Genomic DNA, 142,247 nt, shown 5'->3' with positions numbered 1-142,247 from the left:
TAACAGGGTTGGTCACATGAGGGCGATGAGCACACCTGACGCCAGTGTCCCCACTTCCTTCTTGGGAACCTTCCGAACGCCACCTTCTCTATTCTAACACACATCCCTAGTTCTGGTAACTATAGCCACCCTCTTGTGCTACAAATTGCCACTCCTTATTCCTCTTCTCTCACCATGTGTTATAACTAATGGCCAGCTTCTCTCTGCACCTGCCACTCTTCCCCAGCCTCTGGTAAACAGTGTTAGAACATCAGAGAGTATTTGGATAGCTTCAGTGTCTTCCATTCTTCCTGAGGGAGAACACACCTGGTTCATCTTTATGAGCTGCTCATTTCACCTGATACCTGACATTACGCTCACACTGCGAAAGGTAAGGCACCTTTCTCTGCTTTTGTTTGAGCCTAGAGGGTCCACCCTCCATTCCTGGGCCTGAGTGATGGCTCCATGGTTGAGATACCGGGATGCCCTTCTGGAGGACCTGGGTGTGGCTCCCGCACTGCAGCTCACAAACATCTCGAACAACAGTCCCAGGCATCCAAGGCCCTCTCCTAGTGTCTGTGGGCACCAGATGTAAGGGCAGTGCACCGATATCCCTGCAGGCTCAAACAAAGGCCGAGGAAGAAACATGGCGGCAGAGCTTCTGGTTTTACAGGGGACCGACCATTCAGTCAGCGTTCTTGGGGCGTGCTCCCACAATGCACTCTTTAGGGAGCTCGGCCTGGAGAGAATTCCTCGCTCAGTCTCCTTGGGTGGGAGAATACTCATTTCATGAGGCTTTTAAGTCTGTTACTAATTTGACTTTACTTTGACAGTGAATTTTTTTTTTTTTATACTTTGCTCAAAGCTTCCCCCATGGCCCTCCTCCCCGGTCTCCACCCTCCACTGGTAGGAAGTGCTTCCTGTGTTGGGGACCGGAGACCAGGTGGCATGGCGTGGGGTTCCCCCTTCCTCTGCCTCTGTGAAAGCTGAGCCTCCCCCACCTCTCAGGGTTAATGAGACAGCCATCAAGGCCATCCAGGGTTTTCTTCTGACTAGGAAACAAGTGTGCACTGGAGATGAAGACAGATGACTCATGTGTGAAACAGGTTTACACAGGGAGGTGTTTCTCACTAGCCGGAAACATTGAAACTCTTTGGCTCCCCCAAGGGGACAGCTAGGTGTCCCCTTCCTGAGTGTTGGAGAGCGATGGCTTGCTCTTGAATAATTCTGGGTAGGTCAAGAGCTAGCTTGTACACACTTTCTGTCTGGTTCACACTCAACCTACAGAAATTTAAATCTTCATGAAGCCTCAGCTTTGTTCCCAGGACTCTGAAACCATGGGGGCAGGGCCTGGATCCTGGCATGTGATGGGTGCTTTGTAAATGCAGACAGAAAGAATGTGTGCTGCTTCCTGCTTGTTTTTATTGATAGTTTTCTGGTTTTGCCAGGCCTGGTGTTTGGTATATAGGCAGTTCACCTCCACGCGTTTGTGCCCATGATGGATGTGGCTGGTACCAGCCTGGAAATTGCTGCCATTTTGGAAGCAGTGAAGGGACTTACTGAGGCAGTTCAGACTGGCCAGGCTCCTAGATGGCCTGGAGGCCTCAGAGTCTGTGCCAGCCTCTGGATGGCCAGTGGTACCCAGTCTAAAGATGTCACCAAGTAACACCGAGGGGTCTCTGCCACATGGCCCAGTGGACTCAGCACCAGAGGTGCCTACCACTGAGGTGCGAACAAGGATTTGCTGTCACCTCCTGAGGCCCAGGTGCCAGATTGGACAGAGGTGGCTGGCCCAGGCGAGGCAGGCACTTTGGATGTCCCAGAACTAACTCTGCCAAAGGCTCAGCTGTGTGTGGCCTCACTAGACCGGACAGAGGTGGCCAGAGCTCCTAGGCTAGGCATCCTGGGGACAGGCTGGCAGGTTTGTGTAACAGCTACAGACAGAGACCACAGGAAGCAGCTCAGTAAGGTCCTCAGGTCAGCTGCAGAGCAAAGAGTGGCCTGGGGTTCAGTGACAGGTGGGAAAGGAAGCCAGGCTTAGACTTGGGAACAATGTGGTCTATTCCATTCCCCCCACCCCCCATATCAATTTAGAGACAAGTTTGGGTCTTGGTTTGGGCCTGAAGAATTTTCCACCAGTGCTTCCTCCTAAGTCAAAGTTCTCAGCTGGCTTTGGCGGTGGCTCACTCACAAAGTATTCACTGCACAAGTGAAGGACTGGAGTTCAGACCCCCAGAAGCCACACAACACAAGTGCCTCTAATCCAAGTATGTGGGGTGGGGGTGCAGGGAAAGGGCAGGGATGGGATCCCAGGGCAAGCTGGCTGGCTAGACTGGCTGAATGGGAAAGCTCTGGGTTAGAGTGAGAAACCCTGACTCAATATATAAGGTAGAAAGAGAGCAAGGAAGGTGCCTGATGTCAGCTTTCCACTCTCTCTTTCACACACACACACAAATGTAAATACTATATCACACCACATATACATATGCAGAAAAGAAAGAGAGTCGTTCCCAACTAGAGATGAGTTCTGCCTCTCTCTTAGGGCTAGCTGGCGATATCTAGAGACTGCCAATAGTCATGGCCAGGAACAGTGATGCTAGACAGCTGGACATCCTGCCGTGGACCAGGAAAGGCCACCCCCTCAAAATGCAGATAGTGCCAGAGCCTGGAGAGTGCTCCAGACAGACAGAGCTCCTTCTGCAGGGGCGCTAGGCAAGCACGCGGTGCCTCTGTGCTCTCGGCTGCAGCCTGGACCACACAGGCTTCAGGGGAGCAGGTGGCAACGCCTGGTGCCCAGGACCCTGAAGGCCCAGCACACCGTGCAGATGATGGGGGCAAGAGAGAGCCAGACAGATGGGCTACAGTGTGTGGGGTGGGGTGGGGTGGGGGGGTGGGTGAACCCCATCCCAAGAAGCTGTTTTATGGTGCAGGAAGGTTTTAGCGGCTTGGCTGCTCAGGTTACCATTGGGTATCATTTTCCTGGTCACCCACCTCCAATTTCCTGTTTTGCTTATCTCAGATGGACTTTAAGAAAGAAAAAAAAAAAAGTTTGCACTGCCCCATATGGCTGGGCTTCAAGTTGATTAGCTATGGGACCGGGCTGTAATGGATTAGAATGTGGGATTTGTTTGCCTGGTAATATTTTAAGGGAGCAATGAAAGAAGCTGCGGCGATGGAGGAGATGCTGTGTGTTTACAGTCCGACTCCGTTTTCATGACCGGAAAAGACAACTTATTTAGGAATGTGGATTATGGCTCTCGGTCACTTTTTGATTTGTGTTTCATTCCGGGGCTTTCCTGAGTTACAAATCCCTGCAGACTGGGGAGACTTAAGAGGCACACTTGTAGTACATTCATTTTTTCTCTTAGTGTCGTTCTTTTTTGACTCCTTGGAATTTTTTCCTCCCTCCCTTCATTGACAGGCTTTCCCTGCATTGTTAGAAAGGATTATTCAAACGAGTCCTGTGAAAGCAGCAGTCTGGTGCCCTGGTTTTTAGACACCAGCCCTTTGCCATCTGGAAATGCTGATTTCAGCTCTCACTGCGGTAAATATCGCTTGTCTCCACATTTTGAACCGCTATGCGCAGCCTCTGTTTGTGAGATGCTCCTCAGCCATGCACAGGCCAGGGACGCCCGCCAGGCAGGCATTTGTTGCCATGTGCTGAGTCTGTGGCCTGCAACCTTTGGACTAGGGAGAAGATGGTTGGTTAGAGGGGACCAGGTGAGAGCTGAGATTCCTCGGCACTCTGGGACCCCAGGTGGCCTTCAGTGGTGCTTTCCATCCTAATCAGCCATGTGCTGCTTTCCACACTAACCCATCTTGGCTTCCTCCTTCCTTCTTTTCTTCCTGTCCCTCTCCTTCCGGTGATTCTCCTGTCCTCATAGCCCTCAGACCTTAGCCACGCCTCCCCCCTTCACCTTGCCCAGGGGTGTCAGCTTTTTATCGTTCAGACAGGAGTAATTTTTCTTAGGCATGGTTCACACAGGGACAGGCGTGTACTGAGAATGTGTGCTCATCTGGGTGGCAAACAGGTCTTGGGGGCATCAGAGTATATGGAACCAGACCAACCCTCAACAGAGAGGATGTAAAAGACTAAACATGCTGTCTGGGCTCATCTGATCATCACTCTTTTGTGTACTGAATATCACACTGAACCCCACGTGTCCACAAAACATGCTGAAAAGCAAATCAATTGGATCACTTAAAAAATAAGGCAGACAGTGTAGCTGAGGATGAGAACGTGGGATGGGAACAGCGAGGATTTTCACCACATCCCCACTCCCTTTGGCAGACCGAGCCAGTTTGCTGACTGTGGCCAGCTTGCTGTGTGTCATCTCCTCTCTGGTAGGTACACCCTTCTGTCCTGAGGTGCTGAGAGTGTTTACCGTGAGCACAAGCTGAAGTTTGTCGTGTCTCCTCACACCTACCTTTGACACACAGACACTCATGTAACCTTCAGGCTAGCCTTGAACCCTAACTTTTTTACTTAGATTTTTAATTTTGTTTTTGTTTTAAGACAGGGTTTCTCTGTGTAGCCTTGGCTGCGCTGGAACTAGCTCTTAGACCAGGCTGGTCTCGAACTTGGAAATCCGGCTGCCTCTGCCTCAGCTCCACCACCACCCAGCAGACTTTTAATTTTTTGGACACCTTCACATAGGTATGTGGTATATGCTGACCATATCTGCCTCTCCCTTGTCCCCTCCCTCTTCCTAACAAATCTCCTGCTTTCATTTTCCTTTCCATTTTTTGTGAACAGAATGGAAATAAGGCTACTTACACAGCACAGGTGAGGAAGTATTTACAGGAGCATGGGTAGCTTACCAGCGGTCACACCACCAGAGAGACAGTCTCTCATGGAGGGTGGGGCCTCGTGAGTTCCTCCCTTGTTCATGAGACAGTGTGGACAGGGCCAAGCTTGTGACCACAGCCCCTGTGAGTTCATGAGTGTGATGGCCATGCCATGTCCAGACAAAGTTCAGCCGCATTCCTCCCTCCCCGAAAGCGCCTACATTCTTTCCGTCCCTCTTTCCAAGATGCTTCCTGAGTCTTGGAGACAATTATAAAGATTTCCCGTCGTTTATCCTCAGCAGTGGCCAGTTCTTGGTCTCAGCAGTGACGGCTGCTCTCTGCGAAGAGAAGCATCTCCCACCATGCCATTCACCCCATCCCTGAGGTCTTCACCGCTACGGTTTGCATGTGTTGGTCACCCATCTCGCCGCTGCGCCAGATGCCTGGCAGCGTCAGAAGGAAGGCTTACTTCGCCTCCTGGTGTGAGGACATTAAACTCTGCTGCAGCCGGATCATTTCTTAGTTCGCTCCTTCCCAACCTTAAGCATGTCCTGTCCCCGATGGTTACTTAATGACTTTGTTTCATTCGGACTCATCCTGGAACCCTTTTCTGTGGCCTTGCCACGGATTGGCTCTTTCAGAGTGGAGGTCCCTAGGCAAGTCTCCTGGGGCTGTGGAGGCCATGCTGGCCACACCTCCCTGTCACTGCTGATGCTGGGACAAGCCCAAAGGACTCAGTCTTCAAAGAGGGCTGCCTCCTGCCTACAGCCAAGTCCCAGGGCTCCCTGTGCATCGTTCTAGGGCTTCACGGTAACAGAAGTGTTTAGGATGTGCCCATTACTGTGTAAGAGGAGGTTAGGCTGACGGTTCAGAGATGCTCTCTGCTTCTCTTCCTGCGAGGTGGCCGGCAGGCCTTTCCTTTTCTGCGCGGCCAGGGAGGGAAGAGGCCCAGGGAGTGGGGAGTGAGGTCAGTCCTGTGCAGTTCAAGGAAAGGTCTGTACCAGAACAAGCGGATCAGCCAGAGAACAGCACAGCCGCCTTCTCCTGGTGATGCCCCTGCCTCACTCAGCACCAGTGCTGCTGCCACCCCCAGGCCTCAGACGACCCTCCTCAAGATGCCACCAAGCAACACCTTCTACCCATCTCCTCCTCTCTGCAGGGTCCTAGCAGTGCCCCCCACCGCGAAATCTTCTGCTGGTAGTGGACTCCAGCTGCCTCAGCACAGCGGCACACGCTGCGGCCTCAGAGCACAGAGCTTTCCCTGCACACGGAGGCAGAAGTGTGACCTGAACATGGCTTCAGGGCTGGTCTCTCCTCGGCCTGCAGAAGGCCACCTTCTAGCCGAGTCTCCCGTGGTTTTCCTTCTGTGTGTCCGTGTCCAGACTTCCCCCTTTGTTAAAGGCGTTTTGGATTAAATCTCACTTTGCTCATGTGAATTCATGTGCCAGTTACATCTGTGATGTAACTAGTCCTCCTCTCCATGAGGCCCCGGGGCTAAGAGCCCAGCCTGTGAGCCCAGAGTGGGGTGTACTGCAGTCCACAGCACAGACTGCGAGGCTTGAGCCCTGCTGTGCTGCAGAGGCATGACAGAGGTCACTGGAGAGGGCATTCCAGGGATTACTGCTCATGGTCCCCTGGGCCTGTCACTCACCTCCACCCTTCTGTGAGGGACCTAGCTGAATCTGAATCCTAAGAGCTGGGATATGGCTCCGTGTCCTTAGTGGGGCTCAGACAAGTCTTCAATAATTTACAAAGCTGCCTATGTTCAGTTCTCTCTCTCTCTCTCTCTCTCTCTCTCTCTCTGTATGTGTGTGTGTGTGTTGTTTTGGTCTCTCACCAAGGCCTAGCCTCACTGGTTGTGGAGGGTGTCCAGGCCCCAGGAACCCGCCTGTTCCCACCTCTTTGGTGCAGGCATTATGAGCACAGACCACTCTTTAGCTGGATGTTTGGGTCCAAGTCAGGTCCTCACGCTGGTGGGCAAACACCACCTAAGGAGACGTCTCTGACCCTTGCCCTGTATTCTGAGTTAGAAAGGGCAAAGTAATGCCAGCTGAAAAGGAAAACAAATGCTTGCTGATGCCCCCTTCGTGCCCAGTACACTCCTGTTCTCACTTTTCTTCTCCCGTCTGTAATGAAGTGCCCCATGCTGGGTCAGGCTGGTGACAGTTCTGGACACAGGTGCCACTCGGAGCCCAGGGGAGCATCTTGCCTTGACTGTCAGCTTCTATTCCTTCTTCGGGCCCTGTCTTCTGCCTGTTGCAACCTCCCTTGTCATGTGGCCCTTGCTCTCTGCATCTCTAGCCCTTCTTTCCTTAGACGGTCACTAGTCACATTGGCAGAGGAGCCAATCACTTGAGTATGACCTCATTTTTAAGAATGCCATAAACATTTTTTTCCAAATATGGTCATTTTCCCACTGGGGACTCGAACTTCAGTGTTTCAGCCCGAGGGACACACAGTGTCTCACAGAGCCCAAGCAGAGTTGTATCACTGGTCACAGAGCCGCGCAGCGCAGGAATGGCCTCACTCGGTCCTCACTCAGACCCGTGGTCATTGGCACGAGACCCCACTCTTATTGGGACTCTGGCAGCCACAGCAATGTCATCCGCTGTTGACTGTAAGTTTGATGCTCTGAGAACATTCTGGGATACCAGAGCAGGCATAGTTGTCCATCCCTTCCCGTCCCCAGAGCCCCTGACCTCTTCCCACGTCAGGCAGGGTTCCTCTGGCTGCAGACCCAGTTCTCAGCAGCCGGTGATGGACAGCCAGGGCAGAACCTCCCTGACACCTCAGCCATCTTCCAGAGCCTGTCTTCAGCTGCAGCCATTCTGTCCCTGACAGTTGGCACCGGACCACCAATGTCAGCAGTACGTGCTGTTTGCAGGTGTGAGTAAAAGTGCAGAACAGGTTGGCATTAGAACTGTTCCAAATTCTACACTGACTCTGAGAAGTCCTCATGCTCTTGGGCATCTGGAGGCCTGCCAAGACAGTGGAAACACTAGGGACCCCTCACCTATCCCCAAGGTCTGTCCCCACGGATGGCCACCCTGGCAGGGAATCATTCGCCCCCTGGTGGACGTTTTGTATTCCCACAATAACTGTGGGCACAGGCAACTCATTTCCAAAAGATGCAACACAGCAGAAAAGACACTGAGCTCCAGGGTCAAAGGTGAGAAAGCAGAGAGGTGGTGGATTACGGTCACAGAGCCCATGGCAGAGCAGGGATTAGACTCTGCTGGATGGCGGTGGCACACGGGCAGCTCACTGCCACAGCCTCAGTCTTCTGCTAGGAAGATCTTGGAATGGCATGACTTTTACCTCTTTCTAGTTCCTGAGCGGTTGAAAATAGACTCAGGCTGTTATAGGGAATGAGGGGCTGCATTATGTTATGTACTTACTCCTTTGTTTTTTTATTTTGTTTTAAGACAGTCTTATTTGGCAGCTCTGGCTGTCCTGAAACTCACTAAGTAGACCAGCGTGGCCTCGAACTCACAGAAGTCTGCCTGCTTCTGATTCTGCCTCTCTGCCTCTCTGCCTCTGCCTCCCAGGTGCCGGGATCAAAGGTGTGTGCCACCATACCTAGTCAGGAAAACACAATATTTTAATCACCCCTAGAAAGACCTGTGCTTTAGTGAGCTATTTATCGTCTAAAAATCTTTCTTTTCTTTTTTTCTCTCTCCCTCTCTCTGCTGAGCAAGCTTTCTCTCATCCCGTTTATCTCTCAGAATTCTGGCAGCATGTGCATAACTTAGAAAACCTTAAAATGAACATCTGCAGGAAGGAGAGGGCGGGAGCACTGTCTCCAGAGAACATTTCCTGGGGAAAGCATCCAGCCTTGGTGCCGTCTCTGGGGACTACATGGGGACACCTACACTTTCCAAGGACTCAACGCAGCTCAGCAGCCACAGAATCAAAGTCCTGGATTGCTGAAGCCAGCAGAGGTCTCCTTCTCCGAGAGGTTAGGCCTTGCTCAAGTCTTAAAGACCCTGTCGTCTGAGGGGTGTGGCAGTCAGCGTGCATTCGCTGCTATCTTGGGGGTATCTCGAGACGAGACCTGAAGGATCTGGGGCCCACGATGCTTGCTTGTAGAGCCGGTGGTGCCTGGCATGCCTTCTTCCGGGGTTAACACATCCCCCAAAGCTCGGAGCTGCTATGAACACACCAAGTATGGCCAGCACTGTTCGTTCCACAACAGCAGTTCGAGTCTAGCAAGGCAGGAGATCATCCATCATCCCAGAGCTTGCTGGCAGTGGATTTAGCTCTAAACTCCCAGATAGCCACCCGGTGCCTCACACTTGCTCTTAGAAAGGCTGGAGGCTAGCAGTTACCTGAAAGGTATTTCCCCTCAAGTAAGAGTCTGAGAACACAGCCTTCCCTTGGAGCCTACCTTGGGCTCCTTGGGTGACATAATCAGCCCCAGGTTGTATAATGATTTTGGCCTCAGTGCAGAAACAATCTGTTTTCTTCATCTGCCTTCTGTGATGACCTCAGATAAGCCAAAGGGCACAGACACCCTCATGCTGAAATAACTCTTCTACAGCCAAGCCAGCAGGACCCAGAGAGATGCCTTCCTTGTCAGCGGGCATCATGGAAGATGGTACAAGGCCAGACATGGGCTGCCAGCTGGCAGGAACGTACACACACACATACACACACACACACAGGCACACATGCATGCACGTACACACACACACACACATATACACAGGCACACATGCATGCATGCACACACACACACACAGGCACACATGCATGCATGCACACAGACATACACACACAGGCACACATGCATGCACGTACACAGGCACACACACAGGCACACATGCATGCACACGCACACACACAGGCACACATGCATGCATGCACACACACACACATACACAGGCACACATGCATGCATGCATACACACATACACACACAGGCACACATGCATGCATGCACACACACACACATACACAGGCACACATGCATGCATGCACACACACATACACACACAGGCACACATGCATGCATGCACACACACATACACAGGCACACATGCATGCATGCACACACACATACACAGGCACACATGCATGCATGCACACACACATACACAGGCACACATGCATGCATGCACACACACACAGGCACACATGCATGCATGCACACACACATACACACACACAGGCACACATGCATGCACGAACACACACACACACACACGCACACACGTGCCCGCATCTTGTGGGACAATCCTCATTTACGGATGTAGTAACACGCAGCATGTGGGCGCCTCGCGGTTCTGCGCCTCACCACCCACCCGCACAAGCCGCCGTGCTGTGGGTCTTGCCCCAGTGTGCACGCCCAGCTAGCGTGTGGCTGAAAGCCAAGCTGAAGGCAGGGGTAGTGCAGCCCATGTGTCAGATGGTGCGTTTCCCTGACTCATAGGACCACCACAGGGAGCAAGTGTTTTCTCACCGCCCTGCTAGAAAACATGCTCGGAGTGTGCCTAGTTCGCCCTTAGCCACCCACTTGTCACGGCAAGAACCAAGGACGAGCAGATGTGGGAGTGCCGGTGATGGCTGGTCTTGCTTCCGGAGGCTGCCACTCCCTGACCAAGCCGGCACAATGACTGGAAAATGTCACACTCTGGTCTGATGTCTACCTAGTCACAGACCGTCCACTGGTTTATGGTCGGCTTCCTCTAAGGCCCAGAGGGGGCCAGCGGCCACACAGCCCGGGAGTCCCGCGTCCAGAGAACCAGGCATCAGCAGCCCGAAGGAAAGCTGCAGCCTGGGGTCACTCATTCCCGGAGTGTGCCCTCTGAGGCGAAGCTCGGGGCGCTGGTGGGCTTATCAATCCTTATTTCCTTCTACACTAATCCGTAGCTCTGTTCGGCACCGAGGCTGGACCTGGACAGACAGAGGAGACTCTCCTCACCGGGGTGAGGTGGTGTGTGGCAGCACCAGGCCCCACGGGTCTCAGGGCAAGGAAAGCCCCAGACCTTTCTCTATTTCTCCTCAGAGGAGACTGTCTGGCTGAATCCTCTCCTCCACCCTGTCTCTCCTTCCTGTGGGTGGGTGGAGCTTTGCGAAGGAACCTCTGTAGCCCTGGGAGATGCTTGCCCACTGATAAAATAACAAGTCTGGAGGATTTATGATGTTATGGGTGTTTTACCTACACCCATGCCAAGAGTCACAATGTGAGCGGTGACTGTGAAGGCCAGGAGTGTAAAAGGACTTTTATTCTCCTGTTTCAATTGTTGTCTGGGAGGCTTACTGCCTCTGCCTCTGTGTGCTGACCTAGGCCTAGTCCTGGAGGCCTCTAGCCTCCATACAATCTAACCCAAGCCTAGAACATTTGAGCCTCTGAGACTCACTGCTGAACAAGCTCACCCTTTCTTGTTCTCACCAACCTCTGGGCTGGGTGGTTCAACTCAGCTGTTCTGGCTCAAACTCCTCTCCCAGCTGACTTATCCAATCTGGCTTCCCTTTCGGCCTCTGAATTGCTCTGTTCGGCCTCAAACTAACCTCAAGGATCTGCTCTAATCTCCTGGCTCCTTCTCATTCTCTGGCTCCTTCTGTCTTCACCTTCTCTGCAATCCATCTCTCTATCACTGTCCTGGTCCCCCCTCTCTCTCATTGCCCCTTAAGTAGCTTCCCTTTCCTCTCTCTCCTCCTGAGAGTTGGACGTATCCCATTCTGTCAAATCTTCTCTATTTTGTCACTGTCTCTGCCACTCAATTAAACATCACTTATAAACATGGATGCTTCCTTTTACAAACTAACTTTACCTTCATTGTTTGGGATTAAAGGTGTGACCACCGTGCCTGGACCTAAGCTTTTCTTTACGATGCTGGCCTCTGTCTCCTGGATTAAAGGTGTGTTTGTGTTCCAGCCAGATCACACAGACCTAGATCTTTGGATGTGACCTCTTGCCAGAGCAGCCATGTTCTGAATTAACACTCCTCTGCAGAGGAGGGCATTGGGTTCCTTGGGAATGGAGTCACAGATGGCTGTGGGCTGTCGTGGGGTGCCGGGAGTCAAATACCAGCTCTGTGGAAGAGTAGTGGGGGCTGCCACACCATGTGCGCTGCCCTAAAACGCACCTTCAATCACTCGCTTTGGATTTAATGTAGGCTACTGAGAAAAGCGGCAAAGATTGTCCTGAAATAGTAATAGACAATGTATGCACATGGTCCCAATGCTCTGTGTGTGAGTGTCTGCCCCCTCCTAGGCAGGTGCTCTGCCTTTGAGTGCATCCTGGCCCAGAAATCTATTTTGCTTTCATACAAAGAGCTGCCTTGCAGATCTCCGCCTCCCTCTCTGTTCTGTGACCTGAGGGCACAGCCATAGGACTGAGGCTCCGGGAGACTGGGCAGACGGCCTGCAGGCTCTTCTTAACCTGGTGCTTACACATAGAGCCACCCATCCAGGAGATGGGAAGGGAACAGCCTTCTCAGACCTAGCTTTAAACAAACAAACAAACAAAAAACCCCACAAAACTCTGCCTTGCATCTGGTCAGAGAATTCCGATAAAGAGAGACTGGAGTCTCAATTTTATTTAGCTCAATTTTATTTTGAGCTGTTTGACTAGGCTCAATGGGTTTTAAAGAGTTTGTGGCAATTTAAAAAAATCATATAAAGATTATTCTACTTTCACATGTTACAAATCAAAGGGATCATTGTGGGGGAAAAAACTACCCCTGTCCTGAGATGGTCTGACTTCTGAAGCCCTTTCCAAAACAGTCCCAGTTCCAGACAGAGGTTCCCTAAAATGCACTGTGACTGAAGAAACTTGTGGCCATGACAAGGACAGGCTTGCATTTTGTAAGACATTTTTATTATTGAGGCAGGAGCTGTAGGGTTTTTTTTTTGTTGTTGTTGTTGTTTGTTTTTTTTTTTTTTAAGGAGAAAAAGACCATTGCACTAGAAAGGCCAAAAAAAATTTTTTTTTCCCCAGATACTCCATGATTCATCCACCAATGGCTTTACAAAGATCTGTTCTGTGACATTTATTGCATTTTTGGCTAAAATTGAAAAGAAATGGAAGTGGAAAAAATAGCAAAATTAACGATGGCCCGACACAGTCACATGAATGTCCTGAAAGAGAAAGCCTGTCCGCGTCTAAGCTGTGAGGAAGTTATAGGCAGGCTCTGTTGTCTTAAAACATTCCTCACAGCAACATTGCACTCAAGTTTCATTCTTCAGGGGCAAATTAGAGTCCATTTGATGAGTGGCGTCACGCTGTTGTCCCCCGTGGACTCCTGCCGGCACCAGGAGCTGCCCCTCCTGCAGGGGCCTCAGCGCTGGGACGGAGAAAGCGAGGCCCACAGCCTCTTCTGTGACTCGGAGAACCACATGCTCAGTTGCAGAGCGAAGTCCCTGGTGCATGTTAAAGTTGCCCTGGCCACCCCTGAGCAACTGCGAAGACATTTTAGGGGTATCTTGGCTGGCATGTGGGGGCAGGAAGGACTAGGACTGAGAACCAAGGCTGGTGGCTAAGGAGTGTGCTGCCGCTGCTGCAATCTCACGCTTTGTCACCATCAGGCGAGCGGTGGGGCTGTGCCTCAGTTTCCCGGGTGTATCACGGGGTGGCCATTAGGGTAGGTATCATGGCTGCTCACACCCTTAATTTCCTAAGGGTGATACTCCTACCCCGCTGTCCGTGCGTGGCTGTGAGGCAGGCCACACTAACGGATGTGGGATGGAAGCCACGGGCAGGCCACAGCTTAGCCAAGGAACCTCAGTGGAATGCACTCCTCTCCTGCTGTTTCCCGGCTGCTTCGGCTCCCAGATGTGAGACGCACAGCAGCAGTGACACAGCGAGAGGATGCGTCTGGCCACACTGACTGCCCAGAGCCCTCCCTTCTGAATGCCCACATCCTGGAGGCTCTGGCCCCACCCTAGGTGCTCCCACCTGGTCTTCCGTCTTTGCCAGCCTCCTGGCCATGACGGTTTCCTTGACTTCTTTCACCCAAATCTCCAGAGCGAAGGATTTTTACTCCCTACAAGTGTGTGTATTAGTGTTAGGTGTGTGTGCATGTGTGTATAAGTGTGGGGTATGTGTGTATGCGTGTGTATGTGTGTCAGTGTGTGTATGTATGTGTGAGTGTGTGCTTGTGTGTGGTGTATGTGTATTAGTGTCAGGTGTTTGAGAGGACCCCTAGAGAAGAACTTACTTAGAGAAGGCGCCAGTGGCCATCGCTGCACATTTTGGGGTTCCCTTGTGCTGTGGTGTTCTGGAGCTCTCTGGGATGAAGATGGTGAGGGTTGGCTGTGATGCTTGCGGATTCTTGGGTGTGGGAGACCCTTTCTTGGCAGGTGGACTAAGGCGGGACGTTAACCCTCTGTAAGACCAGCCAAGAATGGCATGGGTGGTGATGCTGGTGATCCAAACTTCTCTGCAAGCCAGTGTGCAGCGGCACCCCAGCTACCTGAAAGGCAGAAGCGGGAGGTCACCCGAGCCCGGCACTGAGCTGGCTAAGAGACGTGATGAGAGCCTGTGTCCCAGTCACGCCAAGCCTGTGTGGAGGGCTGTGGTGAGGAAGTGCTGCGAGAATTGAGAAGATCTGAGGCCTGTCCCCATCGTCATGGTGGGAGGGTGAGGGGCACATGAGGCTGCCTCCATGGTGCCTGCAGGGTGAAGGAACTATCCACCATGTGTGTCCAACTTTCCGCATTACAACGTGGCATTGTCACCTACGGTTTACACTTGAGAGCTGCGCAGTCGGGTGACACATTAGGAGTCACGCACAGAAAGCTCTCAGGTCTTAAGTCTGTTCACAAGTTCACGTCATCCCTGGTTTTCCTGGGCTCGGGGTTGGACATGCTTGGAACTGTAAGAACAGAGCAGGGGGACAAGGGGCCAAGGTGCAGCTGGGAGCTGTCCACGCTGAGGCTCCTTAGCTGTGCTTGGCCGCAGAGAGCCCACCAGTCTCCCACCGCGGTCCCCGGGGCTGACAGAGGCCAAACAAGACCTGGGTCGCCTGACTTAGCTGCTCTGGCTTTTCCTCCTGCTCCTCCTCTTTGAATCCGCTCATCTGTCTCATTTTCACCCAGTGCTCAGCCTGACGCAGAGGGTCTTGCTCCCCAGACAGGCTGCCCAGCCTTCCCTCTTCCTCCTAATTCCATGTTTGGGAGCATGTTCTTGATTTCGCTGTCGGGTCAGACAGGGAGAAGTATGTTATTACTGGGATGTCCCTTGCAAAAGTCATGTTGAAACCCGCTGCCATGGTGACAGTATTAAGAAGCAGAACTTGGGCTGGAGAGGTGGCTCAATGGTTAAGAGCACTGCCTGCTCTTCCAGAGGTCCTGAGTTCAATTCCCAGCAACCACATGGTGGCTCACAGCCATCTGTAATGGGATCTGGTGCCCCCTTTGGTGTGCAGCTGTACATGCAGGTAGAGCACTTATATAGGTAAAATCAATCAATTATTAAAAAAAAAAAAAGCACTTTAAGAAGGGTGAGGCCAGGAGGACTCTGAGGCCAAGAGGGCTCTGCCGCCTGGTTGTCGAGACCACAGAAACGTGCTAGTTGTCACAGGGATGTCTTGGTGGAAAGGATGGCTTTGCTCTCCTGATCTCAGGCCCTTCCCGCTTTACGCTCTAGCCAAGGGATGTCCTCCATATTCTGACACAGAAAGAGGCCCAGAAGAGACCCAGAACCTTCATTGTGGAGTTTATAAGACATCATTAGGGTTGTTATAAATTAATTCATTTTTTGATAAACCACCTAACCTGTAATATTTTGTTACAGAAGCAGAGAAACACTAAGGCGAGCCTCGTTCTTGCTAGATGAGGCGTTTGTCAGGACATGCTCTGAAATTCACGAAGTGCATTCCGGTTCCAAAGACTCTTGCAAAGGGGTGACAGTATGGAGAAAGAGGCATGAATGCTGGGGTGTGAGTGTGTGCCCCTCCAGATTCACATGCGGTAGCCAAGTCCGAAATGCTACCCTGAAGAGGCTGGGTCTGTGGGTGACACGGAGGCACCTACAGGAATGGTGAGCTGAGTTCCAAGGGAGCCACCATCTTCTCCGTCATGTAAGGACACATACAAGCCCCCATCTGCAGGGAGCAGGCTCCCAGGGGGCACCGAGTCAGTTGCTGGGGTCTCGGACTTTGTGCCTCCAGAACCATAGGGAGTGAAAGGATGCTGCTCAGGATGCAGCTTTAGGACGTTTTGTTACAGCAGTGGGCAGGGACTGAGACTCCTTCACAGGGAGAGATCAGCATGAGGGCACTACTTTAGAAAGATGGCATGCTGTCCCATTTCATGATGTTCTGTGATTACTGTATATTTGTCTGTTAAGTAAACAAACCATCTGCTCTGGGGGAGGGCGTCTCAAGGTTTCCCTCTCTACCTGGAACAGCCTGGAGAAGCCTACAGTCCACACACCTGCTTCCTCCAACCCAGGCCCGCACTCCTCCTCAGCGAGTAGAAACTTGTTTTAATCCTACTCTGCCCTCAGCAGCAGACAGCCAAGTGCCCTGAGGGTCGGGACCCGCTTTCCACTCCTGGCTTGGCATTCTTCCTCAAACACAGGCTGTTTGGCTTTTCCAAGACGGGAACCAAGTCAACAGGAAATCTGGCCCGGCCATTTCCTATCAAACAGTCTCCAGACACTCAAGGTCTTGCTGTGGTCCTTCCCTTCAGAAGCAGCTTTGGGGCAGGGCCAGGGTGTCCTGGGGCCCTGCAGGAGCAGGGTGCTCTGGGCTCTGGCAGGCACAGGGTGGTCCTCCTTTGTTAAGAAAAGTCTCTGTCAGGGACAGGCCCAGTGGAGCAGTGATCGGGATTACGCCACCCATCTCACTAACCAGCCGGGCAGCAGCCTTACCGGGTACACCTGCCAGGGGAGGGGGAGAAGACGGAGCAGGCAGCATCTGGGCAGGGCAGTGGAATGTCTCCCCCTCTCCTCCTCCGGTCGGCACATGGAGGACACTCACTTGAGGAGGCAGAGTGACCCATAGGTAATTACGACGGCGACCCAGCTGGCGTTCTGGGCCACACGCTCTCACAGGGTCCCATCCAAACCTGACCCTGCCAGAGAACGCATAAATTCCTTCCTGCTTGGCAGAGAGTCAAGAGCATATTTATAAAAACACAAATAAAGGGCCTGGCATGTGAGTGCGTTGATAAATCACAGGAATGTGGGGCTTCAGGTGATCCACAGAAGGGAAAAAATTGGAAAGTAATGTGCTTCAACGTTGAAGGAAATGAGTTAAAGTCATGGATGGAGGCATCCCAAGGTGGGTCTGAGAAGGAGACCCTACATGCCAACCAGGATGAAGATGGCAGCGCTTATCCAAATCATCAGGACTGTTTAGCTTTGCCCATGTCAAAAAATTCTTCTGTGTAATTTACAGGATGACATCAGATTTCCTTGTGCATAGGCAAAAAAATCAAAACACTACATGTTGGCTATAATTTTAAGGTCAAAAGAAGAATTTTGGTCATATACTTAACTGTAGTCATTTATTAGAAACGTCTGTTGTAAAATACGGTAATCCTCATGAATAAGTCACTTTATAATAACATTCTCTATTTATGGTGGGCATCTTTAACCAAGAGAGCAGCTGAATCGGCTTTTCATGGTTGTATATTTAAGCTGGCTCCTCCGGCTCTTCCGGGAACATGGTAGACCATAATAAATAGTGCACATCTCACAGCCAAATCTGGAGAGTATCACAGTAAGCCTGCTGTGGGCCCGGCTGGCATGGGTGTGTGACAGGGAGTATCACAGTAAGCCTGCTGTGGGCCCGGCTGGCATGGGTGTTTGACAGGGAGCCTAGCGGTGCTGTTTGTGAGGCTTGCATATATGGGATTTTTTTACAGCAAGGATAAGACACACATGTCTGGCCCACCCTTTGCTTTCTGCGTTTCCAGGGAGCTGTGTCTATCTCCCTAATTTCCATTAAGATCTGCCGGGCTCTGGGAAGACAGCGCTGCTGGCAAGGTGTTTGCCTTGCAAGTACAAGGACCTGAGTTTGCTCCCCAGAACCCACATGTAAAAGCTGGGAGTGGAGGATGAGGATGGAGAGGTGACTCTGGCTATGAGCATGTAGTGCTCTTGCAGAGGATCTGAGGTCAATTCCCAGCACCTACGTTGCGTGAGCCACAACTTTCTGTAGCTCTAGCGCCCTCTTCTGACCTCTGTGAGGACCTGCACTCACAGGCACATACCTACATAGAGGCACATATACATGGTGTGTGTGTGTGTGTGAGTGTGTGTGTGTGTGTGAGAGTGTGTGTGTGAGTGTGTGTGTGTGTGTATGTGTGAGTGTATGTGTGTGAGTGTGAGTGTGTGTGTGTGTGTGTAAGAGAGAGAGTGTGTGTGAATGTGTGTGTGTGTATGTGTGAGTGTGTGTAAGAGAGACAGTGTATGTGAGTGTGTGTGTGTAAGAGAGACAGTGTGTGTGTGTGAGTGTGTGTAAGAGAGACAGTGTGTGTGTGTGAATGAGTGTGTGTGTGTGTGTGTGTGTGTGTGTGGTGTGTGTGTGTGTGGTGTGTGTGACTGTGTGTGTATGTGAGTATGTGTGTGTGTGTGTGTGTGAGTGTGTGTATGAGTGTATGTGAGTGTGTGTGTTTGTGTTATAGAGACAGTGTGTGTGTGAGTGAGTGTGTGTGTGAGTGTGTGTGAGTGTGTGTGTGTGTTTGTGTTATAGAGACAGTGTGTGTGAGTGTGAGAGTGTGTGCCTATGTGTGTAACATGCTATTTTGCATAGACTGGCTAGCCAGCATGCCTTAGAGACCCTCCTGTCTGCCTTCTCCCCAGAGCTGGGGTACATGTACGAGCATCACCATACCTGGCTTCTGAGTTAGGGCACACCTAACTCAGGTGTGCAGCACCTGCTTCCGCTGGCATCTCCCCGACTCAGCATCCTTCTTAAAGGAGACAGTTAAGTTGGTGCCTTAAGGCTCACAACAAATGTTGAGTCTGGAAACACAAAAGCGTGGATGGCCTTTGGTGTGCAGAGGACCCACTGTCTTCTTCAGATTTGGAAACATTGGATGTTTAAACCACGTGATCCCAGCTCTTGTTTCCTGTCAGGAAGCCCTGGGGAATTGTCAAATACAAATAAAGTCCAGGGAAGGCGAAGCTGAAGGTTACTGAGGAGGTGGGATATGGTCAGAGCTCCTTGCGTAGCAGGCGGAATGCCGGGCTGCCAGATGCAGCTAATTCGGAAAGACTAATTTCCTACTGAAATAACAAGTAAAAAGTATAAAAATGAAATAACAAAAGGCATCGGAAAGAGACAAGGAGGCATCGTCCCGGTCGCAACTTTGGGACTATGTTGCGTAGATTGGAAGCAGCCTGCTGCCTCCCTCCGCTGACAGCAGAAGCTCCCCAGGCCGCTGGCACCTCCCCTTGCCCGGTGTGGTACGGAGATCACACACTCTAACGCACCTCTCTTCATGGGCAAGCCTTGGGTGTCAATAATTGTGCTGTTTTTATTCCAAAGGGAGGCCTGCTGGCTCAGGGGGCATTAGGTTTGGCTTTGACATTTGGGATGGTCTGTGTTTACCGTGTACAGAGCTTGAGCATCCTTTAAGGCCAGATCCCGCAAGCCCAACGCTTTTCCTGGGGGAGTCCTGCAGGGGCAGGGCACAGCATCTTCCTGTGGCTTCCTGGAGGGCAGCCCAGCAGCAAGTGGCTGGTGGAGTGCTCACGTGAGGGGCTCCTTCACAACGCTGACGCACGCCTGAAAAATGTCATGGTGACACCCGTTATTTTGCATCGTCACTGAAAGAATAATAACAGGTCATTATAGCAGTAGACAATCTATTCCAACATAACATTGTGGCTTAAAACAACCATCATTTTATTACAATACCTAATTTTGAGAGTCAGGAGCCTGGGCTAGGCTTCTATGTTTATCGTTGTCATAACAAAGTACCTGAGGCTAGATAGTATATTAAGCAACGGAGCAGCTCACGTCTGCAGGCTGAATGTCCAACACTGGGTGACGCTGTCAGTGTGAGCTCCACTGACTACCTATCCCAGCTGATGGCGTCACAACAAGAGTGAGTGTGACAGGGAGTGATGACATGGCCAGACAGGAAGCCGAGGGAACTGCAAGGGTAGGAGCCTTCTCCTGAGAAGTAACCAGAGTCCCAAGAGAACTACTTAAAGCAAGAGCAAACGAGTTCCAGAGGCCAGAGCAGGCTGACTGCAAGTTAGTGTGGACCTTTGAGGAACAGCTTCCTGCGCAGAGCTCTTTCCCCTCTTTCCCCAGTGTCTCCCGTCTTACCCTCTTCCTCACACTGTCGCCTCCGCCAGTGCCGCCCCTCCCAAGGACTCTGCTTCATGGGTCCTTTCTCTGGGAAGATCTCCCAGGCATCTCTGGCCAGTTAGCTCCCCTATGATGTAGACTGGAGCCTTGGCTTCTTGGAACCACTGCCCACACTGGAAATTCTGTGGCTTGTTTGGAAGCTCCAAGAGAGGCTACATTCCCAACAACCAGGCTACAGCATGCACACGAATCTGTCCGTGTAGAAATACGTGACTAATGTGTCCAAGACTTAATCCAGAAGATTTAGCTCAGTTGTCAGATCTGAATAACTGCAAGTTTAACTTATTGCATGAGCATTCTTGCAGATAGGTGTTTTGGTTCCTTGCTCTCTAATGGAGCTCTGATATTAAGCGTTGGGCAAGCTCAGGAGAAACTTTTTTCTGCCATCTTGGGGTAAGTCTTGAGAGGGCATTAGCAGCCAGCCACTGGGCTGGTTTGTGAAGGCATGATCTAGTTTGGGTTCAAAGGGCATAGGGAGGATATTCTGAGATGTCTAGGGAATATATCCTTTCCCTAATAGAAGACAGACGTAGGATGACCAGCGTGGCCCTATTTGCTTGGGAAAAAACAAAAGAAAGCTATGACCCTCATAGTGTTGAGAAGGTGACTGTAGCTGAGAAAGAACACCTAAAAAGAACAAGACCTTCAATGCTATCATTCAGCCACATTCTGGACTTTTCTCTGACATCGTGCTATGTGTCACAGCTGCTGGATCTCCACTATGGCTTACGTTCTTCTTAGTGGAGGTGCCATTCTGGGTGGCATAGAGAAATCTTGGCTGATGTAGGTCAAATAAGCGGATGACTGGAGCTGGCGAGGTTGAGCAGTGGTCAGAGCACTGGCTGCTCTTGCAGAGGACCCAGCTTCAGTTGCAGCACCCACATCCTGGCTCCCAGCTGCCTGAGACCCCAGCCACGTGGGCTCCAACACACTCTCCTGACCTGGAGGGGCACTGCCCTCATAGGGTGCACACACATGCCAGCAAACACTCACAAACGTAAGGTCAGTAAATCTAACAGTTTTTAAGCGCTGGAAAAGCAGTTACACGTAAATAGTGCAGAGGTGGCCTGCGCGCACGTCACACGGTAGCCGACAAGAGGGATCCGGTAGCCAACAAGACGGATCCGGTAGCCAACAAGAGGGATCCGGTCTGAGGCTGGGAGCAACTGCACCATCTTGCTGTCATGGGGGCCGCCTGCGCACCATCTGTTCAAACACTGTCAAACAGAGATATCCTGTGTTGAAAAAAGACCAAGCACAATTAAACCGGAGTCGTACCTGCCGGGGCAGGCAGGACCACTATTGGAGTGTTCCCACTAAGTAAATAAATGTTCTCCTTTCACTCCCCAGCCTTGCGTGCCCTGCGCATGGCAAGTAGAGGCAGGTGTGCTATTCTGTCTTCATTTGCACGTTTTTTCACGCCCTGATAGAGGCGTGTGTGGTTTGGCTCCGTTAAAAAACGCTCCACCCTTCTCCATAAGCTTAGAAACAAAAGTGCTCCTTTTACGCATCTCTCATCAGCCTTTCATCCGGGACCTTCCTGTGCTGAGGATTTCAAAGGGAGGCCTGGCCTGCAGGCTGGCTCCCGAAATGCACCAGGCCTCCTGCTTCCCTTTGCACTCACTGCGGTGGGTGACTGGGACCTTTTGGCTCCTTGCCAAGTGAGAAGCCTCCTCATCCTCGTCCTCGTCCTCGTCCTCGTCCTCGTCCTCGTCCTCCTCCTCCTCCTCCTCCTCCTCCTGTAGTTCTTCGTGTCTCTTAGGTGGTGTTAGCAACAGCGGGAACTCAAGGGTGGTGGAAGATAGCAAATTTCCACACTCAACTAGACAGGCTGAGCTTGGTGTAGGCCCATGGGTGGAGTTCAAGCCTGGTGCCACCAACATTTGGGACTGGATAATGTCTTCAGGGGATGGGGGGCGCTGGCCTGTGAGGATGTCTGTGGACATATCTGGATTGTACTCGCTAAATCAGAAACAGGTCACTTGTGGAATTCGTGTGTTCCCATATAGTGCCAAATGCTGCCTGGGGTAAAACCACTCCTGATTAAGAGCCTTCTCTTTGAGGGCCATTTACAACACAGACATTAGGACATCTGTCCAAGTTCACTGGCTTCATGCTAGAGCAGAGAGGCTGCCATGAGGGAGAGAGATGGCCAGGATGACCAGTCAGTAAAATGCTGGGTGTGTAGCAGAAAGGCAGAGAGAGGGAAAGGCTGGTTTGGGAGGCTTCTACCATGCTCACCTATCCAAAGGCATTGTTTGTGTCTGACTTTCAGAACATCCTTCCAAGGAGCTATCCCAGGACTATGTGACCAAGGGAGCAGACACAAGTGGCCGGGCACTGTACCGTGGGAACTTCCTGTTTGAGGCTCATAGGCGCAACAACATGCGGAGCTGCGTGCATGGCCTGGGGAGGAAATGGCCATCTGGCCTGGCTTCAGAGGGGAATGCCAGCAGAGATGTGACAGATCCGTAAGCCCAGCACTCAGGAGGCAGAGGCAGCAACATCCCTACAAGTTCAAGGCCAGGGTCACATGGAGTGTTCAGGCTAGCCAGGGCTGCATAGGAAGTTCAAGCTAGCCAGGGCTACACAGAGATCAGACCCTTCCTAAAAACAATAAACAAACAAACAAATGGATGTAGATTCCAATGGGGTAAATGGTGTCTAATTATCAGCCATCGGAACATACGGATCCCATTTGGGAATAGTATGATTCCCATATAGATCCAGGCCAAAGAAGGGAGCTTCACCCCCAGAGTATTCACAGGTGGGCTAGGGAGCCAGGATGCAGGTCCCAGGGACACAGGGTAAACTGTAAACCCAACTAAGTGCTGGAGGAGGTGGGGGAGAGAAGGGCCGTGAGGAGCTGAGTGGAGCTGAGGCCTGCGGGCGGAGAGCAGGCAGTGAAACACAAAGCTAGAGGCCCCTGTCCTCTTTGAACAGAGCACCCAGGCTCCAGACAGAGCAGGCCATCCGACTGGGGAGGAACAGAAGATGAAATGAGAGGTCGCCAGGCCCCAAAGCCCAAGGAAGGACTATGGCCTCGTTTTCAGTTTCAGCACAGGGTCAAGGGTTTATGAATCCCAGTCCCAATTGGCCATGAGCTCAGTTTCCACCAGCTCTTTCCCAGGCCTTGCCAGGTTCCTGCCCCTGCCCCCAGCCCTACCCTTCCCCCAACATTTGAAAGTCCCCTGATATGTTCCCTGTGTTTTAACAGCAGTAAACGAACACCCCTCCACAAAGACCATGTGTGGAGAAAGGGCCTGCACACGCCCGTGGTCTCCAGGCATCACAGTCCGTTCATCCCAGGTAAACCAGACCACTTGAGAAGCCCACACCGCACAGAAGTGGAGAGTCGAGCAGTTAGCCAGCGAAGGCGATCGATGGAGATAACCGACTGGGACTAGCAGGGTGAAGGCCCTGTTTCCTGAGCACAGGCCTTCCTGCCGGATTCATCGGGAGGGCATCGGCTCACTGTGGATGGAGGGACGGGGGTGCAGAAGTGGACGAAGTGATAATACGGCTCTGGAGACACAGCGCTGGGGTCTGCAGCCTGGAGGACTGGGAGGCAAGCTTGAAGGCGGCCCTTGTCACCGTGGGAAAGTGTTTGCAAGGTGCCTCTTCTGTTCTGTGTATATATAGGCCATGGGAGCCAGACCGCTGCTTTCTCTGGCTTCTGGGGATGCATGAGCTAGCAAAGAGGTAACCCCCAAAGTGTGGCCTCTGCTGTAGGTGCAATCTAATGCCAGCTAGCTCAGCCTCGTCACCGGTCACAGCCATGCAGAGAGAGCTTCTTGTCTGGGAATAGAGTCCATGTTGGCCCAGAGCACAGTGTCTTGGTGGCATTGGCTGTGGGGGGCTGTATTAATTACTGCTCTGTTGTGAAAACCCACCATGACCAAAGCAGCTTACAGAAGAAATGATTTACTTTCACTTACATTTCCAGAGAGTTAGAGTCCATAATGGCAGGTGGAGCATAGCAGCAGGAGCAAAGAGCTGAGGAGCACAGCATGAAGTGCAAGCATTAGGCAGAGAGAGAGTAAGAGAGAGAGAGAGAGAGAGAGAGAGAGAGATGGAGGCAGAGACAGAGAGGCAGACAGACAGAGAGACAGACACAGAGAGAGACAGAGAGAGAGGCAGACAGAGACAGAGAGACAGAGACAGACACACACAGACAGACACACACAGAGAGATCCAACTGAAATGTGAGGTGTCTTACCTCAAAGCCCTGCCCCAGTGACATACTTCCTGCAGCAAGGCCACACCCCCTAGACTTCCCCCCAAAGTGCCACCGACTGGGGACCAAGTGTTTAAATGCCTGAAACTATGGGGCCATTTCTCATTAAAGCCACCACAGATGCCTTCTGGGAGCAAAGGCTTTGTTGTCCTTTCTTGTTCTTTTCCTCCAAAGTACAGCCTTAGGGCCCAGGTGTAGATGACAGCCTACAGATGGGGATGTGAAGACAGTTACAACAGACTTCAGGAAGGAAGAAACGGGAGACAGAAGTGCAGATGAACAGGCAGCTGTGAAAGCGGCTCCACAGTGCATGAGGCTTTTGTCTCTGGAGACAGAATGTGCTGCCTCGGGAGCAAGGACACGGCATACCTTACCAAGAAGGGAGCATCCTGGAGGAGGCTTTCTTGGCTGTGGGCAGAAGGGGTCAGGGAGCCCCTGGGAAGGTGACGGGTGGCCAGAGGGTAGAAGACTATTTCCCATCTTCAGTCCCATTGCTCAAAATCCAAATTTCTAGGAGACAGATGAACTGGTGTGGGCCCATCTTCCTCCCACTCACAGCCCTGTGCTCAGCAGCCAAGGCCACAGGCAAAGGTAGAGGAGATGCAATCCAAGGACCATTGGCAGAGGAGGAGGACAGAGAATCCCGGACATCACTACAGCCATGTTTCCACCAAGTCTAAAATGGCCCCGGGGTAAAAAGGGGCAAAGAGAAACCAGGCCAGCCTTAGGTCACCAGCAGGGTAGCCAGGAAGGATGAGGGACGATCGGCATTGGATGGGTGTGTCTGATGGTGTCTCTTCACCCTAGGGTCTGATGACATTGTTTGTGGCTGTCACTTAGTGCAACAAGCCACCTTACCTGAAAACTAACATATGAGCGCAAGAATCATTGCCGGGCAGGTGATGGCCCCACAAGCAAGCCAAGTGCTAGAACTTCACACTTTTTCCTCAGTCAGCATAGCCAGGATGCAGTAGAGCTGGAACCCCAGCCCCGACTGAGGTCCTGTGTTGCCCACATGTCATCGCTGAAACATGCCAAGCTGGTGGCTTCTCACTTTCCATTGTGTTACTAACGTGACACACAAAATCCATCAGTGAACACAAATGTTTCTGCACAAGGTAACGGCTGAGCAGGCAGTGTGTTATAGCCACCTGCAGGGGGCACCACTCCCCACCAGGACACTGCGGAGTGGTGAGGGTGGTCCAGACTGGAGTCTTAACAGGGCAGAGGGGCACTGTCTAGCCCATGGCCAAGTATCCCAACTGGGGCGGAAATGGTGCCAAGTTCTAGGAGATGCAACAAATCCCTTCCCCTCTACTCTCCTCCCCTTCCCTCTCCTGCCTTCCTCTTCCCTGCTCTCCCCTCCCCTCCTCTGCTGTCTCTCCTCCTTCCTCCCCTCTTTCCCCTCCCCTCCCCTCCATGTGCTGCTGCTCTGCCACCATGTGGACTGGCACACCTGAAACAGCACCAACACGAGCCTTTTCTCCTGAAGTTCATCCTGTCGCCTGGCCACTTCTGTAAAAGTAACAACTGGATCACAGTCGGGCAACATAGCCCATGATGATCATGTCTTTGCACCTCTGCCCAGTTCCACGCCCAGGGGCAGGTTGGCAGCTTGAAATCTGACGAAGTGGAAAGATTTACACCACAGAAATCGGCAGACACCAAAACATGGCCCAGCATCCTGGTGCCCCGGTGTGTGGTGCTGGATTAATTTGAGAGAACACTCATGGACTTGTGTTTAAACACTGATCTGGAGGTCGGGCCTCTGTTTTCTGTTTGTGCCACCAGTATCTTCCCAGGGCTTCTACTTTAAAGAACAGCCTGTTTGCTTGGCACTCCCCCAGTTGAAGAAGCGGCTATGTTTGTGCAGGAATCTTTAAGATAAACAGTGCTGGGGGAATCTCGTGTGTGTGTGTGTGTGTGTGTGTGTGTGTGTGTGTGTGTGTGTGTGTCTGCTTCCCTCATCCTCCTGTTATTCCTAATGATCTGCGTCTTCCCGCAGGTGCAGGTAGGCTGGCTGCACCTGACTGCAAACCGGTGATGGCAGGAGGCTGCTGTACCGGAACAGACTCCACGGCAAGGAACAGATGATGCCACAAGGCTCTCACTTCTGCTCCTGCTACCCGGCCTTGCTCCTTTTCGGCCTTATTTGGAACGTGGACCAGTTATCTCCAGTAACCAATTCCTTTGTTGGCATTTTCTAGAAAGTCCAAGCCTGCCTAGGGACAGCACTCTCCCTGTCAGTTTCCAGGGGTATTTCTGGCAGATGAAGTAAGAAAGGTGTAGAAAAAGGGTTAATATTTAATATTGGTGTTTACACAAACTTGAGACAGGAGATACTTAGAATATACAGCACAAAGCTATGTCCAGATTGGAGCCAGATAGAGGGGTAATCAGCATTTGAGTGAACAAGGCTAAACTGTACACAGTCCACAAGAACATTATGCCAGCAGCGGCACACACAAACCCGGTGTTCAAGCCTGCTCAGAGGTCACCCCAGGTGTTGGTCGCGTCTTCTGGGAGTCAGCAAACGTCATGTTTTTCTCTGTGTGACTCCTAATCTCATGGGAAGCTAGAAAGCCAGGGGAACCCCTGAGATTGCCTGTAATTGCTACAGTCCAGGTCAGGGGTTGTGGTTTCTAGCTTGAATATTATATGGATGCAACACCTGCCAATTAAAAAAAAAAAACAAAACTATGGCCTATGGATGAGGCAGGAAATAGGTGGGACATCCAGCAGGCAGGAGGGATTCTGGGATAGAGCCAAGTGTAGGAGATTCAGCAGGCAAGGTATAAGGAAGATGGATGCATGGTGCCTGAGCACAGGCAGCAGAATATAGATCAGAATAAATAAGCTAGTCTGAGAAGAGCCTAGCTATACAGCATAGATATTTGTGAAATAATAATTGAGCCTCTTGAGTCATTATTCTGGGAGCTTGGGTATGGGAGGGGAAAATGAAACCTCCTCCTACAACATAATGGCGCCCAACATGGGGCATAGAATCAAAACTCAGCTGAGGAAAGTCCAGGTAGAGGCACAAAACCTCCCCAGGAACAAAAAGCTTCTAGCTCTGTCTCTTTAAGAGAAGCCACCTGGTCTCTTTAAAAGAAAGTGAAAGTAGACAGGGCACTTCAGGCAGGCCCTGAAGGCAAAAGGCTTTCCAGAACAGCAGCTGCTGGAGCCAAGGAAAAGCATCTGGGAAGACGGTTTTCTAGCCAAAGAGCCAGAAACCGCAGAGAGGCAGAGCAAATGCAGCTTTTTAAAAAGAAGCCCCCTGCTTATAAAAAGCTGCCACTGGAGAGAACCAGCCTGTGAACAGCTCTGATGGCGGCCAGAGCCGAGCAGCAGTGTCAGACACTCAGGGAGGACTGCAGTTTTCCGGGCTCTGCAGCCTTGGCGAGTGGATGGATAGCACTGAGAAGTCACAACAAGGCGGGACACCCCTTCCAGTCATGGCAGGAGGCTAGCCCTTTAAGGCTTGACCTTCGCAGTACAGAGGGAAGGGGTGTGGCCAAGAAAAGCGCAGGTGGGGTCGAGGGAGGAGCTGGAAGCAAACATTAAAAGACAAAAAGAATCCAAACTCAGTCAACCAAGTTAAAAAAGAAGTGTAAACCTGTGTTTTAATGCTAGAAAGGGAAAGAGGCTGTTTGTGAAACACCATAGTAAATACAAATGGTTTGAATTTGATAAAATAAAATTCTTAAAGATAGAATAAAATAGGGAGAAATAAGCCAAGTAAAGATGGGGAAAAGGTCAAATAAAGTTAAATACAGAGTCAGATATTAAATTAAAGGGTGGTAGAGGAGAGATAAATAAATGCACAAAGAAAGTAAATCTACAAAGAAAGGAGACAGAAAAATGGGCAAAAATGTTTTAAGGGTACATAGATGCTAAAAAAATATATAATTAAAAAACAAACCAAACAGACAGTAAAAAAAAAAATAGAGTTTAAATAGTAAAAATAAAATAAATCTCCATAGAGAGACTTAGAGAGATTATAAACAAATAAATAAATATTTTCCATGTTTAAAGAAAACCAAAAAGCCCTGTTAAGGAGGACATTTGGACCCCATTCAGGTTTGCTTTGACTGTCAACATACAAATAATAATAGCACATTCAGTAAAAAGCCTAGCTCTCTCTCTCTCTCTCTCTCTCTCTCTCTCTCTCTCTGTATATATATATATATATAATTTTTTAAAAGAAAGATCAATCTAAAACAGACTTGGAGAAGGAGGAGACTGAGAAATAGATTGCTGGATTGGAGATCATGATACAGAGACTAGGAAAAATAGTTCCAGATGAGAAAAGTCCACAGGGCCTTGAGGAATTACAGTGGAAACTCAGAGATATAATATATTGAATTTTCTTAAAAATCCAGAATTTACTTACTGATACATCTTCAGAGTCCCAATGGCTTTTGCCTTGAGTTCTGGAAAGGATGGCTGTGGGGTCGCACGGTTGTTAGGGGTGACTGTCTTGGAGGGGGCTTTGCAGACGGGGGCTGACGGTGTTGCATGGTAGCCTTTGGAACACTACAGGCATGGCGACACGGAAATGTTACAGACGTGATTTCTAATCCCACAGGACAAGCAACTGTGAAGAGATCTGACAGAAACGTCAAAGAGATGCGCACAGAGCAGAGAGAGAAGGAATGTCCCAGGGATACACCAGACGGTGCTTCCCTGACTTTGAATTTTCTGAGAGCCAGTGAGACAAGTTATGTGGGGGAGATTTTACACTTGTTTCAGCAGGAGAAGAACTTTCCTCAAAGAGGAGGAGGTCCCGTGGGTACCAGCCCACCCTGGTCAAGTCGCAGCAGAGCTAGGCGCCTCCTCTCCCACCGTGGCCACACAGGGTAGCCCAGCTAGGGGAAAGGAGTCAGAGACAGCCCCTGCTCCAAGCGTCGGGGGACCCCACGCTACACCACTGCTGCAGCTGTGGAGGGCCGAGGACCAGTCCACGCAGGCTCTTCAGTTGGTGGTTCAGTCTCTGTGAGCCCCCATGGGCCCAGTTAGTTTCCTCTGTAGGCCTTCTTGTGGAGTCCTTGACCCCTCCAGCTCTCTCAATCCTTCCCCCTGACTCTTTCTCAAGACTCCCCGAGCTCTGCCTGTTGTTGGGCTGCAGGTGTCTGCATCTGTTTCCATCAGCTGCTAGGAGAAGCCTCTCAGAGGACAGTTACGCTGGGCTCCTGTCCACGAGCATAACACAGTGTCATTCATAATGACTGGTGTTCTGAAATGGGGAGTAAAGCTTGGTCGCAGACAGGAGACCCCGGACAGCTGCCATGTGAACCAAGGCACCCCAAGCTCTGCTGGCAAGCAGCAGGATAGAGGAGTAGAAGTCCCAGCAGGAGGAAAAGGGGGCCTAAGACAGAAGATGACGACGCGAAATTGAGGTTCTCTTCAGGCTATCTCTGAGCCGGAGGAGGACAGAGGAGTAACTTGTCTGTCAGTGACCGCCTCTGAAGCTGTGTATTTCTCACACTGTCCAGGCCCAGCCACACCACCCATCAGAAAGTGTTTTCCATAAAAGGCCCCAAGTCCACTGGTCGCTGTGACTGTGAGCCTGCCCCCCCACAAAGGTCGCTCAGGAACCAAGGTGCAAGTGGGGTTTGCACCCTCCCTCCCTCAGCTGGGTCTCTCCAGGTCTAACCTCCAGCAGGAGGGCACATTGGCTGAGATTCTGTCATTTCAACTACCCAATCACTGCAGGAGAGCCAAGCTGGGCCATGGGCACCCAAGGCTTTGTGATGCTTCGCCAGCCGTCGGAGGATGGCCTGGCATCTTTCCGGGCACTCCTGCAGAGCCCACAGCCCACACGAGGTTCCAGACGGCTGCTCAGCTGTCTTTGCGAGCACTGTGGCTGACTGAGGGCTGGAGACCCAATAGCAGGTCTTGTTGCCTTGGGACCATGTTTAAATTTCGGCAGAACGGAATGTCCTATCTCTAGAGACATCTGTTGCTGGAGATTTACAGTCCCTTGCTGGCAGATGGTCTGCTGTAGGTAGATCAGGTCAAAGTATGTCCGAGGCAAAATGTCGGGTTGGCAATAGTAGAAATGTGACCATACACACTGAGTGCTCATGGAATGCAGCACGAGCGGGGGAGGGGAGCAGAAACTGAGGCCCACATCCGAATGTGGGTTCCTGTAATTTCTGACCATCCCCCACAGCCTGGTTTTCACTTCGCTCTCCTGCTGCCTCTAGGGCTTCAGGGACAGCTTTCCCCATCTGTTCTCCATCCTGCCTCCGGGCCCCTGATATGGAGCTTTTCTCCCAACAGGTCTCATTCTGCCACGGCCATTCTGAAGCACAGCGTGGCTCCTTCAGAGTAAAAGGAAAAAAATGCATTTAAAAAGTGATCCTGGTTGAAGATTTCCCACTCTTCAGTGTGGCTGCTCAAATAGCCCATCTCAGCTGTTGTTGCTCTCCTGATCTCCATTTCTCCTTTCTGAGATCTACAGCGTGCATACACGCCTGCCCCTTCTTCAAGCTAGCTAGGACGGGTGTCCTCATTCATCGCTCTCCCTGGCATCCATCTCACACGGGAGGGCCTACTCACCCTCCTCCTTTCTCTTCTTCTTCCTCTTCCTCTTGTTATTTTTGTTTCTGAAACACACAGAGATCTGTCAGCCCCTCCCTCCTGTGTACTGAGGTTAAAAGTGTGTGTCATCATGCCTGCCCTCCTTCCTTCCTTCCTTCCTTCCTTCCTTCCTTCCTTCCTTCCTTCCTTTCTTCCTTCCTTCCTTCCTTTCTTCCCTCTCTCCCTCCTTCCCTCCCTCCTTCCTTCCTTCCTTCCTTCCTTGTAAAATTTATTTATTTTATGTGTATGAGTGCTCTACCTGTGTGTACACTTGCAAGCCAGAAGAGGGCATCAGCTCACATTATAGACAGTTGTGAGCCACCCTGTGGTTGCTGGGATTGAACTCAGGTCCTCTGGAAGAGCAGCCAGTGCTCTTAACCACTGAGCCATTTCCCCAGTCCCTCCTTTTATTTTTCTAGTCAAAATGTTACACCTTCCCAGAAGACAGCAATGTTAGGCACCTGCCAGACACCTAACGTGGGCCTTCTTGTCTTTTTAGCTGGTTTGCTGAGAGTGGCCTCATGCACATGCTTCCCAGAGTGTGTTGGGAGGAACAAGAGTTCCAAGGAATGGTCTACCATGTGAGACTCAGTAAACAGACCCCGAGTTATCTCTTAACACACCATCTCTCAACACAGGCAGGCACAGGAGCAGTTCACTGGGGTCACACAGGAAGCATGCCTGGGTGACAGTCCATTCTGTGTGTCAACTTGGTTGGGGCATGGTCCAGATATGAGAGCAAATGTTATTCTGGATGTTTGTGTGAGAATACCTTTGGCTGAAACCATGACCAAAAGCAACTGAGGCAAGGCCGAGCTTAGTCTCTCTGTACTTCCAGGTGACAGTCTTCCACTGAGGGGAATCAGGACAGGAACTCCAGCAGGGCAGGAACCTGGAGGCAGGAGCTGACACAGGCCATGGAGGGGGCTGCTTACTGGCTTGCTCCCCATGACTAGCTCAATGTCTTTCTTATAGAACCCAGGACCACCAGCCCAGGGATGGCTCCACACAATGGCTGGGCCCTACCCCATCAACCACTAATTAAGAAAACACCTTGCAGCCTGATCTTAGGGAGACATCTTCACAGTTGAGGCTCCCTCTTCTCAGATGACTCTAGCCTGAGTTGAGTTGGCATAGAAACTAGCCAGGACAGTTACATCTTTACAGATGGAAGGCAGAGGGATTGTATTCATGATGTAGGTGACCTAAATGGAAAGAAAGACCCTGCCCCAAGAAGCACTCTGTTGAGCAGCTGGTCTTTGAACTTGAACCCCACTGTTGACTCTCCAAGAGACTTTAATTCACATATGTGCACACTTGTGAACTAGCCTGTGCACTTGTGTGTCATCTGTGGAGGTCAAGACCAAATGTCCCCCTCAGCTCCTCTCCACTTTACTCACTGAGCTGTCTCTCCAGCCCCTGATACATCAGCATTGCTAAACTCACTTTAAAGATCAAAACAGACACAGAGCACATGAGGAACCTCCCAAGGCCACGCAGGTGAGGAGGAGGAGAGCTGGGACCCAGTGAGCCCTTGTGGCTGCAGCTGCTTGGCTTCCTGGTCGGCCATGCACTTCCTGGTGCTCAGTGCAGAGGCTCCCATGGAGGTGTCTTGTGTACATTATACGATAAGCTTGGACAGTCCAGAAGAGCAACAGCCAGTATGCCCGGCCTTCAGCCACCGTGGAATAATGTGAGCCTTGCCTTCTGCGGGACAAGACTCTTCTAGACCCAGGCTTCAGTGGAACAGCAGGGGTGAGCAAGCTGCAAAGCAGCTCGGGCAGGGAGCAGGTGAAGGGAGGATGGTTCCTGCCACTTTTCCCTGGTAAGGAAGGTATTTACAGGTAAATTTTAACTTTGCAGTCTCTCTGTCTTTTCCTCACAGCGGTTCTGTGTGGCTGTTTTCCTGAGATTTGTGTGCATTTTTTCTTGCTGCCTGAGCAGAGCTGGCTCTCTGGCTGCTTCTTGGCTTGTCTTTCTTCAATCTGACCATCAATGCTGCCCTTCCGCCATATGTATTTCTTCCCTGACCCTCTTTGCCTCCTTGGTTTTTCTCTGGATATCTTCCAGTCTCTTACCGCCACTCTCAACTGAGCTTTCTTCTGAATTTGGACACCGAGTGTCACCAGCGGTGACTGGCAACAATGAGGCCTAAGAAAACATGTCATTTGAGCTGCAGGACGTCAGCGAAAGACTCTCAGCATTTGATTGGCCTTTTGTTAAGAGAACAGTGACTCTGTGAGCTGGCCTGAGGGAGACACTGGTCCCTTTTAGAGAGGACAGAGTCAGAATGGCATGTTCTAAAAGGGCAGCGTTGATAGCTGAAACTAGGTGTGCCTCCGGCTGGGACTGCGGGCACCAGCGGAGCATCGGGAAGGAGAGGGCCAAGGGAAGGCCGGTGGATCTGACGGGAAGACAAGTCCAGCTAGGGACGTGGCCGGTGGTGCATACAACCCAGAAGCAAAAGGCGGGGCGCCTGGGCAGCATGCTCGAGAGGAGCTCTGCACGGGCACTTGGATGTGGTGCCGGACCTGGCAGGGGACGTGGCCGCACGGTGAGTGCCAGCTCTGCTGTTGTTTTGGTGTTTGTGTCCCTCTCCATCATGGAGGGTCCAAGTTACAGATCAGGCAGTGAGATGGAGAAATAGGAAAGGAAAGACAGAAGGAAGGAAACAGAGAGAAGCTTCAGGGTCAGGTGAGCAGGTTGAGTCAATGATCAAGTCCTAGAACCCAGAGCAATTTGTGTATCCAGCCCAGCTCAAGGGAACGCCAGAAAAATAGACTTTCTTTATCAAGTTGATGACGAGGGATGGCTTAGCTGTGGTCACTGAGGACACGGAGATGGAGTAATCATTTTGGGTTACGCAGGCTTTGCTTTCCCGTGTGTTACTAGCAAGAGTGGATCCCAAAGGGAATAGAATAGCTGATGGGCTCTTGGGCAGAGAGTCACTGGGGTATGCACCGCATCTCCACTGAGGAGTGGCATCCCGGGGCTCACCTCCCTGGAAAGGGGGTGTTGTCCTTACTGGCACTCCAGCAGCAAGTAAAGCCTAGGACAAGGCCAGAGGATTCTCGTCAGTTGCTAATGATGCCGTATATTCAATCCATCAACCCCTGGGAAGTATGTCTCAGAGCATTTACACCGATGAGCACTTGGGTTCATCATGAGCAAGGTCTTCAGTCCCAGGCCATCTCCACTAAGCAACGCAGCCCCAGCAGCTCACTGCTGGTGGCTTCCTTCTTCTTTGCTGAAAGTGTCCTGAAATTGCGTAAGATCACGGCTGAGAATAGGATTCCCGAGCCACACCATGCGGATTCAAATCCTACAGCCAAGTTGTTTAGCCTTCCTTTGCCTTCGTTCCCTGTCTGTGAAGTGGAGACTCGTCAGTCCTTCCTCACAGAGTTGATGTAGAGATGAAGTCAGGTGGCTCAGACAGGCTGCCTGAGGCAGAAGCTGGCTTTCAGCAAAAGACACACTCGTGTCATCTGTATGATGAGGTCACCACAGCTCGGTACTGCTAAACATGGGGGTCAAGTTAGGGCTGAGAGAAACGAAAGAGTAGACAGGGTCTGCAGCCTCACGGGTGGATGACCGACAACCTGAGGCGTCGTCATTCATGATGCTGAGTTACTCAGCAGTAGGAATTCAATGCCCAGGAATAACATTGCCTAAGAAGATAAGCCACGGACATAGCCCCATTTTCTTCTCTTTCTGCTCAAAATCTGGCTTTCTTAAAATTGCCTCTTAAAAACTATGGGCCATGGGGAAGGGGTGTGAAAGGAGGGAGTGGGGCCTTGGGGACTGGGTCACAGTTTTAAAAGGTTTCACTCTCTGACCTTGGGAGATTCGTGGGAATGAAAGAAAAACGATTTAATCGACACTCCATCAGTTGGTTAGGTGAAGAAGCTGGCTTCTTTGCCCTGGGAAACTCTTCCACCATAGACAGCAGAAAGTGTTCTGCTGTGCTTTTGCTAGTCAGAACAGCTTCTTGGGAAGAGAATTCTAAGAATTTCAAGGGGGTGCCATCCAGGAGGTTGACCAGCGCAGCACACACCACACTCCTGAAATCACCTGCGCGCCTGGGGCAGCCTGGGGTCAAGCATTTCTTAGAGGGAGTGGAGGAAGCCCTGAGTGAGGAACTCCTGAGTGGCGGGTTTGTTGACATGGGCGTGGCCATGTCAGGGATCCCAGAGCCTCAGACCCTTGGCCTTCTCCCCAGGGCGGCAAGGGCAAAGCCTTCTCTTCTGGCCCCTGTGTGGACGTTGAGTGTGCAGTGTGCCTCCCACAGCTTCTCCTCCCCGGATGTTTACTGCCTGAAGGCTGCTCCAGGAGAGAGACTCTTCAGCCTTTCCCCCATCCGTCTGCACACTGTGCACCCCGGATTCTTGTTTATCTGTTCGTGAGAACCCTACCTTTCTGTATAATAAAAACTCTGAACTTGTAGGGGGCTGAGAGTTCAATCCATCCTACCCCAGCTCTCTGTCTGTCTGTCTGTCTGTCTGTGAGTCTGTTTTTTCTTTATTACCTCACCACCTGAGTCAGGTCTAAATCCCTGGAAGCTGTGTGTGGACACAGAAAATGGTACCTGAATGAGGACAAGAGTGCAGACGCTGGCTGTGGGGCATGGTTCAGGTGAGGGACGTAGGACACAGGTCAGGCGAGGGAACGCGCCAGGGACAAGCACGCTTTTACAGGTGAAAGGAGCAAGGGAAAGGGACAAAGAAGACACAAACGTGAAGAAAGAAATGATGAAAAGGAACAAAGGGACAGAAGAAGTGCAGTTTTAAGTCATTGGGTGTGAAACACTCCATTTGCCAGCTGAGAGCCCAGACACCCATCTGCCATTTCTGTGTCTGTGTGTCTTTTTCTTCATTTCCTCACTGCCCCAGTCACATCTGTCCTTGAGAGCCATGCAAAGATATAGGAATTTCTTCCCTTAAAAAGTTTTCATTTCTTAATAAAGCTTTTGTTTGGAAATAATTATTATAAATGAGATACTCAGTCGACAGGCACACAGGTCAACAAGCTCAGAACTACACACACTTTGGTAACTGCCACGAGAACAAAGTACAGCTCCATTGTACCAGGAAGCTCCCTCAGCCCCTCCAGCCCACAGTCTCTCCTCAGCCCTTTCCGGTTTCTACCTTCCCTTTGTCTTTGTTTAGATTTGCTTTAAGAGGGCTAGATTACCTATCTGCAATGGCTAGGTTGGAGTTCTCTTGCTACGTTGTATTTCTACTTACGTTTGCTGTGCTGCAGGTGTCTGCACGTCCCATTGCTCCTCACTGCAGAAAAGCGTTTCACTGTGATCATTGAGTTTCCAGTTTTAGCACAAAGACTCCGGCTTCTCCATGAATGACTTGGATACTTTTGTACAAACTCCAGCTGGCACCCGTGCCAGTCTATTGTTAAGCTTTATTTGGTCCAGTTGATTTGACTCTTGTACCATTACATTGTGAGTTTGTGTTTCTTTTTCAAAATCATTTTAGATATTTGTGGTTGTTTGAATGAGATGCCCCCCCATAGACTCTGGTATTTGAATACTTGGTGCCCAGATGGTAGTGCCCTCTGGGGAGAAAGTGGGCCACTCTAGCTGGCTTTGAGAGTTTAAGACACTGGTTCTCAACCTTCCTAATGCTGTGACCCTTTACTACAGTTCCACTTGCTGGGGTGACCCCAACCATAAAATTGTTTTTGTTGCTACTTCATAACTGTAATTCTGCTACTGTTATAGATCATAATGTACATAAATACCTGATGTTCAGGATATCTGATATGCGATCTTGTGAAAGGGTCATATTCGACTCGCAAAGGGTCTCAACCCAGAGGCTTAGAACCACCAGCTTAAATCCTCTACCTCCGGTTTGCGCTCTCTCTTCATGTTTATAGCTGAGCTCTCAGCTTCCAGCTCTGACTGCCGTCCCTGCTGCCTGTGTCACACCACCAAGGCCTAATGGACTCTCATCCCTCTGGAACCATAAGCCAAAATAAACTCTCCTACAATTTGTTTTTGTTCCTGGCCTTTTATCACAGTAACAGAAAAGTAACAACTGCAATATTTTTAATCCTCTGTGCTTCTAGGTACATGTTAGAGTCAGCTTATTAATTTCTCTTGAAGACATCTGCTGGGGTTTTTATACACTAAGATAAGTACCAGAAAGCATTGTGTCTTCTGATCAATGGACATAGTATATTTCTCCATTTCTGTAGGCCTCATTGATTTTTCTCAGATATACTTCAGATTTTTTATAGAGAGATTATTCTAGTGTCCTTTCTGTTGCTGTGATCAAAGGATGTCTTTGGTTTACACTTGGCAGGTCACCGTCCATTGCTAAGGGAAGTCAGGCAGGAACCAGAAGCAGACACCACGGAGGAATGACACTTCCTGTCTTGCTCTCTGGCTTGCTTCCTCACAGTCTCGTGCTCAGCTAGCTTTCTTATGCAGCCCAGGACCCTGTGTGTAGGAATGGTGCTGCCCACAGTAGCCTGGGCCTATTGAAGCAATAATCAAGATACAATTCTACAGACATAGTCCAATCTGATCTGGGCAACTCCTCAATGAAGGTTTTCTCTCAGGTGACGCTGGGCTGTGTCAGGTTGACAATTAAAGCTAACTAGACAGAGTCTCTCATATGTATTTAATTAAATGTATTCCTAATTATTTAAAGTTTGTAATGTTATTGTAAAATAGAATTTTTTTTTAACTGGGCGTGGTGGCACATACCTTTAATCTCAGCACTCAGCCAGCCTGGCATAGAGAGTGAGTTCTAGGACAGCCATGACTACACAGAGAAACCCTGTCTTAACAAACCAAAAAATAAAAGTTAAATAAATAAATCCCTCTAAATATTCGTTACAAGCACCTAAGATAAAATTTGTAGTGGTTTGATGAGGAATGTCCCCCACAGCTGTGAGTATTTAAAAGCTGGTCCTAGCTGGTGAGGTTTGGGGAATGCTGGGGAGTGGAGGCTTGGGGAAGGAAGTGAGTCACTGGGGACGGGCTTTCAGTGTTTATAGTCTCCCCACATCCTGTTCACTCTCTGCGGTAAGCCTGTGGACGTGAGCTCCCAGCCTCCTGCTGCTATGCCTGTCACCGCCAAGCCTTCCCGCCATGATGGACTCTTACGCCTCTGAGCCATAACCCCAAATAAACTTTCCTTCTGTAAGCCTTTGGTCATGGTGCTTTGTAACAGAAAAGTAACTAATGCACAACTAATTGTTATATTTTGACCTTCTATAGTATGACCTTGCTAAATTCATCTAATTCTAAAATATATTTGCAGATCTGTAGGATTTTCCTGGTACACATGAATAATTTAAGATAAATTAACAAACCAAACAACAGTTCTAATTTGGACGGTACCAACATCTTTTCTTTTAAAGGTTTAATTCTGCGATGGTTTCAATGGTGTAAATTACAGAGAAGAAAAGGCTCGTGACACGAGTCATTCACCTCAGTTGGGAGTTCTCAGAAGCACAGGCTCAGGCACTTGTAGATGTCGTGTTGCTATTCTTGACATTAGACTTGCACGGCTCACCAAACTTTCTCTTTATATCCCCATGGCATTTCAAACTGTGGGACCTGGAATCTTTGCTTCTTCTCAAGCTACCACAGCCTAACGCCACACAGATAGAGTAGACGCTGTCTTGATAGCCTCTAGTTGTAATTTGGCAAGTGCCACCCTCCTTTGGCCATGGCAAAGGGAGGGGACAAGACTAGACAGTAACAGCTCTGGGGCCACCTGCTGCCCCAAGCTTCAGTCTGTTTAGCTCATCCAAGGAAAGAAAAGTGAAGGCAGGAGCCTCCTTGGACCTCTTTTACAGGCGAGGAAACAGAGGCTTAGAATAATAATTTGCCAAACCAGCTAGTGGTACAGTCAGAATTCCAGACTCCAGAGCCCACAATCTTGATCACAGTTTTTTAAAACACTTGTTTTTCATTTGTTTGTTTGTTTTAAACTGAATGCAGAGCTGGAGAGATGGCTCAGTAGTTAATAGCAGTGGCTGCCCTTCCAGAGGGCCTGGGTTCAATTCCCAGCACCCACATGCTGGTTCACAACCATCTGTAACTCCATTTCCAGGGGATCCAATGCCCTCCTCCGGCCTCCATGGACAATGGGCACACAAGTAGTATAAAGATGTACACTCAGGCAAAACACCCATATACATAAAACAAGATACAAACAAACAAACACAATACCACGTTTAATTTCCTATATTCACTGGGCCTATGGAGAGAGGAATGTCGCCAGGCTTGAGGACTCTTAGCCTAATAGGCAAGAATATTGACATCATTTATTACCACATGACAGGTTGTCTGTGGTGATGAGTCTCTTGGCTTACATGGCTAAGTATGATGGACAGTGAGAAAATCAAGCCCTCTTCTTCCAGCTCTGCTTCTGCAAGGGTTCCTGAGGACCATGAAGCTTGGTGGTTAGAGCATTCTATAGGGCAGGTTACCTACGATGAGATGCACAGTGGCCATGCTACCCTGAACCGGGAAATGGAAACAGGAAGTTCATGGGTTTTAGGCCAGCCTTGGCTATATACAACTTCAAGGACAACCTGGACTACATAGTGAGATTCTTTCAAGGCAAACAGAACAGAGGGAGGAGGAAGAAGAAAAGGAGGAGGAGAGAGGGTTCTAATGCACTGTGGGGGGTCTCTGTATCGGTGGAGGAACGCATACAGTTCCACGGCTACCACCCACACAAGCCCCTGCATAGAGTCGGGTTACAACAGGCCTGTGATTGCCCACAGACCCCAAACTGCACTGAACCAAGCCAGCTCCAGGCAGTGAGGTCTACAATAACAAGCCCAGGCTATATCGGCCCCAGACAGACAAGAGGCTTTCTTATCTGCACCAGTTACAGAACCCTAAGAGTGTGGTGCAGAGTAAAGCCTGCTGTGCTTTGGAGGCAACTGAGGCTGCTGGTCTCATTTTAGGGAGAGCAGACCCCACTGGGATGGTGCCACGGGATGTTGGCTTTTCCCAGGGAAAGCCGTCGCTGGGGCTTCTTCATGTTCAGTTCTCTGCATGTTGACCTTTATCCTGCATACCTTAGCCACATAGGCGTGAGGAGCGTTCTTCATGATCCTGGTGACAGTCCAAGAAAGCGTCACTCCCAGGATGAGCACTCTTCTGGAATCTCCAGTCTGGAGAGTGGAATCTGGCAGGGCCTGCCTCCATCAATCATGGCAGCTGGAGGTGACGGTGCACTCTTCTGTTCCAAAGGGCGTGGCTTTCCAAGAGCTCCCATCTCCTCTGCTGTGGGCGGGTCTGAAGTTCACTCCCCACTGCTCCCTCCTCAGCCTCCTGGAAACCGTCCAAGCAAGACAGATCCTGCATCCTGGGGTGTCACCTGAGGGAGAGTCAGAAGGAATACGTGAGGGGAAGGCTCAGCATCCACCAACACCCTTGGCCATGTTTTGGACAGAAAGAACAGTACAGAATTGACTGGTAGCAACATTGGCACCATCACACAGGCTCTGTGTTGTAAGGCATGCACGGTGGTGGGAGGGCTGTGTGTTAACACATGTTAGCCATGGCGCCCTCCTTACTTCTAGCCACGTATGACAGATGCTCTCTAGCACAGTACAGGCACAGTGTGAGGAGGCTTGTCTACGCTGACTTCTACTCACCAGCCCCCATCTGAACCATTTCTAAGCTGCACAAATAACGCTGCTTCAAAGAAAAAAAATCTTAAAGATGTGGCTTTCCACATGGAACCTTCTGGAGGTTGGTGGTGGGAGGCGAGGGACTGAAAGGCCTACTTCTCCCTCAGAAGCTTTTGCTTTATTTTTCTCCACGTGTTTATTCATTTCTTCCAGGCTTCCCATTTCATTTTATATTGTAGAAAGACCCATAGGAAATAATGAGAGACGAACATGCACGCACTGGATGTCCGGATGTAAGAACTGCTCATATTTTTCTGTTAGTCTATGTGGTTTTGTTATTGTAGAGCTGAAGGAATGGCTCAGTAGGTAAAGCATTTGCCCTGAATGTACGAGGACCTGAGTTCAGTTCCCCAGTACCGTAAAACCCAGGAGTAGCAACTCCAATCTGTAACCCCAGTGCTGGACACGCAAGGGAGGGAGGGTCACTGGGGCTAACTGCTTTACCAGTCTAAGGCAGAGAGGCCCCTGTCTTGGTGGGAGGAGCCATCTCAAAAGATCAGGTAGCGAATGACGGAGAAGGACACCTGATGTTGGCCTTGCCCTCCATACACGTGAATGCACGTCAGCACACACATTTGAACATACAAAGTAAATGATAGACACTGCTGTGGCCACATAGGAAACCATCACTATGTACTTCAGGAAGCCTCAAAAAACCACAAGAATGTTTGTTCCTTCCTAGGCACATATCTCCTCTGCTGTGATTACTAGCATCCATTGTCCAGTTTCTTCCTTTTCCCTGGGGGTCAGATCTTCTCTTCCTCTTTTTAAATTAGTGTACATTAATTGTACAACATAATTGTTTCACCATGGCATTTTCACATTGGTGTGTAACCCCCTCCCTTGGGCCCTTCCCCACGGGTCCCCTTCCTCTTTCCAAACAGCCATCCTGAAAGTTAGATGTTGAGTACTAATTAAGCCTGCCTGGAAAGGCAAGTCATAGTGAGGTAAAGATTAAGGTGTGGGTCTGGGAGCGGGGGTGGGAATCTGTTAAAAGGGAGGCAGGATCTTGGCTCTATGTGTCTGGCTTCCCATCAACTCTCCCTGAATGCCTGTGACCTCTGCCAAGGATTCCTGACCAAGCCAATCCTTTCACTCAGGGTTACAAACGATGGCTGACTCACTGTATCGTTTATGTGTGTCACTGTTTCACCTGGTGCTTAGGGTTTCTGATGGCTCCAGGTCAGAGGATATGGCCCGTCATTGTGGGAGCAAGGAGCCAAGAGCACAAACCAGCCAGTTCCTGCCTCCCAAGGCGGCACTGGTCAGCGCCATTCATAGGCAGCTGTCTCTTCTTGTGTTCTTGGGCCCCTCCATCTGGTACCCACCGCTGTGAGGTGGGGAGGATTGCTGCTTGTCTCCCTTCCCTGAGGAGAATGTGAAACAGAGGGAGAGACAGGTCTGGTTTCTAGGCAGCAGCTCTCCTGCACAGGGACGCGTTAGGTCCAGCTTGAGGCAGGGTGTTCCCATCAGGCAGCCTACCGTTGAGTCCTGGAGACGTGGACTTAGGGTGTGGCTGGTGACCCCCCGGGGCTGGCCATCAGCTCACGGTGAGCCAAAGAGGCGCTCTGGAAACTGCTTGTGGCATCTTCAATCTTCATGGCTGCCTTTCCCCTCAGTGTTCGCCTTCCCAGGAGCGTCCAGGTTACTATTGGTCCAGTGGCTGCAGGAGAGTGCTCCCTTCTGATGCCGCTCTGCCCTCACTGTGGGGACCTCACCTACAATCCTGAACCCCAAAGTAACCTTGAGGGAGAGTTGGGCTGGAGTGAATGGGCCGCCACGAGAGGTATCTGGAGGCGTGATTTGTGCGTGCAACCTGGAAAAACATTTCCGCACATGCTGACCTACTGGTGCCCACATCAGGAAGGGATCCAGTCAAGGCCTCGTAAATCACTCAGGAAGCATCGGTGTAAATCACCTCCGGGCAGAGCTGGGGGAGCAGCAGCCAGGCGGCCCCAGGATGCAACACACACAACCACCAGCTCCTTACACACTGGCTTTCTTTAAATCCCCAGGAAAGTGCCAGGAAAAGCAGAGGAGAGGGATGACTGGTTCGCTGGGCTGGTGTGCATCAAGGTGCCACTGGCACCCCCCTCAGCTTTATAGAGCAAACTTGGACACTCACTATTAAAGAGCTGTTTCTGGGCTGGGAGGTGGCTCACGGGGCAGAGGCTGCCAGGCCTGATGCCCACATGGTAGAAGCAGAGAGCTGGCTCGAACCAGAGCTGTGACGTGTGTGCATGTGTGTGTGTGTGTGTGTGTGTGTGTGTGTGTGTGTGTGTGTGCGAGCGAGCACAAACACACACACACACACACACACACACACACACACACACGCATACACCAAGTAAACTGTAAGTCTAACAAACCCCTCTCATCTCATTCTCTATGTTTTAAGGATGTATTCAGTTTCAGTTAGGTGTGTGTGTGGCTGTGTGTGGGTATGTGCACACCAGTGTGACCCCCTCAGTCAAGAGGAGGGCGTCAGAGCCCCTGGAGCCGGAATTGCACACACTTGTGAGCTACTGGTTGTGGGAACTGGGAACCCAACTTCTGTCTACCCCAAGGCCAGTGCTTGTTCGTAATGGGCTAGTGAGGCCATCTTTCTTTCCAACTTGCCTTTCTCTTAAAAAAAAAGTGTGTGTGTGTATGTGTGGGAGAGAGAGAGAGAGAGAGAGAGAGGGAGGGAGGGACGGAGGGAGGACACTGCTCACCTGTGCACATTCACATAGAAGCCAGAGGTCAGTTTCCCCCATCACTGTCCAATGTGCTTTTTCAGACAGGGTCCCTCGCTGAGCCCGCAGCTGCCCTGCCTTGCACCCCACCCTGGGGTCACAGGCGCACACCACATCCAGCTTTTAGTTGTGTTCTTGGGATTCAAACTCGGGTCCTCCACCGTGGACTACCCACTGAGCCCCACTCCCGAGCACGCGTCCTTCCCTTTACCTCTTTACACGCCCAGAGTGCGTGCACTGTGCCTTACACACTTTACCTCAGTCTTTCTGACGACCGGCGTGCGGTAGGGCTGCTGCTGAAACCACCCTGTGCAGCTGATGGTGAATCGGCAGCTGTGCGCCATCTCCTCCACCTGGGCTTCCGTGCAAGCGTGAGGGCTGACTTCAGGTGCACAGAACTCACAGAAATGCTGGGCGCACAGCCGCCGGCTTGCCTGTCCGGCTCTCAGAGGCCGAGGGCGCAGAGGGATCCAGGCTCAGCGAGAGATGGGGCGCAATGGAGGAAGACCCCGACCTCCATACACAAGCTCACACTCGTGGGTGTTCACACTCTCGCACACTCACCACCCACCTGCACTCAATCACATGTGCACAACACAAACACGCTCACCCATGTGCACAGTGCCATGGCAGACACACACCCATATTGCACTCACCACACACAGACACACCACACACCATATCACCGACACACACCCATACCCACACTCCAAACATGCACACTCACACACATGTACACCCCAGACACCCACACCTGTACTCACAACACACACACACACACACACACACACACACACACACTATCACAATTCCCTTTGGAGAGACCCAGTTGAAGGGACTCAACACTAGCCTCCTCTGTACACACACACACACACACACACACACACACACACACGGGCTGTCACGGGATCGGAGGCCTCTCCTCTGGGTTCTGGACCGTCTCCCAGCGCTTGCTCCATTCGCCCTGCTTTGAGCTGGGCCTCCACTTTCGGATTTTCCTTGGCTTTTATGTAGCCCGCCGTTCCCAGGAGCTCGTATCCTCTCACACACACCAAGCCCAGCACACTGTGATTACTCTCAACCTGGGAAAACATGCGTAGTTCTTGACACAAACCAGATTTCTGTGCTGGAAAACTCGTTACACGCCCAGCATGGCATGTCTGTGTTCTATGGATCCACAGACTCCCCCAACCACATCAAAAAGTTCAAGACAGAGTTCCATCTGTCCCAAGCGCGCCTTGCCTGGACTTGTCACTGACCACAACCAGTGTGACAGCAGCTTCTATGGCGTCTGTGCTCTGTTCGGAGTTGCGAGTAGTCTAGAGACGACTTAGTGTGTGAAGGAAGTGTGGAAAGGAGATGAAATGCTGCCATTTTGTAGGTAGAGACCTGGGGTCTTGAAGGTCTGGGCATTTGCAGGGCACCCAGAGCACCCTTCCAACCCTGGAGCCAGCAGCAAATGACTGCAGGAGAGGACCGGCCTGAGTGTGCCCCCACGCGCCGCTTAGCACCGAGATATGCTCCCAACCTACCCTATTTCCCACAAGCCCCACAGAGCTGATATGGAGCTGGCTGGGGCCAGAGAGGCCAAGAGAATGAGCTCTTAGATGACCTTCCGGCCCCTCGGGGGTTTGGGGGGTCGGAGCTGGACGGGGGACTGAGCATTCCTTTCCTTGCTCTGGAACAGGACACCGTGTTGGGGGCCTCGCCCAGCAAATTGTTGCACTCCTGGCTGAGCCCTGTCTGAGGGGCTCCGTGGGTCCCACCACCCCCACTCACAGGCCCCTTCCCAAAGCCGCAGAACCCCCGAGCGGGCCAACATTTCCCTTGTAATCATTTCCTACATAAAATCAACAAGGGGAAAATGCCTCTTTAAGCACATGTCGGGATGATTACGTCCCTCCTTGACAGGGAATTATCAGCGACGGCCCCGGGGCTCCTCAGGCTGTGGAGAGAGTAAATCTCTGATTAATGGGGTAAGACAGATTGTTGATATTCCTGGAATTCAATATTCTAACCTCAGACCCATGTTTATAGCACACCGGCTCAGGGCTTCGAAGAAGAAAGCGTGTTTTATGTGCTCTGCTCTTAGGGGTGGCTCCAGAGCGAGGAGAGCGGCCAGCATGCCTAGTGGGCTAGCCTAAACCAGAGCATGCCTTTCATACAACGACTTAGGACGGAAAGCCCCAACGATGTGTGTAAATCCTCTGACTGCGATATTCTTCCGACAGTACCTGCCACTGGGCCTACATGGGGCCCTTCAGGACCTCTGTGAGTCACTTCCAAACCAATGCAGGGCCTCCCTCCTTCTCACAACCACGGAGAATGTAACCTGTCCCCCGACCCCCCTGACCGCCACCGCTCATTTCTTTCTTTATTTCATACAGATACGTATATTCCTATCTATTTTTCCCTAAATAAGCAGCTAAGGCGCAGGGCTCTTTCTGAAACACAATTCCCCTGAAGAATGATAACATCGCTCTGCACTCTCCCCAGGCTCCCAAGTCCATGGCTGGCCAGAGGTGGCCACTCTCATTTCCATCATTTTGTCATGGCTTCAAAACCACACTGCATCGTAACTTTCCCCGTTCTACAGAAAAGCTACATGAAGAATAGAAGCCAATAACTCACCCCAAATTGCCCATGAATCCAGGGTTATTAGGATTCCTAGGCCAGTGGCCTCACCACAAAACTACGCTCCTTGACAAATAGACTGTGCAGAGACGAGCCAAGTCTCCATGCCAAGCACTCACTGTCTGCCGCCCAGGTGGAAGGGAGCCAGGTGTGATCTGTTCATGGGAGAGAGCACAGCCTGGGTAGGGGGTCAGGGATACTTTAGAGATAAGGGTGGGTGCATTCTTTAGAGGCTGTGGGTCACCACTTATCAGAAAACTGATGGGGAATTCCTAAACTCAAAGCAACAGGCAGGCTGGAAGCTAGCCATGCTAGGGGGATGGGGGGCTGTACATGGTCGGGGTGGGGGAGGGGGGTCCTTGTCCTCCGCAGCAAGAGGCCTAGGCTGGAGTGCAGCTGAAGAACAGACTAGAAACAGAATTATGGGAGGAGTATTCAGTCCTGGCTTCCGGCTTCCTGCGGGGCTGCCTCTTTCTATCTGACAACTCCTGCCCTGGGGTCCCTCCTAGTACCTCTGATGGCTTTGGGGTGGGGCATGAAGGACACAGCACCCTTCACCTCATCATCATCTACCTGAAAGTATAGTCGTCTGTGGTGGCTTGAGTAGGTTTGGCCCCATAGACTCATGTGCTTGATGCGTGGTCCGTAGTGGGTGGCACTGTGAGGAGATGTGGCCTTGTCTGTTGGAGGAAGTGTGTCACTGTGGGGGCGGGCTCTGAGGTCTCCTATGCTCAAGCTACACCCAGTGTGGCACACAAGTTCCTTCTGGTACTGCTGATCAAGATGCAGAACTCTCCTCCAGCACCACGTCTGCCTGCAGGCTGCCATGCTTCCCGCCATGATGACAACAAACCAAACCTCTGAAACTGTCAGCCAACCTTAAGGAAAGGTTTCCCTTTATAAGAGATGCCACGGTCATTGTATCTCTTCACAGCAATGGAAACCCTAGCAAAGACCATCCCTTAATATCCGTCAGCTCCAGGTACTGTAACAGACACTGACCCAGTTTCCTTTCTGTCACTACAAGGACATATCCTGACAAAAGCAACTTCAGAGAAAATAGCTTATTTGGCTACAGTTCCAGGCAGAGGCCAGCATTTCCAGGAACTCAGAGCAGGGACTTCAGCATCTAGTCACATCACAGTCAAGAGCACGTGTGCTTGTACGCAGCCCCTCTGAGCCCCTTTGCAAGCAAGGACCCTCTGCCTAGGGAATGGTGCCGCCCACCGTAGGCTGCATCTTTCTCCACTAACTAAAGTAATCAAGAGCCCATCAGATTCACACCCACAGGCTACCTAACTACATAACTCCACACTGAGACTCTCTTCCTAAGAGATTCAAGATTTTTGTCATGTCAACAATTAAATCTAACCTGGTGCACAAGAGCCTTGAATAAATGTGGTATCTACACAGAACCTACACATAGCCCATGTATCCCACATATATGTGCAAATCACCTCTCTATTACTTACAGTACAATGTAAACATTATGTAAATATATCCGTGTTCAACAGACACTATTTTCTTTTGAATACTTTTCATCCGTAGTTGGTTGAATCAACAAGTACAAACACTATGGCTGCAAAGCACCAACATGTTGTAGCCAGACTACAAACACCATGAAAGATGTCATTCGGCCTCCGAATTTCCAAACAGAACTTTGTAGCCAAACGGTGAACTCGGAAAGGCAGACTGGGCTCGGAGGGCTAACTGTAAAGTCATACTCTGAAGAGGAGAGGGAGTGACTCTGGCTCTTTCCAAACCTGGAGGATTGTGGGACAAACAGGAGGATTAGCAGTGAGATATGTGGGTCTCACTGTGCCTCTCTGCTGGGTCTGGAAAGAGAAAGGGGTGTTCTGGAAGGAATCAGAAGGGGCAGAGCTCAGAGCTGTGCCCTGGGCAACAGCACTGTGCTACTTCTTCTCCCCAGCCTGTGGGTCCCCCGAGAATGAGAGAGGGTGAACAGTGTGATGCAGCAGAGTGCAGCAGCTCTAGACTGACACCGTCATGGCTCCACTGAAGTGCGGAGGGCACTGTGGAAGGCGTCACGTCGCCCACAGCACAGATGATATGCACAAACACACATGAAGGACTGGCAGCATTTTGCCCGAGGCCAGGGGGCGTGGCCACCCATTCCAGACTGACCGAGATCCAGGGTTTAGTCAGTCCTGGACGACACGGAGGGGAGCATCTAACGCTGTGCACATGGCTGCTCTTGCCACTGCTTACCCTCCTTGATGCCCACAGCACAGCAGCCCTCCCCGGCCTCCACCTACCCTGACACCAACTTGGAGGGACATCGTCATCCAAGGGTGATTGGGATGAGCTTAATGACAGACCAGCGCTGAAGCAGGACAGAAGGTGGGAGAGATACCTATGCAGATAGAGGAACGCAGCCACCAGCTGAGTCAGCTGACAGCGTCGCGCAGCGGGAGGGCGTGGAGGAGAGGCCTACCCTCCAATTCGGCTGGAGGGCGTGCGGGAAACAGAATTATGACGTGAGCGTTCAGTCCTGCTTTCCTATTTCCTGTGGGGCCGCCTCCTTCTTTCGACAACTTCCTGCCTGGGGGTCTCTCATGACTCAGAGGTCGCCGCCTTCCCAGTGGTAATACTTGTAGAGACAAACATCTGTGTGTGCAACCCATGAAAACATCCAAATTTGTCAAGCAGCTTGTCCTAGGATTGTGCTCCTGAATTTGAATATCTTCATTTACCCTCTTCCAGGCTTATAAACAGTGATCTCCCCAAACACATTCAAGTGTGTGGATATAATTAGCTGAATTGCCCAGAATTAAGGGTATCACAGATAAACACGGGCTAAGAACGTTTCTAACTGAAAAAAAAAATGATCAGAAACAAACAAAGAAAGAAAAATATTTAAGACGTTTGTAAACTCTGATGAAGTGAAATTTACCCCTGAAATGCAAGGACACTTCACCGTAATCACTAACAGTACGTGCCCAGGGACAGAATCAGCGACAGTACCTAACGGTCAGCGCTGGACAGACGGCTTTTCTGCCAAGAGCCTTGGCTGCTCTTCCAGGAGACCTGGGCTCAGGCCCAGCACTCGCCTGGTGGCTCACAACTGTCAGCAACTCAGTGGCAGGGAGCTGGTGGACTCCTCCTGGCCTTCGTGGGCACCAGGGGCACAAGTAGAGCACAGACATGCAGCCAGGCAAAGCACTCATACACATAAAAATAAGTAAAGCTAAAAAAAAAAAAAAGAGTGCATAAAAATTTAAAAGTCTTTTAAACTTTTATTAAATGCTACCTCAGTATAAATCATTAAAATAAAGAAACATTAACTATAAACAACATATCTTCATGGAATCAAAATACAACTCCCTACCACTATGAATGTCTAAATGAGAAAAAAAAACAAAAACAAAAACAAAATGCTCAATCTTATATGTAGAAAACCATGGAGACCTCATAAACACATCTATTGAAACCGATACATGAATTCAATAGTTTCAGGTTACAAGATCAGCATATGAAAATCAGTTATGGTCTTTTTAGCAATCAGCTATTCAAGAACAAAAGTTTTTAAAAACTCATTTACGTCAGCACCAAAAGAAAACAGCACTTATAAATAAACCCAATGGGGGAGGTGGAAAACACGTGCACTGAAAATCACAGATCCTGGGCTTGGAGAAGCCACGCCCATGCTCTCAGCATTTCTGCCCTCCTTCTGAGCACCTTTGTCTATTTACCCTGTGTGTAAGCCTGTAGTAAAGTATCCTTAAACTCCAAGACTGCTTCAAAAAACAAACACAAAATACTGGTGAAAAAAAAAAAAAAAAAAAGAAAACACAAATAAACAAAAAACGGCCAACATCCATGGGTTAGAAGATTCTATGACTAAAACGACTACACTGTGTCAAACCACTTACAAACTCTGTAATCACCATCAAACTCCCAAAGGCATTTCAGCAGAACTAGAAACACAATCCTAAACTCCCCATGAAAAGAATGGGCACTCACTCCAAACAGCTAACACAACACCGAGGAGGGAGAGCAAGCCAGAGGCACCGGAGTCCCTGCTTTCAAACTACCCTAACCTGCGGTGGCAATGTCCTGACCTGGACACGGCTGGCACTGTCCCGAAAGGAGAGCAGCTGGGGTCCCCAAGAGACGCTCTTGCATCCTGTCATGGAAGGAGCAGCATTTGTGAGGCATCCCTGCCCCAAGAACACACAAGTAATCAGTACTGCTGGAAAGAAAGGCAGCTCCTCCGTGGCTTAGCGGCTCCACAGCTGCCCGTGCTCCTGTATGTAACCTGCACTCATGCTCCTGTGTGTAACCCTCAGCCATGTTCCTGTATGTAACCCTCACCTATGTTCCTGCATGTAGCCCTCAGCCATGTTCCTGTGTGTAGCCCTCAGCCATGTTCCTGTGTGTAACCCTCAGCCATGTTCCTGCGTGTAACCCTCAGCCATGTTCCTGTGTGTAACCCTCAGCCATGCTCCTGTGTGTAGCCCTCAGCCATGCTCCTGTGTGTAACCCTCAGCCATGTTCCTGTGTGTAACCCTCAGCCATGTTCCTGCATGTAACCCTCAGCCATGTTCCTGCGTGTAGCCCTCAGCCATGTTCCTGTGTGTAACCCTCAGCCATGTTCCTGTGTGTAGCCCTCAGCCATGTTCCTGTGTGTAGCCCTCACATGCACCTATGTCTTTACTTGTAATACTCACCTGTACTCCTGTCACTAACCTTCATTCGTTTTCCTGTCAGCCATCCCAGTTAAATTCCTCGGACTACCAAGCTAGGCTTGGGCAGAATCATACTTGATGGGGTAACTAGACATGTCTGCGTGTCCCCAGATGACACAACACCAACCTATAATAGTTGAAAGGTGGTGTGGCATAAGACAGACACAGACCCATGGACAGACGCTAGAATCTATAAAGAAACTGCAAAGGTCAGACCAGCTGGTCTTCCACATGGATGCAAAAAGAAAAGAAAAGAAAAGGAAAAGAAAGAAAAAGAAAAACCACTTGAGAACTGACACTTTAACAAATGGTCCTGGGAAGACTGGATATCCACTTGGGAAAGAATGATGCCACACCATTCCTTCACACACAGAAACCAATTCCAAAGGGACTCAGTGTCAGGCCATAACCTCCTCCACTTAGGAGCAAACACTGCACGGCATGAAGCCATGGGAAGAAACCATGGCATGTGCGGCAGAAGCGCCACCGAAAGAAATGAATGTGATTCTTCCAACCAGATAGATTCCTCACAGCCAGAGGAACAGCCACAGAAGGAAGAGGCCAAAGCAGAATGGGGGGAAATGTGCAACTGTATGCTGGCAAGGGGGTTAATATTCAAAACAGAGAGAAAAAACCCTCAACTCAATAGAAAACAGAAACATGATGTGGAGCATGAAGAAAAAAAACAATCAAGCAGACATTGCTAACAAATACATAATGGGTGTATTTGAACAGTGGTGAGAACCTCAAACAGGAAAACGCAAGTCAGACTGACAATGAGGTTCATCTCACACATGTTAAGATGGCCAAAGTCAAAACCAAAACCAAAAGTGCTGCCGAAGTGTGGAAAAATGGGAGCCCATTATGATTAGAGTTGTGCCCTGGGGACTCCCTGATGCTGTGATAAACACTGACAAATCAGCTTGGTGAGGAAAGGGTTTATTTGGCCTACACATCTCGATCCCAGTCAATGACGGAGGAGACTGCCGTGGATGATGATGTGGGTGAATCCAGAGGACATTATGTCAGGTGAAGTGAGATCACCATTGAGTGATTTCACTTATACGATTATCTAAAACAGCTAAATTCACAGGAGAGAAAGGGTTCAGAGTTGACGGAGCTAGGGAAGGAGAGTTGATATTTGCTGCACACAAAATTCTGGGTCTGTAAGACAATTACGTCCTGAAGAGCTGAGCGCTGTATCTCTAATTTGCAATACTTCTAATGATTAACTAGCCTTCTGGTTAATTATTAAATATCTTTATCGCCAAAAGGAAGGAACCTATTAGTTTCTTTCCAATGGCTTTGAGAAAATACCTGATGAGAAGCAATTAAGGGTAAAAGGGTTTCCTTTGGCTCACAGTTTGGAAGGACACAGTCCATGCAATGGGGAAAGCATGGTCATAGCACATCATCACTTAGGGAGCAAACAAAAGGCAGGAGGCAAGCTAGTCTACCCTGGCACTCACCTGCTTCCTTCTGCAAGGCCCCACAGCCTTTCCAAACAGTCCCACCAGCCAGGCTGAGCACTCAGCACGTGAGTTCCCACTTTGTCGGCCACAGGGTGACACTGTAATTGTGGTGACTTCAGGAGGATGGCTGTGGGTAAGGAGAGAATCTAGTACCATGTGTGCTGAGAATCCATCCTCAGAGCTTTGTGACCGGCACACGTCCCTCGCCATCCCAAGAGGCCTGCGCACTGTATTACAAAGGAATGAGACAAGAGAGGCAAGGCCATGTCGGGAAGGGTCAGTCCTTGTTCATAAGCTGCACTCAGAGCCCTCGGCCTGCCATCACGTCACTGTTCACGAAACATCAGCCTAGGAGACCCTGTGACGACGGCTGCATTGAGCGAGTCACAGAAACCAGGCACCAGAGGGTGGTTCCGCGGCCACGCAAGGCGGCAGGAGCCTTTCTGGTGGCTCTGTCACAGTCACGATGCAGACCTGCTCTAGGCCATGCCAGGCCTTGGGTGACTGATGTTTCTGAGTCTGAATTACATCAGTGTTTCTAGAATGCCCTGGAGTTCACAGACAGGTGACTGAAATGGCCCTGTGCCCCAGCAAGGGCAAGCTGGAAGGGCTCCTGAGGTGCTGTCTGCTAGCCGGCCAGTCAGGGCCACCTCAGCATAGGAAAGTGAGGACACGAAGTTGGTCACCACTGACCAGCCAGCTTAGGTTCCTGTGAAGCGCCTTTGGTAAGACATTGCAGTTTGGGGATGCTGTTCTTTGGGGAAAAAACTGAATGGGAAATGACCAAAGAGATCGTTTCTTTTAAAATTTCTTTTTCCCGGGGCCTGGAGAGATGGCTCAGTGGTTGAGAGCACTGGCTGCTCTCCCAGAGGACCCAGGTTCCGGCACCCACATGGCAGCTCACAGCGGTCTGTGACTCCAAGATCTGACACCCCACACAGACAGACCTGCAGGCAAAACAGCAACGCACAAAAAATAAAAACAAATTAAAAATTTCCTTTATCCCAAAGTACAGACTATAGCAGGTTCTCTGTGTGCAAAATGTGCAAGGGAAGAGGCAGGCATGGGAGTGTGCACACACACACACACACACACACACACACACGCACAGAATTGCAGAGAGTTCAGGACCACCTCTGTCTGTCCCCACCCACAGGCTCAGAAGCTTCCAGTAAAGCTCGGAGTGGTAGGTGGGACCCAGCTGTCTGTGGAGACTGTCCTTCACACCCGCTGACCGGCCCTCCCGTGGGAAGGAGCCCAGCTGCCTGTAGCCCACAGGGTCCTAATGAGCTGGCTTTCCAGACAGCTTGGAAAAGTTCCCCACAAGCGCCCCATCCATCCTTCAGTGCCGCAGGCCCCCGCAGACCCCTGTGCTCTCTCGGCTTTACAAAACATTGGCAATGAACAAACACAGAGGAAACATACAACCTTGGCTCCGGCTGCCTGTTTTCTTACAACTTAATGAGACCAAATTGCTGATAAGTTCTGTTGAGAAGCGGAAAGGCGCCCAACCACGTGGGGCTGGATGGAGGCAGCAGTCTCTCTAGGGAGGCCAGTCCTGGCAGATCCTTCCACCTACAGCCGTGTCTTGTGTTTCCCAGTGGCCCCTGTGACCGGCACGTCTAGCCTGTGGCATGGCGAAACACTCCGAGCCCTTCCTAACACCCTCCACACCCCGGAAAAGCAGTGTCCGGAGCCTGCTTCCAGGAAAGCACCCCACTGAAAACACGCCCAGCTGGACAGGATTGCAGGGACCTGGCTTCTCCTCCACAGGTGCCCACAGAAGGTTATCGTGGGAGATGCCCGGCACTCCCATGAGCGTTGGGTTTGAGGAGGACATAGACGTGGTTGGGTGAGTGTCCAGCACTGGGGGAGGACTGTGGGGAAAGCACAGAATATTCCGGGCCACTGCATGCTGCGGCAGGGCCTGCTCCATGGTGATGCGTCCTGCTCAGAAAAACTACCCCCCAAGGAAGAGAAAATTTAGCTAGAGACAGCTAGAGACCTGTGCTGCTCCGGCAGTGTGGGCTGAAACTCAGAACACTGGGCTGGGATGCAGCCACCGCCAGAGTGCTTGCCTAGTGTGCATGGTGCTCTGGGTTCCGTCCCCAGCACCACGTGAAACCAGCTGTGGAGCATGCTGGGCAGCCCAGCACCTGGGAGATGGAGGCAGAAGGATCAAAAGTTCACGGCCAGCCTCAGCTGCATAGAGAGCTGGAGGCCAGCCTGGGGTTCCACCCCTGACCTCAGAATCTCTGCTGTGCAACTAACTCTGAGAAAGTTTGCCAACTTCTCTGGGCCTCACTTCCCTTACCTGTGAGGTCAGAGTGTCATGAGAGGTGAGTGAGTGGACGCGCACAGCTAAGGTCTGATTCCTGCTGTTTCTATTACTGCCCTGGTTTTGCTGGTTTGGACGTAAAATGCTCCTGCGTTAGTCCTGGACTAGCGATGCTTTCTGGGGTCATGGGACCATTGGGAGGCGGGGCTTAGCAGGCAGAAGTGGGTGACTGGGGGAAAGGGGTGCACTCCACAGCTCAGCTCTGCTTCCTGTCGTCCCCCTAAGCAGGTAAGGTCCTCCTGTGGCTGCTGTTGACAGCACCCTGCCTGGGCCCGACTAGGGACCACAGAAGGCGTCAGCTGCTTTCTTGGTGCCAGCTAAGCTGTGCAGAGAAGAGAATGACAGATAGGGCTGAGCACCCCACAGTCCTCGAGCATGTTAGGCACAGCGCACAGAGAAACCCAACTGCGAAGGCATGCCAGCTGAGGGCCAGGGAGTGGCCTGGGCAGAGATGGCTCAAACAGAGAGGTGCCATGCCATGGGGCGGGGGGGATGCTGGCAATGAAACTGCTTCATTTCAGACACCACAGGGCCCTTCCCATTTTGTTTTCACATTCAACGTCCTTCTAGGTCAGTGAGAACTAGTTTTCTAAAAAGCAAAGTTGATTTGGAGGCTTCAGGTCTGAGTCTCAACCCAGCCGAACCGTGGTCATCTCTGGAACGTCCCCAGCAAACACCATGGGGCCCTTTCAGGATTTCAGCTCAGCGCAGCTTACTATGAATGGAACCCAGCTGCGCCACGTTGTCCTGGACGCAGCCTCCACGTGTCTGTCCTGAGGGGGCAGGACTCTAAAGGACCTGGTCTGCTTGGACGGGCGGCCCAGCTCACCTGCGGCTTTGGAACGACTGGAAGGCCTCTCCTGTATTTCCTTATTTTGTAAGCTGAGCTGCTTTGCTGGTGAGAGACGCGAAGGCCCGTCTCCTCAGCTCTCTTATTACCCAGGAGCATTTTCCTCCTGACTGTTTCAGAGCTACCTTCTCGTCTTCCTGCCTTTGGCTCACGGGAACGGCTCATGCCTCCGTGCCAGCTCGGAGCGTAATCAGTTGCAAATGTTTGGGGGTGGATGGCTGATGGATGAGGGAACTTTATCACCTCGCCCATTTCTTACTGTTAGCAAGCTGTAGAAATCTCACGTCACACAGCCTCCTGCCTGCTTCCTCCTGCCCCCAACAGTCCTTTAGCAGTGATTAAAACAGCAGCCACGAAGGATGGCTGTCAGCAGCGAGAACAGTGAGGCCATGAGGCCAGGACAGCCAAGCTCAACTGAGTCACTCCCTGACCATCTGTCTCATCTCCACATGGTGGACAAACCCAACTTGCTTTCTTTTTACTGTTTTGTGTTTGCTTGTTGGTTTATGCTCTTGAGGTGCTGTGGATAGAACCCAGGGCCTCACATATGGTAGACAGCTACTGAGATATGTCTCTGGCCCTCTGTCGATGTTTTTTTCATGTCAAAAATGTGCCACAGTTATGGTCCTACATCCTTGGGCATCTGAGCCTACCTGCTGAGATGTTCAGAGTAAGCTCAGAGAACTGCTGCCAGGAGAGCCCCGCCCTCTAAACAGCACTGTCATGCGCCAGTGTCCTTGTGGTCCCAGAGCAGGGTCACTAACCAGTCCTGCTTGAGCCTGAAGGAGGTTACCAGCAGGAGGCTAGAAACACAGGCAGGACCAGCAGGCAGGGGAAAGCTGTGAGGGAAGGAGTGTCCTTGGGGTGAAGCCCGACTGAGGAGCTTGGCCTCACAGGGTCCCCCAGACCGAGTGCAGAGCCACCCCGAGCTCTGGGTGGTGCAAACCGAAATGGTGGTCACACGGGTGTTTACCAGGAAGATGGAGTCCTGTGTTAGTTGTTCCTCGGGTCGCTGGGGAAAGGAGCTGCTCTCTCCCTGACGCATGGTGAGAGAGAAGCCTTGGTGTCAATGGAAAGCGAGTGAAAGAAATGTGTATGCAGGACCTCTAGTGTTGTCCTCAAGTGGTCACTCGTCCACCATGGTCCGAGGCCCAGCTTGGCCTCCACACCCGATGGGTGTCTTCTGATGGGCGTGGGTGCTTGTGCTTTTCATCAGTTTCTTTCTTCCTTTTAAAAATATTTATCTATTTTTATGTACGTGAGTGCTCTTTCCACATGTACACCTGCATTCCAGAAGGGGGCACCAGATCTCATTATAGATGGTTGTGAGCCTCCATGTGGTGTCTGGGAACTGAACTCAGGACCTCTGGAAGAGCAGACACTGCTCTGAACCTCTGAGCCATCACTCCAGCCAGGCCCCCTTTCTTTCTTTCCCTTTTTTCATTCTTTCCAAGACAGGGTTTTTCTGTGTAGCCCTGGCTGTCTTGAACTCACTCTGTAGACCAGGCTGGCCTCCAACTCACAGAGATCCGCCTGCCTCTGCCTCCGAGTTCTGAGACCACAGGCATGCACCACCACACCCGGCTCAGACACCACTTACAGCTTTCTCTGCTCTCAACCTTTCTAATGCCTCCTGCTTTTGGCTTCAGTAAAGGCCCAGGGGAGGAGAGGTGCGTGTCCCCACCCATGCGTGTGGTGTAGGGAACACGGGAAGCAGTGCAGTGCTCTGCTTGAAGCAAGTAACGCTTCTGCTCAGTTTCTGCTTGTGCTCCTCTTGCTGACAGGAATCACAGCAAGGCAAGTGGGAAAACAAGCCACAGGAACAGTCCCTGAGCACGGGAGGACACGTGACCCAGCCCTGTTCTGTGTTCATCTGTGGAGGGTCTCTGTGCTCCAGGCATTGAGAAAAGAAAACTGCAGTCCTCCTGCCCACGCTGCTCAGGGCCTATCTGGGCACCAGACATATAGAAAAGCCAGTGTCTTGAACTGTTTAGTAACTGGGACACGCCCAGGTGTCGTGGGAACCCCAAGAAAGAACAGCTGGGCAGGCTTCGGTCACTGTGATCAAGAAGGCCTTGGGAGAGGAGTGGCCTGGTGCCTCTCATGGTCAGCTTGGTATCCTCCTGGAGAGTCTTCACACAAAGGGAGGGAAGAGTGAGGAGCACAGAATTCAGTTAAGCTGCCCCCATCCCACTTTTCCCAGTATGCAATGCGACCAGCACAGAGCGAGCCTTCACAACAGCAAAAGCCAAGAGAAGGATGCCCAGGGCCAGACCCCACCTCTGAGAGGGCCCTCAGCTTTTCGGTCTCTGCTGCCCCTCCAGGAGAGCACCTCTGGACAGGCCTGCTCTGTCCACTGGGCCACTCAGTCAGCAGAGAAGAGAGCCAGGGCTGCTGCCTGGAGGGATGGGGCGGGGTGCAGTGGGGAAGGGGGACTAGTTGAGGTACAGACACACACCCCAGGTAGAGAGTGTGTGTCTAGTAGAAAGGACAGATAGTTCGGGGCACAGAGAGACAGAGCCCAGCAAATCTAAAGGCCAGGGGCTGGAGGCGATCAGGTGGGACCCGTGAGGCAAGGAGCCAGCCTGTGAACTCGGGCAGGACTTGCAGCCTCCCCTCCCCAGGGCTGCCCAGGGACTCTGGAGATGGAGGTGACAGGTCAGGTGCAGGGCCCTCCCGACTTCTGCTGCCATTCACAACTTATCACATGATGGGGGGAGGCTGAGTGGCCTCCCAGGGAGCATGGCCACAGGCATGCAGATGCAGGCCTCCAGCTGGGGTCTGCCCTGCTCTGCCCCCTCCACCACATCAACGCCTGGCCGAGGGGACCCACTCCCTGTAGTTAAGGCTTATTAGTGTCAGAGGCTTGGCCTGGGGACCATCACGTTTATTACCCGCTCCCACAATGCATCCCTCACGTGGAGCCAGCCGAAGCCCTGCACGTGTTTCTGATTCCCGTAACAGCCAGCCCCTGCGGATCACCCCCACCCCGTGTCTGCTGGGCTCTGGTGCTCAAAAGATGCTCTTCCTGGCTTCCTGAAGCCACCTTCTAGAAAATCTGTTCCTTAAATGAGAATTCTGTTTCCTGCAACAAGAATGCACTCATGTTGCATTGTTCAAATGGCTGTAAGTAGGTGAGCTCGGCATGCGTTGTAAGAGGCATCACTGTGAAAAGGAAGTCCTGAGCTGGGGTGGAGGTCTGATGGAGAGGGTTTGCCCTGATTCCATCTCCAGCACCACATACAGGCCAGGGTGGCGCAGGTCTGGAATCCCAGCACAAAGGGCGAAGGCAGAAGGGTCAGAAGTTCAAAGTCATCCTCAACTACATTGCAAGTTGAACAGTGCAGTGCTTTGAGTACGAAGGCGCCATAGACTCATGCGTGTGAGTGCTTGGCCCACAGGGAGTGGCACTATTAGGAGGTGTGGCCTTCCTGGTGGAGGTGTGGCCTTCTTGGTGGAGGTGTGGCCTTCTTGTTGGAGGTGTGTCACTGGGGGGTGGGGCTTTGAGGTCTCTGCCAGTTCACTTCCTGCTGCCTGTGATCAAGTTGTAGAACTCTCATGTCTGCCTGCACACTGCCTTGTTTCCCGCCGTGATGATAACGAACTAAATCTCTGAAACTGTAAGGCAGCCCCAATGAACTATTCTTCTTTAAAAGAACAGACATGGGGACTGGTGAGATGGCTCACCAAATACAAACACTGCTCTTCCAGAGGTCCTGAGTTCAATTCCCAGCAAGCGCATGTTGGCTCATGGCCATCTATAAAACGATCTGATGCCCTCTTCTGGTATGTGAGTATACATGCAGACAGAGCACTCCTACATTTTAAAAAATACATGCATAAATAAATTTGGTCATGGCGTCTCTTCACGCACTAAAACCCTAACTAACACAGGTAGTAAGTTGGGGCAGCCCGGGCTACGTGATATGCCATCTCAAAAACAAAAGGCACGTGTTTGCCCAACCCAAGTCCCGTCCTGAAGCCAGCTCCTTCTCCACTGTGTGAAGGGGTTTTAGCCCAGCAACATGGCTGCTCAGGCAAGCCATCATATTTAAAGACCTTCTAGGTCTGGGTGATCCTGCTGGAGCGCAGACATGCCCTTAGTACACACCTTTAATCCCAAACAATGGAAGTAAGAATTCCTTTATGGAACTAAAGATGTTTGTCGTTTCAAAGTGACAAATCAGAGAAAGATTTGACAGAATGAGTCAGAGATAGGATACAGCCAACTCTCAGGAGAACAGGACAGAAAGGAGAGATCAGTCAGGAGCAGCACAGGGAGGAAGGAGAGAGCTTTACCAGGAAAAGCGTGAAGGAGTGGAAAGCAATGTGTGTGGAAATTTTACCGGGACAATTTTATAGAGACAGGTTGCAGAGAGAAGGGACCATAGAATGAGAAGGAGCCAGATGATTAGAACATATTGCCAAAGTTAGTTTGAGGCCAAGCAGAGCAATCCAGTCAAAAGCCAAGAGAGAAGCCAGATTAAACCAGTCAGCTTGGAGAAGAATTTGAGCCAGAACATCTAGAGTTCAGAAAGTGATAGAAAGGTTGAGGTTATTCAGCAGTAAGTTTCGGGGGCTGCATAATTCTAGGCCTGAAAGAGACTGTGCGGAGGCTGGGTACTTCCAGGCCTAGGGGGAGCTAGAACAGAGAAGGAAATGCCCTGGGCTCGGCCCAAGCTGTGTCTACACACGTGAAGATGGCTCTCATCTCATCCCTTCTTCTAAGGAGGTAAAAACACCACATATACCATATTCTAGAGCAGGTGCCCTGAGTTCCAAAAGCCTTCAAGTGGATGATACCCTGGAGGTTTGACTTGAAAACGGGTTTTTCTTTAAAGCAGCGGTTCTCAACCTTCCTAACACTGCAACCCTTTATGTGGTTCCTCGTGCTGTGGTGACCCCAACTATAAAGTTCTTTTTATTGCTACTTCATATAATGTAAATAGCTAATATGTGACCCTGGGGATCACGACCCATAGGTTGAGAACGCTGCTTTACAGTCCTTTCTGTAGAAACACGTAACTCAAAAGGCTCATTTTCATCCAGCGTGCAGCCTCAGCTCCACCGCTATTGGGAGCTTGACCCTTCTTGTTGTGAGGTCATTCTGTGTCCTTAACTCTGCCCGCCAGAGGCCACTGGTGACACTTATCACTTACTTGGAACAACTGTCTCCAGGTAGTACCCAATATTTGGGCTGCAGAGGTGATGGAGACACTCGTGCCCTGCAGAGGTGATGGAGGCAGAGGTGATGGAGACACTCGTGTCCTGCAGAGGTGATGGAGGCAGAGGTGATGGAGATATTTGTGCCCTGCAGAGGAGGAGCTCTGACTCATGGCTATTTAAATGCCTTCAGCACCTCACCAGTAAAAAGGCTGCCTAGATAGAGGGCCTCCAAAAGACACTGTGGTATAAAAGAAAGGCATGGTTACAAGCTGAAAATTATGGGAAGCTCCTGATGGGCCCATGGAGGTTCACTGCGCTCAATTGCTATTCTTGTGTGTGAACTTTACATCAAAAGGTCCATGTTGACACAGTCTTTGGAGGTTCACCTAGAGGCTCCCACAGAGACAGAGGGCAGGAAAGGTGGCAACTGGAAGGCGAGCAGAAAGCGCTGCACCGTTTTGCTCAGGGTGGATTAGAACTTGAGATCCTCCAGCCAGGCCCAGGACAGAGGTATTTAATTAGAAACACAAGAGTGACTTCTGACGATACATAAGTAAGGGGCTGGAACGAAGGCTCACAGGCCGAGAGCGCTTGCTGCTCCTGCAAAGGACCAGAGTTCAATCCCTGGCACCCCGTGGCAGCTCACAGCCTTCTGTAACCACTGTCCCAGGGGGATCCAACAGGCTCTTCTGGCCTCCACAGGCGCTGCACACTCACGGTGCACTGACACCTGCAGGCGAAATACCCACACGCACAAAATAAACTAATTTAAGTAAGTGCTCTACTGAGAACACGTCCACAGCCATGAGCCCTGCCCTGGGCAACTGCCCTGATGCCCAGAATCCAGAGGTGCTGACCCTGGGGTGGGAGCAGAGAATGGATTTCCTCAGATGAGCCTGTTTAGTCAAATGAACACGCTGTTTAGGAGACGCAGCTCAGCAAAGCACACAGGTAAAGTCCCTCCGGAGCGGGTTCCCGATGGGAAGCCTGAGGTCCATGTCCTCCGTATCACCAGCCCCAGGCTGCACCTGCGTGGGTCAGCGCACTGACCCTCCTCAAGGGCGTGGGAAGACCACTCTTTCTTGATGAGGCCTGTGTGCAGGCATGCGCTCACGCCCCCTCTCCACCCAGCCTTGGTTGGCCTCCTGGGACGGCTCAATACAAGCAATGTTGGCCTCTAACACTACAGACTCCAGGTCATGAGCATTTTAACTGGCGAAGGTGTGTGTGTGTGTGTGTGGTGGTGGGGGGTTATCAGCTTCCTACAGTTGAAAAGTCCCACTAGCCCCCACCCGGGCTTTAAGGATGGAACTTCCTGATGGGATATAAGTCAGACAGAGGAGCTGAGGAAAGGGGCATGTCTCAAAACAAATCATTTGACGCCCCCGCCCCACCCCACCTCATCCCACCACACCTCACCCTACCCCACCCCTCCTACTCCACCCCACCTCACCCTACCCCACCCCTCCTACCCCACCCCACCTCATTCCCACCTCACCCCCCGCCCCCCACCCTCAGCCCGCCAGATATCTCAAGAGGGAAGAAATGAGGCTCCAACTAACTGCTCAGACCCTCATAACTCAGGCAACTGAAGAGAGGTGGAGGCCCATCGAGCCGTCCAGCTGCAGGAAGTGTCTTCGCGAGCGTCAGACGCTGTAAGAGCTCCTTTGATGGCTGCCTTTGATCTTCTGGAGGGGCGAGGGAGGCCTGGCTTTCAAAACCGCTGTGGGCATGCACTCCCGGGGTCGCAGTCTGACGTACGTGCCTACGCGTGCGTGAAGGACGACCTGAAACTAGCAGCCACCCCAAGAGATGGGGGAGGGGCAGGGCCCGGAGGGGGAGGGGCAGGGCCTTCCCGGCCTCAGCTGGTAACCTCGCTGCTCCCGGCCCACACCTGAGCCTTTGTAGAACCCACCGCTGTTAGAACTCAGTTGTTAGGCCTGGGAAACGAAGCCAATGCTGGCTATAGCTCTGACGCAAGCGCAGAAAGTGCAAAGGAGAGGGGTAGAGCGGCAAGTGCCCGGCCCCGTCCCTTCCTCTCTGCACGCTCCCCCGCCTCCCCCTCTGTGCGGGTCTCCGCCTGTGACACCTCCGTCCCACCTCCACGCGGAGCCGCCCGCACCGGCACGGGCTGAAGAATCATTTAGTTCTCAGTAACCGAGCGCCCTGCAAGTCTCTGCGCCTGCCCGCACGCCAGGCGCCGACCGGCACCCCCGAGCGCCGGGCTCTGTGGGTCTGTGACCACGCTCCTGCCGGCGCTTAGGGAATTCATCGTCGCAATGGTTATCGCAGGGCTGCTCTGAGCCCACGGCTCTGCCGCTGTCCCGCCGCGGGGCTCCTGTCACCACGGATCAGAGCTCTGCCTGTCTCTCCCAACTGTCCCCCTCAAAAGCTGATTTGCAGTCCCGCCACGGGAAGGAGTAGGAGTTCGTTCTGAAGGCCACAGTGATGAGAGTACGGCTCGCTCTGGGCAGGGTCGCCTACCTGTCACCAGCGCAGGGAGGCCCGGGTCCTCCCTAGCCTCAAATCCACAGCCCCAGAGAAACCGCCCTCCGGAGACCCTCGGGGGCCCTGAGCATCCTGAATGCCTTAGGCACGTGCTGTGCCTGAGGCACAGGCTTGGACCTCTGGCGTGGAGACTGTTTCCTGAAATGCCCACCCTAGGGAGAGCATAGACGAGCCGGATGAGTGCCTGACGAAGGCGCAGTGTGCGTCGTCTGCCTCCCTGGCTCCCCATGTCGGCCCCTGCCAGCTCTCTGGTAAATGGAGACTTGGGCTTGGAGAAGCCAGGAGCCTACAGCTCTTGAGTGTCACTCTCTGGGTCTCCAAATGAAAACCTAGCTGCTAGCATCCCAGCTGAGCAGCTGACACAGGCCCCTGTCTGCAGGTGTGGGAACTCCTGGGTGACTCAGTTTCCTCACCTAGTAAAGAGTAACTAGTCCTTGTCATCACGCACTGTTTCCCGTTTTACAGACTGACCCAAGACTTAGACAAAAACTAGGAAGGAGGTTACAGAACTGGCTGATCCTTTGCCTTTGAAGGTGCACTTTATACCATATTAGCTCATTTTTACCTCATTTTTACACAGTGGAAAGAGGTGTATGTGTGTGTGTGTGTGTGTGTGTGTGTGTGTGTGTGACAGAGCAGGTTTTCCATGTATGATATTAGAGCCAGATCCTGGGCTCAAGTCCCAGCTTGATCATACATTAGCTGGCCAGCCTCATGAATCACTGCCTCAGTTTACTTCTTTTTGAAATGGCCCAATAAGAATTTAGTATAGGGGCTGGAGAGATGGCTTAGAGATTAAGAGCACTGGCTGCTCTTCCAGAGGTTGTGAGTTCAATTCCCAGCAACCACATGATGGCTCACAACCATCTATAATGAGATCTGGTGCCCTCTTCTGGTGTTCAGGCATACATGCAGGCAGAACACTGTATTTGTAATAAATAAATAAAATATTCAAAAAAATTTTAGTGTCATTTTGTCGGTGTGACAGTTATGTACAGTTCCCGACCACCTGTTCTAGTAGCCATTGTTTTTCTGTCGAACAACGCATTGGTTAGGTTATAGGACAGCGTAAGCCTAGGTGTACCGAAAGGCGCCCTGGCGGCCCGAGTCCCTTAGCTGCGCTGTGCCTGGCTCCATCCTCGCTCCTGTTGCCGCACGTGCTCGGCGTTATTTCTTCGGGTGTTTGTCTGTCTGTCTGTTTAGCGTCTCTGCCTTCCCGGCCCCCAAATGGAGCTCTGTGAGACGTTTGTTCACTGAGTTGTGTTCTGAGCGCTGCAGCCTGGACGCCTGAAGTCGGGCAGCATCTGTTTCGGTAGCTTGGGTCCCTTTGCCTGCCTTGCAGAGTTGGGGGGTGGGGGTGGGAGGGGGAGAGGCTGCTGGGAGCCATGAGGGCTTTCTCAGCCCTGCTGCCCGGAAGAGGAAAAATCCTCCCGCCCACCGCCATCCCCATGCACAGGCTTTCCCAGGCCACCTTAGTTAATCCTGTCTGTGTGGATGCATTTGAACCTGATACCGAGTATGGAAATGTGTGCCTACCGATAGGGCAGCACTATCTGCGAGCTGCCACGGGAGTCCGATCCGAGAGCAGCGTTCCCCAGGACAGGCGCAGCTGCGGGCGGGAGCGGAGCCCACGGTGGTAATTCCACTCCGTGTATCAATTATTCATCCCTGCGGCACTCCGCCCGGGGGCCTGCTCTGCATGGCCGCCTGTGGGCCATCGTGGCCCCGGCAATCTGCTAAAGGGCTTGTTGGTCAAGCTGGGGCTTCCTAGAAGAGAGTCACATGGAGCGAGGCGACCACAGGCACCGCTGGGCCCTGACCACTGCGCATGAGCAGCCATGAGGAGGCCCGAACACGCCCAAGGCGGGTGAGTGCTCCTCCAGAAGGAATGGCTTGTACTTTCAGTCTGGGCTCTGGAGAATAGGCTGTGGTTGGGTTCTCCCCAGGAGCCAAGCACGCTGGGGAGTTGGTGTATGGTGACCCCGGCCGCGAGTCACAGGGGAAAAAAGGATTCATACATCTTCCCAGTTTACTCAGACATGACCAGTGTGCGGTGGCTTGTGGCTATAATCCCAGCTACTGAGGAGGTTAAGACAATAGAATTGTAGTTGGAAACCCACCTACCAAATGAGTTCCATCTCAAAAAAAAAAAAAAAGTATTTAAAATGGGGTGAGCAAAGCGTGCAGCCTTTGGCTGTGGTTTGTTCCGCCAAGGCCAGGAGGGCTGGGGCTAGCAGCCAGGGAGGGGGGGCGACAACACTCACGCTCGGGTCTCAGGAGCCGGCAGGAAGCTCTCAAACAGCTGCATTCGTGCTTGTGTGTGCAGCACAGGGCATGGGCTACGGAGGGATCCGTGCCCCGAGAGAAAAGAGACTGTCGCCAAGTCAACAGACTGCGAGGTAATCCACAGAACAGAGCCACAGAAGGAAGACCGGGCCAGAGCTGCCTCACGCTGGCCTGAGCCCTGACCCGCGTCCTCTGGGGCAGCCCGGCAGCACTGCCCATCACTCTCTGCCAAGAGGCTGGGTCAGGCTAGAAATGCTTTCGAAGGTGAGAATAACACAAAAGCCCGTTTCTCCAGGGGTGCCGCGCCGCGTGCCTCTTTGTATTGGGCAATGAGGACCATGAAACGCGCCTGTATTGTTTTGGTTTTGCTGCTTCAGAGTTCAAAACATCAGTCAGTGTTAAACATTCCACAGAGATGAATGGAGCAGCCCGAGGAGAGAGCAAGCTAGAGGCCTACAAACAGCCGGGGAATCAGCTGGGTTCTTCACTGAGCTTTCTCTCCATGGACAAGCTTCCTACAGCTGAACTTCCACTCCTCCTTCCCACCTCGGCACTTTTATACCACAGGAAAATGGTAGTGACGCCTGTGGGAAATGGTTCACCGTCTGGCTGTCCTCAAGAGCAGTGTTTTACTCTTGGGCAGCTTTGCCGTTCTCTTCCCTCCCTGTCACAGAGTTGGGGGCAGCCACCCCAGATGAGGTGCGCTGGAGGAGACGAGGGAGAGCCTCCTCACTCCCAGACAAGCTCTTAACATAATTTACACTCCAGGGTGATGCCTGCGTCGACTCAGGCACCCCGATTCTAGCACACTGCTTCTGTGGAGTGGGGCCCCACTGCACCCCTCTGAAATCCTGTCTCCCTGAGCCCTGAGCTGCAGATGGGCCATGGCAACACGAGCGGTGCAGACCTCCCTCCTTTTCTTGGAAAGCTTTACGACTCTTCCTTAGAACCCATAAATGCTGACCAGACATTTCCATCATTTACAGTACTCCTGGGGTTCCAGAAAGCGCCCCGGGGCCAGGGAGATGGTTCCATTGCTACAGTGCTCACTCTGTGAGTCAACCCCAGACACCCGTGCTAAAACTGCAGCTATGACGGTGCACGCCTGTAAGCCCACAGCTGAGGAGGCAGAAGCAGGCGGATTGTGGGCTCGCTGGACAGCTAACCTGCCTTCCCAGTGCATTCCAGATCAGCGAGAGACCCTGCCTCAAAACACAGTGGTGGACAGTGTCCGAGGAATGACACCTGAAGTTGTCCCGTGACCCTCACACATACATGCATGTGTCCACACAAGAACACACACACAATGCTACTACCTCAAATTTCACATCTCTTGTTGATCTCTAAGTGTTACCCTTTCCTACTCCTCTATCTGACCTACCATGACAGTTTTCAAGCATATGTCAAGAATCACAGCTTAGTTCAATGGACAGTGGTGGGCTGTCTATCTGGACCTGACACCTGCTCAGGTATGTCCTGTCTGCTCTCTTCCCTGTCTTTCCTCTTCTGCACCAGGCATGCTGGCGCACACTTTCCTGGCTTATGCTCGCTCGCTTTGCTGCTGGAATTCCATGAGTGCCTGCCTTCCGCAGCCACAAGATCAGCTTCAGTGCCACAGCAGCTACTAGTTCACCACAGTCTCATAGTTTCTCCTAACGGGGGAAGGAGCTTGTAGCTTTTAAAGAAACGTTCAGCCACGCGAAGGTGTTGGTGTTCTCACCACGCCCAGGGTGAGAGCCTTTGTGGCAGCGCCTCTTTCTACCTGTTTTCATCCACAGCGGGGGGGCCCCCCCTTTGTTGTTGAGCCTGTCTTTTCAGGGGGTGTGGGCTGTCTGATGGAAAGCCTGGCACCCTGGGTCGTGGGGCTGCAGATGTGGTTTTAGGCAAACAGCGTTGTCACCTTGTTTAAGGTGAGCTGGCATGCTTCTGCCAGGCTGGCTGCCCTCCAGCACGCCGCTCCACGCTAAATTACCCGAGTCACTCTGAGCAGACCCCGGACGGAAGCCAGCTGAGGTAGAAAGGTGTGTTTTGGCTCCTGGCTTCTGAAGGATTTCAGCCCATCAGAGCAGGAAGTCATGTGGGAGCGAGGCTCCGCCCACGGCGGCAGGAGCATGAGACTGACCAGGGGGTGAATATGGTCAGGAAGCGTGGAGTGGAAGCCAGACCAAGGCCCCCAGAACCTGCACAGTTCCACCCACAGACCTGCGCGTCGAACCGTGAGTGTGAAGGGCAAATTCAAATTCAGAGCACAACACGGCCTGTCTGTCTCTCACAGACTTTCAGAATGCTGCAACAAGACAGAGAATCTGTGGGGTTAGAGAAACAAAAGCTCTGAGGACTGACCTCAGGCTCGCCCTTCGCTGGTTGGGTGGCTTCAGCGTGTCCTGTCATCCAGCCGTACAGCGCAGCACACACGCCCGGGGAACAGACACACCCAGGGAACTTTGAGATTTGCCCTTCAAGACAGACAAACTTCCAGGCTGACACCGTATGTGGACGACGATATAGAACAAGGCTCCGCTGCCCCTAAAATCAGCCTGGTTTCCCTTCAGATTCCGTTGCATTGTCACACACTGTGAAACATGCCATCTGTGTATGTGTGCGCATACACGGATACGATTCTTCTCGGTTGTCAAACACGTTGTTCATGTTCGTAGCTGTGTACCGTTTTGTACCGCACCTTCCTCTCACGCTTTCTTTCCATAGCATGTAGCCTATATGAGGCAGTGGGTTTATTTCTGAGACATGCTCCTACCACCACAAGCTAACCTCCAGCTCACGACGCAGCTGAAGTTGACCGTAAACTTCCGGTCCTTCTGCCCCCACTTCCCAAGCGCTGGGATCCCAGGTCTTTGCCAACACACCCGGTAGGTGCTGGGATTGGACAAAGGGCTTCATGCGTGCTAGGCCAAGCTCTCTGCCAACTGTGCCGTACCCACAGCCCTCAAGTCACTTTTCAAAAAGATAAGTGATTTCCCATTGAGTCAACACCATGAGATGCAATTAATCATTGTCCCGTTTTCCGTCAGAGACTGCCGTTTCCTCCCGGCCTCTAATCCTGCGTAAATCACGCTTCGGCAGCTCTCTCCACAGTGCGGCCCAGGGCTCCCTGTTGCCCTGCTCGGCTTGCAACGATTAAATGATGCCGCTATGGGCGGAGGTGACTGCTCTGCCTGCAAGGCTGCGTTAGCTCGTCAGAAGGCCAGGCTGTCCTGGTCCTGAACACAAGGAGCTGAGAGCAGGCCTGTTCACCATCTGAGACTAGCACCTTTCCCAGGTGTGCGAGTGAGTGGCATCAGGACAGGGCACTTGTGATGGTGAGGCCCGAGGGGCTGCTCGCTGGGGGAGGGGTCGGCCAGGCCGAGCTGTGTAGAAGGCTGTGTGCACTACCGTGGTATAGTGTAATGTGGCCGGCTAGCTTCTCTCCAGCGATGCCAAAGGGACTGGGGGCTTCGTCTGCCTCCAAGGTGAAGGTGTTGCCGGCAGTGCCGGAGGACCACAGCTCTCCCCATCCAGGACCCGCCAGAGCTTGGAGTTTGCAGCCTTGTTCCAGCTCTCAGAGGAGAGCCAGCGTTCTCCCGCCCTTCCTGTCTTCCTCTGTACTGCCCGGGGTCCCCAGATGCCGGCCGCCCTCCCAGGATTCCCCCCCAGCACAACTGCTGTCCTTACAGGTGCTCCTCGCCGTTAGCCAAACGGGAGTTTTGTGTGGGGGTTGTTTTCTGAAACAGTCTCGTGCAGTCGGGGCTGTGCCTCCGCAGCGCGGCTCTGGGGACTGAATGTAAGCTTCACTTCTACCAGCTGAGCTGCACCTGCAGCCCAGAGGCGGAAATGATTTGTGAATTCACGCTTCCACTCCAGTAATCTAGGCTACGGCTGCTTTTCCATCTTCTCCGACGTCCAGGTCCGATACCCATTGCTGTAATTCTTCACGCCAGCCCAGTGTACCTGGCCCATGGCCGCAGCCTCAGCAGTGGGACATGCTCAAGCTGTGGCGTCCAGAGGGCCTCAGCCATGGCTGAGTGGCCTACAGCGAGGCGCAGCCAGAAGGTCTCACCCGCTTGGTTCATGCTGTGGTTAGCTGACACAGTCGGGAGTCACCTGAGAAGGGAGCCTCAGCTGAGGGACTGCCCAGATCAGGTTGGCCCACGGGCGTGTCGTTGGGGGATTGTCTCGTTGTTAGTTGGTGTAGGAGGGCCCAGGCCGAGGTGGGCAGTACCTTTCCCTGGGCGGGGGGTTCTGAGCTGTATAAGAAAGCTAGGCATGAGCCTGAGAGGCAGACAGCAACCAGCTTCCTCCATAGTATCTGCTTCCTGTCCCTGCACCCTGACTTCCCTCAGTGATGACTGGTGACGCGGATGTGTCAGCCCAATGAACCTCCTGCCCTAAGTTACTTTTGGTGGGTGTTTTATCACTAGGACAGTCTCCAGGAAGTTCAGCCCAGACAGGGCCTTTCCAGCCTGTGGCCTGAGCTCCATGCACGCATGCTGTCACTGGACCCTAACCCCAGCAGCTCTTCCCCAGCGCCCTGCCTCCCTCCACTCCAGGCAGGATGCACGAGGTCCCTCCTCAGCCAAGCCTTGCTACCCTGCCCCTGGTGCCCTCACGAACACGCTGAACTTTCCCGTTTTAGGACTGGGCATCTCAGAGGCTTTACGTGGAGCTAGTGAACTAAACCCTGATCACACCCGGGGTGGTGACCCCGGGAGGCAGATACAAGCTGTCAGGCTCTCCTTCAGCCATTGCCAGCTGAGCCGTTTGGTAACATAGTAACTTTATAAGGCTGGAGAGCCAGGTGTGGATGTTTAAAGAGGAAAAAAAAAACCCTTTAACATATATATTTCTGATCATAAGTTAAATATTTCTTTTGTGGACATTTTCCTTTCTCATCATATTCTCCAAAGAAACCCTGACTAGTTGGGTCCAGTGGCACATGACTGTGATCCCAGCAGTCCAAGAGGGAGAGGCAGGTGGATCTCTGTGAATTTGAGGCCATCCTGGTCTACAAAGTGAGTTCAGAATAGGCAAGGCTAGGCAGAGAAACTCTGACTTGGAAAGGAAAAAGGCAAGGCAAGGCAAGGCAAGGCAAGAGGACCATAATTTAGAAACATATTTTATTTTTATGTAATGTGTGTGTCTGAGTGTCTGTGTGTCTGTCTATATGTGTATGTCTATGTGTATGAGTGTGTCTGTGTGTGTGTCTTGTGTGTCTGTGTATGTGTCATGTGTCTGTGTGTATATATCTGTATTGTGTCTGTGTGTGAGTCTGTGTGTATGAGTGTGTCTTGTGTGTCTGCGTGTGTGTGTGTGTGTGTGTGTGTGTCTGAGTGTGTGTGTATGTCTGTGCCTCAGATCCCCTGGAGGTGTTAACATGTGGTTAGGTCCTCCTAAAAGCAGGACAAATTTGTTTTTCCAAGACAGGTTTGTGTGTGTGTGTGTGTGTGTGTGTGTGTGTCTTTGGCTGCCCCAGACCTAGCTGTGTAGACCAGGCTGGACAGAGATGTGCCCGCCTCTGCCTCCCGAGCGCTGGGATACTTGTGCCATCCCTCCAGGCCCCGCACTATTATTTTAGCTAGAAAACGGAAGGGAGTAGTGTGGTGCTTTCTGCAGTGGTTCTTGTTTCAGGTGTGGCGCAGGCGGCTGAGGAAGCACGCCACACGAAGGGCGCAGGCGCACACATGCCACACGAAGGGCGCAGGCGCACACACGCCACACGAAGGGCGCAGGCGCACATGAGGGTCTGGCTCTCTCACCCTCTCACCCGACGGAAGCAAAGCAGCCAGTTACGCACTGTCCGTGCCAGGAAGCCTGGTCGTAGGGTTTTGATGGGGGATGGGCATTTCTGGTGCTGGTGATTGTCTATGTGAAGAGATACCGCCTTTCAAACATGATTAATATGTTTCTGTTCAGATTCTTTGCGACTCTGCTAAGGAAGAAACATTTCTTTGTAGCCACAACAGTGGTCTGGGTGAATACAAATGAGTGTGTAAAAGGCTTGACTCACTAGCAATACACTCAGGAGCAGGTCACTGGGTGCTGTCTGTCCCAGCTGGGCATGTGCGAAGGACAGAGGGCAGGGTTCCCGCTCACCCTGTCTGTGGCACACGTGGCGGTGCAGAGAAGGGAAGCCGTTCCCAGAACCTTCTAGAACCTTGGAGAACTTGTCACAACTTCTGAAGTGGCCTGCTCCCTCGTCACTCGTGTTCATCCACTGAGCCAAGTGAGTTTGTCAGCAGGCAGCGTGGAACCTCGGTGGCCCGTGTGTCTCGGGGAAGGGTGGGTGCCCTGTCTCAGGAGCACGGAGAGACCCAGGCCCTCCGGGGCGCTGCCTGAGGGAGGGACCAGCAGCTCCTCAGCTCTGCCCTCCTGTGAAAGCGGGGTGCATGGAGAGACGTGCACACCCACGCCCGGTGAGCATCAGCGTTGCCTTCTGTCTGAGAAGGGAATGCTGGGAGGGGGCTTCCCGGAAGGAAGCGTTCCAGCGCGCAGCTTCCCCAGTGCGCAGAGGCTAGTGGAGGGATCGTGGCGAGAGCTCGGGCTCCGAGTTCTGCTCCGCAGAGCCTGATGCTCCAGACAGCACTGGCCACGCAGACCGGCAGTGACCGGCAGTGACCGGCAGTGACCGGCTGGGCATCATACTCTAACGCACACACAGCGCATACCATAAGGGCTGGCTGCGAGTCACTTTCAAGTGTCTTTATCATGTCACATTACTCACCTACCTCTAGGGATCAGATATCAAAATCTAGTCATGTCCAAGTGTGGTCAAAGGGGGGAAACACAGGGTCGAACACCTAAGGCCATCGCCCACTGTGTTCATCACCAGTGAAGCTGAGACGAGGACGCCAGGTCAGCTCCCAGGATCCACGCAGGGACCCCACATCAGGTGGCTTGCAGCTGCCTGTAACCCCAGCTCCGGGGCCTCGGGGCCTCTTCTAGACTCTGCAGTGCACATCCCAACAAAGACACACACACACACAATTTTTAAAAATTAATTTAAAAAATTCTAAGACTAAAAAGTAAAGAGTTCTAAAAGGACGAGACAGCTGAGTCCGTAAAGAAGAGACAATGGACCTTTAAAGATGAAATGAAACCAATGTCTGCCAGCCTGCTTCTGCTTCACACGGTAGGAAGAGGTGACACGGCCAAATGGGGCGTCCGGGCGTGATGGTTCCTAAGAGCAGAGCTCGAGGGTCTCAGGCAGTCAAACCTGGAAGAACAAGCACTAAGGGAAGGAAAAAGGAAGGAAAAGAAATTAGGAAACTAAATGTAACCGTCGTGGCGACCTGCCGTCTCCCCTACTTCCCCCAGAGAGCTAAGAGCTGCTGCAGGAGAATTCCTTCATCCTTAGTGCAGGAGCCACGTGGACAGAGCCACGTATTATTCAAAGCGGGGAATTCACATCACATTATTTTCTGTCGGTGAGTAATGGACGGGACTGGGAAATGTCACTCCGAGGCAGGCTGGCCTTCTGACGGGCGCTTTCCTGTGACCAGGGCGGCGGGTCGGAGTGCAGAGGCTGAGGCAGCGGAGCCTCAACCTGCTGGGCGTCTCCGGGGAGCCTGGGTTCACGCACGGGAGGCAGGCAATAAAGTCCAGGTATTCTGGATGCGGCTGCAAAGGCGTGTGCAAACTGTCTCACGAGGGGCATCCGTCACTGCGGGTACCGGAGGCAAACCTCCCGATCCGTCTCCGAGGGATGGCTCATTCATCAAGCGTGGTGCACTGCTGCGCATGCGTGTTCTAAAGCCGCCGTGCTGACGTCGGGAATTATCACACAGCGGAGCTCCTCAGGGTTGGACTGCTCCTGTGTGTCACCTGTTTATCACGGAGCCCCTGCTCTTGCACGGTGGAGCGGTGTGCTACAGTGGAATGGGGGCTCTCTGTGTTAGCTGAGACCTTGGGGGCCCAGTACCCCCGAGGACCTCAGGGCAGACAGTGTGAACATGATGGTGAGAATTCTTGTGAGCCCAAAGAGCTGCTGTGGGCATGAGGTAGGCCCTGACACTCAGCTCAGGAGAGCCTGCGGGAAAGATTCATTACTCTGCAACAGAAAGGAAGTTTTCGTGTGCGTGAGTGAGCCAGCAAGGTGAGCACTGAGGGCTAGTGGTCGCCCTGTGGGGCTAAAGTGAATTTAAGCGAACAGCGTTTAAAGTAGGAATAACTCAGTGCCACAACGTTTTTCTTTCTGTGCCTCGGTGCTTGCACAAGCATCCCACAGCCCACACCCACAGACATACCACGGTCCACACACACAGACATCCCACAGTCCACACACACCCACAGACATCCCACAGCCCACACCCACAGACATCCCACAGCCCACACCCACAGACATCCCACAGCCCACACCCACAGACATCCCACAGCCCACACCCACAGACATCCCACAGTCCACACACAGACATCCCACAGCCCACACACAGACATCCCACAGTCCACACACACAGACATCCCACATCCCACAGCCCACACACAGACATCCCACATCCCACAGCCCACACACAGACATCCCACAGCCCACAGCCCACACACAGACATCCCACAGTCCACACCCACAGACATCCCACAGTCCACACACACAGACATCCCACAGCCCACACACACACAGACATCCCACAGCCCACACACACACACATACACACAGACATCCCACAGCCCACACACACAGACATCCCACAGTCCACACACACACACACAGACATCCCACAGTCACACACATACAGACATCCCACAGTCACACACATACAGACATCCCACAGTCCACACACACAGACATCCCACAGTCACACACATACAGACATCCCACAGTCCACACACACCCACAGACATCCCACAGTGCACACACACACACACACACACCCACAGACATCCCACAGTGCACACACACCCACAGACATCCCACAGTGCACACACACACACACACACACACACACACACACATCCCACAGTCCACACACACCCACAGACATCCCACAGTGCACACACACCCACAGACATCCCACAGTGCACACACACACACACACACACACACAGACATCCCTCGGGTGGAGCTCAGGCTTCTGGGTGAACAGAGGCTGCACACCTTCCCGAGGCTTTGCCCAGAGGGAGGAGCCGTGTGAGGAAGGACAGGAGGAGGCTCTGCTGGTGAAGTGCTCGCCCGCATGAGCATGAGAGTGCAAGCCTTAGCACCGCGTGGACAGTGGGCTCCGTGTCAGGCTCGTGTTTATAGCCAGCCTCGAGCGGGGGCTGGAAGATCCCCGGAGCTCTCTGCGCACACTCCGTCAGCGGGGTCCAGGCACGCTGCAGACCCTGCCTGGAGAAACAGGGTGGAGGTGACTGAGGACATTTGCTGTCGCCCTCTGGCCTCTGGCATACGGGTGTGAATGCGCACAGATGCTCTCGGGGGATGTAGTAACAGTAACGACAGCCAAGACCTTCGGGAGCGAGGACGCCTGCTTGAGGGGTGCAGTGGTGACTGTGTGGAGAGCCACGCTGGTCTGGTGGTCTGTGGCTCTGCTGGAGGTAGACGGGGCTTTGGGCTTTTGCTCCAGGGGACCTTATAGTTTTCCAGCTGAAATTATTAAAAATCCGTCATTTCTCTCTTTTTAAAAAAGAGATCTACTTACTTAATTGTGTATGAGTGCAAGCATCTGTGAGTGCATATGTGCCCATGTGTGTGCAGGCACCACAGAATCCAAAGAGTTCGGGAGCTAGGCTTACATGTGTCTGGCATGGTGCTGGGATTTGAACTCTGAGCCTCATGACTGAGCAGCAAGCGTTTAGCATTGAACAACTAAGCTGGTTGTTCAGCCTAAGCGCCACCGTTAGCTCTTGGCAGTCCTGTTCTCAACACCAAGGACACCTCAACCCTGGAGGTGCTCCCCTGCAGCCCTGCTCTCCCCTAGAGGTGCTCCCCTGCAGCCCTGCTCTCCCCTGCAGCCCTGCTCTCCCCTGCAGCTCTGCTCTCTCCTGATGGTGCTCCCCTCCAGCCCTGCTCTCCCCTAGAGGTGCTCCCCTGCAGCCCTGCTTTCCCCTAGAGGTGCTCCCCTGCAGCCCTGCTATCTCCTGGCGGTGCTTCCTTCGAGCCCTGCTCTCCCCTGCAGCTCTGCTCTCTCCTGGAGGTGCTCCCCTGCAGCCTGGGGCTGGGCTTCAGGCTGGGCTGAAGCAGGAGGCTCCGACCAGGCAGGAGCCACCCTGAGCAGGTGCGCCGTGCTGCTGCCCCCGGAAGGCCCGGTCTGCGCTGCGGAGGGCGGTGCCGCGCTGGTGAGGGCACGCCCCGGGGGCTCTCACGCGGGGCATCTGCGGGGACACCGCACACGTGCGCCCCCCCTGCGGGTGCACCCGCCGCCCTCCCCGGCCTGTGGCCTGCCCTCTCAGGAAGCCACCGTTTGAAGCTTCTGCCAAGTTTCCAAAAGCCGCATCTGGCCCAGCCCGTGCCCCGCGCTGTCATCAGCTCCTCTGTCACCCTCATTTCCTCAGCGAGACCGTCCTCCGTCCTCCCATCCTTCACACATCTGCCATCCCAGCACCCCGGGAGCTGAGACAGGAGGATGGCCAGGGCCAAGTGCACCAGGGCCATTCAGGAACGAGCCGGCGCGGTGGCTGGTTCTGTCTTGACACACCTACACCCTGAGAAGAGAGTCCCAATGAAGGCTTGTCTGCATCCGGTGGGCACGTCTCTGGAGGACTGCCTCGATTTCCCTAGTCGGTGTGCGAGGAGCTGTCCAGGAAGAGGGCAGTGCCCGGGCCTCAGCGTAGAGGAAGCGGCAGGGTGGACGGTGTCTCCGTGCGCTTCTCCGCCCCTCATGGTGAATGTGGTGTGGACGCTGAGGCTCCTTGCTGGGATGGAGGGAAACCTAGAGCCCTCAGCTGAAAGAAGCCCTTCTCCTGAGCGGCTTTTCTCGGGGTGTTTTATCCCCGCCTCGGGATCAAAGCTCCGTCACTCAGCTCACGGCTGTTCGCCTGCCCCAGGCTCCCCAGCACGTGGGCGGCTGGCTGGCAGCCCCACCCTCTGCCTGGCTGGCCGCAGGCATGGCTGCACAGCCCTGACCCAGAGCCTTGCTTTAAGCTTCTCTCTTCCCGCCCAGTACTGGCGGGTGACTGACCGCTCAGCCCACTGCGCCTGGGCGGGGAGGTCCCGGCAGGCCTGTTTCACAGAGTGCTATGTCTGGGTGAAGGTCCACAGAGCACGGTGGGTACAGAGCTGTGGGCAGGGTCTCTGCCCCAGCCTGTGTCTGTCCTCTCAGTGCCTGCTGCCCCGTTGTATGGTATATGTGAGTACCAAAGGCAGCGTCTGCCCGAATGGGCACAAGGCCAATGGGTCCTGGACGTGTGGCCTGTCTGTCAGGTCGGCCACCTGACCCGTGGAGCTAATGTCTGGCCTGTGTTGGTCTCTGTGTGGGAGAAGGAAGGAGCCTCGTTCACACCAGAACAGACTCTCCCCTCTGCACCTTAGAATCGGAAGCCAGCACCTTGAGCTCTGGCTGAAGGCCGGGGAGGAGGGCGAGAGTGCTCACACTGGCGGAGGCCAGGGAGGAAGGCGAGAGTGCTCCCGCTGGCAGAGGCCCGCTAAGCTCTCTGGTGCTGACGGGCCTGCAGCCTGGCACCGCATGTGGAGGTGGCGGCCAGGACACAGCGTGGTCTTCACTGCCCTGAAGCCAGACACAGAGCACTGGGGTCAGGGCAGGCAGCCAAGAAAAGGGATGTCCTCTCACCTGCCGTTCGGGGCATTGGCTGACCCACGTGGCCTAAACTAGGAAGCTTCCTAGAGTGCTTCAGCAGAGCTTACACTCATAACTGCAGCCCTGGTTACAAAGCCCAAGCCACCAAAGCAAACTTTTAAAGTATGTTTAAAAATTGCCCAGCCTGGGCTACAGCACGAGTTCCAGGACAGCCTGGGCTACACAGTAAAACGCTGCCTCAAAAAGCCAAAACTACTTTTTCATCTATTTATTACTGCATATGTGGGTGTTCTGCCTGTGAGTGTGTCCATGCACCCATGTGCGTGTGTGGTGCATGCAGAAGGTTCAGATCTCCTGGGACTGGAGTCACAGACAGTTGTGAGCTGCCATGAGGACGCTGAAAACAGAACTCTGGTTCCCAGGAAGAGCCAACAGTGCTCATGAGTATCTCTCCAGCCTCTCTGGTTCCCAGGAAGAGCCAACAGTACTCATGAGTGCTGAGCCATCTCTCTAGCCTCTCTGGTTCCCAGGAAGAGCCAACAGTACTCATGAGTGCTGAGCCATCTCTCCAGCCTCTCACCAAAACAGACACGCTACCAGGCTGACTGCCAGGCCTGGGTGGTGCCTGCGATGCAGCAAGAGAAAGTCAGTGTATGGGGGAAGGAAAACAGCAACAACAAAAGCCTGTGCTTCTCTCAAACTAAACCTTGAGGAGGAAATAAGCCAAAGAGATGTCAATATTTCCTTCATATTTGAATTTGTGGTTTCTAATTTATGTGTTGAACTCCAGGGACAGACAGACATATCTTCTTGCATGGCTCTCCGGCTCCTCTCCCCCGCGCATCTGCATCCTGTTCCCGGGAAGGCTCCATATATCACAGGGTCCTGAGACACAAGCATGGGAGTGCAGGCACTCGGCTGCCCTGGTGCCCAGCAGGCTGTGCTGAGTCTGTCTCTAAGCCCTCAGTCCATACTGGAGAGCCCGCAGTCCCCCAAAGATAGTGAGAATGGGAGAAAAAGCGTTAGCATCAAGGCCAGAAGCAATCTGCACTTCAGTGTACTGTCTTGTGGCCTGGATGTTTAGGTTTTGTTTAGACGTTTAACTTTTATGTTAGGCTTATGAATGGTTCTCCTGCACCTACATTATGTGTGCCCTGTGCACAGCAGGTGCACACCCAGGGAGGTCACAGAGGACCTGCAGTTACAGACAGTTGTGAACCACCAGACGGGCACTAGGAGCTGAATGCAGGTCTCTGGAAGAGCAACGAGTGCTCCTAACTGCTGGACCGTCTCTCCAAGCCCGTGGTCCACGTTTGCTTTATTTCCAAACAAACACCTCGTCCACTGGGCATAAGCAGCTATTATCACATGAAGTAGAGTGTGGGCCGGCCTAGTTGTGCACACTGGCTGCCCCGATAACATTGGACATGGAGAGAGAGCTTCTTATCATAGGTGCCAAGGAACCTGTTCTGATCCCACTTGGAAACTGGTTGAGTCTGCAGCGAGAGGCCCTCAGGGTTCTGTTGTGAGATGCAGGCCTTGGTGTGTAGGCTCTGGGACGGGGTCGTGGTTCAGTGGGCAGAGTACTTGCTTAGCGTGCAAGAAGCCCTGGGTTCAAGCCCAAATAACAGAAAACCCGGTATGTGGTGGCACATGCCTACAATCCCAGCAGTTGGGACTTTACTGTAAGAGTCAGGAATTCAAGGCCAGCATCAGCTGGAAAGCAAGTTTGAGACCAGCCCGGGCTATATGAGACCCTGTCTTCAAGCAAGTAAGCAAGCAAAGGGTGGATGAAGGAGCGAGGTGAGGTACACTCAGCTGCTTAGAGCGATGTGACGGGTGAAGGTTGTGCTGCTAAAGCCACCATACCTCACCTTCGGCCAAGATCAAGTCTAAAACTTTCTGAGCCCCAAGAGCACCCAATCAGCACCGTGGCCCTCTAGAGAACGCTACTCTTCTCCGTGATTTCGGGAGGAAATCACAACGCTGCCATTTTTCCTTGGCCATTACGCCTCTGAGTCAGAACTAGGAAGTGGCGAAAGAGCCTCCTCCCTGGTCCTTGCTCCGGCTCCCTACCCCATGGTGGCCACCAGCCTGGGCCTCTCTCATGGCTCCTGAGACATCTGTCCAGACAGATGTGCCCCTGGTGTGTGGAAAGGCATTTCCTTGGGGAAAAAAAATTCCAATCTGTCTACAGAACTTTACATCAGGATTTCCTTGGAATGCGGTGAAAAATCCGTGTTGCTGGCATGGGAAGAATGTTGAGCAGAAGCCTGTGTGCTCCAGTTACAGGGTGGTATGTGTGTGGGTGACAGGCTGGAGATTTTGTGGGCTACTTAGCTCTCCTGCACATACGAGCCCAGGGAATGGGGACATCCTTCCTCGCAGCCCACTCCCTCCTGTGCCCTCCCAGGGTGACCTCCTGACTACCGTGGGGAACGGCCCACCCGGTTAAGAAACAAAGCTGAGCTCTGCCAAGCAGCCTGCGATCATAGACACGTTTGTGGCCATAGCCAGATTCTACAATTTTTGATTATTTAAAAAAAATATTTTTTTTTCTTCCTTTTTAAAGTGACAGGGTTTTTTGTTTGTTTGTTTGTTTTGAGAAAATCTGGATTTCCCAGAAGCCACTGTCACTGGGCTGTCTGCTCTGCATGGCTCCCAAACTAAACAGGCTGGAGAGTGAGCCTGGAAGAGGCTCTGCCTTCAGGTTGCTCTCATCCATGGGACAGGACAGTAAGAGGTACGCTTCTGCCGCTGGCCCTGACCAATGGCAACGAGATGCCCAGATAGAGACTTGGCTCCTGCCAGGCCCACGGGAGTGCCTCACACTCTGTCGGACTGGATCAGCCTTGGAAAGAGACTCCCCTTGGGACCTTTGTAGCTCCTGGCGGATTGTTCAGAAACATGGCCTTTCCAGCCAGTGGAAGCTAACTTGTGTGCTCCCACAGAACCTTCGAGTTTCGCTTATCATCATAATCGGTGGCCTTAGACTGTGTCCTTTGCAGGCTGAGGTGGGTTAACCCGTGGTGACTCCACAGCCAACACATCCCTGGTTCCCAATGTTCTTCTCACAATAGGGAGGCCATGGAATTAAGCCTAGAAGACCAGCAACAGATGACTAGACAATAAACAAATAAATACGTAAATAAGAGCATGGGACACCATGAGATTTTTATTAAGCTATAAAGGAAACTGTAATTTTAAAATTTACAGGAAAACAGGTGAGATGGAAATGTAGTAAATGAGCTAGCCCAGGCTCAGACAAACAAACACCACATGTGCACTCTCATAGCTATGGAAAAGAGGAAAACAGGAAGCAGATAAGGATGTTAAAAATTAAAAAACAACAACAACAACAAAAAAACCCACCTGCCATGGTGGCTCACCCCTTTAAAGCCAGCACTCAGAGGCAAAAGTAGGTGGATGTCTGCGAGATCAAGGACAGCCTGATCTACACAGGACAGCCATCGCAATGGAGACTTCATCTACAAACAAACAAACAAACAAACAAACAAAAAGAGAAACAAAAACTATTGTGTCCCTTTTTCTCACTTCTCAGTAGTGAATCTGTTCACTCTGCTGGAAGAAGAGCTTTGAGAACAGAGAGCAAACTGTCTTGTGCAGAGCTGCTGTTGGTTCTCCCACAGTCTAGAGCCTCCTGTGGTAGGAACAGAAGCTCCTCCACAGACAGAGCAGGCTTCCATCCGCCTCACCCGCCGTCTCCCAGGCCCGGACTTGACTCTACCGCAGCTGTCCTGTGCGGTTTCCACCAGGCACTGAGAGCGTCTGATTCCATGAGCTGTCTATCTGCTGCTTGCGCTTTTCTCCTTTACTTTTGCTTGCTGCAAGCCTAACAACCTTGTTCACCAAAACCCAGAAGTGTACAGCCGACACAGACCATTCCCTGGACTGTACAGAACAGTGGCCTTCACCCCAACCAACTTCAAAACCCAGATCACCGTCACGTTTCTTTAGGGTTTCTCTAACCGCTTGACATGTAAACCCTGGCTTCCTCCATGCTGGCCAGTTCTCAGGGAGCCGGGAAGCGCTGCTCTGTGGGATGCTAGGGAGGAATCCGTCACCACAGCCCGGTCTGCACCGACTTTTGACCTGTCAGGCCAGAGAGCTCACTGGTGCCGCAGTGCTGTGACCATGCGGGGTTACCAACTGCTCCCTGACTGGATGCGAGGCCCGTTCCCCAGGAGACTGTACGCTGGTGCTGTAAGCCCGGAAAAAGCCCGTGTCTGAGGAGGTCAAAGGCGTTAGTGGGGAAGCTGCTGGCGTCTGCGTTAAATGGGCACGTGCCTGTCAAGCTGCCCTCCGTGTTTTGTTTCCGCCTACACGTTAGTGTTTCTCCGGGCTTACAGTAGGAAGCTTTTTGCAGTGGCTGGTGGTCGCAGCAGCCACTCTGGAAGGGCTGAGAGTGCGAGACTGTTGGCTCCCCAGTCCTATCTCTCCACGCCCGCCATCCAGAGGAAAGACTGTGAGGTCTGGAAGGGGTGCAGTGCTGAGGGTATGTCGTGGCCATTGCACTCAGGCTCTCAGCAGCTGTCATTACCCCCACAGCATCCCAGCCGAGAACAGGAGAGGGCTCGGGAAATGCCACACCTCTCTGAGCAGCCACTGGCGGCTAATGGTTGCTTGGGGAAAGGGAGACAGCTTCTTTAGTGGGCCCACACTCCTGTAAATCACCCATCATTCATGTCAGGTGAGCAACCCTAATCAAATTTGTCGGTCACAGACAGGAGAGACACGAAAGCAGAAGGGGGCCGGTTGGGAAGAGGACAGGATCAGTTGGTGGTGGGGGTTAACAGAGGGAGACGGGATGAATATGATCAAAATAAATTACATACACGCACAAACTATACCATCACGAAACCCATTACTATGTATAACTAATACACGGTAATAAAAAAATGTTTAAAACTTCCAGGCATGATATTGCACGCCTATAATCCCAACACGCAGGAGGTTGAGGTGGGATCACAGGTTCTAGGCCAGCCTGGGCTAAATAGTGAGGCCTTGTCTCAAAAAAAGAAAAAAAAAAAAAAAGATTAGAAGTCACTCTCAGGGAGTGGTCAGTTGGAATGAACTCCCCTCTGCCCAGCCCTACCAGCGGATGTGTGTCCGGCTATAAGGTCAGCAGCGGAGTCAGGTCCTCGCCGAGCTGAATCAAACGGGAATTGGATAGACCCCAAGCCTTTCCAGATGTTTATTTGACGAGCAGATGTTCTGTAACCCAGATCTGGTAGAGATTCCAACCCTTACAGCAGATAGTGTTTTATTGGCAACATTTTGTTTCCCAAGTTCAAGTTTACGGTATCTGTGTATTTGCATGAATGAGAGAGCCAAGGGGAAGTTCCAGATAGCCAGTCTAGGTGCGCTTTGGCTAAAAGGATCCAGATGTTTGACATGGGGAAGAGAGAGGATTCCGTGTTGAATGGGAACCACAGGCAGACAGCACCTAGCAGAGGCTTACTTTCCTGTCCACAGACATGAAAGTCAGACCTGACCCGCCAAAGCTTCAGCAAGTGATGTCTACATACGGAACAGTGATTTGACCTGTCAGGAGCTGTTTCCACACAGCTGGCTCTTCTGGCACGCCAAAGCCGTGCTCGCAAGAGTTTATGTAGACGGATAAAAGGGAGTTTGAGCCTTTAAAAGATCAATGCAAGACACACGCAAGCTCCCTGAACATGGGTGTGTTTGCTGCTAAGTGGAGGCCTCCTTGCACCAATGGTGGAAGAGGTTTGAGTGCTCGTCAGGCAAGAGGGGGCGTAAGACTGATGCTGAGCCTGACAGTGTTGGTAGCTAAGAAGCCGAGTGTGGCCAGGTGGCCCTAATCCCAGCGGGGAGGCAGAGGGACGCAGATCCCTGCGATCAGGGCCACCTGGTCTGCAGAGCAAGTTCCAGGACAGCCAGGGCTACACAGAGAGACCTTGTCTGGGGGGGCATAAAACAAGCCAACAGAATATGGCTAGAGAGATGGTTCATTTGCTGCTCTTCCTCAGCGCTGGATCTGGCTGCCAGCACCCACAGGACACACACAGAATTCTGAGGCTCTTCCGGCGAGCACATGGTGGACTTACCTGTGGGCAAAATGTTCGTTTACATAAAAACAAATCTTTAAAATGAAACAGCCTAACTTTTTAAAAAACAGGATACATTCTTAGTATCTCAGTATTTGTGCTGTTCACAGTACAGTTCTTTAAGCTAGAAAAAATAAGTTTCTATAAAATATATATCGCACAACTTAACTTATATATGTGAATATGTAATTTACTGTTTTAATCATTTAAAGTGTTTGATTCCGTGGCACTAAATAAACATATATGTTGTTGTACAGCCATGACCATTATCCACTGTCTGAACAGAAGCTATGCCCTGGAACGTGTGAGGCCCTGCCTCGGCCTCCCCAGTGCTGGGATTGAAGGCTCGCAGTAACCAGGTTTGGAAATTTTGGACATTTACTTTTATTAACATGTGTTATTTGTGCACGATAACGGGTTTCGTTGCGGCGTGTGCTGGTCCAGGGTCTGTGAACGTCTGTTGTGATCGCCTCCTGTCGGCAGCAGCGTGGAAGTCTCGCTTTTTCCACTTAACATAATGTCGTCGTCCTGATTGGCTGCGGTCAAACACTCTGAAAAGCGACCTGGGGGAGGAAGGCTGTCACAGGTTACAATCCACCCTGGGGAGAAGTCCAGCGAAGAGCCGAGAGCTGGACCTGCAGCGGGGTCACTGGCTTGCTCCCCTGACTCACACAGCCCACGGTGGGCTGGGCCCTCCTGCCTCACGGGCACCATGGGCATGTCCGTAGGCCAGCCTGATGGATTCTCCAGTGGAGGTTTCTTCCCCAGGTGTGCCACGAAGGCAGCCTCGCTTAGCCGTCGTGGTTCCGGCCGCCGCGCGGGTATCAGAACTCTGTTATTTGTTATGCTGAGTAAGAGCCTGTCACTGGGTCACTGATGGGTGTTTGCACTGTCCCGAATCCTCTACTCTGCATGTGCAGGAGCACAGGTGTGCGAACCTGAGCTCTTGTGACCTGCCTGAACTGGTGGATCCGGAGGCAGGCTTAGGCATGGGGTTTGGGCCTATTTATTTATTTATTACTCATTTAGTCATTTGTTCATTATTCAGTCATTTATTTATTCATTCATTTGTTCATTTGTTCATTCATTTCTTTCATTCATCCATTCATTCATTTTGAGGACTCTCTACCTTGTTTTCCACAATGGCTGTGTCATTTGACTTGCCCACCGACAGGGTCAGAGGGTTCTATTTTCCCCAGACCCTCACACACGCTTGTTTCCTAGGAGTTCACGTTTGTTTGGTTTTGATAACAGCCTTCACACAGGGCATGAAGTCGAGGTTTGGCTGAGGAGTGGAGGCCCCAAAGCACGTTCACAGCATGCTCACTGCTTTGGAGTTCTGTAGCCCCCAGTCTACGGGGGGCTGGACTTGTGCCCCTGCAGCACCAAGGTTGGCGCTGGAGCGGTGCCTCCCTGGACTCACGAGACTTAAGCAAGGTGGCTGATTCAACTGAAGGCAAAAGCATGGAGGAAACAGAGACCTCTGTGTGACGTTGGGAGACCAGAGCCCCAGTGGAAACCAGCATCCTCTCCCTAGGGCAGGGATAGCGTCATCTGTGGAACCAGGGAACCAGCCGCCCGCTCGCTCTCCTCGTCTCTTTCCCTGCCCACTCCACCCTGCTTTCCACCTGCATCCATCCCTTTGTCCTTCTCCCCTTCTCTTCCCTTCTCCACTCCCTCTCCCCACCTCTCTGCCTCCCTCTCACACACACCCTTTTCCCTTCAGGTTCCAAAACCAATATAGTGGTAGAAGCCATCTTAGTTGAAAACACCCTAAATCCATAGGTGGTTCTGTTCTGCTGGGTTTCTTTCATATTTAAAAACAAACCGTGGGCAAGGTTTAATGGGCTGGCGCGCACCTGTAACCCCAGCATGACAGAGGCAGAGACAGGTGGATCTCTGTGAGTTCAAGGCCAGCCATATACTATACAGTAAGAGACCCTGTCTCAAAATCAAAACAAAACAAAAGCAGTAGAAGCCATCATAGCTCCTGGTGGATTCTGGGAACTCCTGTAGAAACAGAGCCTCATAGCTTGGCCTAGGCTCTGCTCAGGTTAGTGCCTGCCAAGCCTCCGGCTGACTCTTTACAGGGTGGCTGTGCCTCTTTGTGCCTAGAAAGGAGGGAGACTGCCTTCTCTTAGGGAGGAGGAACACTGTCTTCTCTTAAGGAGGAAGGAGACTGTTTTCTCTTAGGGAGGAAGAACACTGTCTTCTCTTAGGGAGGAGGGCGGTTCACATCACTTCCCAGAAGGAGCTGTGGATCTTCCTTGCATGTTTGCATAAAGGCATGTGTGGTCATACACATACATGTTATTTAACGTGTTTTAATTTTTCTACACCTGGCATCTTGTCCTGTTACTTGCCTTCTCCCAGCTAACTCTTAGCACATATAAATCTACTTCATTCATTTTATTCATTTTAAGATGAGATGTTTTTATTTTATTTTATGTATGGGTATTTTCCCCATATATAACATAGGTGCGCCTGTGTGCCTGTGTGCACAGAGGCCAGAGCGGGTGTTGGATCCCTGGGACCTAAGTTCAGGCCTGCTGTGAGCTGTGGTGGGGTGCTGGGAGTCGGGCCTGCTGTGAGCTGTGGTGGGGTGCTGGGAATCGGGCCTGCCCTGAGCTGTGGTGGGGTGCTGGGAGTTGGGCCTGGACCCTCTGGGAGAGCATCCAGTGCTCTAACAGATGAAGCATCTCCAGGCTCTGTACTTCATGCATTTTAAAGATTTAGCTTTTATTTGTATTTACGGGCCAGGATCTGCGAGTGTGAAGCCACACACATGCAGGTGGCCTCAGAGGCCAGGGAGGGCATTGGGTCCCTGAGCTGGAGTTACAGGGGGTTGTTAGCTGCCTGGCCCTGGCCGGGGCGCTGGGAACCAAGTCTGCTGCAACCACCCAGGCCATTTGCCTCATTTATGTGGTGAATATTATCTCGTCAGGTGGCTGTTCCTTTGCCGTGTGTCAACTATTGTGTCAATCATGGCCGTATCTCCTAGTCAGAATATAATCATCTGAAGGGTGTAGCTGTCTGTCTGTCTTTGTGCGCTCTCAGACAATAGCCCTGTACAAAGTAAAAAGTAAAAAATCAGCCAGCAGTTGCTGAAGGAAAGCCTTTATGAAGGTCAGCCTCTCCCTGACCCCATAAAGCTCTCTCTTCACCTCTGCCTCCTCAACAAAGGTGCTGGGCGTGGCGGGACGCATCTTCTCCATCTCCTGAGTGAGCCTTTAACTCAGCACTCTGCTCCCTTCGAAGCTGCGCACTATCTGTACAGATCCCACGGGAGCATCTGGGCAGGGTCATTAACAGCCAGCACTTCCCGGAGAACAGCTTCAGGAGTTCCTAATAGTGCTCGCAGACCATTGAGTTGGGACACAGCCATATGCCCGACACACTCTTCCTAATCCTTGCCAGGTTTTTCCGAGCAGTTAAAACTACGTCAAGTAGATTACAACTGAACCTATTCTAGACCCTTCGGCTGGGAGAAATTACTTCAATATGGGGCTATCAGCCCAAACGGGCTGGCCGATTTGAAGGCTGGGGTGAGCTTCGAGGGGCAGCCCCTTTCCAGGCAGATGTGCCATCTGCTGATAACACTGAGGACGGCCATCTCGGGCCTCCGTGTGGCTCCCTGCATCAATCAAAAAGTTGCCATGTGCAGGAGCGAAGGAAAGAAACACATGGCTTCCAGCTGCACCCACGTCAGGGAGGATGCTCCCAGATGAGAGGAAATGGGCTCAATGAGAGGAGATTGAGATACGGAAAAGAAGCTAAAATTAGCTGTATCTCTATAGCGCACTTGGGGAGATTTTAGTCAATCGCTTCCATTACTATCGATTGTGAAAATTATGTCCTGGACTACTAAGAAACCTAGAACTGAACCAGGGAACCAGGGCACCCACACACAGAAGCTGGGCAGTAACGCAAGGCGACGGGGTTTCGGGTTAGGCGGACGAGCGGAGTCTGAAGGAATTCAGTGGACCTATTTATTTATTTATATACTTTTTATTATTTTTTCATTCATTTGTTTTCCTTCTGCTTGCCTGCTTGTGTCTGGATGGCTTGCATCTGGACAGGTCTTAAGGAGTCAGCCTGGGCCTGGAGAAATGGCTCAGCGGTTACCAGCCAGCCTGACTCATGAGCAGCACGCATTTTACACCTTGCTGTTCTGACAAGTTCAAAGGCTAGGCTGGCATCCTAAAGGTTGAAACATAAATGTCTCTAACCCCTCACAAATAAATGAAACATTAAAAATCAAAAGAATGTTCTTAAGCAGGCTGGAGCCAGCTTGCTTAGTGTCACCAAGAAAGCCATGTGCTACCCTGCCCTGTAACTAGTGCCCCGAGACCCTGGGTGGGTATTGCAGCAAATATTTCCAACTGCCCCCGCCCCCACCTCCACTATTGGATCACAAGGCCATGCACCTTGGGGTTCGGCCGTTCGGCATTTCTTCCAGGAAGCATTTCTTTGCAGAATGCAGCAACTGGCAATGAGAGATAGGTGAACTCCTGGCAATAATGGCTTCTGTCCCCTCCAAGAGAAGCAGACCCGGGGGGGCCGCCAGCCCTGCCCTCCGAACTTTAAGCAACTGTTCCCGGACGTTGACGGGCTGGTCCATTTCAGTTTCTCACGTGTCACCTTTCCAGGGTCTGCTGGGCCCAGCCATCTGGACAAGAGCCAAGAAGCCAAAGTCTGTCGAAGCCACGGTCTCCGCTCTTCCGCTGACACCAGCGACCACCCAGCCCAGCCTAGCCACATGGCCTCCTGCTTGCCTGATGTATGAGGTGGGTAGCAAGCTTCCCCTCAGAAGAGGACGCTGAGGGATTAATTACTTAAAATCCATAAGCATGTATCATTATAATTCTTGTTCCAGTTTCTACTCAAAGCTGAAGTGGCCAAAAGGGAAGGAAAAGTAGCGAGGCAGTGTTCCCTCTGAAGGTGGCTGCCGCTGCCTTTTCCAGTCTGGTGAGAGGCTGTCCCCGGAGCCCCGTGTTTGTTTGACACGGAGCCATGGTTGGCACATTTGAGAATGAGGAAGCCAGGAGCCCAGCTGAACTCTGGGTAAAACTGGCTTCTAGGTGTTGGCGTAACTTCCCCTTGCAGAGCATGGACAACTCTGGGGGCCAGAGGCTGTGCAGAGGCAGCAGTGACTTAAAAATTTAACCTGCAAGATCGCTGTGAGTTCCAGAGGTGGTGAAGTGGTCAGGACACTGAGTCTGGGTTCTTCGTGTTATTATCAATTCAATTTACATCTCAGTCATAGGCCCCTCGCTTCTTTCCTCCCAGTCCCACCCACCCTCCCACGTCCTCCCTCCTCCTATTTCTTTAGAATATGGGACCCCCCCATCCAGATACCCTAGCTCATCTATTCACATGAGGACTGAATTCGTTTTCCTCCCCTGTGGCCTGCGAGGCAGTCCCCTCAGGGCGAAGTGATCAGAAAGCCGGTAACCTCGTCCATGTCAGAGATGTCCCCTACTCCCCTAACCAGGGGGCCCATGTGAAGCTTAGATGCCCTAAGGGGACCTAGGTCCAGACCACGTGTTTTCCTTGGTTGACTCCAGAGGCCCCTCCGGGCCCTGGTTGATTGGCTCTGACGGTCCTGTTCCTGCTCTTCCACCATCACCTCTGTCTATTCTGTTTCTCCTTCTGACCGAGCTTTGTGTCCTCCCTTGGGTCCTCCCTGTTACTGATCTTCATGGAATCTGTACATGGTAGTAGGTCTATCCTGTAGTATATGACTAAAATTCACCTGTAAGTGAGTACATACTGTGTGTGTGTTTCTCAGGATGATCTTCTCTAGTTCCAGCCATTTGGCAGCAAATGTCATGATTTCTTTGTTTTTAATGGCTGAGTAGTATTCCATTGTGTAAATGTGCCACAGTTTCTTTTTCCATTCTTTGACCCAGGGACATCTAGGTTGTTTCCAGTTTCCGGCTATTACGAACTGCTATGAACGTGGTCAAGCAAACGACCTTGTGGTATAGTGGAGCATCTTTTGGATGTATACCCAGGAGTTGTTTAGCTGGGTCCTGAGGTATGGCTAGTCCCAGTTTTTCTGAGAAAGCAACACATTGGTTTTCAAAGTGGTTGTACAAGTTTACACTCCTATTAGCAAGGAAGGAGGTTCCCTTTTCTCCACATCCTCTCCAGCATGTGTTATCACTTGAGTTTTTTATCTTAGCCCTTCTGATAGGAGTAAGATAGAATCTCGGAGTCATTTTGATTTGCATTTCCCGATGATTATGGAAGGTGAGCATTTCTTTAAGTGTTTCTCTGCCATTTGATATTCCTCTATTGAGAATTCTCTGTTTAGCTCTGTACCCCATTTTTAATTGGATTATTTGGTTTGTTGGCATTTAATTTCTTGAGTTCTTTATATATTGTGGATATCAGCCCTCTGTCAGATATAGGGTTGGTAAAGATCCTTTCCCAGTCTGTAGGCTGTTGTTTTGTTCTGACAATGGTGTCCTTTGCTTTACAGAAGCTTTTCAGTTTCATGAGGTCCCATTTATTGATTGTTGATCTTAGAGCCTGTGCTCTTGGTGTTCTGTTCAGGAAGTTGTCTCCTGTGCCAATGAGTTCCAGGCTCTTCCCCACTTTCTCCTCCAGCAGATTTAGTTTGGGTTCTTAAGGTATCCATCTACAAGCAATGCCTTGTAGACATTTTCAGAGAGAGAGAGAATTTTCTGTGTGAGGATTAATAAAGGAAATAAAGGATTAATGAGGAAAGTTAAACAGTAACTTTCCCTCCTTCACTCCCTCATGAGGGACCCTCAAGAGATGCTTAATTGTGATTCCTCTTTACTCTGAGGCAAAAAATGATTCCCCCCGAGCCTCATCCAGTGTCCCTGTGGTCAGCGTGATCTGTGTATCCATCCTTCTCCCAATTCCACCTTCCGGTCCCTGGGTACATCCCACCAGCTTGGCTTCCCTTGGGGGCCTCCCGAGGTGGCCAACATCCAGAAGTGCTGAGTGTGCAGGTAGGAAGCTGTACTCACCTTAGCGGAAGGAGTCCCCACCTGGTTAGCCATGGAACGTCAGGACGAAGCAGAAGGAACACAGCAGCCATGCCTAGGACCAGCTCGAGGCAGGCTGACACTGTGATTGTTTAAATCCGTGGTTTTTAAATATTTGCTCAATATTTCCTTAGATGAAAGGCCCAGTTCTCTAAATAAATAAATGGATGTCTTAGCGGGAGGAAAGGCCCCAGGGCAGGTAGCTGCAGCCTCCCCTAGTCTCTAGAGAATACATTTCTGGCAAGAATTTGCACCACCTCCTGGCAGAACAAAAGCCTCACGAGTAATGTCGCCCATCTGCCAGACAAGCCCTGCTCTGCAGGCAACGGTCTCACCCCTGACTCCAGGTGCCTTCAAATGCCACACTCCTTCCCTGGCCCCTCCCGCCCCGTGGAGGTGGCTACAGGACAAGGGTATCCCATCTCTCCCTACTGGTTTGGACCACCCAGCTGGCTCACCTGCCTAAAAGATATGGCTTCTTTCCAAGTGTGCTGGGAGGCCCCACGCTAGGCTGTTCTCTTAGCGGAAGGTTCTGGCCCCATGCTGGGCTGTTCTCGAGCGCAAGGCCTGTAGCGGAAGGTTCTGGCCCTGCCCTCTCCCACCCGAGCTCAACACCTCTGGTGACCTAGAACAGAAGAATGCTTTGGGTCTCAGTGGCTCCCTCCTGGCTTTCTCCCTTGACGCTCCTGCCCCATCTTCCCAGACAGCCCTCCAGCCTCTACAGAATGGCACCCCTTCCCGTCCCCGAAGCTTGCTGAATCTTTCCACGGCCTCCTCCATCACTTCCACGACGACAACTTGAGCCGCACGCAGACTGGCTTTTGGAAGCATAGTGCTGCACTCTTCCTTTGTGCTCCACACCTTCAGCCCACAGCTACCGCTCTGCCCCTTCGAACAGGCCGCAGGGGGCAGAAGGAAAGGCTGGCGTGGAGGTGAGGATGTGTTCACAGAAGCTTCTAGCTCTTGTGTGTATGCATGCGTGTGTGTGTGTGTGTGTGTGTGTGACAGGGCTTCTCACGGGCTGAGCAGATGCTCCGCACCTCCTAGTTCCACAGTTTCTTCTCATTACGTTTAGCTCACTTTGTTTTTTGCTGTGGGAGTTTCAGGTGCTTTCTCAGTGTTTACCCCACCCTGTCAGCGGTCACAGCAGCTGGGCTGCTGTTCTAATGAGAATCCAGGCTTCTCATTCTGCTCTAGAGCCTGCACTGGCCGGGGCTCAGTGTTAACCTACCAGATCCCCTTTTCCACTTAGCTTGTCTTTGATAAGCCAGAGTAACCTGAGCAGGGTGGGCAGAATGTGCCCACATTCTTTCGTCCAAATCTAGGGTCAGGCTCTTCTGGTCATTGTCCCAGATCTCTGCACACCTCCGGCTGGCCAGCGAAATGCGGGTGACGTGGATAAAAGGCAGCACCCGTTCTCCACCCTGACACACAGCCTTACCATTCACTTTCTAAGCTCACGCCTAGTGAGGTATCAGGTAGGCCGTAACACAGAAAAGCAATGCACCGGGAAGCTTTTTAAGTCTTTTGTCTTTGAAGGGCAGCACACTTCCAGAACTTGGCTTTCAGGCTGCCCTTTGGAGCCTGAAACTGTGGATCACAGCACCATCCAGTGGTCATCAGTGGTTTAACGGCTGGAACCAAAGAAGAAGGAAAACACACATTTAAATGTCCTTCACCTTCCTTCCATCCATTTCCCTGTGTTTAACATTTTTTTAATTGAGACCTATCTGTAACAGATGGCATGGCATTCTTCAGGTGTCATCAACCTCTTTTTAGGGTTTTTACTAATTCTTTGGTAACTTCATACAAACTGTTTTGATTCTGTTTCTCTTCCTCCCCTTCCTCCCCTTTCCTTCTCTTCCTCCTCTTTTGAGACAGCCCCTTCCTCCCCTTTCCTTCTCTTCCTCCTCTTTTGAGACAGGGTCTCTCGCTGTTCCGGCGTGCTCTGATGCTGCCAGGCTGTAGTGAGCTAGCTACACACACACACACACACACACACACAGACACACACACACACACAACGGATGCTCTGCAGGTCCTAGTGATCTAACTTGGGCATTTGGGCTTGTGAGGAACTCCCTAATGAAGCAGCAATAGACCAGCTGAAGCCGAGATTGTCAGGAGCGCTGGCTCAGCCAAATGCCACCGTCACCCCTAGAATTCCCACCCACACAGCGTCCTTGGAAATGGACTCGGGAAGGATGTGACAGGTGTGTGAGTCACAGGGTGCCCAGCATTGTAGCTTGACATGCACAACTCTGTGAGCCAAGGGCTTTGGCTACGTCTCTTTGGGGTCCTCTTGTTGGCTGAGTGTGAACTCTGTCCACCTCGGGGCCGAGTCCTGCACTCAGGTGTGGGCTGGCTGCTCCCTGCCTTCACGTAGCAGTGCAGTGTAATGGGATTCCACCTCAGACCAGTCCTGGCAGAGAACAGGTTTCCATTAGTGCGAGCATGAGGGGAAAAGACCCCTTCACTCCAGGGCTTCTATCTCCTGCTAATTTTGTCATCTTGGGCAAGCCTGAGCTCATCAAGTCTCTTATTGCCCGAATTCTCATGTGAAGCTGTGACAGGATAGCAGGGATGACCCAGAAGGCAGGCAGTGCCTCGGGAATCGCCACCGCTCTGCCTGCTGTTAGTGTGGTGTGGTGCTGTGACAGGACAGCAGGGATGACCCAGAAGGCAGGCAGTGCCTCGGAACCACCACCGCTCTGCCTGCTGTTAGTGTGGTGTGGTGTTTCTAGCAGTCACTCAAAGCAGAAAGGCTTTGGCTGAACTGACCCTTCCAGCCCGTGTCGTGTGACCTTTACGAGTGCAGGACGCAGGCTTGAGAACCAAGTTCCAGAACCAGCTGGCCCCTGTCGACTTTTTTGGATCAGATAAACAAACGGACTTAAATGGGGATCGAACCCAGGGCTTTGCACATACAAGGTGGCCATTTTGCTGCTGAGCGAACCGCCTCCCTGCGCCCCCCCACCCCACCCCCAGCTCTAAACTCAGGATCCTGCTGCCATCTGCTGCCTTCTCACAGCTAAGTACTGGAGCATGGACTCTCAGGGTAGTCGGCAATTTACTATGGGAAACAAATTGCTTTAGTAAGAAAGGAAGAAGAAAAAGAAAAAAGGAATGAAGGCAGGCGAACGCTGAGCGCACAGCCCATAGGCAGAGCGCTCGCCTCGCACGCAGGAGGCCCTGAGCTCAACACCCAGCTCTGCAGACAACCGGACAAACCAACACTGCTGGGCTGGGACTCTAGTCTACACAAACCCTCACATCTAGTTCACAAACCAGACTTGCTGCTGCACGCCTGCAATCCCAAAATTCAGGAGGTAGAGGCAGGAAGGCCATGACCTCAAACGCCTCCTCAGCTGCCTAATGAACTGGAGGTTCTCCTGGGCCACGTGTGTGGTCAGAATCAACGAATGAAGGAAGGAAGGAAGGAAGGAACGAATGAATGGATGAATATCACCTAGGGAAAAAAAGTACTGCTGTAATTTTGGACCTGAAAGAATAGACCACATTGTCTTTCTGGTCAGGTCAGGCTGTAGCTGGACGTGCCATGGTTCTGAAGTGTCCGAGGCTGCTCAGGTGGCCTTGCGCCAGCCTGACTGACCTCGGGGTAGCTGCAGGCTGAGGCACATGAAGAAGACCGATTCTGCCCTCCCAGGCTCTCATTCCGCCTGCCCAGCCGCTGGTGTAGCTCTGGGTGGGGGGGGGGGGGGTGTGCGGACTCTCAATAAACAGACTACAAAGGGGGAGCCAAGGCAAATACAACTCTGAAACCCTACCCTGGCCCGCCCCGGGGCATTTCCAAAAGGAAAATAAACGCTGCGAATGAACAGCGCGCTCTGATTCTCCGCCTCAGGAGAACTGGGAAAGGATGGGCCAGCTCTGTGTGCGGCTGGGCGGGCTTCAGGGCTCGGCTCTGCCCTCCTGGGAAGTCCTGGGGATCCTCGGTTCTGCCACCAGCCCCTGGCTCCTGAGAACGCCCCTCTACGCAGGGCAGCATCCCGAGAACTGAGCGCCTGGGACACAGGGCATCGCGTGACCTGTGCAAGAAGCCGAGCGCCAGCTGCATGGAGGCAGACTCCCAGCTCCACGCCTGAATGCTGACTGAGAAGGACAGGGCGCCTGCGGGTGTGCGTGTCAGCACGCTCCAGGACAGTGAGGCCTTGGGCACATTGACACCCTCCTCCGTTTCTTGCTACAGTGTGCCCTGACTCTCTCCCTCTTGGAGAGCACTACGTTGTGCAGAGGGCAGTTCTGCACAGACTGTGCTCAAGGGCAGAAGCATGGTACCACCCCAGAATGTGCCTTCAAACCCCTAAACCGGAGCAGGTGTGCACACGCCAGTGAACAGGAGCAGGCCGTTCCGGGAGAAAGGCTCCTTCTGTGTCTCCTCTAGGATCCACAATCAGCCTCAGCCTGGCTATAGGATCAAGCTCAGGGAATCCTAGTAGGGAGGCCTAGAAGAGGAGAGAGAAGGCCCTACAGACGGGAGAAACCAGAGGATAGCAGCTGAAAGAAATGCCAGAAGCTGCAGGCAGCTGCTGGTGCTGAGCACTCTGGGTGCTGCAGGACTGGGTCAGTGGGAATTTTAGGATATTCACAGTGACCTCCCCCCCACCACCATTGGAAGAGAAAGCTCCTGGGACAGGTGTGGCTGAGGTGGACAAGGCTGCAAGGCCGTGAACTGGGGCAGAGGGGAGGTTCACTGAGTTGAGGGGAGGTTCACTGAGTTGACTGTTGCTCCCCCTCAGAACGCCAGAATGTTACCTTGTTTGAGCCATTGCAGAAAATAATTAGTGGAGTTAAGATGAGGTCCACCAGAAGCAAAGACCACCATCCCACAATCCACCATTTCACAATCCCAACATCCCACCATCCCACCATCCCACAATCCACCATTTCACAATCCCAACATCCCACAATCCCACCATCCCACAATCCACCATTTCATAATCCCAACATCCCACCATCCCACAATCCACCATTTCATAATCCCAACATCCCACCATCCCACAATCCACCATTTCACAATCCACCATCCCAACATCCCACAATCCACCATTTCACAATCCACCACCCCAACATCCCACCATCCACCATCCCACAATCCACCATCCCAACATCCCACAATCTACCACCCAAACATCCCACCATCCTACAATCCACCATTTCACAATCCTAACATCCCACCATCCCACAATCCCACCATCCCACCATCCCACAATCCACCATTTCACAATCCCACCATCCCACCATCCCACCATCTCACAATCCAACATTTCACAATCCTAACATCCCACCATCCCACAATCCCACCATCTCACAATCCAACATCTCACAATCCAACATTTCACAATCCCACCATCCCACCATCCCACCATCTCACAATCCACCATTTCACAATCCTAACATCCCACCATCCCACAATCCACCATTTCACAATCCTAATATCCCACCATCCCACCATCCCACAATCCACCATTTCACAATCCCACCATCCCACCATCCCACCAACTCACCATTTCATAATTTCAATATCCCACCATCCCACAATCCCACCACCCCACAGGACTGATAATCATCAAAAAACTACTGTGGGGGACCAGAGAGAGAAGAGAAGGTCGGGAACCAGGGTGCAGGAGTGGAGGAGGGATGGCCACACAGTCACTGGGTTAAAGACCCAATGGCAAGTACCCATGTCCACTCCCAAAGCATAGCATCAGCGAGGCCAGTAGCCAGTTGGAGCAGAATCTGAACTCTTCCACGGAATTTCTCAGTTCATATGACAGGACATACGCTGTGGCAGTCCCTGGCTTGCAGGGCATCGGCTCACTCTCCTCTCCTCACGGTCTTCCTTTGACCCACCCCGCTGTGCCCTTCCCTTAAGGGACATCTGCCATTGGGTTGAGGGTTCATCTTAACCTTCTATGATCTCATCATATTTGTGTGTGTGTGTGTGTGTGTGTGTGTCTGTGTGTGTGTCTGTGTGTCTGTGTGTCTGTGTGTCTGTGTGTCTGTGTGTGGAGACAGGATCCTGCTGTGTGGCTCTGGCTAGCTTGGAATCTACCCTGTAAACCAGGCTGGCCTCATGGGATCAGTCCTGCCTCTTGCCTCTCTCACGAGGGGACAGGCGTGTACCACCGTGCCCGACTCATCGTTTCTTAATTGCATCTCCCGAGACCCTTGTTCCAAACGAGGTTCCCTTCTGAAGTTCTGTGTGGATGTGAGTTTGGGGCCGGGACAGGGCACACACACACAAGGACTCACCGCAGAGATTCCTGGGTAAGGCTCCCCAGCTCTGTTCTTCCCGTGGTAGACCCCGGGTAGAGCACATGTTCTAGGAAGAGGTCAGCCCGGATCACCCGACTCCTCCTCCCCGGGCATTTATTTCCGTGCTGTCTGTGTTTTCGCCGTGCGTTTACCCTTGACCTTTGGAAGGCCCGGCCTCCAGCAGCGCTGTCCAGGCATGTGTGCCCAGCTTCCCACTGCTCTTTTATGACCGTTTGCTTCTTTGTTCATACCCGTTCTTGTTCCAAAAACAAGGGGGGGGTGTAGATGGCTTTTATTACCGGGCTACAGGAGAGCCTGTGGCACAGTCTCCTCAGCAAACACAAACTGACAAAAGGCCCAAACACATTGCATAATTAAATGACGGGGTGGTTTGACACTGGGCCCCTTCCTGCTCTCCTCGACTCCAGGGCACACACCCAGTCCTGGCTGTTCTGTTTTCTGGTAGCTAGCTGGGCGTGGGGTAGCCTGTGAACAGAGGTGGGGAGATTCCTGGTTGGACCATAGGACAGCTTGTCCGGGTTCCTGAGGACCTTTAAGCACCAGGACTGTGCCCTGAGGTCGCACGGATCCCTGGCTGGCTGGTTGGAAAAGCTGTGAGCCCCTTAGCTCATGCCTAATAACCAAACGTGGTGAAAGACATGCAGCATTCTGGTCTACCGTGAGGCCAAGGAAGACCATCCTCGGGCACAGACCTCCTTTTTACCCTCTTGACGAGAACTTTTAGAATGATTGGCTTTGCCACTGTCAGTCATTTCTACTTCCAGGTGTACACTTGTACTTGCCTGAGAGAGAGACAGAGAAACAGAGACAGACAGAGACAGACAGGCAGACAGACAGAGCTTATTGGGGGAGGGCACAAACACAAACAAATTTACACACATGTAAATTTACACACATGTTAAATTAACTATTTGTATGCTTCAGACTAGCCCCCTGTGGGCAAGGTCCTGGTGGTGTCTGAGGAACCCTCATGCCTCTGCCTCCCCCTCATCTCTGTGCTTTTGGGTGGAGGGAGGAACTCAGCAGGTGAGGATGACCAGAGAGCAGGACCAGACAAGATGGCTGGCGATGATAGCAGCTTCCTCTTGTGCACACACTTCATTAAGCACCATCCACGTGAAGATGCTTACGTTGGGTGCTAGCAGATGTGTGTGTGTGTGTGTGTGTGTGTGTGTGTGTGTGTGTGTGTGTGTTAGAGAGACAGCTACCAGGAGGCGGGTATCAGGGCAGGTATGGCACGTGTGACCCCACCAGTCTTTTCAGGCCACCTGGCTGCTGCTGTGTGTCAGGCCCCTCTGCCTATGGGCCCCTCTGCCTGTGGGCCCCTCTGCCTGTGGGCCCCTCTGCCTGTGGGAGCCTGCCCACTGCACCAGGCATCCTGAGGTCACTGCCTGAAGTCATTGTCAGGACCCCATGGCCCATCCTCCCAGGTTCTCCCCTCAGCTGCAGGCAGAACAGAGATGAGAGGGGATGTTTCCACTCATATCTGAGAGCACAGTGGCCCTTAGAATGCTTTCCTCATGAATGTGGGCAAGCACAGCTGGCTAATGTCAACCCAGGGCGTGCTAGTATACCCTCATATTTATACATATGTGGTAAAGCCAGTTCTGTCCACACATCGAGCCTTGGTCCTCGGGGTGGCGCCATCAGGAGGTGACAGGCAGGGCCTGATGAGAGGTTTGTTTTGTCATGGGACATTCTCATGAAGGAGATTGTGAAACCCCAGCTTCTTCTTTTCCTTTCCTTGTTCTCCAGCCATGGAGAAAGCACTCCACCACACACACACAGACTCACAAACACACACATATATAGACACATATACACCACACACCCACACACACACTCATGCATGTGTACACAGGAACACATATACACACTCATACACACACTACACACAACACTCACTCATACACATATTTGCACACACACTATACAACATATATACACACACTATACAACACACACCCTCACACATGCACACACACAAGCACACATGTGCCATGAGGCCCTCAAAAGCCAGCCATGGTGTAAAAGCTAAAGCCCTGAACCAAATAAACCCTTCTTCTTTCAAAGTTAATCATTTCAGGTACTTTGTTGCACTGATGGAAAACAAAATAACAGAGATATCCCCAAAATAAAATGTATTGCTTTAACTGTTGACTCAAAGAGCTTGCCCTTCAAGGAGGATGAACAGGGCTGGAGAGACGGCTCAGTGGTTAAGAGCCCTGGCTGCTCTTTCAGAGGTCCTGAGTTCAATTCCCAGCACCCACATGGTGGCTCACAGCCAACTATAATGAGATCTGGTGCCCTTTTCTGGCATGCAGGCAGAAGACTGTATGCATAATCAATAAATTAAAATATTTTTTAAAAAATAAAGAGAATAAACTGGTTTATTCTGAGCTTACCCTGGGTTGGCTCAAAAGACATTTCCTAGGGCTGGCGACACGCAGCCGTTAGGAGGACTTGCTGCTGTTCCAGAAAGCTTGGGTTCAATCCCCAGCACCCACATGGTGCTCACAACTCCAGCCACAGAGTCATTTTCTGACTTCCTTGGGTACTGCGTGCATGTGGTTCACAGACACACATGCAGGCAAGACATCCATCCACATACAACAAACACTAATAGTAAAGACTATAAAAAGACGTGGCCCACCAGGGAAGCAGCCATTTCAGATTTCACGACTAAGATACATCACCGCATTTCTCCACACTCTGGTCGGATGGCAGGCTGGGTTACCACAGCACGGAGGAGGCCTGTTCCCGGCCTCACCGGATCACCGCATTTCTCCGCACTCTGGTCGGATGGCAGGCTGGGTTACCACAGCACGGAGGAGGCCTGTTCTCGGCCTCACTGGATCACCGCATTTCTCCGCACTCTGGTCGGATGGCAGGCTGGGTTACCACAGCACGGAGGAGGCCTGTTCCCGGCCTCACCGGCCAGCTGATGACATGCTTAGCGGGGCCTGGGCTAAGGACGCGGTATAAAGGCTTATCCGATAGCCGTCCTTCAGGCTCATAACCGCCTGCAGCTCAGGTCTGTCATGTCCACACCCCAGTTTCCAGCCACAGCACCACGTGAGACAAAATAGCCTTATTTAACTGATATTTTCAGGACCCCTATGCTAAGCAGCAAGTAGGAAGCAAGCAATGCTATGCTGTGTGGACTTCGGTTAGATCCTCATTAGTCTTGATTCTTGTTTGGAAGGACCGTTCCTGCTTGGGACTGACATACAGAAAAGGTCTCAGCTGCAGCCTGGTGTGAGGTCTTATCCCCTGGATGGATAAGGCTGCCCACCATTCTTAGGTTTAAAGACAAAGTCACTGGGCACCGCGTGACACAGTCTAGACAGAAAGGTGTTTCATGCGTCCATTCTTCGCTGCGCTCCAGCCCAGGAGAGCATCCGGGTACTTGGTCTGCCCTGAGCAGGGGTCACAGGCACACAGCAGCTTCCCAGGGTCAGGCAGTCAGAGGTTGCCTTGGGGACACTCGGCTTCTAAGTAAAATAGGCCAGTCACAACCACATGGGATATTTACAGTAGTGAAGTTTTTATTGTTGTTATTATACTTTAAGAATAACTATTTCCGTGTGTAGTGGTGTGAGTGTGTGTGTGCACTTGCATATGGACACAGAAAGCGGGTGTCAGATCCCCTTCCATCCAGCTTTGGTGCTGGGATTGAAACTCGGGTCCTCTGCAAAAGCAGCAAGTGTTCTAACCACTGAACCTTCTCTCTGGCCCTCTTGAGCTATTTTTAGGCCCCTGAAGATTCCTTCACTGGGGGCAGGGTGTGGTGGCACACGCCTTTAGCCCCAGCACTAGTGAGAGAGGCAGAGGCAGGCAGATCCCTGTGAGTTCGAGGCCAGCCTGGGCTACAAAGTCAGTTCCAGGACAGCCAGGGCTACATAGGGAGAACCTGCCTAAAAACAAACCTTTCTTTGGTCATCTCTCTGTCTGCTCTCTCTGTCCCAACACCCTTTTGCTGTCACACGTCTTTACCTGAGAGCTAGAGAGACGGCTCAGGATCAAAAGCACACACTGTTCTTGCCAGCGTCCAGAGCTGAGGTCCCAGTGTCCAGGCCAAGTGGTTCACAACTCCCTCTTCAGCACCAAAGATCTGTCACCTTATTCTGACCTTCACAGGGACCCACACTCATGTGTACACATACACACATATACAATTTAAATATAAAGTAAAATATTTCTGAGAGCAAACTAAATTATTCTCTAAGATGGTGCAGTGGCTGTCGAGACGTTAAAGCCTGTTGTAACCAAGATCCCTTTCCTAAGGTGCTGGGGGTGGGGTGGGGGCCTCGGGGCGCTGGTCTAGCACACGAGAAGCCCTGAGTTCCATCCACCGCACCAGGTCAGCAGCGCAGTGTCGCACACCTCTAACCTGAGGACCTGGCTCTGCATCCCCGGACACTCAGCCGAAGGAGGAGAATCCAGAGTTTGAGGCTAACCTTGGCTGCACAGCGGGACCCCCTATCTCAGAAAAATACTGTATCAGATCATTTGCATCTTACTGTCCAGCAGGCACCCTCCGCAGACACCAGCCGTGGCTTTGCAAAAGCAATGGTCCTGCCTCCAGGAGGCTCATTCCTTCAGTGACTTCAGCTCAGCTCCCAGGAAGTCTTTCCATAGGGGGAGGGTTCAGCTGAGGGACCCTGTGAGGGGCTGAAGAGACGACTCCGAGGTTGGGAGCCCTAGCTGCTCTTCCAAAGGACCCTGGTTCAATTCCCAGCACCCACATGGCAGCTCACAACAGTCTGTAACTCCAAGATCTGACACCTTCACACAGACGATACTTGCAGGCAAAACACCAATGCACATAAAATAAAAAACTTAGAGAGAGAGAGAGAGAGAGAGAGAGAGAGAGAGAGTCAGAAGGGGTGGCCCTGCGAGGCTGGGGAAGAAGCCTCAGTGAAGGGTTTATGGCCCCGGCATGAGGACCTGGCTCTGCATCCCAGGACACACATAAAACACAGGCGCAGCGGCCAGCCTGCAACCCCAGGGCTGCGAGGCTGAGCCAGCCAGTCTTCAGGCTGCGCCACAGGTATAGTTCGAGACTTTGTCTCAGAAAAGAAGGCAGAGTGAAAGACCCTCATGTCAGCTGGTCAACACACACACACACACACACACACACACACACACACAAATGAAAACACACACACACACACACGTGCTAAAGATGAAACAGATAATAAATTGCTGACACAGCAGCCCCAGACACTCCTTTTCTGCCTACACCATCATTGCTAGGGACGAAGGGACCAGGCCATTTGCCCAAAAGAGTTTTTTCACAGAATCGCTCTAAAGTCCCAGTGACTGATGAACGCTGTGGAGGTCCCTGAACACCTAGGTTCATTACCACAGAGAATCAACCAGAAAGAACCCAGTGGTCCTCCACCCACCCTGGCATCCCAGACTCTGGGCCCCTGATGGCCTGGAGGCTTTCCAGCCAGCTCCCTGAGCCACCACTGAGGTCTCAGGCCAGCATCTCCTACTCCTGAGAAAGCTGCCTTCTCCCTTTGCCTCTTATCTTTAACTCCTGTTGCACTGTCCCTCATGGGCACTGTGCCCTGGACCTACTCATCACCGTTTCCTACCTACAGACATCATCTAACTCATCCATCGGCCATTACAGTAAAAATGACCACAAAAGAGAAGTTTCTCCCTCCTCAGAATTCACTTACGGCACTCATCAGGAGTTGAGAAACCAAATTGCTCGAAAGGAAGAAAAGTCCAAAGCCGTGATGGGAAAGCTGGGTGCAGGAGACATTTTTCCTCATTGACAGGAGTCTGGTGACTTCTAGAGACACAGACAGAGCCAAAGGAGGGAGATCAGAAAAGGCTGCCAGAACAGTGGGTGTGGAAGGTGAGGCTTCCAGGCAGCCACAGGACCCATTAGCCATGGGTGGACATCCCTGGCGTTCTTGTTCCAAATGCAGATATGGCATTTCCAGTTGGTCTTGAATGTCTGCCTCAGCGGGGCCACCTTGTAGAGTTAATCTTCTAACCAAAGGGCATGTGTGCCCACGCAGGCTGTACTCAGAGACCGTAATCGACTGGACAACCGTCTCTCAGACACTCTGCCCTTGAAGCTTCTGTTTGGCAAATGAGGCAAAGCTGGAAGAGCTCGGTGTCCCTGCTGTGTCCCTGTGGTCTTACCTGAGTGGGAGCATCAGTGTTCTGGAGCAGCAAACTGGATGAGGCTCAGAGTGTTCTCTGTGTGAGTTGGAGTGGTGGGGGTTGGCATTCGTTTCTCCCCAAAGCTGGACCCTGCCCATCTGGTGTGTGGGTGGATGAGTTGGAAGGCAGGACAGCAGCCTGGTGAAAGGGAACATTCTCCGGGTGAGAAAGTCGTTGGGCCTGGATGTCTTGGGGCATCCTAAGAATTTGGGATGAGGGGCAGCCAAGTTGCTGAGAACCCAGGAAAGGTAGGAATTTGGTTCCACGGTATCTGGGCAAAGCTCTTCAGTTTGGGGGCCTCAATTTGGGGGCAAGGATTGAATCAGGATGCTTGGAGACCCTGTGCCGGCTTGGGAACCTTATGATCATCACTGCCTGCTCCTGTCTGCTGTGACTCCTGTGGCAAGAGACCACACTGCTCTGCACTTCTGCCTTCAGAGCCACCTCCTCCTCCTCCTCTTCATGGGAACCTCTCCTTCACATCTAGGCTCACATGCCTATCTATCCATCCATCCATCCATCCATCCACCCACCCACCCACCCATCCATCCATCCATTCACCCATCATCTATCTCTGTGTGTGTGATTGTGAGTGTGATTAGAGTGTGCACGCGTGCACATGCATGGGGAGGCCAGGAGTATTTCCCACCTTATTGTTTGAGGCAGGGTCTCTCATTGACCAGTAGTCTAGGCTGCCTGACTAGAAAGCCCAGGGACCCACCCCTTCCCCAGCACTCTGGCCACCATGCCTGCCCTTTAATGTGAGTTCTGGGCATCAAACTTGGGTCCTCCTTTACTGGCTGAGCCGTCTCTCCATTCTTTTCACTCTCTCTCTAAAGATTTGTTTATTTTCTTCTATGTGTATGGCTACTCTGACTGCATGTGCACACATGAGTGTGTGTGTGTGTGTGTGTGTGAGAGAGAGAGAGAGAGAGAGAGAGAGAGAGAGAGAGAGAGAAAGCATGCACCACTTGCGTGTCTGGTGCCATGGCTCTCCTGGCCCTGGAGTTTTAGACAGTTGTGAGCTGCCATGGAGGTGCTTGGAATTGAACCTGAGTCCTCTAGAGGAGCAGGCAGTGCTCCTAACTGCTGAGGCATTTCTCCAGCCCTACCTCTCTCTTAATAAGGGTTAAAACAAATGGTCTAAAGGGGGGAAATCCTGTGAGATTTTATATGAAATCAACAACCTTGAATCCCACATTTTCAGCAGCAATCATGGTCTTCCCAGAACAGATGGGCAAAGTGGAAAGGGAATCACAGTTAGCATCTTGAGAGGGTCTGCAAACCTTGGAGATATTTGGGGTTCTGCCTTTTAATTCCCATCAAGAGGCTTAACTCTTACACTTTTGAAAATCTATATCCTTTTTGTCCTGGGTTTAGCTCTGATTTTGGCAAGGTCTCTCCCTGGGTCTGGGGCGGCCTGAGTGCTCCGCTTCCTGTGCCTCTCCGCACTGGTTCTCTGGTCCACCTCCTCAGCCTCGTGCTCCCCGCATCTGCTGGGCTTTCAGTTCTTAGCGTATTATCTCAGCATCTGCTCCACAGCTCGGGGGATGGTGAGTCACTGGAGGCTGAGCAGGTCGCCTACAATTACTCAGGGTGAGGGCAGGGAGGCCTCTGTCCTTATCTGGATCGCTGTGATCCAGCAATCTCGGAAGCAAACTGTATTTTACTTACTTATCTGTGCAATGGGATCTATGCCTCATGAGGTGTCTGCAGAGAAAACTACACAGGGGAAGAAAAATAATCTTTGGGTGTCATGAAAATACTAACATCCTGGTGACTTTTCCAGTACCATGTCAAAAGCAACTGAAGGAAAAGAAAGGTTTGAAGTTTGAGGCAGAAAAGGCATTTCAGCAGGAACTCGAGGCAGATGGACACTCCATAGTCAGGAGAGAGAGATGAATGCTGGCTTCCGAATGCCTTTCTCCTCAGTCAGTGCTCCCAATCCCTGGAACAGTGTTCTCAATGCCCACTGTGAATCTTCCTCCCTCAGCTAATCTAGAAACTCCCCTGAAGAATTATCCAGAGTTCTCTTTCCAGTGTTGGTTCTGGTCCAGTCAAGCTGACAATAGTAACTGTCACAATTACTAGTAAGTATTTCTGGTTCCATGTTTTGCAATATTTGTTGACTGGGGCAGGGCGTGCACGTGGGGTCAGAGGACAGCTTTCAGAAGCTACTTCTTCCTTTCACCCTGTTGAGGCTGAGCCTGTCTTGATTCTGATGCTTTCCTGTGTACTGCCACTGGCTGGGTGAGGGGCCTCTGGAGCTCCCCTCCCATTCTGCCATAAAAGTCCTGGGATTGCAGATGCAGGACACCGAATCCAGATTTTACTGTGGCCCAAGCATCCAACTCTGGCCCTCAGGCTTATACAGCTAGTGTTTCTGTTCCTCTAAGCTACCTCCCCAGCCCCAGCTCATGGGGGTGGGGGTGTGCATCTTTGTGTATGTGTATAGATAAAAATCAATGAAATTAAATGTCCATGGATTTTTTAATTGTTTTCTTGCCCACATCAGAAAGCTTTCCTATAGTACAGAAGTATAAAGTCAAGCTTGTCCCAACGCCATCTCGAGATGCAGGCAGTGGGCCTTGCCAGCTCAGTAGTGATTCTTGGAGCTTTTAACCCAAGCATTTCTCCTTCTGCTTGATCTGTGAATTTCTCATACAGGCTGTAAGGCTGCATGGTGTTTGCAGGGCATGTGGCTGCCAGCCCATGAGCTTCCAGGGGGATCAGCCAACAGCAAGTAAGGACTTCTGCCAGGGCCTTTTCATGGAGGCTGCAGCCCATTGAGTGACCATAAAAGAAAGGAAGAGGGAATTTGGGGCTGTAGCTTCACTCCTAATGGGTGGGCCAAAATGTAGATCCCATAGTTTCTCTGTGACAAGAGAGATACAAAAACTATGAGTAGGAGCCCCACGTCTGTTTCCACCGCTTTGGGCATAAGAGACCACAACACCTTCGTTTTTGAAAGGCTCCTCCTTGGACTACATTGGCAGAGGTATCCAGGTTACACTTAGGGAAAAATAAGCACATAAAACCATTTTTTATACCACAGAACACTGCAAGAGAGATTTCTGCTTCTTTCAGGCTCCCAGATGTTCCCGTCTGTTTAATAGGGGGAAAACCCAACGGCCAGTTCCTGTGTCCACCCTCAGAGGCAGGCTGCATGCCTGACCTATGTGGCCTGTTCTGGGGAGCCAGCCACCCCTGTGAACACTGCCGGTTACTACTGCCATCTTGAGACTCCCGATAATTTATGAACAAGCGTCTGAGTTCTCACGTGCAATGGGCTCTGCTTGGAATGGGGCCAGGGCACCCTCTATTGTCCAGGCTGGCCTTAAACTTGATTTTTAACCAAAGATGTCCTTGAACTTTGGTTCTCCTGCCTCTATCTCCTGAGTTTGGGCATTGCAGGTGTGCACCACTTGTGGGACTCTAGGGATCAAGTCCAGGGCCCAGTGCATGCTGGGAAAGCACTCTACACCCTGGGTTACATAAGTCAGCCTCCAAGGACCTGCCTGGTCACTCCAGGCTCTTCCAGTCCCAGTGCCTCTCAACCTGGGGGTCACAGCGCTCGCCCCTGATCAGCCCTGTCACTTAATCACATCAGACCTCAGTTTTCCCACCCATAAATGAGAGTAGCCAAGCGCACACTGTAGACTGCCTAAACCCCACCATGAGCGGAGACAGCAGGAGCAGGCCGAGCCCCGAGCACACCGGGAGCTTTCACCTTAGCAACTGGCAGCTTTTGAACACCTGGGTGCAAGAGATGCCTGCTGAGAATCACCTTGGAACAATTTCCACAATATTTTATTCAGCATCAGTGCATCCGTATATGTCTGTAGCACCACATCTGTAACCATGACAGATGTGGTTCAGCGTTCAGATGAGTAACTTTCAGAGGTTCACAAAATTCCCAGATCGGCTGTGACAGTGTCCTGTGGCTTGCTGTGGGGTTTCCTCTTCCCCCTCCACCTCTCCCCCATCTGTCTGGCTTGATCTAGGTCCTAACTAACGGGGGCTCCACTGCTCTCTATTACTTTTCCAAGGTAAAGCCTAGGCAGCTGCTGGGCCACCGGAGCCACACCTGGCCCATACCCCAAATTTGGGTTTTTATGATCTATGAAACCAATACATGTTAATTTAAGAAAAACTGACTGTAATTCAGACACTGTGGAGAGGGAGCCGGGCACTGGAAAGATGGTGTTACTGGTTAAGGGCACCTACTGTTCTTGTAGATGATTCTGGTACCCACATCAGGGAGCTCACAGCTGTAACTCCAGTTCCAAGGCATCCGACCCCCTCTGACCTCCAGGAGCAACACACACACACACACACACACACACACACACACACACACACACACGCAGTGCAGGCACACATACATACACATAATAAATAAGTAATTTTTTAAAAAGAAAGGAGAAAAGAAAGCAGGCAAGCAAGCTGCAAAGGTCAGCCAGTTGTTGGGCGCAGGTAGCAAGCTGAACACAGACCTTAGTCTCAAAGGCTTCATGGGTTGCATTAATTCTTCTTTCTTTCGCATGCAGAGGCCCAGTCCTTTGATCCCTGTGTGCACTGCTTAGACAGAGCCTTTGAACTTCATGGCCACAGGGGACTTTCCAGGTCTCTCACCTCATTTTCTGTCTTCTACATGTGGGGACCTGAAGGTAGACACTGCGTTGTATACCCAGCCACAGGCACGGAGCCACCAGCTCTCAGCGCTGGAGGACCCTCCCTCTTGTCTTCCGATTTGAGTGTGGTTCTCTCTAAGTAGACAGGGCTGTGGGGAGGCTCCCCTCCTCCTGAGGGCTGAGCCTGTCCCCAAGGCTCTCTCCAAGCTTCTGGAGGTTGCTGGATCCGGGACACCCCGGGCTTCTGCCTCAGTGGTCACACCGTTGCTAGCCGTCTTCATCGTGTCATAATGACACTATTCTTGCTAGTTTATGGGTACAGCCTTCCCCAGTGTGTCCCCATCCCCGGTGCGATCGCCCTGTTTCCAAAGAAGGTGACACTCTGAGGCCCTGGGAGTTGGGGGGTGGGGGCACACTTCATTCCATGGCATCCTCTTGAGAAAACCTCCCCCCTTTAAAAAAAAGCCATTTTCATTATTGAATGTCATTGATACATTATTTAATGTATTGATCTGTGGGATGTACACTTTTCTTCAGTTTTCTTTGTTCTTATACTTTTTTCTTGTAAGGCAGGTTTTCTAAAAATGAAAAATAACCCACAAACCTATGCAACTAGGAAAAACCTGCTATAAAAACACTAAGTTTTTTTTCCCAAACTTAACCAGTTAATTCATCCTTAGATGCTGATCTGCATTTCTCAATTATTTATTAAGTTAGTGTTATGCATGTGTGTCTGTGCATGTATGGGGGGGGGCATGCAGACACAGGAGCCGGCACTGTCCTTCTACCACTTAGATCCCAGGGATTGAACTCAGGACCCTCCGGCTTGCTGCAAGCATCTTCACTCACTGCGCCAGCCTGCCAGTCCTGATCTGTGTTTGTAAAGAATTTAAGCAGTGCTATGACGCCTCTGGGAAAAGGCTCAGAAGTCCAGCCATCCAGGCAGCTGCCTGGTCTCCCCCGTGCAGGCTCTTGCTGCAACTTACTGACTTATCTGCAGCTCTTACAGCCCGGGATTTTCTTTCTTTCTTTTCTTCACTTGTGTACCGAGCTGGAGTGAAGCTATGTGTCGTTTCTGTGTGAGCTGGGGGAGGACATGTCCAGCTTGTCCTGAAGGAGCAGAGTAGGCTGGGTAATCACCTGTCTGTGATCCTCACCCACCAAGTGAGAAGCTGAATGGCAAAGGCTTCCCCAAGGTGCAGGGCAGTCACCCCTAACACACACACACACACACACACACACACACACACACACAGAGAGAGAGAGAGAGAGAGAGAGAGAGAGAGAGAGATGCCGCCCTGCCCACCTGACCCGCTGAGGGCCTTCAGAACATTTGTCTTGGACCCTCATCTCGCTAGCAAATGTTTCCACAGCTGTACGCGTGCCTGTGGGGTAAACAGTAGCCCACGGGGCACGCCAAAGTCAGCCCTGGGGGCCAGCCCAGCCCAGCGCCATGAAGCCCAGCACAAGGCAGGGCCTTCCCTTGCCAACAGCAGTGCAGGGTGGAGCCTGGTGCAGCATGGCGGGAGGAGAGGCGGTTTCCATGGAGACGCGCTCACTCTGTTAACAGGTTTTCTGCTGAATGAATGGCGTTAGAGAGAACTGCAAACCCTGGAAGAATTGCGTGATGCCGGTTGCCAGCTGCCGCTCTCGCTGGGGGGAGGGGGAGGCTTGCGAACGCTTCTTAAATTAGAAAATCCTTCAGTTAAAAATAGCAAACCCTAATGATTTCTAAACTTAGCCCTCCTTGCTTTCCATAAATACACCTAGACCTCCCCAGACCCGTCCACTCCCCAAGCCTCGTGGACTCAGGCGGGCACGATGTCCTACACTCTTTAACGGGTAACCTTGACAAGGAAGGCTCAGAGAAGCCGTAGAACTCAGGTCAGAGGACAGCCAGGGCAACCAGGTCCGCCCAGATCTTCCACTCTGCAGACCCTGAGCAACACAGAGCAACTGGGGACTGTCCTGATTTGCTTGGGGGGGTCCCCCACCCTGGGCAGCCTCTGACCTGTTTCTGGGTGCCTGAGAAGGTCACCTCCTTTCGGACGCAGCACCCAAGGCCGTGCTCCCTTTCAGACGCAGCACCCAAGGCCGTGCTCTTTGTCACACCGGTGCACACCTTAGCGTGTCATCCAAGCTGTGCGGGCAACACGTGTGGTTACTGACTATTGACCACACAGAAGGAAGGTGTAGCAGAAAAACCTGAAGGTAGACATCAGGCAGAACTTCCTCCTGTGCTCCCCATGAGTAGGTCCCAGGAGAATGGGCGCTCTGGAGTGCAGTTCCCTGGGTCTCCAGGAAGCACAGGCTGCTGGGACCTGAATCCATCTCTTCCAGCTCTGTCCTTCCACCCTGTCAAGTCCCCAAACCTTTTTTTTTCCAGGATATGTTAATTATCATACCAGCTGCCTATGGAAAAGTGTTTCGGTGACAGAAGTAAATGCATTGAGATAATATTTAACCCAGTTCCCTTTTTCCCCCCTCCCTCTCCTCCTCGGCTTTATTAGGCCTCCTGTGGGCACCTAAGGACCAGATCCACCCCTGGGGACCCGGGTGCTGCCCGGTGCAGCTAGTGGGGCCCTTGGCCATGGCCAGCACAGCGGTCCAGCTCCTGGGCTTCCTGCTTAGCTTCCTGGGCATGGTGGGAACGCTCATCACCACGATCCTGCCGCACTGGCGGAGGACCGCCCACGTGGGCACCAACATCCTGACGGCTGTGTCCTACCTCAAGGGGCTGTGGATGGAGTGCGTGTGGCACAGCACAGGCATCTACCAGTGCCAGATCTACCGCTCGCTGCTGGCGCTGCCCCGGGACCTGCAGGCGGCCCGCGCACTCATGGTCATCTCCTGCCTGCTGTCGGGCATGGCCTGCGCCTGCGCCGTAGTGGGCATGAAGTGCACGCGCTGTGCCAAGGGCACACCCGCCAAGACCACCTTCGCGGTGCTGGGGGGCGTGCTCTTCCTGCTGGCCGGCCTGCTGTGCATGGTGGCCGTGTCCTGGACCACGAACGACGTGGTGCAGAGCTTCTACAACCCGCTGCTGCCCAGTGGCATGAAGTTTGAGATCGGCCAGGCCCTGTACCTGGGCTTCATCTCCTCGTCCCTGTCTCTCATCGGGGGCACCCTGCTCTGCTTGTCCTGCCAGGACGAGGGCCCCTACAGACCCTACCAGGCCCAGTCCAGGGCAGGGGCCGCCACCACAGCCACCGCCCCCGCCTACTGCCCACCAGCAGCTTACAAGGACAACCGTGCCCCCTCCGTGACCTCAGCCTCGCACAGCGGGTACAGGTTGAATGACTATGTGTGAGTTCCTTCCCCAGGCCTCTGCCAGGGCTGCTGGGCCCTAAGGGACTGATGACGGATGCAGGAAGGCTGCAGGGACCCACGTGAATGTGGGGGAGTGAGCCTGAAACACAGGAAGAAGGGCGCTCTTCAAAGCAAAGACTTCTGAAAAGTGCTGTTTTTGTATTTATTCTGTGTATTTTTGCGGGAAGTTTAATACGAGCGCAATAAAGTGACTGGAAGCTAGTCCATGGGCTTGTTTTGTGACGCAGGAACAAGCAGCTTGGGGGAGGGTCTGCGAGGTGGGCAGCCATAGTTCCTGCCGCATCTTCAGGAGTGGAAAAGTCAGCCCTAGAAAGCTGGAGTATCCTGCTTGTGCAGCCAAAGTAATGCCGAGGACCCCTGAGCCTTACACTGAATCCCTAGCGTCCCCCAGTGCATGATGGGAACATCTAGAAAGCGGACTGCTGTGGCCCCAAGAAGCCCCTGTCAATCCAGAGGTGAGAACAGAAGAAAAACAAAGCACAAAGTAAAGAGATGTTGCCGTCCCCCTGCAAACTGCTCCTAGGACAATAGAAATAGTAATAGATAGTGTAATATATATTACATATAATATACAATGTTCCATTACATATATAATATACAGTGTATATGTGAGAGAGACAGAGTGAGCACAGCTGAGGACAGAGTCTGGACTCTTCTGCCACCTTGTGGGACCTGGCATCAAACTCAGGTCATTAGGCCTTTCCAAACACCTCTGCCCACTGAGCGATTGGCTGGCCCAACAGCTCCCACTGCAGTGAGCTAAAAAGGGAAGAGTTTGGTGCTTCCACTTTGCGTACATTGGCAAAAAGGTCAGTCAGGAGTGCTTGGCCCCAAAACTTAGCTGAATTTGCTAGACGCTTTTCTGAGTGAACAGTCCTGGTTGCCATGACAGCAGGCTGGGGGGCTCCTTTATTCATAAATTAATGTATTTATTTACTTTATATCCAGATAGAAAGTTGCCCTCTCCTCTCCTCCCAGTGCACCCTCCCCTCCTCTTCCCCTGTGAGAGCCCTACTGTCCTCTCTGGCTTCAGTCACAGGACCAGAAAGCTGAACAATGTCTCCCCAACCTCCCTCCCAGCCCAGGCAGCCTGGGTCTGGTCTCCTGTCCTCGCTCTGTCTCGGTATCTGTCTGTGGCTTTCAGAGCAGAGGAACTCCCGCCCAGGGGCTGAGCGTGAGAGTCCCCCCGCACAGGAGAGCCACATTGGGACAGGCGGAGGCTCAGCCTGGGGAGACCCCAGCCCATGCTCACACAGGGTGAGAATGAAGACCCAAAAGGAAAGTGGGGTCACAACCGAAGTCCTAGACCTAGACCCCAAGGGCCCTCAGAACCCCTGCCTCGGTTGCTTTGTAGTAACACCTGTCAGTGACTGAGGACAGAGTTTAATTGGTTGAGTGCTCGCCTGACAAGGCCCTGGGTTTGATCCCAGCACCACAAAAAGAAAAGAAAAAGAAAGAAAGAAAAACTGGGTGTGGAGGTGCAGCTGCTACCATGGAAATTAGGAAGTCGAGACTGGAAGATCAGAAGTTCAAAGCCCTTCTTGGCTACACAGCCAGGTCAAGTCTGGGCTGCAGGAGACCGTGTCTCAGAAGTGAAAAACAAACAAGCCGTCTGTTAAGATGCAACTCAAAGGGAATAAGGTTGATTGTGGCTGCAGTCTGAGGGCGCAGCACTGCTGCCGCCCGCGCACTTCCTAACTGCAGTTCTGCTGTTGTTGTGAATTCTAATGTAGATATCAGCTGTGCAGCCCACCAAGTGTCCGGGCCCGCAGGATAAGAACTACTGTTCTGGAGCGGGGCAAGCGGACAGAGTTCACCATCACACTTCCCAGTGCTGTGCTTCGTCCTGACTCTGCAGGGCTCCCCAGACCCTCAGGAGGCTCCCAGCGCCTGGGCATGAGCATGAGCCGAGGGAGTTCTTTTGTTTCCTCAGCCAATTGCACCTACGGATCTGCTCTGTCTGTGAGGCCTCAAGAGATCTCCTGGTGTCCTAGTGAGGGCCTCTATGGCTGTGACACAGCACTGTGAGCAAAAGCAATATGGGCATGACAGGGTCATTCTGCTTACCCTTCCACACAGTAGTCCCTCCCTGGACAGGAACTCCAGCAGGGCAGGAACCAAGATGCAGGAGCTAAGGCAGGGGCCGTGGAGGGTGCTGCTCTCTGGCTTGCTCCTCATGGCTTGCTCAGCTGCTTTCTTGTAGAACCCACCAGAGATAGCACCACCCACAACAGCCTGGGCCCTCCCCCGTTGATCACCAATTTTCACAAAAATGCCTCACAGACAGATCTTTTGGAGGCAGTTGCTCAGTTGAAGTTTCCTCAATCCTGGTGGCGCTAACTTGTGTCAAGCATATACCTGCATCGGACCTGGCAATAGGAAGTATCGAGTCAGATAAGAGCACCTTGAAGGTCAGTGGGGACGGACCCTCCCTCATAATCAGTAGCTTGTGAAATGAGGAACTCAAAATAATTAGAGCTGTGTGTACAACAGTAAATTTCTGAAAAATAAAAAATTAAGGGGGTGGGAGTCCTGAGTTGGTCTCTGGCCTTGGGTTGAGAATGTAACCTTCTCACCCACTGAAGTGCTTGCCTAGCAAGCATGAGGCTCCTGGTCCAAGCCCCAGCTGGGCACCAGGCACTCATACAAACATTCAGACAAAACGCAAAACGCTCATAAAACAGATTAAAAAAAAAAAAGGAGCACACATGATTACACAAAAAGTTCAAGGCCAGCCTGAGATACATAGATAAAATAAAACAAACACTCCTTGGAAAATTATAAGATTACTATTTAGCCAGAAACACTCCGGTATAGACAAAAACATGCCACAGTCCCTCTTAAGAATGAATCCAAATGCCTCCTCCCAGCCACCCAGGCAGGAGGCTGGACTCAAGGAAGCTGCCGCCCTAGCCAGTTTCTCCCTGGTCTTCCTCTGTGCCTCCACCCGCCATGGGCCCCAACTGCTCCTGTGCCACAGATGGAAGCTCCTCCGCTGGCCCCTGCAAGCACAAAGACCGCAAATGCGCCTCCTGCGAGACAAGCTGCTGCTCCCGCTGCCCCCGGGCTGGGCCAAGTGCTCCCAGGGCTGCATCTGCAAGAGGCTTCAGACAGTGCAGCTGCTGTGCCCGAAGTGGGGGCGCCCACAACTGCCTGTAAATAGAACGAGTACAAACCCTGTCCTTTTTTACAGCCCTGAGCCGTTCTCCACACTTTTCTACAAAGCATGTAATGGACAATAAAATGGTTGATTTGATTAAAAAAAAAAAAAGAACGGGAGAAAGCGGGCTGAAGAGTTGGCTCAGCAGATCAGAGTACTTGCTGCTCCAAAAGGATACCAGCACCCACGCAGGCCGCTCATACTGCCAGTAACTATAACTAGACGCCCTCTTCTGGCCTCCTTAGGAACCTGCATGTATGCGCATGTACACACACACACACACACACACACACACACACACACACACACCACAAATAAAACAATAAATCTAGAACTAAAATAAAAAGTAGAAAGTGAATTTGAGCTGGGACTTGTATGGACATGATCAGGCTGCATTGTGAGAAAGGTGACATGACATCAGTCCCAAGTCTGAATCCCAAAGGAAACAGGAAGTGACATGTGGAGTGGCCCTCAGCTAACAGGAAGTGGCATGGTTGACCTGCCCTACACAAGCCACCTAAACCAAGAAGCAGACACGAGGGAGACTGGCCTTCCTCCTGCAGGTACCAATATCTTGCCCTTTCTCTTTTCATTTACCCCAAGACAAGTGTCCCCGCCCTTGTAAGCCTCTTTTTTCCCACTTACAATCAGGGCCATCACTGCCTCCTGCTCAAATCTTCAGGACTAGGTCTTAACCAAGATGGAGTCCTTCAGGGGTGCAACACTAGACCTTTGGATTCGTAAGGAAAAGGAAGCGTGAGTCAGATGTGTGCCAAGAGCTGTCGTTACAGCATGGCATGAATTACAGCTCTGCCCTTGTGGGTTGAGAAACACTACATTTGTTTCTCTCCGGACTTGGCTCTGGCCCTGAGACATCTGTAATCAGCCATGCTTCTGGGCCTTTCCTCCTCTTCAGGAAGGCAGGGAGAGGGGTATGGGGCAAAGAAGGGCCTAGTTTCAGAAGAAGTGAGAGACCAATTTTCCTCCCATAGGGCAACCCTGCTTACACTGACCACCAGGCTCCGCTGCCTTTCAATCCCGAGTCTCCTCCATTCGTCCCTGACGGTATGTCCCACCTGGGGATACCTGGAGAAAATACCCTTTCTCTGGAGGTCTGGGGGAAGCTGTGTCCTGCCTGAGCCCCTCCTGGGCGCTTGTATCCACCTCCCCTCCCAGGGGTGACTCACCGGAATGCTCTCCTGGGTTAAATCTGGTCTCCCTGAACACCCTACCTTCCTGCTATGACGAGTGGAAGTGCTATGAAGCCAAAGCTGTCCAGAGTTTGTGCAGCAGCTGTCTACTTGAAAATGATAACCCGAGGCAGAACCAGGGTTTTGACTTTAAACTGGGTCACAGCTTCAGGGCAGGGCCCACTGGCTGTGGCTGCCATGTCCCACAGACGGAGGGAGGGAAAGGGGTGACAGCCCCGGGGTGGACTTGGTGGAAGGAGAGGACACCCGACACTTATCCTGTGTTTCAGAGGCCACGTGTCACCTGAAGGCCACACACACACAGCATGAGGAAGCCGCCAGTGCTCATGGCCAAATGGTCACCGTGAGAAAGAGGAGAAAATGAGTATATTATGACAGCTGAACAGGTTTTTCTGAGACTTTGAGGTCTATTTCTAGCTGGGCTCAGGCCATAGCTAATCTCGCTTGGTATAGTGCTGACCTAGCTTACATGAAGTCTTAGGTTCAGTCTCCAGCACCCCATAAACTGGGTATAGTGGTACCCACCCAGCACTAGGGAGGTGGAGGCAGGAGGGTCAGGAGGTCAAGGTTCAGAAGTTCAAAGTTCAGCCTCTGATTATGAATGGAGTTTGAGGAAAGCTTGGGATACCAGAGACCCTGCCTCAGTAAATACATAAAAGTCTTAGCGTCTTTTATTTTATTTTATTTTATTTTATTTTATTTTATTTTATTATTATTTTTTATCTTAGAGACATTCTCTCCTTACTAGAAAGGGAGAGAGATAGAGACAGAGACAAAGGAAAACTCTGTAATCTGAATTAAAAACAAAAACCAGTCGTATTACTGGGCAGCTGTCCAAAGGGAAACATTGAACTTCATCTAGTAAATTATTTTAAAATAATTTACAGGTTTCGAAGTGCATGCAAGGGGGAAGGCGTTAGTGCACGACCCACTTCCTGCAGGAGAAAGGCCAGGGGAGGTGACCCCACAAATCACACCCCCAGGCTAATCACCTGCCTCTTCCTCAAGTCTATGCTTGCTCAGCCAGCCTCACTCAGGCCAGTAGGCAGCCCGGCGGTCTCCTGAGGGCCTTTCTATTTCAGTGTTCAGCTCCTTCCCCAGCGCCTGGCAAATGATTGACCGGCTGGAGCTGCCCCTCCGCCAGGGCGGCCTCCCAGCCCCTGCCCAGGGCACCACTGCTCCCAGCTCTGGGGAGGTCTGGGAATTCTTCAGTCATCTCAGGCATTTTCCCAACATAAAGCATTTGCATAGACTTCTCATCTAGCCTGGTAAGTGAGAGAAAAACAGGAGGGTTTTGGTCTAGTGGCTTCAACGGGTGTCTGAGGAAGTGGGTGCCTACCTTGGGTGGGGGTTCCATGACCTTGTGGATCCTGGTGGACACAGCAGGGTCCCTGGGAGTGGGGAAGCCTAGGAAGTCCTTGGGAGTCTCTGGCCCAGAACCCTCCCTCCTGAGAAATACTTACAGAATACACACATTTGGTTTCTGTCTTTTTTTTTTTTAGCTCTTGCTTTTGAGACAAGGTCTTGCCCAGGCTTGTAGCCCAGGCTAGCCTCAAACTAAATCCTCCTGCTTGTTTCCAGTGCTGGACTTAATAGGCCTCCACCATCTCACCCAGTGATATCACTGTCTTTATTTTTACAAAATTAAAGCTGATTAAAACCAGAATGAGACAGCAGTGAAGCAGCCACAGTTCATGGTGTTTGGCGGGATGACTTGGGTCATCGCTGACGTGGCGATTCTGCTCACTGCGTGTTCCCGTGTCCCTGGAGGCAGGGATGTGGATGTATCCTCAGGAGCCTGTATGCTGGACACTTACGCCCAGGATAGGTTTTGCTCAGCTCTGTCCTCCTCGTAGCTCACCCAGCGAAGGCCCATTTTCCCTGTCAGCCCACCAACATCTTGGTTACATTTTTATTCACATCACAGCTGAAAACATGGCTTTGTGCTGGGTAGAACGCCGTCATGGAGGGCCTTTGAACATATGGCTCTTCCGTTTTATGTGACTTAGCTCACAGCTTAAAAACCCATTGGCTTAGTAGTGACTAGGCCTATAGGAAGCAGGAAAGGAGGCCTCTGATGCCACGGGCTGCTCCATGGCTGGACAACAGATAAGGCCAAGCCTGAGGCAGACAGGGTAAGGTATTCTTTAAAGCTTTGTGGGTTTGTTTTGGTTTGGGTTTTGAGATGGTTTCTCTGTGTAGCCTTGGCTGTTTTGGACTTGCTTTGTAAACTAGGCTGGCTTCAAACTCACAGAGTAAAGATCTGTCTTTAATATTATGCATGTGGGGAGTGGGGTATGTGCAGTTGTGTGCAGAGGCCAGGGTGGGGCATTAGATCGTCTGGAGCTGAAGTTATAAGGGGTTGTGAGGCGCTTGGTGTGGGTGCTAGGGATGGAACTCAGGCCCTCTGCAAGAGCACTGCTTGTTTTAACTGCTCAGCCCTCCCTCTAGACCCCAGACCACAAATTCCGAGAAGTGCAACGCTACAGGCACAGCCTGAAAGAACTAAAACTAGTCATGCTGAAGCAAAAAAAGGAAGTCCTTGGGAGTCCCTGGCCCAGAACCCTCCCTCCTGAGAAATACTTACAGAATACACACATTTGGTTTCTGTCTTTTTTTTTTTTAGCTCTTGCTTTTGAGACAAGGTCTTGCCCAGGCTTGTAGCCCAGGCTAGCCTCAAACTAAATCCTCCTGCTTGTTTGCTCAACCTATTGGAAATGTAAAAACAAAAATCTCTTTTTTTTTTTTTTTTCTTATTTTAAAGATGAAGTCAAACTACAGTGACAGGCTGTCTGGGAAGTTCCACTGGCAAGGTAGAACCGTGTCATACCTACTGAATAGGGCCACGCCCAAGGCCAAGGGCTAATCATCAGCAAAAGCTTCAAGAACTACATATTAAGGATTCTAGGAGGAAAACATAGGCAGGGAAGGTTGATAACGAACCCAAGATTCATCACTCTCTGAAGGATGAAGCAGAGAGTAAAAAGACCAGTGTTTAAAAGGAAGGTAAGGGAGGGCTGGAGAGACGGCTCAGAGGTTAAGAGCACTGGCTGTTCTTCCAGAGGTCCTGAGTTCAATTCCCAGCAACCACATGATCTGGTGCCCCATCCTAGTGTTCAGGTATACATGCAGACAGAACACTGTGCAAATAAACAAGTAAATCTTTAAAATAAAGAAGGTGAGGGGAATGCAAATACATACAATTAAAAGCAAAGCTCAGTGGGTAAGGAAGTTTGCTAAAGTCATGCTAAAGGTATGAGTTCAATCCCTGGGACATGCTGGAAGGAGAGAACCACCTCCTGCAAGTCGTCCTCTGAGCTCCACACACAGCCTGGCAATGCCCACACATACACACAAAGGCACATGTACATTAAAAAAAAAAGAGAGAGAGAAATATTGAAAGAAAGAGAAACAAATGTTTGTAAAAGGGTAACTAGTGGCCTTGAAGCTCACCCGGCAGACCGCAGGCAGATAGTGGCCACTATGGCCGCTGCAGGAAAAGATTAAAGCAACAGTAGCTTGCTTGAGTTCCTGACAATTTGACTACTGTTGGGCCTCATAAGGCCTGCTGCATCTACCTGGAGACCTGTCTTTAGCTTCTGATTTAAGAGGCGCCACTTCCGAGCAAAAGTGATTCAGCAAATCCACCTTAAAATCAACTCTGCCTGGTAAGTGTTACGTGGAGTTTTGTCGCTGGCCCACCTGTCCTTGCACTACCTAACCTTGCCCTCTACATCATCTTACCTCACTTCCTTAACCCTGCCTCCTGACCCAAACCTATAAAAAGAACCGTTTGATTCAATAAACCGAGCTCCTGCTTCAACAGATCTCCCGGCTCGTGGTGGTTTATTCCCTGGGGCATCTGGGGCCGTCGACGCTCACTATCCCACTTAGCCACGGAGGGTGTCCAGCTGGACTGGCCGACCCTCCTCCCAGCTCCACCTGCCAGATATTGACCCGGCAGGCTATGGTGCCAGAGGCTGGTGAGGGCCCTTGCCATGTCGCGGTCACAGGAAAGCTTCAACGGGATTCGGTGCAGCGTCACCACCAACAGGGGCCGGCACTCCACTGGCCTGTTCATCCGTGTTTGTATCATGTTGACCTGTCAGACCCAGGTAGGTCCTGGGGATCACACTGGAGTCCCCACGCTTCTGTGGGAAGCGCTCTGCTCACTGAGCCATCTCTCCCGACCTCCAGGACCCTGGCCTACGGAATGCCCATGTTAGAGACCCTCTTCCTACCACCATAAGCCTCGTCTCCCAGCGCCCCCTACAGACATGCCCGAAGGTTTGTATCCTACATCCTGTCAGTCAAGTTAGGAAGGCTATAACCGCCACAGAAGGGCTTTAAAACAGGGCTTCTTGCCAGGCATGGTGGCTCACTGGAGAGGCAGAGGCAGGCAGGTCTCTGAGGGCTCAAGGACAGGCACAGCTACATAGACATCCGAGCTCACCAACAATAGTAATAGTGACAAGAAGGAAAATGGTGTCTCTGCTGCTTTCTTCCGATTAGGAGAGCTGGTGGAGGTCCATGGAACAGCAGGGGCTCTTATGATGTTGTGCCAATTTTCTCTGACCCATTGAAATCTTAATGATTTTAAAAAATAAACTAATTTTCATTGAAATATTCATATATGACCTACGTTCTAATATTTTATTAGAATTTACACCAGCAATTGTAATAGACTGGCCTGTTTTTAGGGGGAGTCTATTTGGAAGTGCACGTGTATGAGAGAGCAGAGCGGATCTTGGTTTACCTGGCTTTATATGCTGACCAGAAGGGATTAATACAGAGGAGAACTCAAGGCAAATGAAAAGTAATGGGTTCAGGCCACAGGACCCACCTAGGACTGGAGAAATAAAAGGACCTGGGAGTACAGGGGACCTGAGAAGCAGGTGCTCTGTGGAAGCCGCTACACACAGCTTTGACTTTGGCTGAGCCAGAGATGTGACAATGGCGTGCAGTCAGCTGTGCTTTGCCTCACTGAGCCTGAGAGGAGGGAACTTCAGTTCTAAAAACACCTCCAGAAGATCCAGCTGCAAGCATTTTCTCAGTGATTGATGGAGGGCCCGCCCATTGTGGATGGTGGTCCCTGAGCTGGTGGTCCTGGGTTCTCTAAGAAAGCAGGTTGAGCAAGCCATGAGGAGCAAACCAGTGAGCAGCCCTCCATGGCCTCTGCATGAGCTCCTGCTCCAGGGTCCTGTCCTGACATCCTTCAGTTCACCCATGCTTGTGGAGCTGGCCACAAACAGACTGCGGAGCGCGTCTGGGCACTCGAAGGCTGGCTTCTCCGCCCAGCTCCATCAAGTCCTTTATCTTAGCCCAGCACAGTGGAGAGAACCCTGTCATCCTGAAAACCAGAGCCACAGTTGCATGGTCCCACTGGCTCAGCAGAGGCTCAGAAGCCAAGGGGAGGATGGAGGTGACTGACAGCCTGTGTCTCGGTGGGTAGAGGTGGCTCAAGTCTCCCAGCTGGGGCCAGCACATCTGCCCAGCAGGCCTGCATATTACTGGGGTCTGTGGCTAAGAAGGCCCATTTCTTCCATTTGTTCACCTGCCAGGAAACAGAAGGCCCGGATAAACCCACAGTGCTGGCCTTAGAATAGCTTTGACGGAGCACAGACCCTGTTTTGTGCCTCTCGCCCGGTGGCTCCATGGCTCTGTCTCCTGGGCTGTGGAGATGGTTTCCTCCACCCAAGAACTGTGGTGGTTTGGCGGCTTGCAAGTCTGAAGGGCCCCCCTCCCCAAGGATGTTTAGCCTGGAAAAAAAGGCCAAGGGAAGTGCAATTGACTTGGGTGCAGGCCAGCACGCAGGCTGCTGTGCAGGGCTCACTCTGATCAGCACGTGTGGCTATGTGGAGGGGCGAGGCTCGAGCAGGGACAGACCAACCCGCGCGTGTTCTTGGTCATGTGCGTCTGCTCATAGCGACATCTACACGGAGGGGGCTCTCAGCACCTGGAGGCCAGTGAGCTACGGGCTGCGCTGCACTGGTCTCGCCGGCTCGCCTCCCTGAGCCACAGCCTTTGGTCTCAGCTCCCAGGGTTCCCGAGCTCGTGGCGGATTTGCTGAGTCAATTTGGAGAGTTTTTAGATGCAACTAAGTTAAATCCCTGGAGTGATGGTTCAGAGGTTAACAGCACCTACTGCTTTTGCAGAAGACGCAGGTTCAGTTCCCAGTTTCCCACAAGGCAGCTCACCACTGCCTGTAATTGCTGTTCTGGGGATCAGACATCCTCTTCCAGCCTTCCTGAACGCTGTGTGGTACACACATACATGCAGGCAAAACACTCATACACATCAAAATATTCCTTTTCATGGGGGAGTATGTTTCGAGACAGGGTTTCTCTGTGCAGCCTTGGCTATCCTGGACTCACTCTGTAGACCAGGCTGATCTCACAGAGATCTGCCTGCCTCTGGCTGTCCAAGTGCCAGGATTACAGGAGTGCACCACCATGTCCAGCTCACTTCAAACATACATACATACATACGTGTATATACATATATATATATATATATTTTTTTTTTTTTTAATTTTTATATTTTAGTGCTCTACCTGCAGGCCAGAAGAGGGCACCGGATCTCATTACAGATGGTTGTAAGCCAGCCAGTGCTCTTAACCTCTGAGCCGTCTCTCCAGCCTACACCAAATGTTCTTAACCCGTTCATTTCACGAAGTCTGAGTAAGCCGCCCGTCTTCCATGGTGTGGTGTGGGTGCTCAGCGGCTGAGGGCAGATCCCCACCTGGGCAGGAGCCTGCAGCGTGCGCCCACCACCTTCCCTGCTCGGCACGCCCTTCCCACTGGCTCTGGTCTCTGGAGAGCCAGGAGTCCCTCGGGCAGCTACACCAGGATGTCCACTGGGAATTACTGAGGTCAGAGGTACCACTGGCCCTTCAGTGCTGTACCCTCCAGTTGCCCGGCCCCAGAGGGTGGCTCTCGTGGCACCAGGAGCCTCTGGAGGTGTGCCGACTGTGCCGGCTCACCACAGAACCTGATTGTGAACGGGTGGCACCAGCCAGGTGGGTTGAGTTCATCTCGCTTTCTGAGCACAGCTGCCCCCGGAGCAGCACTCCAGGGTGGACGGGTAGGGGCGGGGCCGCCCCCAGGCACCCTCTAGGTGAGGCCACTCCGCGCTGGCCCATTAGGGCGGGCTGAGCTCAGGCTTCCAGCCAAGCAGGACAGCTATCAAGCCCTCTGAGCAGCTTCAGCGGGCACAGTGACCTCCAGTGGCCGTGGGGAGCACTGCCTGCTTCCACTTAAATCCCTCATTTGTAGGTCCCTGGCTTTTCTCCTGGCTCTGTCCTCTACCAAGGTGGGCAGCATCCAAGTGTATAAAGTGTGCAAAGGGATGAAGGACCAGGTTTCCTAGTCTCAGAAACTCATCAAAAAGAGGCCCTCGCCTAGCACAGCAGACAGTCCCCGTGGAGAGCGATGACTGAATGGGCTGCTGGAGCGAAGTCAGCACACAGCTCTCTCTATGGGAATCAGTTCAGGACTTTATTCCGCTAATATCACCGACAGCAGCCTCAGCATCTTGGGACTTGCTCCTGTGCACATATGCCCCAGCAGGCCTCAAGCAGACTTGGTAGCCTCATCAGGACTCAGGCTTTGGGGACCCCCTTCATGTTCCTCAACTCTGGGTCTTTTCAGTGTGGGGGACTCATCCCGGGGCTCTCCAGGCATCTCTGAAACATCAGCAGACACAAGGTTAGCAAGAAGCGAGGACTTGTGTCAGTCAGGGTGACGTGAAACACAGAGGCAAGACGAGGAGCCAGCAGCCTGGTGAGATCCAGTACTGCTATGAGGAATTTGTCCACACGGCTGGCTCTCAGCCAAGGTGAGTGTGTGTCCAGAGACAGGCAATGTCTGTGTCAGCTGAGCATGCAACAAGGCAAGAGGGGGCATCCGGTGGAGGCTGGAGAGATGGCTCTGCAGTTAAGAGCCAAAGGACCCTGGTTCAATTCCCAGCATCCACATGGCAGCTCAGAACTGCATGTAACTCCAGTTCCAGGGGACCCCATACACACAGGCAAAACACAACAAAAGAAAAAGGAGAGGGGTGGCCCCAGGGACATTGTTATAACCACCTGCCCGAATGCCAGCCCTCAAACGGGGAGGCCTGCCCCCCAGAAGCAGCTCCTGCCCGGCGCGCAGGGTCACCTCACTCCCTGGCAAGGCAAACGACCACCCAGAGCTGACCCCAAACCAGGAGGTGTTAGCAACCACAGGAACACATGTCCGACCCCTCCCTTACCTGGCTGAGCCCCAGCTGTGGAGGGGGCATCTCCGCTGGCAGGTGGTGGGGCTGGCCCGTCGTCTGCCTTTAACGGTGTTAAGTTTATTCTCCTTGATTAAAGAACGGGTGGGGGGCTCGTTAGTGTCAAAGAACTGCTGGGTTACAGACCCACCAAAGGTTACAGACCCACCAGAGGTTACAGACCCACCAAAGGAAGCGCATGCGGTTGCCCACAGGCGGAGCCCCCAGTACCTTCCAGAGCTCACAGTTCAGTCAGCAGTCACACACGAGCCCACCCCAAACACACGTGATCCCCCTTTTAAATCCTAGGCTTTGCTTCCCAACAACTAGTTTTTCTTTTTGAAGTTCCAACAGCAGGGGCTGGAGAAGTGGCTCAGTGATTGGGAGTACTGGCTGCTCTTCCAAAGCATCTGGGTTCAAATCCCAGCACCCACATGCCAACTCACAACTGTCTGGGACTCCAGTTCCAGGAAATCTGACACCTCACACAGGCATACATGGAGGCAAAACACCAATGTAAATAAAATAATTTTTTAAAAAGTTACAACTGCAGAGAACTTGGTAAATGGCTCAGAAGAAATAAAGAGGAGAACTTAACACCAAAACTATCTCAGAGAATACCTTCCCATACCTAAAAGAAAAAAAAAACAGAATTAAAAAACACATCTTGTGCTGGGCGTGGTGGCACGTGCCTTAATGCTAGCACTCAGGGAGGCAGAAGCAGGTGGTCTGAGTTCGAGGCCCGTCTACTCTATATACTGAGTTCCAAGAGAGCCAGAGCTACATAGTAAGTATCTGTTTTTCCCCCCAAAAAAACACAAAACATAAACAAACAACAACAAAACACCACATCACGAGGCTGGAAAGATGGCTTTGCAGTTAAGAGTGTTTGCTGCTCCGCCAGAGGACCTAATTGCAGTTCCCAGTACTGTCAAGACAGCTCTAAGGGACCTGACACCCTTTTCTGGCCTCGGAGGTCACCTCCAAGGTCACTCACACACACACACGTTTTTAAAAATGCACTCAGTCTCGCTCAGCCCTAGAGGATGAACAAGGAAAGAGACAGGTGGAGTAGGGCGGGCAGTCAGGGGATAACTGGGTACCAAAAAAGCAGAAGAAAACCCAGTCAGGCAGCTCCTGGTGCAGAGGGATGCAGGCAGCCGCTGTTTACACAGGAGACACTGGCACAAACAAATGCCAGCAGATGGCTGTGGCCAGGGAGGAACGCCCACAGCATCACCTGCAGGCCCCAGTCCACCAGGACTCCCAGTGCCCCTCGGCCAGGCGGCTCAGGCAGATGGGCACTACCCAGCCATGAAAAGAAATCCTCCCATCTGTGTCACAGGATAAGCCTGTGACATAGAGGACGGGCCCAGGAAGAAACACGTGATCTCCCCAGATAAGGGATGAGAAAGGTTGCTCTCATGGATTTTTCTTGTGTGTGGAGATGGAGAATCTTGTCTGTACTAAAGCTGGTCTGAACTTCCTATGTGGTCCAGGACGCTCCAGGCTCACAGGCCTCAGCCTCCCACGCCACCTGGACTGATGTCACATAGACCATAACGACTACAGAAGCTGGAGTGACGGATGGGAGGGGCTCGGCAATTGGCTCGGTGCCACAGCTAGACACGGAGTAAGTTCAGTGCCCAGTGCCCAGCGTGGGACGTGCTTATGACGGGCACCGGATTCGAGAAAGGCTGAACACTTATTCATGGAGATGCTGATTTGATCAATACCCAGTGCACACACCTATCAAGACATCATCGTGAACCACACTGGTGGTGCACACCTGAACCTCAGCACATAGGCATCGGGAGGTGGACCTCTGAGTGTGAGGTCGGCCTGGCCTACAGAGTGAGTTCCAGGACAGGCAGAGAAGAACAAAGAAAAAAACAAAAACCAAAAAAACCCAAAAAGACAATGTATCCCAAACCATAAAAGCATTTCACTGCTCCTCCGTAACTGTAATTTTGCTGTTGTGACTCTTGTCTGATATGCAGGGTATCTGATAGTGGGGTCTTGACCCGCAGGTTGAGGACCTGGTCTAGGGGCTGATGCGAGGTCACTGAGGACGCCCTCGACACTGGCTCCTTCTCCCTGCCATGCTCGCCGTGAGGTGACCCTCCTTTGTCACACACACCATGCCGTGCTGTGCTGGCACAGGCCTAGAGCAACAAGGCAATTAACTGCGGACGGAAGCCTCGGAACCTTGTTAAGCCAACTGTTCGCAACATCTGGTCAGTGTCAGAAAGCTTTCCAGTGTCACTGGGCAGCAGAGCTGAGCTGAGAAAGGAGGGCACTTATAATGCAAGAGGAAACAGCCCAGAGAATACTACAGCAGACAGGGGTCACCAAGACCAGGCAGAGAGGACAAACGGGTCTCAGGGGGATTCCAACGTCACCAGGAGTGGCAGACACCCAGGAAGCAGACACGGAGGCCTCACAGTGCAGAGCGCACTCTAGAAACGGGCAGGAGAGTTGGGAGATGAAGCTTAGAGGAAACCATCTAGCACAGGTCACGGTGGGGTCGTGGAAGGAGGCTGGGCCTCAGCCCTGGGTAGGAAGTACAGGTCCAGGAGGGGGCAGCAGCTATGTGTTTGCTGTGTCGGGCTCACCTCACACCCACTCTGTTTGTCAACCACTCTTACCGGGGGGCTGTCTTGCTCCAGGACTGCAGTGTGTTCAACGTGACCCTCCGGGGTTGGGGAGCTTTTGTGTTTTGACTAGTAGGCTGCAGGGTCTTCTCTTCAGCAGGCCGTGGCAGGGAGCCTTTGCCAGCAGGAGTGGCTGAGGGGCTGTCCTTGAGGGCAGGTGGGGCTGGAGAGCGTGTGGTCGGTGAGGGGGTGGTAGAGGGGCTGCTGGGGTCTGGGGCTCGGCCGGCTCCTTCCAGGGGTCTGGATCCTGGCGAAGATCCCTGGTGTGTCTGGTTCTTGGTTTTCTTTGCAGCATCGGGAGTTCTTATGCTCAAGACTGGCTTCTCTTCCAAAGGTACGCCAAGTTCACCCTTCTCAAAGGTCACAAAGGAGCAGTAACCATCCGTGGAGGAGATGGCCAGGAAGGTCCCATCGCTGGACCTGCGTCCCAGAACAAGAAGGAAGTCAGAGGTCCCTAACGTCTGTAGATCATTGTTTAATCTTCCATAGGAAGTGTAAACCTAAAACATGGGGGGTGGAGGCGCCACAGGGTTGCTTGTCTGAAGGCAGCAGCCAGGGGAACAGAGCAACGGATGCCTGAACAAGCCCTTCGGGCACACAGTGTCCTTTCCCAACCCCGTCTTGGTCTTGGAAGCCATCCTGATCTATGTGCCCTCCTCTTGACGTCACCTGGATAAATGTGACCCTTTCTTTTCCCAACATGGAAAATAAATGTGGGCCAGCAAGATGGTTCAGTCGGTCCAGGTGCTTGCTGGGCCAGCCTGGTGACTGAGCTCCCGTCCCGGGAGCCGAGTAAGGTGGCAGGAGCACCGACCCACAAAGCTGTCCTCTGGCCTCCATGTGTGAACTGTGGCACCATACCCCCCCACACACAAAGAAATTTAAAGAAAACCAAAGTCTTGTCCAGTGTGCATGAGGCCCTGGGTTCAGCACCAAGCATGCAGCCATGCAGCAGGACTGCAAGGTGACCTCAGGCAGATGGTGAAGTGGAGGACCCTAAGCTGCATGGGACTCATGCAGTCCGTACTCAGCCTTGTTTGAGTACCAGCCAGCTCAGCAGTGGGGTCTGCAGGGACCAAAGGCATCAGAGGAAGGGCGTGTCAAGTGACGCTGGCAGGTGAGGCCTTTGACCCACAAGTCCCCAGGGCCTCAGCTCACGGGGACTTGATTCAGGGCACAGGGCAATGCACATGGTCCCAGAATTCATGGCTGGGCAGAGCTGCCGCAGCAGGACAGTGTTGTGACGCCGCCCCTCCCCCACACTGCTAGCCACTCACCAGGAAATGTCACTCAGGGTGTGGTAATGGATGTTAGACACGTAGCCGAACGGGAAAGACTGCTGCGTGTCATACAGCAACACGGAGTCCTCGGAGGCCACGGCGAACACCACCCGGTAGGGCAGGCTCACCAGCTCGGGGCTGGGCTCCTCTGCAGGGAAGGACAGGCAGAGCGGAGCTACAGAGGCAGCTCCCAAAGGAGAGAGCCCGCCTGCCACACTCTCTCCTCGGGAAGGACGCACAGCGACACTCAACACTAGTGTGTGTAAGCTGCACAGAAGAGCTCGGCTCCTGGGCTGGCAAGCTCGGCTCCTGGGCTCACCTGGCTGGGTGATTGGTAAAGGCCCTGCTACCAAGCCTGCCAGCGTGAGTTTGACTCACACATGGTAGGAGGCCAGAACTGCTTCCTACAGGCGTCCTCTGACCTGCACACATGCACTGTTGCAGGCAACCACCACTGCAACGCACACACCTGCACGTAAAAACATGATAAATAAAAAAATAAAAAAGAATTCAAGCCAGGCAGTCGGTGGTGGCACACACCTTAAATTTCAGCACTTTGGGAGACAGAAGCAGGTGAATCTCTGAGTTTGGGCCAGCCTAGTCTACAGAGTGAGTAAGTTCCAGGACAGCCAGGGCTACACAGAGAAACCCTGTCTAAAAAAACCAAAAAAGAATTCAAGCAGGTGTCACACACCTTTAATCCCAGCACTCAGGAGGCAGAGGCAGGTGGATCTCTGTGAATTCAAGGCCAGCCTGCTCTACACAGAAAGTTCTAGGACAGCCAAAGCTACACAGAGAAGCCATCTCAAAAAAGAAAAAGAAAAAGGAAAAAGAATTCAGTTCTCACATTTACATGAATAGTAGGAATGAGAGGCCCAACCAGGAACCAAGGAGTTCTGAGCGTCATGAAGGAAGTGCAGCTTCCTTGCAGAAACATTTCACCCAGTCATGCTGTGTGTGTGTGTGTGCGTGTGTGCATGTGTGTGTGTGTGTGTGTGAGCATCACTCAGTTTTAGCCCAGAGGGACCTATAACTCCCCACACAGCCCAAGCGAACCTCAACCTCACAGCAGGCCTCCAGGGCATCTCCCAAGTCCTGCAATAACAGGGGTAAACAGCCATGCCTGCTCAAGAAATGTTTTTAGAGCGCTGTCGAGTTAATGGTATCCTTTACATTAGGGATTAAGCTTTAAAGCAGTGTCTGCTTCCATCAGGAAGAAAACAGACCAAATTTGCTTTCCCTGTTCTGCCAGGCCAAGCAAGTGGTCAGCGCTTTCCAGATGCTGACCAGCAGGCGGTAAGGGGCATTGATCCTGAGCATGGAGTAGAACTGCCCGGCAGGCCCAGTGAAGGCCAACAGGGCAGGCCCAGTGAAGAAAGAGAGGGTAGGCCCAGTGAAGGCCAACAAGGCATCGAGAAGACTCCCAGCTATGAGAGGCTATGAGCCCCCAAGCTCAGGAAGCCTCCAAGCTCAGGAAGCCTCCAAGCTCAGGTGGCTGGAGTTCCAGGCTGCAGGTGAGCTCAGTGCTGATGGACAGGCTGAGGAGGAGCCTGGAGAAGTGAGCATGGGCAGCAGCCTGCACCTCCAGGGACCCTCACAGTTCATCAGTTACCAAGCAGAAGGCCTCCCTCAGGGTGAAAGCTGCGTCATGAACCAAACGCTGCCTGGCCCTACCTAGTGAGCCTTAAATGCAGCAGCCCAAAGCAGCAAACTGTTTCTAAGCAACATAACTGCATCCCAGAACAAATGTCAAGAATATTTACAAGAACTGAAATACCCAGCATCAGTTAGGGTAAAACACAAAGCATGGCACAAGACTAGATTCAGACACCCGGCCTGAATCCCAGCACTCAGGGAGGGAGAGGCAGGTGGATCACTGTGAGTGTGAGTCCAGGACAGCCAAGGCCACCTAGAGAAACCCTGCCTCAAAAAACCAAAAAATAAAAAATAATTCAGACACACAGGAGGAAGAGGAAGGAACACAGACACAGTTCAGTCTGTGGACTGCCAGCTTAGCATGCAAAGCTCAGCACCACCTGAATCTGGGTGTGGCGGCGCCCGAGACCTGGGTCCAGGGTCATCCGCTCTACACCACAGCACATCTCTCCAAAAGCCAAACAACAACAAAACAAAACCAGTGAGCACTAAGCCTGGCATGGTGGTGCACGCCTGTGATCCCAGTACTCAGGGAGGCAGGGACAGGCGGATCTACAAGGCCAGCCTGGTCTACAAAGCAAGCCCAAGACAGCCAAGGCAACACAGAGAAACTCTGTCTCAAAAACAAAAACAAACAAACAAACAAAGAAAACAACAAAAAACTAGTTAATACTATTGTACTTTCTAACATTGCTGTAGATGGAAGTATATTCCAGACAATGAGAAAAAAGACACGCAATGGATCATGGGGTGCCACAGATGAATATGCGTGTGTCCAGAAGGCTAAGGAGAGGACTCTTGATGTTCTCACAGCAAATATTACTTTATACACACACTGAACCGTCACACAGTGCCCACAGAAATACATAAGTTTTACATGCGACAATGAACAAAATGAAAAACCCGAGCCAAATCCACACAGCTCTCCCCGCAGGCCAATCACCAGATCCCCCTCCAGGGAGAAAGGACACCCACCCCTGGGTGGCTCTGACGGTACCTGTTTCCGCCACCGGCCTCAACTCGAAGTAGACAGGACAGCAGCGGACAGCGAGTGTGGCTTTCCCTGGACACGGAAGGTGGGCGACAGGCCTGCGAGGGTGACACAGGTTAGCAACAGGCTGACGCCCACAGAGGTGAATCGGGCAAAACTGAGCCCTTCCTCCACCATGTACCTTTTCAGATGTTTTCTGGAGAACACGTAGGTCGTGTTTGTCACGTTTTCACCGGATTCCATACACCCAGCTGTGGAGCGGGGGAAGGGAGGGGAGAGTCACTGTCACACTGTTTCAGCGAGAGCAGCTTTCTGCCTGTTCTACCTGCCTGCCACCTCTGCCCAGGGGAGGCCCCAGACCCCAGGAAGGCGGGGGATGGAAGAGCCCACAGCCACCAGTTCACAACTGCAAAACCCTGTGCTTGACCCAGAGGCAAATCCAGCTGTGGAGCCGGTGGCCTGCCGAAGCCCCCAGATTTGTTTCCAGCACTCAGACCTTGGTCACCCGTCTCCCCACAGCAGCCTTCGGGCTGTCAGGAGGCAGAGCCTGACTCTCACGAGGTAGAGAGCATCCACAGGCCATTTTCCTCTTTCTTGTGTGCACAGCTGCCCACGGCCCTAGGCTGGGACAGGGCAATGACAGTTCTGTCTCCCTGGGCACAGTAACCCTTAGTCACAGCACGGGCACATACAACTCCCACAGGGCATTTCTTGTAAGGAACTGAGAGCTACACGCTCCTATTTGCTCGTCCCTGTCAACGGCTCACAAGCGCTCACGCGGCACTAAGCTTCTGCGCCGGTGGCTCCACAAGGTCCACCAGCAGAAACCACCGGCCTGTGCTGAGACGCACTCATCTGCGAGCTTCAGGGGTCTGGTGTGTGGGGGAGGCTGGTTGATTTTCAGTTGTTTGGGTTTTATCTGTTTGAGGCTGGGTCCTAAGCGTCCCAGTATGGTCTTGAACTCACTATACAGCCAAGGATGACCTTGAACTTCTCTCCTGTGCTAAGGAATCGTCTCGGATGTGAGACATGGGGATCAGATGGTTCCCAGGGCAATGCCCACATCCTGCCATCACCATGGAGCTGTTACTTTTTTTCAATTTGAATAGAATAGCAACATCTAAATTGTCACTAGTTCACTTCTGCCTTAGCTTGGTCCTAGGCATCAGAGTCTGCTCTTGGGGGTAAACCGTCTACTCCTTCACTTATTTATGATACCAAGGGCTGACGCCAGAGCCGTACACACGTCAGGCACTCACTTGGCCAATGAGACACATCCATCTTTCCGGTTTTTTTCTTTTGCTTTGTTTTTTTGCCAACTGAGAGGCCTGCTGTATAGAGCATACCATATCAAAAGCATCAGGGCTGGGCTGGAGAGATGGCTCAGAGGTTAAGAGCACTGGCTGCTCTTCCAGAGGTCCCGAGTTCAGTTCCCAGCAACCACCCAGTGGCTCACAACCATCTATGAGATCTGGTGCTCTCTTCTGGAATGTAGAAGATAAATCTTAAAAAAAAAAAAAAAAAAAAAAAAAAAAAAAAGCACCTGGGCCACTTCCATCACATTCCACTGACTTGCCTGCACCACTTTACCATATATATGAGTTATACCCGTAATCCCAGCATTCAGCAAGCAGCTGGGAGGGTCAGAGTTCAAGATCACCCTCAGGACCGGCCTGAGCTCCAGGAGACCTGGACTCGGAGAACAAAGGAAAACGCATTCTGGGCTACAGATGCAGCGCAGTTGGTAGAAAGCGTGCACTGCTGCTCTGCTCACACTTGCATGAGCTCAAGTGTCCTAAAGCGGGAAGACAGACAGCCCCTGCCATCACACCCCTGTGTCACGTGCTGTCACACACACCTGGAGTGAGGAGCAAAGAACCATCCGGAGTGAAGCTGAGTCTTCGGAAGAACGACTTCATGCTGTCATCGTGAAACATGCGGAAACTCCGGGCCTGTGGGGCACAGAACTTAGCCACCCCAAACCCCCACTGTCCACAAAGCCACCGCTTATCACTGGCACGCCAGTAAGGCAGCCCAGGAGGACTCAGCAGCTAGTGCCTCAGCCAGCCCTCCAGGCACTGTGGAGACAGGGTGGAGACGCGTTCTAGGCTGGCAAGTGGTTCGGAGGTGAACAAGTCGGCCTGAGTTCCATCCCGGGACCCGCACAGTGGATGGAGAGGACGGACTCCTGACCTTCATAAGCACTGTGACAAGTACACACACACGGGCACACAGATGCACACACAAGCGCACGCACATACACAGGCGCACGCACACACTTGAAGTTATAATAAAAACTCTTCCTACCTCGCCTTCAGGCCCCAGGCCAGACAGCATCTTTGAGACATTGAAAGCCACACGCTTCTTCTGGGCGCTGTAGACCCGCAGCACCCTGGAGAGAGAGGAGTCTGAGCCCCATGCTGGGCCGGGAGCTGGGCCTCACACAGAAAGAACCCACTGCGGCCTGTGGGTGCACACCACCTCAGCTGAGCTGCTCCGACAAGCAGACTCACTGAGTCTCAGGAGAAAGCACCACTCACTTAAGTGTCCAAACTGGGGAACCACAACGCAAACTCACCTTTACTTCATTTCCCTTAAGGTTGTCTCACAGAATAAATATAGAGTTCAGCTCCTCACCTGAGGAAGATACGATCCTAATTTTTGAGCCGTGAATGTTTAGCCCAGTGGCAACCACCTGTACGGCTACAGTGACATTTGTTTTGTGTGGGTTTCTTGGTTTTCTGAGACAGGGTCTCTCTGTGTAGCCCTGGCTATCCTGGAACTCACTTTGGAAGCCAGGCTGGCCTTGAACTCACAGAGATTCGCCTGCCTCTGCCTCCCGAGTGCTGGGATCACAGGCTTGCACCACCATTTCCAGCTGTGTGGGCGGCCTCATGTTAGGAATGCCAGATATGGTGACTCACATCTGTGATCCCTGTACATGGAAGGCTGAGGTAGGAGGGTCACCATGAGTTCAAAGCCAGCCTGGGTTACAGAGTGAGCTGTCAGAGGCTGAGGCGGGAGATCAGTAACACACAGTTGTGCTCCCCTCAGTCCGTAAAAGTGCAGGGATGGAAAACGCTGACAAATGCATCCTGCTCTCCAGTCCCATTGCTCCCACCAACCAAGTTGCCCTCTCTGATACCTCCGGAGGTCAGAAAATGCACAGCACTCAGAGCGTGGTGGGAGGGTCTGCAATAAACAAACACTTACACCTCGTTTGCACTTCAGAGCCATGGTAAATTCAAATATTAAATTAAAAGCAGTTGAGGATGGGAGATAGGGCTCAGCTGCCAGAGTGCTTGCCCAGCATGGCTGATGCCTGTGTTCAGTCTCTGGGGCAGAGTGGAGCAAGCTGGCATCATAGCACTCAGGACGTAGAGGCAAGATCTGAAGAAGAAGCCTTGGCTACATAGAAAGGCCAGCTTGAGCTATGTGAAACACTGTCTCAAAAACAAAAACAAAACCAATAATGGGGGCCTGGAGAGATGGCTCAGCGGTTAGGAGCAGAAGCAGCTGGGTTCAACTCCCAGCAGCCACATGGCAGCTCAAAACAGTAACTCCAGTTCCAGAAGATCTGACACCCTCACGCAGACATACACGCAAGCAACACATCAAATGCACATTAAATAAATTCATAAATAAATCTTTTTTTAAAAACAGGCTGGAGAGACGGCTCAATGGTTAGAGCACTGGCTGCTCCAGCAGAGGACCCAGGTTTAGCTCCCAGCACCCACATGTGGCTCACAACCATCTGTAACTCCAGCTCTGGGGAGCTGTCACCTGTCTTCTACCCTCCGCAGTCACACATCTGCTATGAATGTGGGGCACATACACACAGACATCCATACATGCAGGCAAACATTCATACACATAAAAGTAAAACAAGTACATCTAGAGCAACGTCCTGTTCGCCACTACAGGAGAAAGCCGAGGAAGAGCAGAGTGCGTGGGCGAATGTGCAGCACCAGCAAGGTCCGGTGTTTGTAAGAATGTGAAGTGAGCACTTGACTCCATCACTACCTTTGCTGGTCTGTCTCCTTGAAATCAGTGGGGTTCAGGTGAGCTTATCTCTTCCTCTGGGGGGCAGAGCAGGGCCGGCGGCCAAGCATGCGCTGCTCTTGTAGGGGACCCAGTCCGTGCCCATCACGGATCTCCAGTTCCAGGAGACCCAATGCACACACACAGTGCACGGACACAGGCAGGCAAACACAAGTTCTTTCTATGTTCTTTCACCATCCGGTGAGGACTCAGCACTGGCAGCTCTACCTACGGCACTGACCTCCCAAGTCTCTAACTCCCATCTTGTAGGAATAGGCAGACAAGAGCAAACGTGCCAAAGCTGTCAGTCCCTCAGTGAGGTTGTGATAAAACATTTGCAAACACTTCCATGTGACTTACACACCTGTCACAACTCAGGGTCGCAACGTACTGGCCCAAAGGGTCCCAGGCTACTCCTTGTACGTAACTTTTATGTTCATTGAAAATGGAAATCTTCTGTCCTACAAAGAAGCACACAAACACATTACCACAAGGACCAGGAACCATGCAACAGGAACCACGCCACCTTCTCGTTCCCAGAGAGGTGGTCCCAAAGCCTGCACTGGGCTCAGGTGATGCAGAGGTCACTCCACACAGCCCTGGCGCCTGTCACAGCACTCAGGGTAAGGGGGCCAGACGCCTTCAGGGAATACAGGCTACGAGGTCAGAAAACAGGAGTGAAATCACAGGCCCCAGTGTCGTTCTCTAGGTTGGGTAGTACAGCGGTTTGAAAGAAAACGGTCCCCATAAGCTCACGGGGAGTGGCACTAAAAGGAAGTGTGGCCTTGCTGGAGGAAGTGTGTAGTTCACCTCCTGCTGTCTGTGGATCCAGAGTAGAACTCTCAGCTACTTCTCCAGCACCGTGTCTGCCTGCACCCCACCATGATGGTAAGGAATGGAATAGGATGGGACAGGATGGGGATGTTGGAGGGGACCATGACACGGAACACAACATGACACTGATGACAATGACACCTGACAACACACACACACACACACACACACACACACACACACACACACACACACACACAGATGAGAGAACCCCTCACCCATCACAGCTGAGCTTAGCACATGTGGTGGAGACAACTGAGAAACTGAGAACTGCAAAACTCAAACTCAAGGCAATTCCCCTGTCTCCTGAGGGCAGAGATTATACATATGAACTGCCATATGTTGTGGGTATAAACATGTTTTTGTTTTGGTCCCAGGTGTGGGATGTGGACTGATTCAGATGGTCACAGCAGCTGACTGTTTGCCTCCTGCGGGCTCGCAGAGGAGCTCTGTGCCAGCTGCAGACAGTTTAAATCTGAGGACTCTGAAGAGAGAATAAATGCCAGAGCCAGAGAGTGTGGAGAGCAGAAAGAACAAGGCTGCTGCTTCCCCCTGGCTGCTCCTGCTTCCCCCTGGCTGCTCCTGCTTCCCCCTGGCTGTTCTTGATTGCTGTTGTGAGACAAGAAGTTGGCGATCTCCTGAAATGAGGATTAGACTGGGGCCAAGGAACCCAATGACCCTGATCAGAACGAAGCAGCTAAGAACTGTGCCCCTTTCCCACTAACCCTTTCTCTCTCCTACCTGGTGTTGGGCTGTTGGAAGGGATTGGGGTGGAGTAGGGAGGGAGAAAAAGAGAAAAGAAATGTAAATAAGAGTTTTTAAAAAGTACAGCAACAGCTGTATTTGACGGTGTTTGCTTACTTCTGCCTTTGAATTATTCTTCAGAAGCAGCTTTGGCCTGGGACTCTTTGCTGCAATTCCTAACCACTGTGTAGCTATGCCCTACCACTTCTCTATCGTTTTCCAGGGCCCTGCTCATTCCCGGTCCATCTACCATCTTAACACGGTTGGTGTCTGGCACAAAGGGCCCCATCAGCTTGACACGCGCACCCTGGCACAGTTTAAGGGTACTTAGTCCTGATTCCCCTCCAAGTGCAAATCGCAAACATCGACGTGACATTCTATTTCTCTAACTTAATGCCTGTTTTGCTGGCACGTAAAAGGAGGCTTCTGGATTATACAGAACTACTGCCTAGCCCCCAAATTATCAGGCTACTCAGAATAGTACATTTCTCTCAAACCATGCAATATTCAATATTGTAAGTTACTATTCAAAGGCTTTAACCATTTGAAAGCAAAGAAGCAGGCCCAAGGCCCTGGGCTCAATGATGACAGTGGTGGGCGAGAAGACCCTCTCCTCCTTCATTTTCCCGACTCTTTCACCTCCTTCCGTTCCTCTCACCCACATCACTGCCGCCAGCTTCCAGGCCCACTACCCACCAGCACCGCTAACCACAGTGCCCACGACCCCTGGAGCACAGGGACACTCGCCTAGAGCCTGATTCTGACATGCTGTCCCTCCCTGCTCCACCGGAGGGCATCTCTCTCCTTGAAAGCCTTTCTGGGAAGTTGGCTGGGAGTAAGAAGCTAGGGGCTTGATAGGAGGGCTCAAGGGGGCCTGTGTAGGTCGCAAGTAAACTAACTAGCCAAGGGAGAAACAGGAGGACAGCCCGGGCACGTGCAAGTGTCTGAGAAGCAGTTGTGAGGCCAGAGCTGGGAAGCTCAATTGTGGAATTCAACCTGGATCCCAGGCAGCCAGATCCCAGGCAGGGGTTTGTCTCCAAGGGTGAGGTAAAGAAAAGCCGTCAGAGGAACAGACTAGAGTGGCTTAGGATCACACTGGGAAGCAAGCTAGACAGAAAACAACAGGCCTCGGGGAGCACAGTGGTTTGAATGAGAATGGCCCCAGAACTCGTATATTTGAATGCTTGGTCAAACTGTTTGGGAAGGATTAGGAAGTGTGGCCTTGGTGGAGGAGGTGTATCACTAGAGGTGGATTTTGAGGTTTTTAAAACCTCATGACAAGCTGGGCTGTGGTGGCGCATGCCTGTAGTCTGGCAGAGGCAGAGGCAGGCGGATCGCTTTGAGTTCAAGGCCAGCCTGGTCTACAGAGCAAGTCCAGAACAGTTGAGTCTATAAAAGAGAAACCGTTCTCAAAAAACTAAAAGAATTTTTAAAAAGCTCATGACATTTCCAATCAGCATGCTCTCCCTCTCTGCCTGATGGCTGTGGACCAAGATGTGAGCTCTCAGTTCCTGTCCAGCGCCAATGCCTGCTGTCATACCCGCACCATGACAGTCATGACTCCAACCCTCTGAAACCATGAGCACCAAATTAAACCCTTCCTTTTCTAAGTTGCCCTGGTCACAGAGGCTTATCACAGCAATAGAAGAGTAACCAGGAGCTAGCAGACCAGGAATCTGGACTCTGGGACCTGAGTTCCCCAAAGGAAGACTTTGGAAAATAGAAGGAGGCGAGAGTGGGCGGGACCCATTGCTGAGGTGCATGCTAACAGCGTGAAATGAGGGAGATCTGGGGAGCGGCCTTGATTTCAGCCTCTGCCAAAACTGCTCCCCTCTCAGCTTCCCTGACCCAGTATTTCCTTCCTCCTCTTAACAGCAAAAACATAGCACTCGGTCTGTTCAGCAGGTCGAAGCACTCGCTGCTCTTGCAAAGGACACAACTGGGTGGTTCCTAGCACCCAGACGGGAGCCTTACAAACACTCCATGGAAGCAGGCAGCCTATCTGGACTCCACGGGCACAGCACATGTGAGCGCATACATGTACACATCATTTTAATAAAATAGCCATATTGCTCACCTTTACTGACATCCCATATGATAGCTGTGTTATCCACAGAGGCAGAGGCCATCAAATTACCATCAGTTGCCCAGCAAATATCATACACATCTTCTAAGTGGCCCCTAGAGCCCAAGGACAGAAGAAATAACAATTCTGCAAATAGAGAAAAGCCATCAAAAAGTCCAAAGTCTGGAACCCCCACATTCGAATCAGATTCTAGAGCTTTCCAATGGAGCTTTGTCAGGCCTGGCCACAAACAGCTGACTTCGAGGATATCTGTATATATAGTGAATCAAAGGGCATCAGGAACCCACATGGATAATCCTGGCACTGAGAAGTTGAGGGAACAGGATGGAGAGTTCGAAGCCAGCCTAGCCTGGCTCAGAAACAAGGTGGAGGAAGACAACATTCTTTTTTTACAAAGGAAAACTTCATAATAGATTTTTAAAGTCAATTTTTATAGCGTTTTCACCCTTTATTATTGTTGTTATCCTCACAAAGCAGGCAAAGGCTCCGAGTCAGGCACCACACCACTAAGGCAGTCAGGCTGTAAAGGAGAGCCACTCGTGGGAACTCCAGCACACCTGCTGCTCTTCCTGACAAATCGAGTTTTCTCAGCACCAATTTTGGGCACCACAGGATGCCCGCAGCCCCAGCTCCAGGGCATCTGATGCCCTCTTCTGACCTCTGCGGGCACTCGCACTCATACGCAGAAATGATCATAAATTATAAAAGAATAATTAAAAAAAAACAATCATCCCTGCCCTGGTCCCTCGCTGTTACCTCAAGGTTTTTACCACGGTCCAGTTCTCCTTGTTCAGCTGCGCCTCATCGTCATCCTGAAAAGCGATCTGCTCCGGCTCCTTGCTGTCATTCATCTTCCACAGCAGAATGGCAGCATCTGCGGAGCGAAGCAGTGCAGTGGGAGCCAGGCGTGCCTGTGCCCTCCCTCACTTCCGGAGCTTTAAACCGCTTGCTCTGGAGTGTAAACCGCATGTTGCTCTATGGACAGACTCTGGCCGTAGGGTTGTTCACTTCTGAGCATGTGGGCAGGTGTGCGTGGTGGTGCACGCCTGTAATCCAGCCCTTGGAAATATGAGGCAGGAGGGCCTGAGGCACAAGGCTAGCCTGGGCTACATGAGACCCTACCTCAGAGAAACAGAGAATTTGAACAGGACAAGTAAATTTGCCTTCTGAAACAAAACAAAATGGAACAAACTCATAATGGCCCCGAACTAGGATCACCATCTGACATGCTTCCAAGCCAGCAAAATAACTGTCTGCATTGAGAGACCTGAGAAACAACTAACAGACAGCTGATCGGGAAGAGGAAAGCCAAGAGTTTGCCAGTCATGCCCATGGAAGCTTCACCTTGATGCGTACCCACTGCACAGTGCCATGAGGACCGAGCACGGGGCGGGGGGGTGGTGGGGGGAGGATCTGCAGAGCACAGGGGCATCTGCAAAAAGCACTCACAGCATGGTGGCTTGGACACCTGTTACAGCCATCTGTTCAGACGAGTAAGGACACATCAGACCTGTAGCCTGACACTAGCAATGGTCTGAACCTAACCCTTTCTCCCAGGCTGACTACAGGCTCTCTGCATAGCATGATCCTTCTAGCATGTCCAGGAAAGGGAGAGTGAATGAGGGAGCAGGAAACACAGACAAGAGGAGCTCACTCAAAGTTCCTAGAGTCCTAGCTACACAAGTTGGTCAGGGAGCCTGCTGGAGGTGAGGTGGAGGTGAGGTGGCCGACAGACCAACACTCTCTCTCCCTGCGCAGGCTAGAGGGAGGCGTTGGTCTTCAAGGCCCAGGGACTTGGGAAAGGGGACGTGTCCTGGGGCCATCTCCTAGAAGCCAGCCTCTAACCTCAACGCTGTCCGCTCAGCACCTTCCGGTGAATGTGTGTGAGCGTGCGCTGCCTGCGTGCACACAGACACTCACACCCCACAGACTCTGGGCAGTAGGGCAGAGAGCACAACTATTTGTCTTTTTCCAAACAAAACTAAGGTTTATGTTACATCCTGCTGTTCTCCAGAGTACTTAATATATGGCATAAGGGTTTACATTTTCGTATTCTTTTATCTCACTTAAGCATAGGTACATAATACAAATCAATCTTCTCCAGACAGGTACAGATTCTGAGAACACTGCCAAAGCCCATTAATTACACAGGCGGGGGGTGACTCTGACAGCTAGACAGGCCCAGCAGCCTCCCCCTGGGAGGCTGACGGAAGCACACACTTTTCTTTCCACACCCAGCCAGCCTGCAGGGGACAAATGAAGCAACTATTTTCAGACACATCTTCTGAGTTTAATGCTGTGTCCTCCATCTTCCCATGCTGACATACTCTTCAAATATGTTACGTATTAACCAATCTGAAAGGCAGATAGTGACCTGATACAACCAGCTCAGATCTCAGTATCTGAAGTTTCTTTCCTTCAAGTCTCGGTCCTGCCATGTCGGCCTAGGAGGTGCCATGATTACAGGCCTAGGCCTATCACCCCAGCTCAGATGGCACTATCAGTCAGGAGACATGAAGTATCAAGGTTAGGGATTATTAAGTACAATACTTACCATCACCTCCAGATGCTAAAATCTCCCCAGTTGGAGAAAAGCGTACAACATTGACAGCTTTGGTGTGCCGAACAAGATTGGAGAGAAATTCCACGATGGCTTTCCCATCTGGCCCCTTCTCCACCTTCCAGATCTGTTGACAATACAGAAACAGACTTGCCATCTCCCATCTTCCTCCCACTAGACGACTACTTATTTTCTGGTAAAAATGGTTCTCTCTGAAACTTTGTAAATAGAAGGAAATGTTAGCAAAACTGCAAGCCAACAGCCCCGGCACCCGCCATCGGCACTTCAAGCTCACTCTAGAGGAACTGGGCACAGGACGAGAAGGAGATGTATTACTAATTTCAACAAGGTCTCACCTAGCCCATGGTGGCGTCAAACTGCACTTCTGAGGAGAATCTGGAACTTCAGATCCTCCATCCAGGGCCTCACGGGTGCAGGGGGCACGCGCAGGCACCAGAGTTTAGTTCTAAACTACTGAGAGCCCACTTGTAACAATGTGGGCAATGTTAATTGAGAGAGCCCATCTCCCCAGCATTCCTTGCTTACCCCAGGCCCGAGAATTTAGCATTCTGGGCTGGGTAGCAAACCGACTGGAGCTGCTGGCTTCAGTTACAAATAAAGGAATGAAAGCGAACAGGACTTCCTCGACTCCTCCCGCCTGCCCTTTATTTACCCTGACGGCCGTGTCCACCCCCGCGGACGCCAGCCTGTGGATCCTCCAGGCTGCCCCATGCTGGAAGTCCAAGCTGTACACTGGCTCCTTGTTGTGCCAGGCGATTTCACACGTTATCACTTTCATCCTCGCAGGTCTCCGCCGGGCAAAGGGAGGCTGGAAACGTGAGTAAACGTTAGACAGAGACCCTGGAACAGCAAGGGCGAACCAGGTAACCAGCGGAGAACTAGCTGGCGGCGCGGACGACGCAGACGTCTGCAATCCTCCGCTAAAAGCCTCGCACAGGCAGCGACTTCCACCAGTTTACGGTTCCGGAAGAGAAAGAAACCAAACGGCCCAGATGGAGCGAGGCCGGGCAGCACAGCGCATCCCGCCGAGGTGGCGTGCTGGGGGCCGGCCCCGGGCAGGCGTCCCGGGGAGCCGCGGGAGACGGGGTCGTGGAGAGGGGCGGGGCTTGCGGGAGGGGCGCGGGTCAGGCGGCGCAGCCGGGCCTGGCGGGAGGCGCGCGAGCCCGGGTCCCGGTGGGGACGGCGGCCTGGGGAGGACCGGCCCCCGAGCCGAGCACGCCGCGACCCCGCCCTGCGGCCCGGGAGAGCAGCTGCGGCCCGACCCGGCCCAAAGGCGCGGACACCGGGGATCCGCGAGGAGCCTACCTGCAGGGACCTGTCCGCACGGAGCTGCCACCGCCTGCCGCTTCCCGCGCGCCGCAGGCCACGCCCGCTGGCGGGCGGGGTCCCAGGACGCCCCTCCTCTTCGTGGGCGGGGCTATCGCCAGGCGAAGGCTTGCTGGACCGGGGTTCCAGGACAACCATCCTCCCTGTGGGCGGTGCTGCCGCGACACGGCGGCTTCCGGTGGGCGGGGCTCCTGACGCCCCTCCTTCCTGTGGGCGGAGCTGTCTCGGCTCCTGCTGGGCCGGACCGCGCGTCTCCCGAGCCCGGCTGGTCCCGCGTTGGGGTTGCTAACCCGAGAGTTAGAGAGTTCTGCGGTGTTCCACCTACCACGCCTGGTTTATACAGTGCTGATGACTGAATCCAGGGTCTGGTGCTTGATACCTGAGTGTCCTGGCCCCAAGTTATACCTTTAACATTAGAAATACAGAATAAGTTTAAGACAAAGAAAAACACACAAGACAGAATCAGCAGCAAAACATCCAACCATCCCTTCTTGATGCAGCATGCTGAAACTTTGTGACAGAACGCTATATCACTGGAATCTAATTATCCAAATCACCTAAATGTTTCTCAGTGCCACTTTACCTACAAATAAATTCATTTAGCAGCATCAGTAAATCCAAGTCATTTCTATCCAACTTCCTAACATGGGACACAGCTTCCTGGTTTGCACTTGAGGAATGTATTAGAGTTGTGTGAAGATTCCACCTCCTTATCAGGAGCCCAATGATCTGAAAAGCCCAAAGAGTTCATCATTTCTGAGTCTTCCTGGAAAAGTGGTTTGTCAGCTGCCAGTTCTGCAAATATGCCTGTACTCCAAATGTTAGCCGGAGCTTTGTGATCAGCTGGTCCCAGCAACACTTCTGCAGATCCATACCAAAGTGTATATATTGCCGCATATAATGTGCATATATGTACTATAAACATATCTATACACA

At 52.0% G+C, this 142,247-nt stretch overlaps 2 protein-coding genes, 1 long non-coding RNA gene and 1 pseudogene across 12 annotated transcripts; 2 read left to right on the top strand and 2 right to left on the bottom strand.

The window, feature by feature from the left end:
- The first annotated feature begins 33,105 nt into the window (after positions 1–33,105).
- Cldn14 (claudin 14) lies at positions 33,106–110,692 on the top strand. Of its 10 annotated transcripts, XM_060370769.1 has the most exons (7): positions 33,106–33,421; positions 83,274–83,375; positions 87,666–87,803; positions 90,742–90,970; positions 102,380–102,567; positions 104,521–104,617; positions 109,672–110,692. In XM_060370769.1, the coding sequence occupies exon 7, from the start codon at positions 109,752–109,754 to the stop codon at positions 110,469–110,471; it is 720 nt and encodes a 239-aa protein (XP_060226752.1). In that variant the 5' UTR covers positions 33,106–33,421; positions 83,274–83,375; positions 87,666–87,803; positions 90,742–90,970; positions 102,380–102,567; positions 104,521–104,617; positions 109,672–109,751; the 3' UTR covers positions 110,472–110,692. The 10 variants fall into 10 exon arrangements, 9 of the variants coding, with proteins under 9 accessions (XP_060226752.1, XP_060226753.1, XP_060226751.1 ...); XM_060370770.1 differs by lacking the exon at positions 104,521–104,617 and having other exon boundaries at positions 90,746–90,970; XM_060370768.1 differs by lacking the exon at positions 104,521–104,617.
- Positions 88,366–96,427, bottom strand: LOC132648612 (uncharacterized). Its single transcript, XR_009587053.1, has 5 exons — positions 96,315–96,427; positions 91,480–91,672; positions 90,497–90,663; positions 90,021–90,189; positions 88,366–89,708 (listed from the first exon to the last, which is right to left on the bottom strand). It is a non-coding gene; the product is annotated as an uncharacterized LOC132648612 (long non-coding RNA).
- A 2,239-nt stretch (positions 110,693–112,931) lies between the features above and the next one.
- LOC110564330 (metallothionein-2-like) lies at positions 112,932–113,650 on the top strand (annotated as a pseudogene).
- Positions 113,651–122,337: 8,687 nt separating this feature from the next.
- On the bottom strand, positions 122,338–141,433 carry Chaf1b (chromatin assembly factor 1 subunit B). Its single transcript, XM_021661742.2, has 14 exons — positions 141,291–141,433; positions 140,638–140,793; positions 139,959–140,091; positions 138,161–138,278; positions 137,396–137,499; positions 134,105–134,201; positions 132,007–132,091; positions 131,558–131,651; positions 129,881–129,950; positions 129,706–129,797; positions 127,050–127,200; positions 125,767–126,192; positions 123,116–123,207; positions 122,338–122,546 (listed from the first exon to the last, which is right to left on the bottom strand). The coding sequence occupies exons 2-14, from the start codon at positions 140,761–140,763 to the stop codon at positions 122,434–122,436; spliced, it is 1,701 nt and encodes a 566-aa protein (XP_021517417.1). The 5' UTR covers positions 140,764–140,793; positions 141,291–141,433; the 3' UTR covers positions 122,338–122,433.
- Between the last annotated feature and the right edge of the window lie 814 nt (positions 141,434–142,247).

Source organism: Meriones unguiculatus, chromosome 17 (genome assembly GCF_030254825.1).
Source record: "Meriones unguiculatus strain TT.TT164.6M chromosome 17, Bangor_MerUng_6.1, whole genome shotgun sequence".
NCBI lineage: Eukaryota > Metazoa > Chordata > Mammalia > Rodentia > Muridae > Meriones > Meriones unguiculatus.
Note: the sequence above shows the minus strand (reverse complement) of the source record. Positions and strands in the feature narration are given on the sequence as shown.

What these genes read in the sequence shown, in the direction of transcription:
- Chaf1b (XM_021661742.2), bottom strand. Translation starts at nt 140,763, where the DNA reads ATGAAAGTGATAACGTGTGAAATCGCCTGGCACAACAAGGAGCCAGTG. An exon ending in CATATGGGATGTCAGTAAAG is followed by an intron (nt 134,202 to 137,395) that starts GTGAGCAATATG and finishes GCTTCTTTGTAG; the next exon opens with GACAGAAGATTTCCATTTTC. An exon ending in GCGACCCTGAGTTGTGACAG is followed by an intron (nt 132,092 to 134,104) that starts GTGTGTAAGTCA and finishes CTCTCTCTCCAG; the next exon opens with GGTGCTGCGGGTCTACAGCG.
- Cldn14 (XM_021661745.2), top strand. Translation starts at nt 109,752, where the DNA reads ATGGCCAGCACAGCGGTCCAGCTCCTGGGCTTCCTGCTTAGCTTCCTG.